The sequence below is a fragment of the Cotesia typhae genome, unplaced genomic scaffold (genome assembly GCF_013202065.1).
Source record: "Cotesia typhae breed Kobodo isofemale line unplaced genomic scaffold, CoteBio_Ctyphae scaffold_13, whole genome shotgun sequence".
NCBI classification, from domain to species: domain Eukaryota; kingdom Metazoa; phylum Arthropoda; class Insecta; order Hymenoptera; family Braconidae; genus Cotesia; species Cotesia typhae.
Window position 1 is genome coordinate 2398334 of NW_027423774.1, and position 106463 is coordinate 2504796.

At 30.9% G+C, this 106463-nt stretch overlaps 3 protein-coding genes and 1 long non-coding RNA gene across 9 annotated transcripts; 3 read left to right on the forward strand and 1 right to left on the reverse strand.

Annotated features, from left to right (window-relative positions):
- The first annotated feature begins 3011 nt into the window (after positions 1-3011).
- On the forward strand, positions 3012-3746 carry LOC141535266 (uncharacterized). The gene is made up of 3 exons (XM_074255124.1): positions 3012-3045; positions 3252-3476; positions 3539-3746. The coding sequence occupies exons 1-3, from the start codon at positions 3012-3014 to the stop codon at positions 3676-3678; spliced, it is 399 nt and encodes a 132-aa protein (XP_074111225.1). The 3' UTR covers positions 3679-3746.
- Positions 3747-3896: 150 nt separating this feature from the next.
- On the reverse strand, positions 3897-8515 carry LOC141535058 (protein disulfide-isomerase-like). 2 transcript variants are annotated; one of them, XM_074254828.1, is made up of 4 exons: positions 7080-8515; positions 5360-6435; positions 4707-4835; positions 3897-4625 (listed from the first exon to the last, which is right to left on the reverse strand). In XM_074254828.1, exons 1-4 carry the CDS (start codon positions 7222-7224, stop codon positions 4482-4484), a joined length of 1494 nt encoding a protein of 497 aa, XP_074110929.1. In that variant the 5' UTR covers positions 7225-8515; the 3' UTR covers positions 3897-4481. The 2 variants fall into 2 exon arrangements, with proteins under 2 accessions (XP_074110929.1, XP_074110930.1); XM_074254829.1 differs by having other exon boundaries at positions 6743-7222.
- Positions 8516-8706: 191 nt separating this feature from the next.
- Positions 8707-25462, forward strand: LOC141535060 (uncharacterized). Of its 3 annotated transcripts, none has more exons than XR_012480539.1 (4): positions 8707-11691; positions 12938-13625; positions 13684-16812; positions 25448-25462. It is a non-coding gene; the product is annotated as an uncharacterized LOC141535060 (long non-coding RNA). The 3 variants fall into 3 exon arrangements; XR_012480541.1 differs by lacking the exon at positions 25448-25462 and having other exon boundaries at positions 9637-11691; positions 12938-13292; positions 13373-13625; positions 13684-14753; XR_012480540.1 differs by lacking the exons at positions 8707-11691; positions 25448-25462 and adding an exon at positions 11698-12312 and having other exon boundaries at positions 13684-14753.
- A 4158-nt stretch (positions 25463-29620) lies between these two features.
- On the forward strand, positions 29621-70922 carry LOC141535057 (protein apterous-like). Of its 3 annotated transcripts, XM_074254826.1 has the most exons (7): positions 29621-31608; positions 31700-33344; positions 45949-46255; positions 46572-47001; positions 60909-61465; positions 65645-65859; positions 69957-70922. In XM_074254826.1, the coding sequence occupies exons 2-7, from the start codon at positions 33297-33299 to the stop codon at positions 70167-70169; spliced, it is 1770 nt and encodes a 589-aa protein (XP_074110927.1). In that variant the 5' UTR covers positions 29621-31608; positions 31700-33296; the 3' UTR covers positions 70170-70922. The 3 variants fall into 3 exon arrangements, with proteins under 3 accessions (XP_074110927.1, XP_074110926.1, XP_074110928.1); XM_074254825.1 differs by having other exon boundaries at positions 29621-33344; XM_074254827.1 differs by having other exon boundaries at positions 29624-33344; positions 45952-46255; positions 69957-70921.
- The last annotated feature ends 35541 nt before the right edge of the window (positions 70923-106463 follow it).

The window sequence follows — 106463 nt, forward strand, 5'->3', positions numbered from 1 at the left end:
TATATGCCATCAACTCTTTTCTTATTATTATTATTATTATTATTATTATTATTATTATTATTATTATTATTATTATTATTATTCATTTTTTTATTTTAATAATAATATTTCGATAGTAATCATTACCTTCCTCAATAATAACTACTACAATTGAAATGAAAAATTTTACGACACTTTATTCTTTTAAAGTTTTCTTTAAAGCGAGTTAGATTATTATTTTTTCATTTATTCCTTTATTAGTTTATTGCTTATGATTTATGATTTTTTCGACAAACGCGTTCTAAACTTTTATTGACATTGCGTAATGTTTTTTTTTTTTTATTAATATTGTAGTCAGTAGTAAGGAGAAAAATATAAAATGTAAATCTGTAAAAGTTGTAAAAATGTTTATTTTTTTCAATTCAAGTTTACTGCAAATGCTATTTTAATATCTAATGAAGTTTATATGAATTTTATTGTCGGAATAGTTTAACGTATTTATAGAAAGAGAAAAAAAGATAAATTATGTTGACATTGAAAAAAGAGAAGTGTTTTAACAGGAAGACATGTTCCAATAAAAATATCATAGTCGGAAAAACTATATAAAAATTAATAAATGATAGATTGGTCAAAATTGTGGAAAAAATTTGCTATCGAGCTCAGTACTCGTTATTGATTTTTAGTTTAATCAACGAATTAATCAGTTATTGTTTCATAATAAATTTTAAGTGGTATAAAAATTTATGAAAAAATTATTTGTCGTAATTTTCTTATTTTTATCCATAAAAAAAATTTTTTTAGACATAAAAAAATATTCTAACATCATTTTATCACTGAAAATAAATTCAACTACTCGTGGCAGTATTAATTTATGGATTTTATTCTTTATTTGATTTAATAGTAGCATATAGATACTTAAATTATGAACAGAAAACCGATTTACCCCAGATAGTTTAATTTCCCGTTTGAATTTTGACAATAGCTTGTAATTGAATAATTAATCGGGAACTTACATTACGATTTTCTACGAGTTAAGCATATTATTTGAAAAACGGTCGACTAGTAAAGATAAGCTGATGATTTAGAGATGCTCATAGATAGAATAAAAACATGGAAATCCCTTTATACAACCAAACATATATAGAGATATATGAAACGTGTCGGTGCTGAGAATAAAATCCAACAACACAACCAGAGGATTGTTATCTATCTATCTACCCATAGATAACTTAACTAGTAAGAGCACTGAATAAACCATAAAGCATAGAGCGTAGAACTTAGAGTACCATACCATGTATATAGGAGCATAGGTAAAAATGCCACGCGACCACGTAGAAAGCGGATAAAGACCTGTCGACCCAAAAGAGCCCATAGTTCGCACTATAACCAGATGTCCGGAAGATAACCTCCACGACAACTTGAATTATTCTCGTCTGTTCAACCTGACTAAAAACTCTTTGGGAATAACAGAGATAACTTTTAATAGCTTTATTAACTGTGGGAAACGACCACTAAATGTCCGTATGAATTTCGGCTTTTATAAATTATATAGACGCATTTTTAATATATTCCACGAATTGTTCGCCATTATACGTTAAATTAAATTCATTCATAAAAGTTATATTGTTTGCATATAAATTAAAAACCATTCCCTAATTCTAGAGCTCAAAACTGACATTAACTATTTTCATTTTTTTTTTGTTTGAAGACCATTCTTGGTCTTTATATAGAGGCGCCATCTTCTGGCGTCATCTTATCAGCAGACATGATCTGCAATGTCACCTTAGATTTGACGTTTTATGTCATGCTTCAAGGAGATCTTTTCAAGCTACCAAATCAAGACGATAAAGTTCTTCAATATTATTTTCTTGATTTGAGTTAATTTTTTTTTTTTTTATACTGTACAACTATTAAACGAATCTAACCATGAAAAAAAGAGTTTATCATCATATTACTCTACGTATGATGGGGGGTCGACTCAGCATACACAAAAGTGTAAGGGTGTAGAAAATTTGATGAAAGATGATGAAATTGATGATTGAATGAACGCAATGGCCCGTCGATTAATCGATACGACACACCCTATGCAACCACGGCTCCGACTCTGCATCAGAGACTGATCTAGATAAGGCCAGATCGATTTTATCAGTTTCGCACGTAATTACGCGTGTTGGGACACAAAGACCCGTATTGCGGGTTGATTTAAGTGTCTTTATAAGATACAGCATGCCCCTGTAAACATTTACACTCTTTTCAATCTATAGAAGCCAATATTTCTACTTCTTTTTCAATAATTTATAAAGAATAAATCATTTATTATTTCGATTTGAAGTACAAAAAATTTGGGAAATAAATTGATGTAATATACTTTTTTGTACATTTATTTTATCTGCATTGAGAACCGTGGGACATAGTCTAACAAAAAAGTTCAAGGGCTATTGTTAAAACTCAAGGGCCTGTTGAGGGCCCTTGAGAGTGCGTAGTTGCACATTTTAAGTTTGTATACTTCAAGGTATCAATAAGTCGATGTTTATTAAACATATTTGTTTTATAATAAATTTAATACTATGAAAATAGTATGAATATTTTTTTAAAGAATTTTCAAGCGTTTGCTAGAGTTTTTTTATGAGAAATTAAAATTTATCAAAAATTTTACTATTGACCTTTAGTCATACGCACTTAAAATTCTGACATCATTACTCGTGTTGTGAAGAATTATCGCAATATTTTATAGTTTGATAGTATTTTACTGCCAAGCACATTTTAAGCTCGAATAATTTTTGAGTTCCATCAAAATTTTCATTAACCCCTGACTTATGAAATATTTATGAAAAAAATACGCTCTAGCGGGAAAAAATTGTAATTTCTTGAGACAGAGTCACTTTAAATCAATTAAAAATAAATTTAATGTAAGATAAATTGAAAGTTCAGGTCTGAGAATATTTTTAAATTACTTCTAAATCAAATTGAATTTTTATTATTAATATTTAATAATAAGAAGTTAAAATTTCATCTAAATAATAAAATAAACAATGACTCAGCCTCATGGAAAAATTTTAAAGCTGAGTATGATAAACATATTCAATGTCTCGCACGTTATCGTGACAAATTTTAATTTTCTTTTGACTAATCCCAAGCGTACACGGTTGGAAAAATTTCCATCACCTTCTACTTGGAGCACCTAGATCTCATATCTATAAAAACCGCTCACGGTTTTTGATATATAAGCAACCGTGCTCTAGAATGTTTACAAAAAAAAAAATACTGACAAGTAACTGTTAATATTTATCCACTATTATTTCGACTAAAGATGAAATTCTTTGCCGTGGTTTTAATTATTATCCTTGTGTGCTTCATACATGCAAGTAAACTTAACAAGGCGTGCGGTAGCCATAAAGAATGCGGACAAAGAAACTTAGGGTGTTTTGAAGGTAGCTGCCGATGGGTCGAGAATTACCTTCTCGATAAAAAAAACCGCGATACGTACTTCGCCGAAAATAAGTTTAATTCAATATTATTATAACATTCAAAACACTTCCGATAATAATCATATTTTTACGTTTATCAGAATTGGGTGATCCCTGCGTTTTGTATAAACAGTGTAGCCGTATACCTAAACCCGATGCTGACCGTAAAATAATCTGCTACGAAACGGCATACTTTTCACGAAAGAAAATAAGAGGCAATTTGTTAATTTAAAATGGAACTGTATTAAATAAATATTCAATAAATTACAGATAAGTATCTCACCAACTTTTTACAAAGAGTTCAAAGAATATTTTTTTTTTTTAGTTTTGTTAAAAATTTTATTTTAACTTGATTTTATCATCGTAATTTTTTAATAATATAAGGGTTTATTTTTTTGTCATCATAAGAATAAGTACATGAATTATTAATTTTCATAAAAAGACCTAAAATACAATAAATATTCAAGTTTAAAATGAAATAAAAGGATAAATATGTTAAGTAATCGTTATCAACAGCTGTATCATCTAATAAAACACGTTTTGCTTACATAAAATAAATTCGACTGCGGATCCGGATTGCGTAATTATATTATTATCACTCTCAATAATTGGTTACACAATTCACAACCCATAACTTCTCTTCATTCATTATTACATGCTACTTATTTTGATAATCTTGCGCTTAAATTATTACATATTATGTTATACATATCTAGAATCGTAACAATCACTATTCATACGTCATTCCCGGCGTTGTAGAACAAATATATATTTATAACTTTAATTTTTTTAAATTAAGAATAGAAATTTTTGTTTCTTTTTACTAAACTTGAGCGCTTTTATAAATACAAACAAAACTTTTCATAAAAATGCTCTTTTATCAAACCTTAATTTACCTCTGAAACAAAAAAAACACAAATTCTTATCAATTATCGACTCGTTACTCAGAATACAACAGTAAAATTATTCTCTAAAAACTTTTTGTAACACGGGCTCAAATACGCCGTTATTTCTATCAGAAAACATCGGATAAATTTAAAGTTCGTCCTTACTGAGGCCCTCTTCTCCTTCTTTTTCTTCTACTTTTTTATCTTCTTCTTCACTCGCGCCTTCTGTGCCATCTGAATCGATGAATTTGGACATGCCCTCAACTGTTCGGTTGCCTTCGAAACGTATTGCCTGCAACGAATTTATTCAAATTTATAATAAAAGTTTATTATATTTTAACAGTATTGACACTATTTCCAAATTTGAACTTACTTCATTGGTTCCCTTCTTGAACAAAATAATAGTCGGGTAACCCTTGATGTCAATGTCTTCGAGTTCATTGGCCGTTGCGTCTAACTTTGCGATGACAACCTTCTTGTTGTTCTCGTATTTCTCTCCAAGCTGAGAAATTGATAAAAATTTTGATAAAAAGAGTTCTTTAACTTTTTTGGCAAATATATCTGACTCATTTCAAAATGTTGCTCAAGTTAAATTTTTTGGATTTCAAAAAATGATATCAAATTTTTTATCAAAGCTTATCTGTAATCTGAACGGGCTTGAAAAAGTTGAAAAAACTTATTCTTTAATTTTAAAGGAATTATTAACTTGATCAAATTTTTAAATTAGTGTAAATATAAAATTTTCAAGAAAGTGTATTATTTTTTTTTTAACTGAACTTCTAAATTTCTTATAAAGTCATTTTTTAAGTAATGTTATCTCTACATTCTTCAAAACTCGCATTTAACACTGCAAGCTATTTTAAAATTGTTTGATGAGTTAAGAAATTTTCAAAAAAGGGCTCTACTAATGTAACTACCAGATTTTTGAGGATGAAAAGTTCAAAAATATCTAAAAGTTTTATTTGTAAACACTAAGAGCTCCAAACTTCGTAATAGACAAATTTTCAAGTTGAAAATGAAAATTACCTCATCATAAATAGGAGCAAGTTGTTTGCAATGTCCGCACCAGGGTGCGTAAAATCCAACCAAAACATGCTTGGACTTGTCCATGGCAATTTTTTCAAAGTTCTTGCCAGTGAGTACTTTGACAGGCTTAGCATCCCAGTCTTCAGGAACATCTTCAGCGGACAAGTATCTCTTTAATTCACCCTTCAAGTACTTGCTGGCAAAGTCATAGATGTTTTTGTCCTTCAGTTCCGGGTTTTCCGGCTTGAATTTGTGGAATCCACTGTCGACCATGTTGATGATTCTCATGGCCGGTACGTCCTTCTTCTTGAGTCCAAAGTATTCTAGCATCTGGGATTGCTGTGGGTCATCGACATTGAAGGTAACTACCATCATTTTTTCGTGGTATTTTTTGGCAGTTTTCGTAAACTCTTCTGCGTAATTATCGTAGTCACCGTCGTCTTCACTGAGGAACGCAACAAGGAAATCTTTATTGTTGCCCCCGAAAACTTTTTCACTAATTTTTTCATCGTAATCGATGACAAGAGGAATTGAGTTGGCTTCAATGAATTTCTCCAATTTTTTAGCGTCCATTTGCTTATTGTAGACATTTTGGCGTTCGTCGAAATTCTTAAAGAGGAAAACTTGCCCGTCTTCAGCCTTGAACTCCTTGAATACACTTTCGGTGTTGGTGAAACCGAACCCATAGTCGCCGTTAGCATTTGCAACGTGCCAGAAAGTTTCAGCTTCTTTGGTATCGAAGTCTTTGAAGAATCCTATGATGGCTATGTCATGCTTTTTGATGAATTTTTTGGCTCCTCTTATGGACTTTATTTCTTCCACTGGGGAAGTCGCTTTCTTTGTCAACCAATCTAATACGGCGCTGACTTCTAGGTCGCCCTGGTACTTGATGGGAACGCCGTCGCGGAAGAGCTTCACGGTAGGGTAACTTCGAATCTCTTGCATCTGAGCAAGCTCGGGTTCTTCGGTTGTGTCAACTTTTCCTAATTTTACCTCGAGCTCTGTCTCTAAAAGTGCTTTTGCGAGTTCGACGTATTTTGGAGCGAATTTCGTGCAAGATCCACACCAGGGTGCATCTGAAATTAAGTTTTGATATTAAATTTTCATGCAATCGAGATTATTGTATTAATAATTTTTTTTTCTTTTATTATTAAATGTAAAGATTTTAATTAAGAATACTGATAAAAATTTTAAACCAAAAAAAATTTAGTGGTTCAAAAATAATTATTCAATTTAAGATTTATTCTGTGAATTATTAATTTTTTTTATCAGGGTATAATTTTTCATCAATTTTTTTTCCTATCATTAATTTTTTAATTTAACAAAAAGTCTTCGTTATAATTAAACGCTTAATAATTTTATCACAAGGCAATTAAAACTTACCTTGAATTTTCCAACATTTTATATTATTTTTTTATCGATGTTTTTAATTACTTCTTTGTTACTAATTATTATTGATAACAGTAATTAAAATAGTTAATCCAACCCGAATTTTTTGACAATTTCCAACGTGGAATAAACAAAAAAAATTATTATTATTATTTGTATTTCTATTTATAAATATAAAAATTTGTATTTTTATTTAAGCTATCCAAATAATATTTATTCGGACGACTGCTATCTACAAATGTCAAAAAATCACCTATAAAAATTTAAACTCAGAAAATTTACTGATTAAAACACCGATATGAATATAATTAAATAAATAAATAATACTCACAAAATTCAATGAGTACATACGTGTCTTCGAGAACTTCTTCAAAGTTATCTTTAGTAACTATCAAAATTCCATCTTCTTCCTCGATTTTTGCGATCGATCCGGCGACACATAACGCCGTAACAAACAATATTTTAAGTAGTTCCATTCTTAAAGACTAAAGAAAAATAAAACTTAAATTATAAAACAAAAAAAAAAAAGGAATTTTGACCGGCAAAAAACGTTTAAAAACAATTAAAATTAACCAGATGCTCTCTGAATTCAATTTAGTATTTAAATCAATCCGTAATTCATGATGATCGAACTTATATTATACTCATACACTTGGACAAATACCGAGCCAGGGAATGAAGTAACAAGACAACGAAGAAATCAATATATATCCAATGCACTTGTTGGAATACGTACACGGGATAAGATCACTAATGCGTGGCAAGTTATATGCTTATCGTGGTAACTTCCAATTGGCTCGCTACTACAGCTACGAAGACACTTAAAAACAATAGCGATTATGATAATAATAATTATACACAACTATTGATAAACGCCAAACTAGACTACAAATTAATAACATTTATGTAATATTGTTTGTTTAAATTATAAGGCGAACTATTTATTGGCGATATTTTTTATTGTTCAATTTAAGCAAAGAACAAAATTCGTTTAGTAAATGAAACATTAGTTATGTAAAAAACATTTATTAATATATAAACGCATACTTATATTTTTAGATTCAATGTCAGATTATAATTATTAAATCGAGTTTTCCGATAATTAAATGTGAGTTTGCAGATGGAATTTACATACATGCTCTATCTGTGTGATAAACGACAATTAGTTGAGAGAAAAGAGGATAGGGTTTCTCTAAAGGTCACTGTCATAAGTTATATGTTATGTTAATTATAATAATAATGAACTCCTAATCTGGTATAATTGGTATGTTATTAACTTCTAATTATTTAGAGCGATTTTATTTAATAAACTCTGACCTGGCGTCAGGCCTCAGATATTACTGATGTAGTATGATCGCGCACTTGTTTCAATGTATACATATAATATATAGATACAAAACAAGTTAAGAAGCAGTTACTTTAACTAGCTGGGACTTGGTGGGGAGAATTGAGTGTGTCACTATGTTTTAGTTAATTTTATCGAGCTCTAGATCTTCACATTTTTTTTTAAACAGTTATCAAGGATATTTTTTATTTTGACAACTCTACCTTAGTGTCTTAATCAAAATCATCGGAACAGTGAAGAGATGATTCATTTTACAGATTAAATGCAAACAGTTTATAAAACGACCACAAATATTAATTTTTTTGCTTTAACTTGTTAAAATAAAATAGAATGATTTCCAAAAAGTTTAAAATTATATATGAGTGATTAACTACTGATTAACTCAATAGAGTGATCAACAAAAAAATTCATTTTGTTGTAAAAAAAATCGTACAGTGCTTTTTGAGACATTTTTGTAATTAATTTAATTTTACAAATATTTAACAGTAAAAAATTTATAATAATACACAGAAAAAAAAATTTATTTGAATCAAGTAAATAATTTTGAAGAATTTAATCTTCTTGATTTGAGTAAAAAAAATTCTTAAACTTGTAATATTGGAAAAAATGAACCACAGTAGAAAAAGTTTATACTACATTAGTGACGGTACTTGTGTCTGTTAAAAAAGTTCAAATTTTGGTGATATTTGAAGAACACTAGTTAATATTATATGGCAAAAGAGATGTCGAGATACACAATACAGACGGTGTAACGCAAAAGTAAAGGAAGAGAGACTATTTAGTAGTGTAAAGGAAAAGAGACCACTCGTTTTCATCTGTTAATCCAAGAATTTGTAAGCCGTGAAATGTGTCCTCTTAAATATCATTATCCACTAGACTAGAGAGTGTTGGCGGGCGCTTGAAGGTTTTTAGCTCAAGAGTAGCCACACAGCGACAACTCGTGCTAAGTTTTTGTCAACCCCGGAATCATGAAAAAGATATAAGCTGTGCTAGGATCTGAGTGTAGGGACCGCGGCAAGATAATCGCTTCTTCAAAATGGGAAACACGCGCTGGCTATTTGCCAAAGCCGGGTATTTTATTATCCGTATAGAATGGCCAAAAGCGATTATAGAATGCGAGAGGCGCCAGGTGCGACGTTTACTCCAATATTCAAACCAATATCTTCTAAAATATTTTTCTGAGCTGGAGAGCTAATGCCGTGTAGTTATTTCCTGACGACAAGATTAGTCTGTTCTGGCACTAGCGCTAGCACCCTCTCGCTTTATTCTTTGTTGTGAAAAGCCATCGACATATTTTTGTTATGCTTAACATTAGCAGCCCTTTTTTTGGTCTTTAGCGCTTAGACTTGTACTTCCGATTCTTTCATCACATTCTTAAACTTTTTAAGGATTTCCGCGCAAACGCTTTTAAATATTTACTCTCTCCAGTTTTTAATTTTTCTTCAACTCATAACAAAATTTATAGTCATATTTTTAGAATAATATTCTTAATATATTTTTTCGATGTCTATATGTGCATTTAAAAAAATTTTTAAACTGTAAAAAGTTAAATTAACACAAAAAAGTGTTAAATATTTTACAAAAAATTTTTTGACGTATTGACGCAAATTTTTTTATTGTGTACGTAGTTTAAAAGAAAAATTCTTGAACAGCCAAAACACAGGTGGCCGAAACCGGTACTTTCACCCTAATTCTTCCTCGTTATAAATAAAAAATCTGACATCTCAACAACCAAATAATTCACAAGAATAAGATAAGTTCACTATTTATAATATCCACATCTGCACCTTCCTAGTTTTTAAGGAAATTAATCTATTTTTATCTTCAAGATCTCCGAACATCCGGCTAGATCAAACAGGTTGTATGACCGAATTAAAATCTTATATTTAACAGTCTATTATTAAATGATAATTTCATAATTACATCAACAGGATTATTCAGCAAGTATAATTATGTCACCATCTAGTTTAATCTTAAAATTTTTCCCCGCAATCGTCCTTAAATAACTCTTTAGCATAATTTTAGATTTAACATATTCAACTATTTTAACTCACGAACGCCGAATTTTTTTCAAGTCGAGTTTCTGCTATGTAATCACTAAAAATATAAATAAAAAAAATAGCAGATAGCAAAAGGGTGACGTAAACTTCTCTATTAATTTTCAACGGTCGTATATTTCATACATTATATTACATATATATAAATGTATATGTTGTAATTTACAACTTATAAATATAAATAAGAAAATAATTAGCATCGCACATTATTATCGACTGCTCTCGTAAATGTGCGATAATAAAGAAAATAAATAACAATAACGATAATAATGATAATGATAATGATAATAACCCAACCATATATTCATATCCATACATAATAAAATACATGATCTTGTTTTGCTGAAAGGAATACGTGTAAAGATTGCGTGCCCCGTGAACATTTAGCATTAATTGCGTATCGGTTTTGGCAGGTGGTCGCCTCTCTACCATATCTGATTAACATTTTCACTCGGTGACTCTGCCCTGTATCATCACTAGCGCTAAGGATGAATAATGATTAACTCCAACTTAGTATGCCTGTATTTAATACTCCGCCGTGTCTTCTATCTTCGTCACATCGACCCAAAGAATATAAATATAAATATAAATACATATTTAAGACACTATTTTATTCTGGGAATAAGAGCAATCACAAGTCGTACGTACGAAAATAAATGTTAGTTAAAGTCACTTGTTGCGACTTTTTTTTTTTTATTTTTTTAAGAGCTAATAAAATCAATCGACTGACGATATGTGAATAATTTATGGATATTTATTTAGATTTATTTACTTAAAGAGTAGGTAATGAATGTATGTGCAAAAAAATGAGTAATGAAAAATTAAGAAAGTCTGAGAGTTAATTTTTTTTTTTTACTTTTATAAAAACATTAATAAAAGAAAAAGCTGTCTCAATTTTCAGTATATCAACAATTTATCAAATTTATCAGTTAAAAATACTTTCAGTGAATGGATGAAAACCATTCATACTGTACTTACTATTCCGTAAAACTACTGTCTACTTGTTAAAGCAATATCTTAATTTAATCATTAGCATAGACCGTTAAACTACTCGGGAAAATTTATTAATGAAAAGTTTTATTGTTTAAATTATTCTTGCAGTTTAATTTTTCGTAAATCAGTAAAATATGATTGTCATGATTCATTGGCTGGGTTGCAACAAAGACACCTTGAAATAATTAATTAAATCAATTTAGATTATAATATTTTTTCTAAATATAATTTATTTCATAAAATATTTTCAACTATAAAATTTTTTTTTTTCAATAATTTTACTGTTATTGATTGATAATAAAATAGAAACTCATTTTCTAGGATCTTAAATGAAATAGCAGGTACATTCACAGCAGGTGTTGATACCGTTGCACTCTTTTGACATCAGGAGCACTCGAATAAGTACCTGCAAGTAAAACCAAGTTATGATTTCAAACCTGTCGACACTTGAGTTCAGATGTCTGCTGTCTTTATAGAACCATATTACTTTAACGGAGCAATTTGTTCAGAAATGAGCACTGTTCTTCTTTTCTTCCGTTATATTAGTGGTAATTCATAATCCATAAAAAATTAACTTCCGCAGTACATTTGTATCTAAAAATCACCGGAAAAAAATAAAAAATATCGTACAAATTTAATTAGAAGAAAAAAAGAAATATTTAAAAAATTTTATTAAGCATTAAACTTACGAGCGTTTTAATTATTGATGCGCGTATTGTTATTTTTATTTCCGACTATCCGGTTGGATAATTGAAAGCTTCCGGCGAGAAAAAGTGGTCGAGTTAGTGGCTTATAAATGCCGTGGAGTAAAAAATTAATTTGAAGAAAAAAATAAATAGCAGAACAGAAAATGCAAGAGAGAGAAAAAGGAGGAGATAAATGTATAAATATAAATAATAAATAAATAAATAATAGATGAATAAGAAAAATTTAGATAAAAAGAATAAACGGAGGAGAGGAAAACGCATAGCTATTTCCGCGTGTTACTTTTCATGGAACTACGACGACCTGGCATATCTATGCAGGTATATCTTGATGGATCTTGCATAGATCTCACGCCCGTGACCTCTGTAAACGTCGGGTGGATAGGACTCGAGAGCGTAAGTCTCTCGCGGTTTCACGCGACGTGGGGAAAGTAATAATCACCGCCACGAGCTTTACCATATTGTGTACGTGGCTCCTATATATAGATATAGATATATCTGAATGTGTGACTTCTATTCTTATATCTATCCACAATCTTGATTCTACTTTTATATTTATATTTATTTTTTGCTCTTAAGAGTTATGTTTATTTTTATTGTAATCGTCGGGGTAAAACCTCTTACATATTTCATCACTGTATAACGGCTCTTTTCATTTTTTATTTACACTTCTGTTGACAAAGTTATTGATACTTACACTCAAATTTTATACAAAGTATTAATTTTTTTTTTTTAATGAATTTATTATCGCCTGTGATATACTCCATTTAAAATCAATGAATTTATGGTGAACTTTATAAAATCAACAGAAAAATTTTTAGTAGATTTAATACTTTTTTTTTTTTAAGTAACGAATTAAAAAAAATGTTAATAATATATTTCGCAAAAAAAAAAATTATTTTATCCAAGAAAAATATTCTTTTACAAATTTGACTCTTCATTTAAGATCTTTAGTTTAGCTTGCGCATTTTAAAAGACAATAATTGCAAAATTTTTTATTATTTTAATATAAATAGAAGTAACATTTTTTTTCTTGAAAATTTTTTGAGTTTAAATAACATTTTTTATCAATTTCTTGCTTTAATTTCAGGTAACTTTTGAGTTGAATATTCATAAATCATATTAAAGTAAAATATCACTTGATATATACATAAAAAGACCATTAATAATTTCATAATTTAATTTTTAAAACTATAACACGTTACTTCCGCTAAAAAAAAAAAAAAAGAAAATAAAGAACACGAAGATTGTGTCTACGTCCTCTTGGAAAGATTTATACATAAAGTTCATATAATCCACACTCGAGAGTATAAAACTTCTGAAGGAAGTGATAAGGCAGAATAATTAACGTGCCAATTTATCATGATAGCAAGCATCATTTTTTCTTAGTCTCAAGCCCTTTTGGAGGCTAAATAAATATATAAAATCTAATATAGAAACACAAAGTTTGTTGAAATCTCACGCACAAATCAAGGTTAGTCACGGTGCGATGAAAATCAATACAATGAAATGTATTATTTTGCAGAAAAACATTTTTTTACGATCGTACAGATGTTTATAAAAACATGCATAACCAAAGAGAGTCTTTAGCATCAAAAGAATATAACGAAATGAAATAAAATAAATAAATAAGTAAGTAAGCGGTTAAATACCTCGTTTATAAATAAGTTGTGAAGAGTTAAATTGCGCTGCACAGTACAGTGAAATGAAGACTGGACAGGAGTTGTTGTTATTTGGTACTGGTTGCATGCATGCTACGATATGCAACACCCGAGCTCGTAAGCTTACATATTTATAACTCCATGCTGCTTATAAAACAGTTACCTTATGTTTCAGGGTATCAAAACAACAAAGTGTCCCATGGTGTTAAAGAGTTTCAGTGAGAACTCGATTTTACCCTTCTTGCGACATACTCTATGGTAAAAAATAAAAAATTTTCAAGTAATCAGAAGGCCTGGTGAAAAAGAAGCATACAAAATTTTTTTGTTACTTCAATACAGTGCTTAAAAAAATTTCGTAAATTTTTTGGAGACTATTAAGTAATTTTACCGAAGCAATCAATAAAAATGCCTGTGAAAAAAATTTTATTAAATCCTCGACAGAGTTTTTAATTAAAAAATATTATTATTCGTTGATTAATTTATATATTGGAAAAAGGTTAAATTAAAGTGGATAGAAAAAAAAAATTTTTTTTTTTTTAGTTAATTGAACTCAAAAAAAAATTATCAAAGTAATTTCGGCTCAATAGAGGGCTATCAGGCTTTTCCCTTGCTCTAAAAAAAAAGAAACGACCAACAAGTTTGTTTGCCCGTGTAACGGTAAGGAGACAAGCCTAGTGATTTAATTACACGCTACTTTACTCGGTACTCAGTGACTCCATGGTTTCTAACTCTTGGCTTGTCTCTCGACACACTCGAAATATCTCTAATTGTACGGTGATCCCTCAGCGGCTTTAATGTGCGCAATATAAATGCAGAAGAAGAAGTAGGAGGCAAAAAGAAAAAAAAATAAGCGGAAAATTGAACAGAGGGGCGGCGAGGGGCACCAAGTTCAAAGGCAAAGGGCTTCTCGTTGGAGGCCCTCTCGTGGACGGGACAGAAAAAGGATGCGACGGCGTCGGTTGAGCAACGTTAAGCCTACATTAATGCCGTGCGTGCCCTGCGGCAATTCACGGGGACTATTCACTCGAGATGTGCGATTTGCTGGGAGCTGGGACTTAATGTGCAAGGAAACGGGCATAGTTGTTTCATCGCGCAACACTGACTCACGTATGGCGCATCGTCAAGGCTTACCAAGTTGAAAAATTAGACGGTAATGGGAGAGTTTAATTGTTGTAAGAGTTCTTATTTGAATTTCCCGCGGATGTTCGCGCGGAAAGCCGCTCCGGAACTAAATGGAGGAGAACATAGCCTTTGAAGTTACCGGATTTATAAGAGTATTTTATTTTTTTCTAATTATTTTTTAAATTACAAAAAGTTTATTAATTAAGATGTTTGACATTTTATTTTTCTGTCCATGTAAAATTACTTATTTTAAATCATCTTGAAGGATTTTATCTCTTAAATTTTTGTGAAAATAGTATAATTGAAACAAGTCTATTTTTCGATTAAAAAATAATTTTTATTAAACATAAAAAATCTACATTTTGATTTTTTTTAAATAGATGTTTAGAATAAAATTATTCTTTTTGTTGTTGACAAAAAAAAATTACAGCTAGATTTACTGTGAAAATATTTGTATCAATAAAATAATCAGAAGTCCAATTTTTCACGATTGTTATCATAAAAATTTATTATTTCCTTATCTTAAGTGTAAATTCATGCACCAATTTTTCAGAAGTAACACTTCTAAATAATTCTATTTACCATAAATGCATCCAAGAGTCAAAGAAAAGAATAACGAAATGATATTGTTAGGGATGTATTAACCGTGAACGCCTAAAAAGGAATGAATGAAATGAAATAACTTAAAATAGTTGACGAAGTGTTACGATAAAAATGCAAATGAAGCAAAAATAAAAGAATAAAACGCCGGAAAAGCGTGCAAGTTTCCTGTGATCGAAAAGAATCAGGAGATCTGCTATCAAAGATGATTATGCGCATCGTTTCGCGTGCAGCTCTTACATATAAGAGTATAATAAAGCATGCGAGTCGGCACACTATGAACACAAGTAATATATATAAGACAGTGCTTTAACTTAAGAAGGAAGACTCGTAGGAAGTTTCCGGTAGTTCCCTCTTATATCTGCTCTTACTCCTTTTAATCGTGAACAAGACGCGGATATATTTATGAGTAACGTTGTGAAAAAGATGTAAAGACGGGAAGACCGAGAATCGAGCTAGCGCTTCTGATTGGTAATTAAACGCATGACAGCAACACACCCTTTACCTGCTGCAGTGGCTCGAGCCATCATCATCATCTCTATTTTAATGACTCGTTAACATTTAATTGCTAACTATCAATGGGTTATTATTCACAGACTTGTCGTTTAAGTTTCTCCTTTAATTATCTTGTTCTAAACTGATATCATTATCCTATCTTGTAGTAAAAAAAAATTCAAAATATATTTTTTTTATTTTTTCAAAATTTTTTTTAATTTAAAAAAATTTTTTAAAAGCTATATTATTGTTAGAAATTTTAAGAAATGAAACTTTTCAAAATACGTATGTAAAATTGGCATCGTTTCTTTTTGAGAAAAAAAATTTTTATCTCTCCAAAAAAAACATTAAGTATCATTTTTATAGAAAAAATTATTTCAATAAATTATTTTCGACAACTATTAAAAAAATAAAAAAAATATTTTATTCTTAAAAAATTCCACACTTGTTTGTTTTTAACACTAATATATTAATTCGATAATTATACTTACGTTGAACCAAAAAAAAAATGATGAATAAGTGAAGCGTAGAAGGTAGAAGAGAGTAAAAATGATTTTTTATCACAATAAAATGCATGACGATCTTAAATAAATAAAGTGAGAAAAAAAGGAACATGCCCTGTTATTATCGTCGGCATCATCAGTTTGACACGCCCCACTTGATTCTATTATATTTTGCGGGTACTAAATACTGCCCAAAACGTTTTATTCTTTAATAAGTATTGAGGCCATGTAAATATTTTCTTAGGCACATTTCGAGAGCCTTTTGAGAAAGTTGAGAGGCTGAGGGCCAGAGGCAACAGTAATGCCCATTTTATTTATTTCTCATTCTTTTATTTCTTCTCCTTTTCACAGTCACAGTACTCGAGAAATGTTTATTAAAAATCCATAAGAAGTAATCGAGATCGAGACAATGACGATGTAAATACTTACACTCGGGTTATATATCGGTTTACCTGATGTCTAGCCCGACACCTTGGGGGCGAAATTTCAATCATACTCAACTCAACTGCTTGTAATGAAAGCATCACGCCTTCACCTTTTACCTCGTCAAATTTTAAATCAGTGATGGGTGCTGCTACAGACAGGTATTTACACCTGTCGTTATGTCTACTCAATTTTATATCAAAAAATCTTGAGAAGATTTAATGCTAAAAAATACTGCAATTATATTTTTTTAAAGTATATACTTATAAATTATAAAAGCTATTTTCTATATAATTAATAAAATAAGGAAAATTATGTCTCAATCAAATGACAGAACTCGTGAAAAATTTTTCTAATTGGTCTGATGTGAAAAATTTTTTTAGAAAAATTCCATCATACTATCCCGTCAAATAAAAAAGTCCTTTACTTGGAAGCAAACAATAAACTTCCCTATAAAAAATCCTTCCAGAATCAGCAATACCGTAGCAACATCCAGCGTAAAAGTTACATGTCAACGGTTTTGTCAGTCCGCGATTAAAAAAGCTAAAAATAAATGAAAAGCGATCCAAGATTCTCGTCCTGTGTCAGTATAATCTCGAGTAAAGGTTTCTGACGCCAAGCAGCCCCGCAGGGGGTCCAGTTCTGCCTGGCATGTTTATCACACTCGTTTTCTCACACACTCTTATCCGGTCTTACCTTCTACCTCAGAGCTATACCTTTCTATACACTATTTGCGGCTTATATTATAGTAGTTGGGCGCCAGTACAAACAGCCGATACTAAAAAAAAAAAAAATAAACGAATCCTTTTTCATTTATTTATCTCGTCCTTCCATTTATTGTCTATTTTTCAGTTTTTTTATGGACCCGGTGACAATTTCACCTGACCCATCAACAGGGTACTGCACTTGTCAGGACTTTTTATTTTTTTTTTTTTATTCTTAAATTATGCAACAGCCTTATATTACAGAGTTTATGATAAGGCCAAATGGAATTAGCGCTTTTCGTGGTGTACATAAATTCATAGATTTAACGTTGAAATACATATAGTCATATAAATTTTTTAAATTGACGCTGATTACGTGAAAATTTATGTTTCTGATTATTTAATTTATTTAAAAAATTTTTTTTGATAAAAAACGCAAAAAAAAAAAAATAAAATTCAATTATAAATTATTTAATCTGATTTTTTTAATTCTTATCATTAAAATAAAATTAATATATGTCTGGTCATAAATCACTTAAATTTTACTTATGTCATCGATATAAATTTACAAAAATAAATATAATAGAAAAAAACAGATTTTTAATTAATAAATTTACAAAACGATGTGGCCATAAATATCAAAATTAATCTGCGAACAAAGCTGTATTATAAATTATATATTGTCCATATATATATATATATATATATATATATATATATATATATATATATATATATATATATATATATATATATATATATATATATAAATATATAAAAAAAAGTATGGAAATGTGCTATTTCCATAATAATAAAAATAATAAATAAAATTATTTATTGAACAAGATAATTAATGAATTAAAAGGAATAGTAATATTAAATATGAAATAAAATAAAAGTATGATATCAAAAAATTAAAGAGATAAAAAATCTAAGAAAGAAAGAATGAGTTAAATTACAGCTAGATCTCTAGGAGGTAAAATAACTATCTGTCCGAGTCCCAAGTCGTCGGATACAAGTGACTGGAATATACTCGGGATTTTATTTCATCCTCCGTCATAAACGGTCCTACTATATACGATATATTCAGCGTTAATATAGCCGAAGAATTTTTTTTATTATTTTAGATTTTTTCGTCTTTCTCATTCTCATTACCAAGGTCTTTAAGAGACCGAGTCAAGGTTATATTAGTCCAGTCAATTGTATCTCCGTTTGCACTTCATTTATTATTTAAATTAAACTATCCGAATTAAACGTATAAATTTATACCGCCTGGTTTTTTATCATATATTAGCCTCGAATTATGAGTATAAATGGGAATGGGAATTTATAATTTCTTTTTTAAATTTCGACTTTCGACTGTAAAATAATATATAAATTTGCCGGTTTGATAGTGTAGTATATAGTAAGGCGGGAAGTGATTATAAAAATTCGGTGTATTTTAATTTTTTTATAAGAATAGTTTCTGAAATTTTAACAGGAAAAAATAAGAAAAGGGTTGGCTGAATTTATTCATATTTCAGCAATATTTTAAATAAAAGTTTTTGACATTATTTTAGTAAAAATTTTAATAAAACCATTTTAATAAGACCTAGGTAAGGGATATTTATGATAAAATAGAAAATAACTAATTTAACTAAAAATTTTTCACATTAATCATTATTCACGTACATTTTATTTGGAATATTTACATTCAACAGAAAATTTAAATACCAAAACCCAACACATAATACGTCAGAAAAACGCTCGGATTAAATGAGACTTTAGCCAAATTGAGTTGTTTTCTCAGCACATGTACTTATATTATGCAGGTGTGATTAAAATCCTAATGGTCCTTTAAGTAAGTAACTTACGACCAAGTAAAGTAGAACTACCTTACCCCTGCTTATATAAAATTGGGTGATTTTCCCCAGAAAAGTTGAAGTCTAAGTTTGCTTAGCCGAAGTAATTTTTGTTTGACTTCAATTTTTTCGTCGGCAAGTGTCAGTTTTATCCGAAACAAAAATCAAAAACCTGTTATAATTTAATCTGTTGCTTGTTTAATATTTAGCTCCACCCCGAAGGACCTAGAAATAATGCAGGTAGGTCCTTAATGCAAGAAAGTAGACAATAAATGGTGGCAAGTAATTTTGCAAGTCAACTTGAAAAACTTTAAGGGAACAGGTGGCTAATAGGGGAGATAATTTTTTGGGTATTTTTTGACGCTCGTTAAAAATGAGGTTACTGGTGGTAGATGGTGATAGGATAGTGATGATGCTAAATTGACAGAAAGTCATGAAAAAGCATGATGATTAACGTTTGACGGAGAAATGAAAACTTTTTAAAAAACATTTTAATAAGTTGATCGAATATTTTGATTACTTTTAGATTATTTTTTTTATTTGTCAAAACTTTTTTGCAGGTATGAAAATTTTTTACGTATAAAAAGATAAAAAAAAAAATTCGTAAAATTTGACTCAACATTCTTGCCAAATTTATTTTAAAATGATATTTCTTTCAAAATTTTAAATTAATCAAAAATTTTTTTGAAACATAAATTGAAAAGTACAATAGTGTTTTAGAAGTCAAGGGTTAATTTTAATTGTTTCAATTTATGAATGAAATACGTTTAAACAAGATATGTATAATATAAGAAAGATAATTTGATATATCAGCGGATCGGTTGTTACGTAAGTGAATTTATGTAACAACGCAACATAATAATAGAAGGAGAAAAATAACCGAATAACGGTTTAGTTGTAACTAAAATAAAAAAAATGGTTTGTCAGTAGAAGAAGTGTATGTTCTATGCTTGTGATAAAATAAAATATAATATAGAGGAATTGGTATGTAATGTGCGCGGGCGTCCTAGCGAGTGGGCAATTAATTTCAGCTAGATCTGCAATCTAGATCTCAGCTTGGAGTTGGACAAGTAACCGCTAGTTGCAACGGCCTTTATTATTATGCCGTTGTTCGGCATTCAAGCGATGCTCATGCTGCTTCAAGCTCAACTTAAACACACTATACTTCCTGTCTTCTCCAATTTCACTACTTTTTATTTTTATTTTTGACTGAATTATTGTTTAAAAACCTCCTTTTTTCATTTTATTTATTACTTATTATTATTATCATCATTTTTATATTTATACTTATACTTGATATTAGAAGCCCACGTGTCTATGTTGTGGGTAAGTGTGCAGAATTATGGAGATCCGGTGAATAATATTTTATAGTGGTTTATGCCGTTGTATTGTGATAAAATGAAAGAAATTTTGACGGATGTTGTTTATTATTGATGCTGTCGCAATTACTATAAAAAAAAAATTTTAAAAGATTTCCAAAAATTCTTGGACAAACCATTTCAGGTTGTTGTAGATAATTTTTTGAAGTTTTGGAAACCACCCTTAAATTTTTTTATTAATAAGACAATTAGTTGCTGCGATATTAATATTCAGACACCTTCTTACGCAGCGTTTGAAAAATTTTTTTAAACAAATAAAAAGTAGCTCTTATTAATTATAATTAATAAATAACTAAACTCAATTTAACATCTTTAAGCAAAGCTAAGTGTTAAAAAAAATACATATTGGAATTAACTTCATATCGACTGTTAAAAGTATCGGAAGTTTCATACTGACTTTTGACTGTTTAAAAATTTATAATTCATAAACATATATTATATTTGAATTTTTTATCGCTTCTACTATCAAAGTCTTCGTCAATCATCTTTATTTTGCTTGTATTTATACATACCTATGCCAAATATTTATTCTAAAAATACATGTATGCATACAGTATACAAATATAATATACAATACTTGAATAGAGTAAATAATATAAAATAAAATACAACAGAGAAAAAAAGCAAAAGTAAAAATTGGACATGAATCTCGCCAGGAGAGTTCGCACCAAGCACCGATGATAATGGTGCGTTTCGACAGATTGGATGAGCTATCCCGTGGGTTGAGACTCAGCAGGACGTAATGTGTCTTAAAGAATTGCCAGATATTATACACGTATACAAATACTTGGCGATATATAGACGCCGGGCTCTCCAAGTCTTGCTCACTTCTGTTCTCCACTCTCTTCTATTACAGATATTATATATTATATACACTAACTGTTATACGCTAAATCTTTTTGGCGAGTTGAGGTCGTAGCCCGACCTGGCGTCTGATTGATATACGGACTGTTAAGTGCTTGCAATACCGACATTTATATCTACCTCTAATACTCACGGCTATAAATAAACGACCACTTCGACGTCCAATGAATGCTCCAACACACTTCAGAAGGTCATATATGTATAATATGTAACATATATATGTGTAATGAAAAGACCGAACCACTGAACACTGGATCTGGTGTGTACAATATTACTTTATGGTACTACAAGTTGTTAAGCAAGAGGCACGAGGCAACAGGCCTCTGAAACATTGTCCAGAACGTTTAATTCAAAACTGAGGATTTTATTTATAGTCGTTATTTGTTATTATCAAGTCGATGTACTTCTGACAGCTGTTATCGATTGATAAATGCACTCGAGGGCTGTTTCATTCACTGGTGAGAGAAAGTGTGCCAACATTTATGATTACTATTTATTATTTATTATCATTATTCAAGATTGGCCATTTTAAACAATTATTATTGTTAGTAATAATTGAAATTTTTTTAATACATTGTTGACTTAAAATCATTAATAATAATTTTAATTTATGATTATAATTTATTGTTATTAATTATTTTGGAGAAAAGAAGTAGTAAATATTATTCTAATAAAATGAATACTTAAAAGGACAAAAAAATGATTTTTTGTATAAATAAATTAATTAAATACAAATTATTTATTTAATCATTTTTAAATATTCTTTAAAAAATTTTTTTTAAAACAAAGATCATTTCCCGAAGCCGCGGTAAATTTTCCACGCCTCCAGATAAAAATCTTTAAAAAACTAGTTCCAGTAGCCGATTTTTCGGTAAATTCTCTTGGGACTAACATCAAATCAAATAACAAGTATTATAATTCTCTATCAAACACAAAAGATCAGAATAAAATTCTGAAAGTCCCGTTTAATGCGACTACACCCAAAATAATAGAATTAAAAAAATCTAAACCTGTCATAACTGTCATAAAGTCAGTATAATTTAACCGATGTATCAATCCGTGTTCATTCACAACTCAGAAGCTCATTCTAATTCTCGTCATAAATATAAATAAGGATAAATATTTCTTGTATCTTTTCTCCGATCGATTCTTCCCTGTTCCCTCTCGGGTGGTAACAACCGATACCTTCAAACAAGTAACAGCTTAAACTCAACGAAATTCTTTATTAAAACTCTAAAATGTTAAAGAATACTTTATCTCTGGTCCGAAATACCGGTGCTGTTAATGTTAGTCCTACCCGCAGCTCGCGTCGAGGCTAATAATGACATTTAACTTTCCCTGATGCGAAACTGATGATGACTCTACTACACACCGAAATACGAATAAGAATGAGAATACGAAAGAAAGTCTGAATCCTATCCATCGTCGATGTTATCTGAGCGAGCATCTCTCGGTAAAGGACATGGACCAAGACTTTTAATCTTGATCTTATATTTTTTTTACGACCAGTCATTATCTTCTCAAGGATCTGCTGGTACATTTTTTCCAACCGGAAACTGTCCTTACCGTCCGAAAACATAATTATTTAAAACATAAATTTAAGGCAACGTGTCGGTGACCGCACTGCCATCGCCATCGGCGCTGATTTTTTATTTTCTTCTCATATCGTAATTTTTTTTTTTTTTTTTTTTTCTTCATTGTCGGTCATCCAGCAACCACGGATTTAATAACACAACACGAATTTATACAGAGTCATTAAACCGTGAGTCGATTTCATTGTGCATTGATCAACTACCATGAGCGTCAGCATGAGTGATCATGATCACATATGAGCCCTTGCACGTGTCGCACCCTCCATAAAAAACATCTCGGACTACGAAAAAACGTCATTACACTTATCAAGCCGTCTCATCGGGCTCACTTTTAGTTTTATTACCAACAATCCGACCCTGCAACTCCGAAATTATACTAATTGTTAATAATTAGACGTCTCACTAAAAAAATTGCTATACTTTGGTAATTTATTGGTCTTAAGTACTAGTAATTTGCCTAAAGAGCGAGTACTTAGATTTTAAGTACCACCTGGAATGCAGGTGGCTAGTCCGAGTTCTGAAGGATCCTCCGAAAAAATTAAACTGCTCTGCTAAAGCTGGGCTGCTTATTTTTTAATTGACTCACTGCTAATTATAAATAAGGTTATTATTTTAAGTGATTTTTTAGGCAACTTTGTTACTAAATTAATTTTTTATTTAAGGGTAATAATTCACAATTATTGAAAACGATGCTTATAATTCTTGCAAGTAAAATTTTTATTAATGCAAGAAAATTTCCTTCGCTAAAAAAAATTTATTCAGCCCAAGATAATTCCTTATAAATATTTTTTTCAAGTTATAAACAATTTTTTTTTTCTACTCTAGGATATATTTTTCCTAATGCACATAAATTTTCTGATTTAAAATTTCATAAAAGTGTAAAAAATATAAAACTATTTTTGCCCAAACCAAAAATAAATTAATTAACAATCAACAAAAATAAATTTTAAATGGATAGTTTAATTTCAGGAGGAAGTAGGAGGGTTTTTAGGCAGAGGGTAGACAGTTTCGACATATAACATATGCCATATAGCATATAACGAGAGCGTGTATCTTCATAACGTGTCGCGTGTACGCATGGGTTAACTCCCCAACGTAAAAAATCTCAAGTTAATTTGACATTTTATCAATCACGACTTGGGTTCGCCGGGGGCGTTGGATGTCTCTGGGATCTGTACCCATACACATATAGACACAGATATGACAGAGTAACTCGCGTGATGAATGAACCCCGTGGCACGCCGTAATGTGACACGCGTATCTAGAATGTTGCGGCTAAAAGGGGACTTATTATCTCGTACTCATTGTTTATTACTTTTTTATGGAGATTAAACGCCAGAAAATTGCCCCAAACCGAATAACAACCGGGCTGATATCAATTTATGGCCATTCGATACATTTTTATTCTCTAATAATAAGCATTCTCTTCCGTTATTGTTCATTTTTTTGGGCACAAATAACATTTCGTTTTTTATCTTTCCCACAGAAGTTAAATGGATCGCTTTATCGGGTCCCGGGTCTAGTCTAGTCTAGTCTAGTCTAGTCTTTTTAATGTAGAATGCACCCGTTTAATGTCGAAGTAAACGATATGCCTGTGCTATGAATAAGCCGTCAAAGAGATATCGCGTTATCGACGAGTGAGACTAATCGACAGATATTTGAAATAGTTTCATTTCTAGCCCACCGCGCTCGATGGGAATTTCTCTCGGGAAATTTTCTGGTAGTGTTAACTTAGTATTTGGTATTTAGAGTTTGCTGCTCGTTATCTAAATGTCTAAGCGACAATTAGTCAGGGTTTAACTATCAAAATGTATGTGTGGCAAACGTATTACTTTTTATTATATATGTATCTCGTAAGTAAAGGTAGAGGTAAAGACCCCCCAGCTAGTGAAGAAATCAGTACATTTCAGTAATTTCTCCTCGTATCATTTTCAAGTCATTTTTTGATATTTGTTAATGCTGTGTCATTAATCACAATCAGATGCCCTTCGAAAAAATTTTTGATATAAGACTGTCTTATTTTTATTATTTTTTTTTACAAAGACTGTTATCTAATTACGTCGTTCGTAGAAATAGTAATGATAAGATTTATTTTTATTATTGGTGATATTTGTAAGAGTGAATTGTTAGATTTTAAAATGAAAAGTATTTAGAAATTTTGTGATATTTACGTCGATTTAAAAAAATATTTATTTGTGATAATTAAAAAAAAATTATAATTTAAAAATCTAGAAAATATGGTTTAATAGTAAATTAAACCAAAAAACAGAACATAATTTTAAATTATTTTTGATTAGTTTGAAATAATAATGATTTAGATTTAAGAAAAAATTTTTAAACTGAGAAACAGAATTTTTCAAAATAATTTTCTTGGCTCAAGATTTTTTTTTATTTAATCAATTTATATTTCTTTTAGTGTAAAGAAAAAAGGATAAAGAGTATGATTTAACTTTGGAATATAATTTTTGAAGCACAACTAATGGCAAAAAGTCTGTTCTCAAGTTACGGGTTGGAATTAAAGGGCCATTAGAGAGTCGCACCCTCATTTTATTCTCGACTATCATCAGCATGCCGGGGATTATGTGAACTCGAGAAAGTACAGCAGGAACAATATAATAAGAAAGAAGGAAAAAGAGAGCAGGAAGGACAACAACACAGCGACTTACACAGGACTTACACAGTTAGGCACCTGAGTCCTATCGAAACGCGCAACAGCCCCCGAGCGACTTTGAGCGACGGCACGGACGGATATCCTCTTACAGACACGTGCGAGCCACGTGCCCACATATCCACGCCGCTACTACACACGTCCAGATACTCTCGTTCTCTCTTCTCCCGGCAAAGTACCAAGTCAGGGCCCCTGCGATCACATGAATCTCGAGCAATACGAGCACGTCTCTTTAGATCCTATAAGACTATTAATTACACTAAAATAACCGAACTGTTCAATTATACCGGTTAGTGGACTTGGTAATCCGCAGCCAAATTTCTCTACTAAATCATTTTTACTCCACTGGCTTGGATGAGCAGAACAATTATTTTTTATTTTATTAGTTATGAATTGAAACTGAATAAGGCAGCTGTTTTCAAAAGCCTTCTTTTTATTTATGAGATATAATAAACAAAAATACTTCTATTAACCAATTTATACGTTTAATTATATTAATACTGTGATATTTATTTACCAGTCTGCGTCTCATATATTAATATTAGTTCTAGTCTTATTCATCCATAATTGCGAATCAACTTTTTAATGCATCCGGTCTTGTTCCATTAGCAACACACTTATGGGTTTTTTCTCTAATTACCCTGATATACGCCTTCGATAAGTACATTATCATATTTTTATATATTAATTTATACATAATATATATTTATTACGTATTAAAAATATATTAAGAAAATTAAATAGAAATATGAGGCTTGAGAAGTTGGTGGGGAAAATAACCTTTTATAGTGGTTGCATTTCATCGAGTTAATTAAGCAATTATTACTTTATGCATTTGCAAACTCTGCAGTTAATGACTGTCTTAATAAATTATTTTCATAATTTTACATTGTTTAAAAATTTAATAAATTTAATTTTTAAAAAATTGTGTTGACATTTTGAACGGTAACAAAAAATAATTATAGGAGGAAAAAAAAATTTTTTAAGACTAATTATTAATGAGTAGTAAAAGATCACTAACTTTCAAGTAAAAAGTTAAAAGAATGTCGATTTTTTAGAATAAAAATGTATTAATTTGTAAATTTGAATTTTTATTCTATATTTTTTATATTTTGTCAATCCTTAATAGTCAAAAATATTCTTCAAGCTTACACATATATGCATTTAAAATTTAACATTCAATATTTTTCGATACTTGCAAAGGAATTTGAAGATTGAACTTCACGGTGAATTTAAAAACTAACGAACCATGATTTTTTTATAATTTATTCCATAGGAGTATATATTATCTAAAATTCTACTAGACAGCATATGACTTTAGTAACACAAACACATGAATTTGACAGTTCTATTACATATGTCAATCTTACTGCAGACATCATCCATCTTGAGACTTCTAACTTGTCGACATACCACCCTTGACCTGGTCCTCATACTCTTCACTTACACTCTCTTTCTAATTTTACTTCAATAACCATCCATTCACTTTTAAGTTTTTCAGTCCTGTAAAAAAAAATCATGAACCTCGACTCAATTTTTTTTTTTTTTTTTTTTTTTTTTTTAAGTAAAACATCGTGAGAAAACTAAAAAAATTTTTTGATTAATTTTCAATAAAATAATATTTTTTCCAAAATATAAACTCATGAATCAAATTAATTTTTTTAAATTAAATAAAGTATATTCGTTTATAGTTCAAAAAATTAATTCCGTCTCAAAAATAACGGCCTCTTGACTCCGTCCCCTAAATTTCATCAAAAGTGATTTTTTGATCTCTTCATAGTTTGATACCATGCTTCTAAACTAACTGAGCAACATATACGTGATAATGAATGAAATCAGCTGATTATCAAGATAAATATTTGAAAACGCGTCGATCAGAATTGGCCTAATCTCGCTCATTAGTGAGCTGAAGGCATGAGACATAAATAGAATAACCTAAAATTTAGCAGTCACAGTTGGCGTATAAATTGAAGTTTGTTGTTGAATTACAACTAAATCCTAATTCTTCAACATTGGACACTGGCTATTTCTATTAATAATAATAATAATTATTATTATTATCCAGAAAGGCTCGAGGCCGTTAGAAGTTGAAAGTGTGAACCTTAGGATCTTTCGGATCAGGATCAGAATGACCAGAGTCCAGTAGTTAATGTTCATATGGGGACAATTGACACATAAATATAACTACATATATACAAACTAGTGCATTTGAGAGCCCGCGGTGTAATAGTGCTCGTTTATATTTTTTCACTCAAATCCACAATTCTCAACAATGGGAAACATATTTCAGTAAGCAAGAATGACAAGGCGGTGACCAATGTCCAATGGCAATTGTAATATAGTTGTCGGACGCGTGTAACCGGTACGCCTTTTGTGTACTCGCCTTTTTATTTTCAATGAACATACATATACACACTATACACATGGTTTGAGAGAAAGATATATAAGAACATTCAATATAATAACAATAACTTTGGACGTTGTACATAATGTCTGCAGGGGAGGAGCGTTTGGTACCGCAGCATTTTTGCTGGCATAATGTGCTTAAGAAAAAAAAAAGAATATTTACGGGAGCCCTTGTCATTTTATAAGATAAATTTGAAACTACTTTTTCTTCTTTCGGGTTTTCTTCACTCTATACTAATATACTGTTTTATCTTTTCCGGCGGGTATGTTTCTCGGTTCAGATTACATCAATGAGTGGCTTAAATGATTATTTAATCTGGTATAAAGGATACATTCATTTACATTATACAAGAAATTTATTAATAGTAGTATATTTTAGATTTTTATAAATTTGAATATTTATTTTAGGCTCTTTTTAATTTAAATTCATTGTAAATTATTTTCTGCTCCAAAGAAGGAAAATTAAAAAAAAAGGTAAATGTATATACAGACACAAATGCTACTGTGAAAAAAAATTAGTGTGATTTTGCGTTGTCAAGACATTAATTTACACGTAAATAAAATGTATTTATTTAATAAATACAAGACAGATGTAATAACTATTTTTTGCAATGTTTAAATCATTCACTGAGAAAAAAATTTATAATTTTTTTAAAATTGTGACAAGAAATTAAATTGCTGAAAAAATTAAAATTTTTTTGAAAATTGTTATTTCCGAAACTTTTTTTCAAGAATAAAGTTACCACGAGAAAAACTTTAATTTTTTACTATTTTTTTTTTAAATAAATTTCTTTTCTCAGTGTACTTTTTTATGATTTTTAACATTGTCATCAACCTTTATACTTAATAATATTTATGATTGCAATATTTAAGTCTCCGTACACCTGTACCTATAAGACAATAAAAAACCTATCAAACATATAACTTCTATCGTCACAAGTTGTTTTTGTTAAACCAAATGCGTCAATACTTTAATAACTTACTCGATAAATCGTAAATGTGTAGCAGCCCGCGGGGTTTCTTTTTTGATAATTTTTTTATAAAACAATTTATTTAACGCGATACGTAATTTGAACATGTATGACGTATGTATTACCTTATCACTACAAATTAAATTGAAAACAAACATCAATTTTAAATTTAAGTGTTTTTTTATATTTTATATAATTTTAGTCTTTAATTTTTTTTTTCGACCGATAGATCTTTTTATAGGTTGAGGAGTTTTGTTGATAAATAAAATTTACAATTTTTTATTGTCCCTGAAAAAAAAAATTGATTCATTTAAAAGAATATTCTTGATAAATTTAATTTGATTGAAGAATTTTTCGCTTTGATTCAAAACGATGAAAGTCTTTAAAATGATTTTCTTGACTAAAAAATTTTTTATTTTAAATCAAGTGAATTTTTTTTCTATTAGAAATTTTAACTTTTTTTTTTTTATGAAATTTTTAACATTCCAAATAGAAAAATTACACTTTTAACGATCAAAAAGCAATGTATTTATATAAAAGAATCATATTTGGACTTAACAAACATCATTTTTATCAATTACACCTCACAAATTCCTTCCCATGAATCTATTCTCGTCTAATACAATAATTCACCGACAATAACTATTTGTACTTAGCAGATTAGAGTGTACTAATAGCCGTGAAAGCATAAAAATTTAAATGCCACGCACAGGATAAAGACATCATCGGTTAGCATAATACCAACTATGTAGCAGAGTAACATTTCGGAAGCCGTAAAAATCTGTTTCTTTCACTATTACACATTCCGAGTTCTCTTTTATATTCTTACATTACATTAGTAAAGACCCATATACTCTATACAGAGATACATCTCTATACACCTCAAAGTAGGCTTCAAGTTCAGAGTCTCTGAAAAATCATGGGGGGTTCTCACCAGGCGGGACCGTGTTTTCCCTGCAGGGCGTCCAGGTTCATTGTCCTGGTCCTACTTGTTTAGTATTATTCACGCATATCACCTCGACAACATTCTCCTTTCAATCTTCCTTCCGTTTTGCATCCCGCGGATTAACGATTTTCTTATATTCATCGGAAATCTCAAAATTTACTATTCAAAAATTCTCATCAAAAATGTACTTTCAAAAATTCTCTTGATTTAAGAGAAGACATTCTTGAACTGTGAAAATTTTCTTGATTTAAGTAAATTTGACATGATTTAAAGATTTTTCGATTCAAGACTTTCTTTCTGTGTATATAAACTTTTAGGTTAAAGTTATTTGTCGATATAATTTAACGATTATGAAAAAATTTTCTTAAAATTGCGATTTAAGACCGGGTACACCAGATATATTTTAATAAACTTCACCTGAAAATGCAGAACTGTGTACACCATCGATGCTGATGTTTGATTATTCCTCTATTGAGTTGCGCGCTGGTCTTCGAATGAATAATCCGATTACCGGTTCTTTGTCTCTGCGAGCCGATCGTATACATGTGTATTTACAGGTTCCGTTGGTATAATACTTATAAAACTTTTTTTAACTTTATTTTATTTCTTTTTAACTGATGATACTTTTTTATTTTATTTCGGGTCCACCCTGATTCAGTATCCTCAACGATCGGCTTCTTGTCTCTTCAACGGTTTCCCTCTTTACCTTAGAACCGGTTTTTAAGGCATATACACGAATATACGAATATACGAATGGTCCTCTGCATCAGTGTCTGTATCTGGTGTTCCTTTTTGTCTGTGGATAATATAACTTTTCGGTGTGAGCTGTGTGATCTGCCAAGAACCAAAGAGCTAAGAGCTGAGAACTGCCTCTCAGATGCTTATAATGCTGATGCCGATGCTGGTGAAAATACAACCGACGTCGATCGTGTCGTCTTTCGATTAAACTCTCCTTACAAACATGACAGACTTACGATCCTCCCGATACATTGCTCACAAAAACCGTTCAAGTAGTGCCCATTTTTATTTTACAGGTTGCTGGTTGGTGTTGGCCCAGCTGACGAGGAAGTACTCAACAATTATTGTTTCCCATCGAGGCGAGTACAACTGCTTAAAGTTGATGGAAAGTTTATAAAAAGCCATCGGTTGCAAGTAAAGCGAGGCTTTCGAACTGCTGGTAAAAAAAGCTAAAACTGAACCGCGATCGCAGAAAGCGTGGCCGGATATATGTAATTGCTCCACTTCGCTAATTTCAATCAACACAATATTGAGATTATTTGCCTTGGGTTGAATTGAGTATTGCTTTATTCAACTACTCGAGGGTTAATTGAGAAAAAAGAATTTGTTCTCGTTTTTAAATAATTTTGGTTCTCTTCAAAATTTTCAAGAAATTCTTTTTTTTGGAATCAATAACTAACCATCTAAATTTTTCTGGCTCTCAAAAAATAAAGACTGTTTAAATTTCCACATTAATCTTGGCAAGAAAATTTTTTAAAGACTAAAATACTTAAAACTCGCAATCACGTCCATCAGCAAAAGGTGATTCAAAAGGCGTAGGCTTAAAACATGTATCTAATATGCTTATGGTAAATTATGACAAAATATCGTGCCGTAAAAACCGATTTGCTTAAAGCAATTGAGAAAATCAGAGAAATAATAATAAACCTATGTTCTAAGTATCTCATCTCGGACGTCCTCCAGTGTCTACATCGGATTCTCACGCCTACTCCGAGCAGTTTGTCTCACGGCCAGAAACAACGGGGTACAAATAAAAATAGCAGATAAAAAAGCCAGAGCAATAAAGTTAAAAAGATAAAATAAAAACGAAGTACACATCCATACATATAACACATCACACAAGAAACGGCGATACTCCTTAAAGAAAGGTGGGCTGAGGTTTTCGGCAGAATATAATAAGAACGCCTGATGTGTAACTCGTCCACACAGCAGGTTTTGCCGGGATCCCGCCTACAGACCAAATCAGACATTTCAACTCCTCACTCTACTCAACAAAACTCAGCTCTCACCGATTCACCCCAACAAAAGAGTGTGAGTGTCAAAGAAGTAGACCAGTCTTGTTTACGTCGGACAGTGGACTGTTCAGTCAGAGGTGTCTCTTGATTGCGAGCCACATCGAGTTCAGGACGTACCACACTTCCTGGGATCAGCGAAAACTTGGAATAAGTGTCTTTCCACTGTCTGGAAGCATCAAATAGCGCAGTGGGCGGAACCAAAGACATTGTGGAGGGGGAATGGACGGAGCGATCAGAAAACACGCCCCCTTTCTACCGCGCTGATGATTTTAGGCGATTTGCCGGCAGAGGGAGCTTGTGTTGCGTTGTACGATTATAGTTAAAGGCTTCCCTCACTCCACTTAGCAGCCTGAGCGGCGCAACAACGCAGTGTTCTGCTGCTGCGCTTCTGCTCAGCACTTTCTTAATAAAATCTCATCCCCCTGAAACGTGTTGTCGTGTGTGTACCGCGGACCGTGTGTCATTGTCCATGTGTCACTCTGTGTGTGTGTATTTTATTTAGTATGTGTATTAGTATTATCTTTAATATATATATTTTTTAACTGTATCATATCGTATAATATATATTTATCGGCTAGAAGTTGGAGCACATGCGCTATCAGCAGACGCACTTATCACAATACTCTTCAGTCACTCCAGCTAAAAAATTTGGGTCTACTCCTTGTTGAGGTCAAATTTTTCATTCAAAATTGATGACCTTCATTTGATATTTTGGAGTCTTTAATTTAATATGAGATTTTATGCTGGGCCAAAAAATTAGCGGATGATAAGTTTAATGGCAAATTTAAGTGATAGCGCGGTATTTTTGAGGGCCGGACCAGTGTTGCTATAATCGTAGTCCTCCATGGTTCCTCTTATCAAGTGCCGTCCGACGGATTGACAAACCAAGTGCTCGTGATTAAGTTATACTCTGTGATAAGTTACCGAGGATTGATATTTGGTGATAATTAGAACACTGATTGGTTGTTTATGACGAGACTGGAACGCGATTTATTGACTGGGCGGCCGATGTACGGAAGTTCGTGTGAGTGCGTTAGTGATTTTATTGGCGTTGTTAGTACCAAAAGTATTGATATTATTATTTTTGTCGTGAGTGTGGATGCGATCGAGGACAGAAGCCGGGTGGAAATCTTTCGGAGCTTTCGGCTTAATCACCACCGGCGATAATACGATTCTCAGGAACACCTGATTCTTCGACGTACACCCTCTGCGGGAATTACCCCGCGACAGCAGCCACCCTGATGGGAGTGTATGAGGAGCGCGCCCCTCCTACCACCGGCATGCACTGGGTATGTATATTTCTTTTGTTTATATTTTTTAAATTTATTTTGGTGGGCGCCATAATTTTTTTTTTCTTTAATTAATGTCTTTACTTTGAAAATTCCGTGAGAGTTGGAGTAAAAAATCTTTAAAATGTGAATTCACAATTTTTGATAAAATTGCAATTAAATAAATATCTCTAAATATTCTTATTTTTAATTTTATTTCTAATTCTGCAACGTTTTAAATTAAACACAAAGCTTTTTTAAGATCTAGAGAACCTGATTTAAATATAATTTTATTATTTCCTGGGATCTGAACGAGTTAAAAATGACTTTTTGATGAAATTTAAGTTGCAAAAAATTTTTGTATGAAGAACTCTGCATTACAATTCTAAAAAAATAATCAGAGTACAAAATAGGTGTGATAACACCTGTACATAGAATTAGTTCAAAATAAATCTTTGATTCAAATTATTTAGGATTACTAACATATCAGCAGTGAGCAAATAAGGTATATCCGAAGCCATTAAGATCATAATAATTGTTATAATCAGGTAAAAAAAATCAAGAAAAAATCACTAATTTTTTATTATTTCAGAAAAATATACATTTTTGCAATTTAGGTTTTCATTGAAATAATTAAAATTAGAATTTTGGAAGATTTTAGTTGGATTGTTAAAATGCTTAATTATAAAATTAAAAGGCAAAATTCTAATTACAATTTTTCATGAAACAATTTAGAAAATTGGGATTTTTTTCAGGGCAACTCTAATAAAAATAAATAAATTAGAAAATAGGAATTTTGCAAAATTAAAAAATTTCTATCCGTATTTATAATAGTATTTTTGATTTTCCGTGTCAATGAAACACCCCTAAATAAACAAACTATTCCAAGTACGTAAGTTATTTAATTATTTTTACAAAATTCCGCAAATGAGGCGAAGAAAATTCAAAACATTTTCATTTAACTAGTGCAGCGGAGAATTCTGTGAAACTTGGTGACTTATCCGACCAGATTTAGTATATGGCGATTGATAAATGACGTGAGAAAATGCTTTAATGACTTTTTTGCAACTATAACGGTTATGTATAGGTTATTTTAGCAGTCGGTATGTCTACGCCTGACGTATTTATGGGAAATAGACATCACGTTGCTATTGCTAACACGATATTACATGATACGCGATTAAATTGTGCAATTATTCGGGAAAGTAAGATATCCATGCTCACAATAATAAAATATATATTTGAGCATCGCTCATCTTGATTTATGCTTGGGATTTGTTAATTCGACTTTTTTGTCAATTTAATACTCTTAATTTACATATGTGAGTCTTAGTATTGATACACATATGTATACATACTCACATGTAGTTGATAAAATATTTCCAACGGTAGCGTTGACAGTGCACGAAAATAATTATGTTGGTCAAACCGGTTCCGTATGTTTGGGTGCAGTAAAAATGAGATTTGATTCGCGGCCGAGAATTTTTAAAATTTTACTCGGCTGACATCGAAGCAGACATTGAGTTTCTGCCTCGTGTTTTATATAAATTAAACTTCAAATGTATCAGCGTCATCGAGCCAACAGCCAACATAACAGTCGAGCCAAGATATTTACAGATGACCGGACACTTTGCAAAGTATAAAATATAAAACATAAAGGCCGAAAAGTTATTGATTTTTACTCTGGAAAAAACCTGTTCTAGCTCTGTTGATGCGCTTCGCGGATTATATTTGCATTTTGCCGTCGTCAGACCAATAATTATAAATTTTCTTTAGAAAGTAGAGTCCTCTGTATCTTTACCTACATATATGTATATACTTATTGTCTTCATCGACAGTTCTTTTGTTGGAACTATCAATTTTCTACTGCGCTTGTCCACTTTATCGTGTGATCTTCCATTATACATACAAGCAGAGTATCCATTCGTAGCGAGGGTTTTTCTAGAGTTAAGGAACCGAAGAGCACCCTCCGATCCTTTGTGACGATAAAAAAAGCCCAGTTGACAAAACTGTCCTTGCTCTTATTTCAGTCAGCTGGAGCCGCTTTTTTGGACAAATGCTTCGTAGATTAGATTCTTAAATAGATTAATTAAGAGTTTTTTGTGTATACGAAGGAAATTACTTCTATCTGAGTAGACATAAATTTTAAGTTTTTGTTTTTTTTTTAATGTTTAGATCTTCGATTATTAAAGTTTATAATTTTTTAAATTTTGAAAAATGTTTTGGGGAGAAAGTAATGCACATATGTTCAATTTATGTTTTGGTGTAATTTATTTCATGTATGACAAGTAAAATGGTCATTTTATAGGAATAAAAATTTTTGTTTATGGATATTTGTCATGACTTATTTTGAAGGAAAAAAATTATTGGAATTAATAAAAATTAGACCAATTTAAATATTTAATTTTTTTTCTTGATAAAAATAATCAAAATTGTGTTTTGAAAAAAATTTTTTGTTTTTTATTTTCCTTAAATTTGGATCAATTTATAAATTCAAAATAATTTTTAACGACGATTTAGTGTCTGGACATATAAAACACTTCAATTGCAACAAATCATGATGATATTTACATGAAAAATTCAAACGAATTATACCGCAGATAAAAAAAGTACATTTTCTTAATTTATTGATAATAATTATCATCCGACAATTTAACAAAACAAAGACAGTGTTGACGCACCTGGCTGAAAGTAAAATGTTCAACCTGCTACAGTAACCCTTATGGGAAGTTAATTCTGTAATAAAGATCGAAAAAAATGAATAAATCAAATAAATGGATTAAGATCATGCCCATAAAGTATAAAGTAGTCTTATACATACAGATGTACACTTATATAAACATACACGTATTTTCGAACATGCTTTTTAACACGAAGGTGTGAATTACATAAGCAGCAGACAAGTTACCTCAGGAATTCCTTCAGTCATCACTGCAATGTCCAAAGAGCGTTAATAACCGTTTAATGATTACTATTATAGTTATAATTGTATAATAAATACATTGAAAAAATGTATTACGAATTACAAATGCATATAAAACAATCCACATTATTATATTCAGTAATTAATATTGCAACCTTAAAACATAAAACATCAAGATCAGAAAAAGAGCGAGAGAGAGTGCAGATGTGAGTGCGTATTTCAGTGCATGAGTAATGTGTTAAATGCACATTAAAACCTGCTCGAATAAAATAAAACTCGATTGTATTATATTGTACATGTTTAAAGTTCATTTGCATTACCAGCGACAATCGTATATACTTTTATATGTAGGGACTATGGGAATCTCTTGTTGTCGTTCAATTGCCCCTGCACTTATATGCACTTATGAGCTTGGACTACGATTTGTTTTATCTCGATTCCAGTTTTAGTGGGGCAAGGGGTACAAGACAGTTAACATATCTAGATACGGTTACAAAGTTAAATAGCCCTCATTGGATTGATAATTCATCATTGATGTACTATCACTGTCATTATCTTTGTTATGCAGTTGTTTTGATTTCATTAGAAATAAGATATCATGTAATCTATATTATTTTTATAATAAAATTTGGTATCGTTGGAAAAGTCTTGACTTAGAGTTGAGCCTTTTCAAGGTTTTTTATCATTCGCACCAATAGTCAATTTATAATGATAAATATTTAGGCTTGTTTCGAAAATACTTTAGATACATAATTAAGAAATGACCTTGTATCTTATGAACTATTGACATTTTTAAAGATATAAGCTCATCATATATAATATATATTAGGGTGGGTCAAAAAAATCGAATAATTTATTTTTGATTTTATACTCTGAAAAATAGGTTCGTAGACACCTAAAAAGAATTCTCTCCAAGTATAAGCTCTTAATTATAACGGGAAGGTCCTCCGCTTTGCGGGTTTCTATTTTTTTCGAATAATCAGATAAAAAAATTTATATCTCGCTTCCAACTGCTTGGAAAAATATTCCGTGGCATAGATTTTGTGAGAAATTGAATGCTTTACAAAAAAGGTCTCTTATGACTTTTTCAAAAACTCAACCGATTAAAAGATATTCATAGTTGAAGTTTGGCTATTTTAAGGAAAATATTCGTTTTTATTATGAATTTTATAAGTCGATGAAAAAAATTATTTCGGATTGCGGAACTCATGATTTTGTAGGAAATTTACTGCTCTACAAAAATGGTCTCTTATGATTTTTGATTAAGTGAAGCCGTTACGAGATATTCATCGTCAAACATTAACGAATATCAATATTTCCAGTTTTTGATCAATAATTCGATAAATTTTAATTTAAACTATGAGTTTCAGGAAAATTTACATAAATTTGAGTTTCGATCGATAAAGAAATGTTATAATAAGTTAGATAAAGAATTATTGGAATTATCATTGATTTTCCTTGGAGAAATGCCTCAAGAAAAGATTTCTTTCAAACGTCCTGGTGCTGTTCATCATGCTAGATGGATGGCTAAGGCCATTTATAGTTTGAAAATGTATCTATTCAGAGATGAATTCAAACTCTCTCAGAAAGAATTGCATGGTCTTCGTCATTTCTGTATTTTTATAGTCACATTGTATTTAAAAGCTTGGTTTTCATCAACTTCTGCAACAACTGCTGCTTATCATGACTTGCAGTTTATGAAAAATTTATTGGAGTACAAACATATCAATCCTTTGATTTCTTCAGCTACGTGTGAAAAAATGATTTCGCACTTATGGTATTTGAGCGATGAACTTGCCATTTTATCACTGTTTGACGATGGCGTTCCATTAGAAGTAAAAAAAGTATTGTTGAAGCTGTTAATACTCGTGAAGGTACAGATTCTAAAGCTAAAAGATTTGTAATTGCTAAAAAGATTTGAATTCATTGGCGCAGAGAACTCTGAGTGACTTTGTGTCTAAAAAGTCATTAAATCTTTTCAAAATCTTCGATCTACCGTATGACTTTCTTGATGTCGATGTTGAATTATGGCCTACTAATGAGAGTTATCTCGAAAATAAAGAATACTTTCAACAACTAAAAGTTGTCAATGATTCAGCAGAGCGAGCTGTTGCATTAGTTAGTGAATATAATCAATGCTTGACAAAAATGAAGAACAATTCCAGTACTTATTGCAAGTTGTCAAAGAACATCAAAAACATTCCCAAATTGTAATAAAAGAAATTATTTATAGTAATAGCGTACTGTTATGTTAAAAATATAGACAATTATATTGCAATTGATAATTCAATAAAAAATTTATCTATAAAAAAGTTAAATACTGGTTGTTTCTCACTTGATTCAATACTTTTCATATTAAATTTGACAAAGAAATATGTCATTCACTTCAAATTAAACTAATCATTGGCTATATGTCGAAAAAAATGATCTAATTTCTTGTTTTAATGCAATCAAACAAGCTCAAGACTGAAAACAATATTAAAAAAATTGTTTATAACATTTCTTTATCGATCGAAACTCAAATTTATGTAAATTTTCCTGAAACTCATAGTTTAAATTAAAATTTATCGAATTATTGATCAAAAACTGGAAATATTGATATTCGTTAATGTTTGACGATGAATATCTCGTAACGGCTTCACTTAATCAAAAAATCATAAGAGACCATTTTTGTAGAGCAGTAAATTTCCTACAAAATCATGAGTTCCGCAATCCGAAATAATTTTTTTTCATCGACTTATAAAATTCATAATAAAAACGAATATTTTCCTTAAAATAGCCAAACTTCAACTATGAATATCTTTTAATCGGTTGAGTTTTTGAAAAAGTCATAAGAGACCTTTTTTGTAAAGCATTCAATTTCTCACAAAATCTATGCCACGGAATATTTTTCCAAGCAGTTGGAAGCGAGATATAAATTTTTTTATCTGATTATTCGAAAAAAATAGAAACCCGCAAAGCGGAGGACCTTCCCGTTATAATTAAGAGCTTATACTTGGAGAGAATTCTTTTTAGGTGTCTACGAACCTATTTTTCAGAGTATAAAATCAAAAATAAATTATTCGATTTTTTTGACCCACCCTAATATATATGTATATATGAAAAATATATAAAAAGGCATGTGGGTACTCAAATGAAAACTTTTGATGAGTGTAACAACGGAATGAGCTTATATCTTCAAAAACGTCAATAGTTAAAAATGTACAGTGGAATTTAAAAAAATTTATTTTGTTTCTATCGATTAATATTTAACATATATAATGACATTGAACAAAATAGATAATGAAAAAAAAAATTTGTTATCTAATTAGAAATTCTAATCTGTTTATACACAGTAAAAAATTTTTTTGCCAGGAAAAAAAGTCTAAGAATTAATTTGATTGAATTGAATCCTTTTTCGAGGATATTAAAAACATCCGATAAAAATTTTTAAGTTCTAATTTTACTTATAAATTCTACTGCGTAGTTGAAGTTTATAACCAACATTATCAACAAATTTAAAATAATTGTTCTATTAACGCTTACTCAAGCAGAACTATTCGTGCAAAAGCTTAAAGCTATTAAAAGCATTAAAAGTGAATAAAACAAAAAATAAAACGATATAAAATTTTCAAGAAATTAATCGAAGTCATAAAATTCCAATAAAGTTCTGTCCATTTTCAGAAAGATTAGATATCACTATTTTATATTTTAATTGCCTAAATACAGTTCTGACGCACAGGTAATCACTCGCACACGCACCAAATTGCTACCCGCGATATCTTACCGATATTGTACACGAGTTTTTTCAACTTATCAAGACTACTAGTGATAAGAATGTATTTATAAACATAAAAATTCGAAATATTGTTTGTTTTCCGAAATCATATTACATATTGTATTATTAATCTACGATAAAGAAAAAACTAAAATATAGCTTGAAATTTTTATTATTATTCAAATTATAATTTAAATAATTTCGCTGGCACAATTACTTAAAGTAAAAATTTTTTTCTGAGCTAAATCTCTTGATTTTTTTTTTTTAAATATGAATCTCTTAATTTTTTTTTTTAATATATTATTAACAATCTAAATTAATATAAATACGTAGAATTTTTCGCACCATAAATTTTCTTGATCTATCAAATTTGAATAATAACATGGAAGCAAACAAAGTGTATGCCTGAAATCAATAAATAATTACATAATTGGTATAGTTTATTGCTGATGACCACCGCGAAGCAACCCTCGTGCTGGAAAGGTGTGTGAAGGTATTATTTAGCCTTAATAATTTCCAGATGCGCAGAGCGTTACATCCTGCATTCATCCTCATACTCTCACTTGTGCACATCAGACATACATTTACGCTCTTTAATAAGGTCTTGCACATCTTAATAAATCATTTATGCTGTCACTTTTTAGCTGCAATTCAACGCTTGTATGTTTAGTGTCCTTTATTTTATTTTATTATTTTTTTTTTAATGGTAAAACAAAAAAATACAGTAGGCTATTATTGAATATTGATTAAATTGATCGATCTCTAGTATTTATTATATATAAAGACATAATATCTATTGGATTTGACATATAAGAACCGCATAAGTGATCTAAGGGCGACTTACCCTCTCTGACTTCCTGGGCAACGGCCTGTAAAGGCGTTACCCGGCAATAATTATTCCCATGCTACAAAGCGTAACCGTAGATCCGTTCATTGTGAAACCACTCTTGTGATATATGTGTATATAAATGCACATATGTATTTGGAAATAAGTAGATTTATTTATATTTATATTTGTCCTTACTTATGTTCGATAGAGTTCGGTTGTACGGGAGACCAATCGTCTGAAAAATTTTAGAGTTATATATTGTGTTTCATAGTATCAAATAATGTTTGGTCTTGATTTTCCTTGTTGAGATTTTGGAGCAGAATTTTTTTTTTTTTAAATTACTAGATTTTTTCCTTAAATTTTATAGCTAATTAGTAATAAAAATTTAGATAACCATTTTCTTAAAACTTCGTAAAATTTGTTTCGGTTGCATAAAAAATTTGGAATTTTCTTGAAAAATATTCATGGAGTAAAAAATGAGAAAAAAATTCCAAATTATTTTATATTATATTTTTCAATGTACAAAAAATGTAAATAATTTTAGAAAGTAATGTTTTATTATTATTATTACTTAATAGCTTAAAGTATTAATTTTGGTATGATCTTTGTACTTAAATCTTCAACACTATGTACACAATTCGCCAGTTTCAAGTAAAAAATTTTTTAAAACAATACAAAAAATAATTTCTTCATCATCATACTTCTCACAATCTAAAAAATTTTCCCACATTTTCTCAAGGAGCATGATACTACAAAAAATACTTTATTACCTCAAATCGACAATTTGTTCCCACATAAAAATTCTTCTTTCTCTGAAAAACTTGGACCTTAATACTCTTCAATAAAACAAATATAAAATATTCTAAACTTCCAATAAAAGTTCCCTTCAAAAATTTACATTATCAATAAAAAAAAATTATTAAGAATATCAAAAAAATTTTATTGCAAACGTAAAAATCTTGTTTGACCTTTAATTTTCTTCTTCATATATTTAAAGTTTCTCCTTTGAACTTTTCCGATTAGCGACTAATTGAATGAAAGCACTTATAATCAGTTTCCAAATATCACCGACCTGACAAACAAATAAATAAATAAACCAATATACAAATGAATAATTAATAACTGAGTAATCCGTATGTAATATAATCGAATTCGGCGTCTATCAGTCTGTCGATTGTTATTTGTAAACACAGTATCTTTCTATCTCTATCCCTCTCATATGATGACTGTTAAAACTCCAAACATGCATATAAAATAATATATACCATAAAGCGGCGATTATTTAATAGTATCGTAGTCATGCCGCGATAAGCCAATCTCTACTGTAAGGTCTTTTTATGTTTGTTTAATTATTAAAATTCATATTTTATTATTATTTCTCTTTCTCTTCTGTTAATCTTTACCCATTGGCGTCTGTCTCCTCAACTTAACTCGTTTGACTCGGTAACTTAACTTCTCCGTTCACGGCATGTCTGGCGACGATAGTGACGTGCTCCCAGCGCGTCGAGACTCATAATTTATTGGCACACAACACACAAACGAGACAACGACAACGTGATGTCTGATTCTCCTTGTTCGCAGTACAGTGGTACATTAGAGAGGAGTCAACTTGTCTTCTTGTGTTAATATATGTTATATGCGTTTGTCATAATTCTGATAATAAATTTTATTTATTATTATTTTTATTATTTTCAATATTAAAACTTTCTCAATCCTTTAATTCAACGGTTTTTTTTTTCAATTAAAAATGTCTAAAATTCACTTAGGATTAAAACTTTTAAAAGTAAAGCTTTTAACTTTTTTTTAAATCTTGAGTTGAAGGAAAACTGTGAACTTGAGTTTGTTGATTGTCATTGAGAAATCCTGAAGAAGCTTAATTAAATTAATCTAATTTACAAATTGCTATTTTTGTTGTTATGATTTCTGTTTACATTATTTCTATATTTTTTTTATATTTATTAATTTTATTAAATTTTATCACTTGAATTTTTATGTAATGCTGCGATTTGGCTGGTGCCTTGGCATTTAAATCAAATAAATAAATCGTAGCACCTGAAATGTAATCGTATAGATTAATAAATCATTGCGATCTGACTTCTGGTTTAGTCCGATCGCAATGATTTATTTAATTCTCGTAATACTTATCAGTCAATTTGCATTATAACATTCATTGTTACTTTAACATTTTTTTTTGTTTAAAGTTCATTTATTTCAACAACTTCTATCAATAAAATAAACTGTAAGGAAAAAAATTTTATTAAAAAAAAAAAAACCCAATTTTTAATTTAACAAAATTACCAAAATGAAAAAAAAAATTGTTGCTAAAACATTTTGATTAAATCTTTCAATAAATTTAATGTTAAATTAAAGGATTGAGAAGGCCTAAATAAAATAATAATAATATTTATTATTATTATTATGATTACGATTTTTTTTATTTGGGTGCGATGTCGCAGTAAAAACTAAAAGACTAAATTGTAAGCGGATATGACGGATAACCCCGTGCACCCTCTATCATTGTATTACTGAACACTGTAATATTTTTATCATTATCATTAACATTCCAGTAGTCAAAACTCACAACTTTTTAATTTATGATTTACGACCTTTGATCGATTAAATTCCGACAAAATTTCCATGCCACAGTTTTGACTTTAAATTGTTAAAATAAGATAACTTTTTTGATGAATATAATGATTCAGACTAAGTTCATAAATTCACGAAGTTTATAAAAAACTTCAAACCGCCTACACGAAAAACTATCACCAGTTTATATTATCTAGTCGCAGGTCTAAAAATAAACACGAAACACAACGGGGTCAGTAGATATCTTCGAGTTATGACTATACTCGAGACGAAAAGTAAACCTTCATTTAAACCTCGGATACACGGTGTTTAAAGATGCTCATCATTCAAGACTCAGAGATGGTCCTTCGTAATAAATATTAAGAAAATTAACGGATTTTTCAGTTAGAAATCTTCTGAAGTATTTAAAAAAATTTAATTCTCATATTTTCTTGACTTGAAGGAAATAAAAAAAAAAAATTAAAAATTTCCACGGAGACTTAATGTCTCGAATGAAAAACGGAAGTCCATTTGACGACATACTGCGGACCTCCCTTTGGAGGCTCTCGTTCTTCATGTCCTCGAGTGACATTTCGAACGGCATTCTTGGCTCTCCGCGGTAGGTTCCGCGTCTCTATACGCAACTTCTTGTTATTTATCTCACGTTTGTGAAAAATTAAAAAAGGCCCGAGAGAGTCCGTCTCATTCCCACCCCCCGGGAGTTCGCCACCTTCCCCTCTCTCTTCGCCCCTTTTCGCGGTTACGTGTTAAGGTTTTGTTTGGTTCTGGTCGTTTTGTCTGGTGAAAGTTTACGACGCACTCTGCTCTCTGCTCTCACAAACTTGCAGCAATATCTAAAAAAACCCGGGTATTTTATTCGTATGAGAACATATAATAGATATAAGGCAATGCTGTCTCTTGGCGTAATAGTAAGAGCTAAGAGTGTGCCTTAAACGTCACTTAGAAACGATACGCACTTGCTCCTAAGTTGACGCATTTTCAAGGACTCGAACAAATTTTGTCTTTTTTGTTTGAAGTAAAGAAAGAAAATTAACCGTCAAAAATAGAGCTGTCATCACCAATATGGATGGTTGTGTTTACTAAACGCCATCTACCGGCGAAGTTTCGACTTATTCCTGATAATTTGTTCTTGGTTCGATAATTTATTACACCGAACCAAAAATTAACAAATTTAGAATCAAAACTCCTGCGCAGGAGAAATTCTTTAAAAAACCGGTTTTTTTAAAAATAATTTTCTCGGCTCAAGATTGCTTTTCTAGTAATTTAAAACCCAAAGAAGATGACAAAGAATACATAGACAGAGCAAAAGAAGAAGAGGAGGATGCAGCGTGCTCTCTGATAGCGAATCAAAAGGTAGCACTTGCTGAAAACTGTTTATGATGACACAGAGCGGCCATAATCTGCGTTGTTGAGAGCTGCAAACGTGTCGCTCGCGGCTTGAAACCGCAGTAAATACCGGTATCTGCTGTCGTAAAGTACGGCATTGGTTTTCTACTCAACACATATAGATAGAGGCCTGGATCCACACCAGCAGCAGCAGCAGCAGCAGCAGCAGCAGCAGCAGCAGCAACAGGAACAGGAGTAGCAGTAGCAGTAGCTGGAGAATAAGAGGCGATGAGAGCTGCAATGCACTAGCTGAGAAAGAGCTTTCGTACATTATATTACATACAAGTGCCTCAGTACATAACAAGGAAGTAGCCAGCTTTGTCGACCGGAGACTCTTGCGAATGGGAGTGAGAGAGACTCAAGACAATAATTTATGTCGCGGTGCACCACTGCAACCGAGGAAAGAGAAATAATGTTCAAGAGCGAGAGAGAAAACCGCTGACAGTTGAAACACGGCGGTGTCTGTGTCTCTCCTCGGATTGGCCGGTTCCAGAGGCGCCTTATAGGGTGACCGCGCATGCGCTGAGATCTGCGACATCCATCAGCGTCTACTGGAGTGCCGCTGTCACACGGCGTAACCCGCCGTCACTTGTATTGGCCTCGCCTCGGAATTCTCAATTCTCCCTCTTTCTGTTTTCTTCCTCGATCAAGACTGTCTTTGTTGTCTTTGTTTTTTTGCCACTCTTCAGATACTTTGTGTTTCGTTCTTAATTCTTATTCGTCTTGCTCGCGATTTTCGTCTCATTCTTCTTCTTCAGCTTCCTGTCCTCCTCGCTGACTTGCTTTATTGTCCTTTATCCCCGTTCGGTTCTCCGTTGGACCCTTATGTTACTTCGGACAATTGTATTGGGCTTAAGTACTTACACTTAACCCCGCTTTTTTTTCAGAAGATTGTACTTGAAAAAAAAATTTAGCCATAGACTGCTTAAGAAACGAATTCAAATTAAGAAAAAATATAAAAATAATGAACTTGATTATTAAAGAATTAATAAAAATATCCATATCAAGAAAAATATTCTGTAAAATTCCTTCATTCTAAACCTATCGTTCCCTTAATTTTGAAGATTCAAAATCCGTTGACACTGACAAAGTAAAATGATTGAGTTAAATGCAGTTAATGATAAAACGTGTTGATTTGTTTCAGCAGCCGCCAAACTCGCAGGAGCGAGGCAGCGGCTTGGCTTTGGGCTGTCAAGGTGGGCTGGGAGGGAGCGCAGGGGGGCCTGGAGCGATGGATCAGGCGCGGGATCTCAGCCCGTGCCTCCCCGCGTCGATGGGTGATGCCGCAAGACCCACCACTTTACCGTGCAGCCCCCCTGCGGCTCATCATCATCACGTATCGTCCCATCGAACACAGCTTCATCAGACTACTCACTGTGGCTCTAATAACAACAACTGCTACGACGGAACGACCACCCCTTATGAGTCCAGAGATTACGGATCTCCTGGAGGTGAGTCTTCCTTATCTTTACAGTATCTTAATCACAACCATATAATTATTGTTTTCATCAAACCAACTCACTGCTTACATTGTTTCTGATGATTATATTTATCTACACCAAAAGAATTTTTTTTAATTACCGTAATTATGGGACGTTCCGCTACATCTGATCTAATTACAATATTTAAATAATTATTCACAAATACAGTATAAAAAAATACTATTAATTTTTTCTCATAAATTTAACAGTAAATTTTAAAGAAAATTTCCTGCCGTGGATAAATTATTACATAACTCATTCCCTCTTAAATTTATTTTCAATACAGGTGGAACCGAGTTCAGGAATTCGAGTTTCGAGCATTCCAATGACCTGAACCATCAATCCTTGAACACGCAGCAGCATAACCACAACCACCACCATCACCATCATCACGAGAACCAGCATCACCATAATCATCAGTCCCAGGTGCACCAGCACCAGCAACTCACCGAGTCCCAATCAACCGGCTCGGATGATCTCCACACGATACCCAAGCTGGAACCTCCACCAACACCACCCACCCACCTGGAGGATGTCTCGGGGGTCGTTTGTGCTGGCTGTGGCCTCAGAATATCTGACAGGTTCTATCTCCAGGCCGTGGAGAGGCGATGGCACGCTGCCTGTCTCCAATGTTCTCACTGCCGGCAAGGTCTCGATGGTGAAGTCACCTGCTTTAGTCGGGATGGGAACATTTATTGCAAAAAGGACTACTACAAGTAAGTTCACTTTATTTTTGGTTTTCTACATTGTTTTTTTTTTTTTTTTTAAATAATGAATTTAAAAAAAAAATCAATAATTTTCCGATGAAAAAATTTAATTCCGATTCAATAAACAATTACCACGCACTGAAAGAATTTAGGCTCCATAACCTGTTGAATAACGATTGATTATAAATCATAACTCACTTATGATTTGTATTGTTATTTTTGACCACCAATAATCTAAATACATAATGCAACAAATTACATAGAAATGTGTACCAACAGACTGACTGACTACCAAATAAAAGTCACAGTAATAACATCCTTGAAGCTGTTAAGTAACCAGTACAGGATGATTATTTGGAATTTGTCGTGTATGGAAGAGCGATTTAGCATCTGAGCGTGACCAAAGTGTGGTGTCCTCGTGAATCACGAAAGCGAGACAGACACGATAGCCATGGCAGCCAATGCTGCATGAAGGCATGAAGAAAGAAGCTAGAAAGAGAGTCAAGGAAACTCGAAACGACCTTCTTGAGGAATACCGAGTTATAATAAAAGTAGAAATAGGTGCAGCACAATATCCTCATCCAGCTGAGGTCTCGATAATTCAATCAGAAAGTTTATATTATGTGGACTTGGAGCAATGCGGAAAATGGAAGATAGGATCCGTAATACATGGATCATGGATCTTGGCTCTGTAAAGTTAAGTTAACTTACTGGGAGAAAGAGAGGGATAAAAAAAGTTCTTAAGTATCATTCGTCCGTGATGAAATGTAGATCGGCTGCGATTTACTTATCGAGAATCGACGCTTCGCCGGAGGTAAATGGCCGAGTCGTGACCATTAGTCCGTGGACTCTGGGCCTTATACGCTGATGGGCATATATGCACTTACTTATACTTATACTATAACTTAAACACACTTACATTCTCTTTACTTGCAAGAAAGACCCTATTATTTTCTCTCTCTCTCTCTCTCTCTCTCTTTCCCTGTTGATGCTTTCGTGTGTTTATGTTTTTGAACTGCACTCCGTGTGCGGTACAAGCGAGAGGAGCTCCCCCCCCCCCTTTGTCATAGACTTTATTCTTTGAAAAAAAAAAAAAAGATTTGATAAGAGTTTTTCTGGAGAACAAGTGCACACGAACTTCCAATTCCAAATGAAATGAAAGTGCTGTACGGTTATTTTAGATCAATAGCTTATACTACTAGTCCAGTGTTCAGCTAAGTTGCTTTGAAGTGAATAATGGAGAACCGAGTCAAATCCGTTTCTCGAAAATGAGATCAACTGAAAAGATTAGTCTCTTCTCTTTCTTTTTTGTTTCTACTTTTTTGTGGCATTAGCTACACTTTTAGGTTTAATAGTTTACTATTCAAGTTTTTAACCTGCAAAGTTGTTTCTTTTTTTAATCTCAACACTGATCGCGAGTCCCTGTGCCTTATCTGTTTATTTGCAAATCCACGTGTCATTTCTCGTAACATGGATTATACTTACCGCTTCAGTCTGACATAAATGTCAAACAAATTTCGGTAGGCCGGTTATCGTTCTCGAGGATCTTCAAGCTTTTTTGGAGCCATTGTTTGCTGCAGGGTGACAATTACGGAGAATTTCTGAAAGACGGTGGTTCTTAAGAATGAAAGAATTTTACAGTTTTTTTGATAAAAAAAAAAAAAAAATAGGTAGTTGATTATGTACTGCATAATTTTAACGATTTATTGTTAAGATCGGTAGTTGAAATATGTGAAAAATTTTGTCAATGAGTGTCCAAAATTTTGGTGTGTTACTGATGTAATATTTTACTATAATATACGATATTTAAAATATTTGGATTTTTTTGGGAAAGTATTTTCGTTGGTGATGAATTCGAAAGCATTGTTTTTCTAAAAATATATTAAGAATCAAATCGTCAAAAGAGATAAACATTCAAAAAATTTAATCCCAAAAAAATTCGCCAAAAATATCATGAATCTTAAAAACTAAAAAAATAAAATGAAATGTCATTAAAACATATGTGAAATCTCGAGAATGCCGATATGATGCCGGCGAGCTAAAATTACATTAGTGTATCGTATAGTGTATACAGCATATAGATTGAAAGACTAGATAAGAAGCCGGTCTTAGTCTTAATAATGAAGACACCACCAGACGGAGAAATGATAATTGGCGGCGAACGAAAGAGAAAGGAACACACAATATCATCCATAATAATAATAACAACATAAAAATAGTAAGATAGAATATTAATATATACAATATAACACTCAAGAAATAAGACAAACTGTAACCGATACGATTATTCAATAGATAGCGACGGTGATACCCCTCATCGCTGCATCGCGTTTTGTCCAGGCTAGTGCGCACGCGCCAATAAATTGCGCAATAGATCTGCGTACCGCCTATACTAGCCGCGAGTTTCGCCCATTCTACTAATTCTAACTAGACGGATAGGAAGAAAACGGCTTGACAGTCTTTACTGATGTCAGAGCGCATTACAGATAAAAGTAGCAATCTTGCTGGCTGTCATTAATATCTCCGCTCAATCTTGTCTATATTTACTGTCTAACATACGAGCAAAATTCGTATCAGCATATTCATCTCCTGATCGTGATGAGTTGCGCTCTTTTGGACGAGTAACAGAAATACCTCGTTATCTTTAGTCCTTGCATGTGAGATCTCAAAAAAAAAAAAAAAAAAAAATTACTTTTGAATGGGGATGTGCAGTTTCGCCAGAGCAGGGCTGTTATTAGAAGACACTCAAGGCATTACATCGCGTGATGAGGACACAATGTCCCTTTATGCTTGTCCTCATATAAACTCTCGCCAAACAAAGGAAATTACTTTGTTTTAATTTCGCATATGTTTTTATCTGCATTCTACACTCTTGTAAATACATACACACATATGTAATAATATTTTACCGAGAAATCGGTTCATCTTGGTCTTGATGGGCTTTGTACGATACTTAGGGATGTCTTATTTATTTTTGAATGCCAATGCGAACTATTTTACTGCTGATGCACTTGAATGATATGACGACTCCCAGTAGATTAAAATTAGTTTAATGCGAGTGCCTGTATACAATGCAGGAAAAATATCCAGTGCATCGTCATTCATTGCGTGATGTTAGAGACTGCCCGGGTGGTTTTGCTGTAAAAATTGCTTGCGCGTAAAGAGATTGCTGTTCTGTATTTATTATATAGAGACTTTAACTGAACTAAAAGTTAAGAGAACTGTACAGAGTACAGTGTATGACTTCCTGGATTATTTCAACTGTCTTTATACCCACCGTAATAAGGAGAACTGACTGCAGTGCACTGAGAAACAATAAAACTACCAGACCGATGATGAAATTAGATTATTATCAGGTTTGATAAGGAACTCGGAGTCAAAAGCTGTCAAATTTTATGTACCAGTAAACGGTACATTTAATTTAGTGCTGAAAGTTAATTGTCGTTTTGATGATTTATAAGTTTCTAAAGAAATTGAATTAATGATCTTGAGGAGAGAAGGGGTTGGTAATCTATTGCAATGCACTATGAATTGCACAATGAATTATTGGACATGCTCAATTCAGGAAGTAGGGATTGGTTTTACAGTTTTATGTATGGGCTTGTATTGTCGTTTTTTATGGGGATTTTAGCTTAGAAACTGCTTCATTTTCTAGCTCCGTAAACCGGTTTACCAATTGATAGCAATGTTTTATGAAATTATAACATGTCGTAAATTTTCTATGAAAAATATTATTATTGTGTATGAACTGTATAGTATATTATTTATAAATTATGGGTAGAAAAGTTTGACCGAGAAATGTCACTTATAGAAAATGTATTACGATTAGTAATGGGATATGTGTTGTGAGAAACTAACGAGGTATGTGAAGCTTTTTTTAGGTTGAAATTTGGAAAATTATTTATTTCTTTAATAGTGAATTCATTTTTTCTTTTTGATTTATAATGGAAAACTTTGATAATTTTTGCAATAAAATGGAAAAAATTGACATCTCTCTTATTTGGTGTCATTTCTAATAAATTTTTAAAAGTTTTTACTTAAATTTAAATCAATTAAACAAAAAAATAGAAATAATTTTATAAAAATAAAATTTACAAGCGTCAATTTTTTTACTTTTTTATCATTCGATCAAAAAAAAATTTTTTATTGAAAAATTGACATTAAAAAAAATTTTTTTTTTTTCAATTATTTTATTTTTATAAACTTTAGAGAAAAAAATTGTGATTAAAAAGCAAATTTAAATACAATTTTTTTGAATAAAAAATTATGAACGTAAATTTTATTTAATTACAAAAGATTTTTTGTTTCTTCATAATTTTTTTCATAACAACAAAAAATTATTATGTCAAAAGTGAGTTTCTTAAAATTTCATAATTTTACTACGTAAGACCTTATGCACTGTCTTTAGTCAACAAAGTGATTTAACAATTTTTCACTGTAATTATTAGGCATTAAAATGTGATCTAATAAAAAATTTATTTCAATAGTCCAAATAAAAAAAAAAAAAAAAAATGAAATTGTAAACAAGCTGTATGATTACTAGGCACGAGCTTGAACCTAATGAAATTTAAAATGATACTAAATAAATCATTGTTAATTTTATTATCCTGATAGCGATATAACGTTGAGCTAACACAATGTTATAGTTACTCGTTTGTCAAGACAAAGCAAGACATTAAATTGTTTCCTCTTGATAAATTGGTAGTAACTCTTAAAAGTCCTCGTAATCGTCAGTGCATAATAAATTAATTAGAGAATGGGAAGTAGAGTAGTGTATACATATGTATCCAGGTACCTACATACATATAGAGTATAGAGCGGATTTTTATGGGAGGTCTATGTCCACATGTATTACGGGTAGTAATGGTAGCTGGTGACTGCTGTTCATGGTATAACTTTAATACTTGTCGCTTATATTTTATTTACCTTTTAAATTAAATAAAATACATCACGTCCTTATATTTACTCTCTTTCCACGTAATGTATTCTGTTATACATAAATTTATTTTATGTATCACAAGGTATTTAAATTTCAATCTATTTCATTTTTATTGTATTAAGTAATCGCCCGCTCGATTTAATTTATTCTAAGGATATTTTATTGCTCATTTGAATAATAAATTGCAAAAGTTAAATGTAGTTACAACTGTGCATTTATGTTTAGTATAAAAAAAATTGATTTGATTATAAATGCAGTGGGAAAATTTTTTTTTTTGGATACTAAGAGATATTACGGTTTATTTTTTTTTCATAAAGTTAAAATTTTGTTTTCCTAAATTATAAATCTTAACAAGTTAAATTATTTTCATTGCAATCAAAAATAATTTCCAGACAAACAAATAATCATTAATTCCGAATTTTTTCCTCCAAAAGCGATGATAAATGATAGTGTATCATCCAAGAGCTTGAAATATCAAAGTAGGCTTAACGGGTTCGGTTTTGTCCTAAGGGCTTACGGCTCAATTACCACTTGCTGTTCCCTTAGCAGTTGATTTAAGGTCGGTTTCCTGTTGCTACAAACTGCCTTCACTTCTGATTAACCGAATGGAGATTTATCGTCACAAAACACACACCTTTTAGTATATACTGTATACTCTTTTATATTTATATACTTACGAGACTAAAAAATTCTCAGATGTCTATTTTAAGCGCATCTGCCATTTGCCATATTATGAATCTCTATACATATACATTTGTGTCTATATGTGTATATGTGTAATATGAACAAAACGAGTATAACTCGTACGGGACAGAATTCAACTTCCACCGCGAAAACTCGAAACGTCTTCATCAAGATGGGCTCGAATCCGTTGATGATAGATAGACCGTGCAAGTCGAGTTCAGTCATCGTAGAGGAACACGCGATGCGTTCTTATCCATAGAACTTCTTCTTGGGAGGGACGGAAACCAGTTGTTTAGTTCATATGTATGTATATATATGAATAGACTTAATAAAAAATTGCAAAGATGTGCCTTTTTGTAAAAGTGTGTGTCAGATACGCCAGCACGCCATCTTTCTGATGCGTGGCATCGACACTCTGACACTTCAGGAAGACGTTAAAAATTGTCAAGACGTTAAAAGTCTCAACTGTAGTTAAAGTATCCCCCAGAAAACAATAAATGTTTAGAAAAAATATTTATATTGACAGTATTTAAAAATTTATTAAAAATAGATTTTTAATTACTAACTGTTGACCGTTTTTTAATTAAATTAAAATTTATTAAAATTCTTACAATTCATAAAAAAAAAATGTTTAATTACATTTAAAATATATACTAAAAGAAGGCTAAAAAAATTGAGCTATTAAAAAAATATTTTTTTTTATATTTTAACACGCATTTTTTTCTTGAGGGATGGATGACTCAAGACTTTTAACTTTTATCGGATTTTTATGTTTATACATAGATGGAAATAAATAAAATAAGTGGGGAATTATTATTAATAATAAAACGTAAATATTAACGGCATGTCGTTAATGTGACAGTTTGAATTGTCCAGTGACTGGTGGCTGCTGTCGGGTGTCATGGGCCAGCGTTGATGGTATTAATTTACCGCGTATACAATGTTACGATCCTTGAATCGTAAAAGCCGCGGCTTAATTTATGCCTCCAGCGAATATTGAGGTAAAATGTACAAGGTAGCTGAAAGCACGTCGCTATGAGTTTAGTGGGAAATCATTTATCCGAACAGACGCTGTATTTAATATAAATTATAGTTAATGGATTCATGCTTTTTAATTTGAGTTTGGATTTCTAGATGCAAATTTTTTTTTTTTTTGGGTTAATGCCTTCTAAAGTTTAACTTAAGTTTCTTGGCCACGTTGATGGATATGGATAGAGATTAAATTGTTGGTGCAAAAAATTTTCTTAGTTATCGTCATCAAGGAGCAAGGCTTTCACTTTCTTTCTGGTTATCATTTTAATCGGTTTTATGTTTTCTTTTGCTATCGTGAGATCAAAGAAGTATATGTTATCCAGAGATTGATTGAAGGAATAATTAAAATATTTATTTTAAAAACAATGGAGAGCTGAAAAATAAAATAATCGATTTTCGATTTAAAGTTTAGCCTTAAATTGTTTTTAAAAATGTAAAATGTTTATCGAAATTATTAATCGATGGATTAATTGTTGAAAAATATCGTTAAAAAAATTGTGTAAAAATAAAATTAAATCAAATGAACTTTTTAAAAATTCTAAATGCGTATGAATGATATAGGTGAGATTTTTCAGAGTTAAAGCATAAATATATACGACAAACGACAAAGTCACGAACCTGGAGGGACATAACGTGGAAGAGCCAGAAGGGTTTGTAACATAATACCAGCGGCGCCATGACAACTTGACACTTGGGACATGTATCATCAGTAGCTGCTAGCTGGCTTCTTGGTGTCGTAGAGCTGGACATATTTCATCGCAGGTTTTCTTTTCGCGATACGCCAGTCTTGCGCCTAGCGAATTCAGTTACTACCTGACGTTTAATTATTTAAAACATCTTGTCGCAAATATTCTTACACATGCATTATATGAACGAACCTCGGGTTGGGTAAAATGTTAAATAAGAGTCGCAAGTATAAACAATATTTGTCACTGAAGACAACATGTGGAGAACGGTGTAATAATTAATATTAACTTTAGATATACATCCGGTAATTGCTGCAAGGGATGGATTCCCTCTACTTTTACTCTGCTCGCGATATCTCCCAGGGAATCTTTTGAGATAGCTGGTCAACGCATTTGTACCGCGACACCTGCAGGGCCAACCGCCCGATATATCATCAACTGGTCGAGTCTTGATACGAGGTCATTGCGATCTGCAAGAGACTTTAATATTGCCAAAAAATACAGACTTGTGCCTGTTTGTGAAATATACATTGAAATTCTTATGAAAAATTCACGTGAACACTGCAACTGATATGTAAATATAGCTTGATACAATTTTTTAATTAAAATTAGTTTCGAAGATTTCCAATAGGTGGCGCATGGTCTCTAAATCTTTTCTTTACCAGAGAATTGAATTTTGAATTATAAATTTATAAAATACAATTTTTTTTTCTCTTCTACGAAGCTTATCTGACATTTTTTATGAGTTTGTTTAATGACTAAATCAATTTTTCTTTAATAAAACATGTTAAGTCATAAAGACATTTCTAAAAAAAAATATATAAGCCAAATTTTTATAATTTTTTTTATATCAAATATGAATTTTAGATTATAAAAATTTTTTTTTTTACTTTTATATTTTTATAAGAAAATTTTGATGATTTTTTCCAAAATTTATAATCAAAATATTTTTTTCAAATTTAAAATTCACATTGGGTCAAAATTTTTTTTTTTTGTATGGACTGATATCAATAAAAATAAAAAGTTTTCTGTTTTTTATCACCGTAATTCCTGATAAAAATGTCGGCTGATATGAAGAACATAAAGATGAAGAAAAAGTAGAAAAAGAAGCTTAAAATTAATTTAAAAAAAAAAAGGACGTGACCGGTTCAATAACACGTGACATATTTCAGCTGATATTGAGCCGAAGTAAATAAAAGAGCCGGGATAAAATAGTACACACACATGTACTAAGTAACGGCATGAATTTATAACTGAGAAATATGAACATCTTTTTGAAAGTAACTCCACCCCGTGTAACCAGATACTTTTGCCGGGATATGCTTTATGTGGTGACACTCGCAATTCGTGTAGACACACGACTTGAACATGACCTTGCCGCGGTTATACGAGGAGAGGATGCCCCCCGTGGTGCTACGACGAATCCCAAGGAACATCAGCGATATGAGTCCACTGTATTCTACATATAATCATAACTATAAGTGTATACATAACACCATCCAACAGGACAACAGAACACAAGAAACCATCCCAGAAACTACTACTGTTATTTTCCTGACAGTGACACCGACAAAATATGTAAGATTGTTTTATTTATCAGGAAACCTCCGCGGCCAAAGGAATGCGTTTATATACAGTGTAATATATGATGTTTCTAAGCAACCCTGCGCTGAAGAAGTAACTCGGATTCTGATCTAAGCAATTAATTATTCACTAACACTACTTTTAATTGTAAGTTTGATGGTGGTAAAGCTGCTGGAATTCAAATTTGTCGTTTAAAAATCAAAGATGCAACACAAGCAAGTTGTGTTTCTTTTATGACCACTTCAATTAATGACTCAATCTTTTGGAACAGCCTACTCTTTATGGAGGCCTCGAGGATCTAAATCGCAAATTATTACCGCTTCCCAGATAATTCTTCGAATAAGTGCGTTGTTATTTTTAAATGTCTGATTTATACTAATTCCGGGTTTATGTTTCATGATAAAATGTTTTATTGAAGAGCTAGTGAATGTAACAGTCAAAATTTGGGCTACTTTTTGACAAGAAATGGTTACTTTTATCATAAATAAAAATAAAATTACTCTTTAAATAAGCTTATTTTACTACAGTCGGATAATTTCGGCTTACTTTAAAATAATTAAATAATTTTCCCTCTAATTTAAACATCTTTTAGTATTATTTTGAAATTTATATGATTATTGGTCTTGAATGTCAACATATATTAATTTTAGTATGCTAAATAAATATTACCCTCATTCTTTTATTTTTTAAATATTTTTTATTCATAGTAAAAATAATTTTCTTTCATTTAAAAAATTCAATAGAACAAAAATAAGGAAAAAAATTGGTTTAATATTTTATGACTCCAAAATTAATCCATATTTCATTCCTTAAAATTGAAACAGTGAGTTTAAGAAAAATGATGAAACATAAATGAATAAACAAATAAACAAATAAATGAAAAATGATCCATAAGTATGAGATAAGTCAGCGATATTTGATGTAACGTCCAGCTGCCTTGGATTCAGCGCGTGAGAGATATATAACGATACTTAAGGATTAAAATCTTTACTTAGCATTTGCAGAGTAAGAGTGAGAGTAAGAGTAAGAGTAAGAGGAATAATCAAAGAAAAAATCCTTATGATATCGTGTACGTGATACAGATCCCAAACGCACTTTACGATGTCGTGTTCCCGTCGCATTAGTCAGCCGACGATGTCCGGCCCAAGACACCTAACCGGCGGGTGTTGCTGACTGCAGTTGCTTCTGTTGCTACTTTAATATTTACCATCCACATCTAACAGCAACAGCACACAAGCTGAACTGAGATCGTGGGTCGTGGATCGTGGCATGGTCATACCCAGTAAAAGTATAAGTATGAGAATACATAACAGGGGACCTGGACTTTTGTTGCTCCTGTTGGTTCAGTGGCCAGTGGCCAGTGGCTCGGCTCGGAGTTTTCTCGACTCGGTCCTACTTAAATGACGCATTTATGCTCGCTCTTATCCCGTGTATGTTTTTATTAAGTATTCCAGGTTGTAAATTATTATGTATTTCTTACTCACGGTTAGCCATGGTTTCAGAGTTCAGACGTGAGGTAGGAAAGCTAAATCTCAAAGCAATAAAGTATCTGGTGAATGTTTCGTAATTAAAACTGACACAGACGGCCAAACTTTTTATCTAGATGAAAGATGCTATTTTAAATTGTCTTGTGTGATTAATTATTTGTCGAAAGGGTTATGGAGATTTTAGCTTAACTTAATTCAGTGGCGACGTATCGAAATTTCTCACGATAAGATTTGGAAAAATTATTTTAATCATAAATGTTTTTTTTTTTTTTTTTAATATTGCAAAATTTTAAAATTTGTTTGTGGAAATTTTAAATTTAAGTACTGAGTAAAATATTGAATTTAATTTTCTAAAAAAATTATAAAAAATTTTTTTCTCACGTTCTTTTATAAAAATTTAACTATTTAAATCCAAAGTTTGAATATTGCATCATTAAATTTGATCAAAAAATATTAAAAAATAAAATCACGAAATTCACAATGAACTGTATTTGCAAATATGGCATTAAAAATTAAATTGATGCATGAATCTCCATTTAAATAAAATATAAACATAAATAATCTCGTCGCATGCAGCAAAACTAAGATTGTAGTATGCCAATAAAAAGATATATCAGAGTAGAGGTAATATAATGCCATGATCCAGATTAATGCAAGAAGCCAGGGAGTAGTCACGTAGTGCGTCCCACGCGCAGCGGTGTCCACCGTTCATCGGTGACAGCACACCACACTGTGTCATTCATAAAATAAAACGTTACATGGGCACAGGCATTTGTATACGCAAACAATAAGACTAAAATAACTTTTATCGCCTTGCATATTTATAAATTCCAACAAAATAATACAACAAAGTTTAATCGTAATGAAGAAATCAGATACACGTTAGTGTCTCAACCCAAGTATCTCTATAACTCACCATCTTCCAACGGCCCAATCATCATTTCATTTAATTGAGCAATTATTCGATCTAGAAACCTTTCAGCGTCTGCAAAGCTAAATAATTCAATACACAATGAAACTTTTATTTGTAAATTATGAACAACAATTTTGGATCTTACACTCCAGTGAGATAACACATTTTATTTTATTTATATGGTTTACATGTTAATCAATTTAATTAAGAAAGTAACCTATTAAGGACTGTATTAACGTATAATTTGCAATTGATTTATTATTAAGATTTTTTTTTTCAATTTATTCTTGAGTTATTTTATTAACAATTTGTAATTCTCGGCAGTCATGTAGAAATTACAGGTTATTAGTTTGCATCAATGTAAAATGTCACAATAATTTTCAAAAATCCTTCCATATAAAAAATAAACTGCTGAAAATAAACCACGTGCTAAAAATGTCCACGTGAGAGCAAATTTGTATGTATTTCAAAGTGTGTGCGAACGCACGGTAAGAGGTCGCATCAGCGACCACGATTTACTTCCTTAAATAAAATATTAAGTATAAAAGATTTCCGACTCTTTGTCAAGATCTGTGTTAACAGTGTTCTGTTTCGGATTCACTACTGTAGTTATATTATAAACTTACATTGAGACAAAATATAATCACTTGGATTGGTATTGGGACTCGGATGGGGCGCGAACCCGGTCCCTGCCGGAGTTGTATAATAATGTAACGCATATGGCGATACTTGTAAGACTCAGCGGGAATTCTCCGCGGGGCGACCGCATAAACGTGTATACAGTACATAATACAGTAGTGAGAAATATATTTGAATCGCCGAATACAAACTCTACGATGTATGTGAATATTGTTGTGTTCTTATTCTGGGCCTCATTCACCGGTTTGCGGGCTGCTACTGTGTAAAACATGGTACAAAAGAGAAAAGAGACTAGACCCGATTGCGATGTTCGACAAAAGACACAACAGGTACGGAAAATTTGTTTTGTGGTTTGGGCAAACTGAATTTTTGAATAAATGAGAATTCAACTGGACTAAGCGATTATGCAATCCTCGTAATATGTCGAATCTAATTAGACCCAATCCGGCCCCCTGGAGCTAGCTGAAGCTGAGGGTGAATCACTTATTCGCTGGCAAACATTGGTGATGACAATGTGCTCTCAATTTGGAGTCAAGACCCTCAGGCAGACAACTACTTAGACGCTAAACTGCGCAAATCAACGGAAGCTTTTCATAGGTTCGTGAATAACGGGTCTAAATTTGAGGTTTTAATGTGAAGGTTTAAATATGAAGAGAGAAGAATTAATGTAAGTGGTGATGAGGTGAAAAGTGAAAATATACTTTAAATGTAAAACAAAAAAAAATAACTGAGAAGCTTTGAAATGTATATAATATAACAAAATAAGGACGGCTGCGTAGGCGAAAAACGATAAAAGGATAAAACGGATAAAACAGAAGTGCATTTGCCAGCACATTGAGAACAGTGACTGTCGACCATCCCGAGTTTTAAAAATAAAAGGAATCGATATACATTTGATATCGCAAAACTTGTATAATATGTATACCAATGGGTAAAAAATCGTGTAGGAAAAAGAGCAAGAGGGTAAGTATCCAGATACATGGAGACTGCTCAACATCGCTACTGCATTAGCGGCACTACTGTCTCCATTACCGGGCCGCGGATACGCTGGAGCTTATATCTCTAAAGATATCGTTCTCTGGCTACCTACCTCTTGCCTATCTCTGTCACCAAATATATTGCTGACTAACAGCCTACTTGGTTCTGCTTATTCCCTTCCCGTGTTAAATGTAAAAGTAGTTCCCGACTTCTGGCACCCAGTACCACGACATTTCATGAAACTAGATAGAGATGTTCCCGACTCGAGTTTCGAGCCCAACCTGCTATAAATTATTTTTTAAATTTTGTTATTTTTTTTTCGATTATGAAATTGAACTCTCCATAAATAATCATGATGATAAAAAAAAATTGATAAGTACCTTTTAAAAAATGTTATAAAAAATCAATTTTTATCTTAATTTATTTTTTAATCTCATTTATTAATGAAATGAAAATTTCAGCTTTAATATTATTTAGTTTAATTGTAATTAATTTTTTTTTTTGACTAGCAGTTGGAGAAATTTTCTGTCCTTTGAGCAGCCATGCATAAAAATTTATTTCTAAATATAGTTTGAATAAGATAACTAGATAGCTGATACTATAATGTTTCGCTGACTGACTGCCGTTAATACAATCTTCAATTGATTATTTTTTATGATTCACGCATCGGAACAGAAGAGAGCATTCATACGAAAAAAATTCTATCCGCGGAAAAATTTACACAAGATTTAAAATTGCAAATAAAATAAATTTCTTGTAGTTTATTTGTTATTTAATTTGTAATTAAAATTTTTTTTTTGTAGATTTACAAAAGATAATTATTTATTTTCTACCGATGTTTGATATAAAATTATCAAATGATTGAAAATAGTATTAAGGTTACTTGAAGCCTTCACATTTGGATCTACCAAACTTTTTCATGAATAAAAATAATAAAAATGATGACTAAAATATTATTTAAAATTTTGTTTCAGAATGTTCGGCAGCCTGAAACGTTGCGCGCGATGTCAAGCAGCAATCCTGTCATCAGAGCTGGTGATGCGAGCCCGGGAGCTGGTGTTCCACGTCCGATGTTTCTCCTGCGCAATATGTGCCGTCCCGCTGACGAAAGGGGACACATTTGGCATGAGAAACGGCGTGGTTCTGTGCCGTTCTGACTACGAAATGGGTGCGGAAATGCATCCCTCCCAGAGTCCCCCAGTACCCGTTTACCCTCCGGGACCTCATTATCCCGGGCAGTCGTTTCCGTCCCCAGAATTTCTGCACCATCAGCCGCACCATCACGGCGTCCCGAGCCATCCTCACCATACCATGCATCCTCAGCATCCTCATCAATTAACCCACGCCAGTCCAGTACCACTTCAGCCGTCGACGCCCTCAGGTCCTGAAGTAGGCTCCCCGCCGAAAGTCCCTTACTTCAACGGGACTGCTCAGGCTGTCGGTGGAGCTGCTGGAGTACCTCCACCCAGACAAAAAGGTCGTCCGAGGAAAAGGAAGCCCAAGGATTTAGAAGCTATGACTGCTAGTCTCGGTGAGTAATCAAAAATTTTTCACTTTTTTTTTGTTTTCAAAATTTTAATGTTTCTAAAAAATTTTTTAACTTATTAAAGAAAATTTTAGGTCTTAAATTATCAAGAGAAATTTTCTTTTCTAATAAATTGCTCATAAATATTTAAAATTTCAAAATTTTTTGAAACGATATTTTTTCTGACATTAAAAAAAATTTTGATGTCTGCTTTTTGCATTTAATTGTTCATAAATGTCTGAAAATTTTAAATTACATTTTTTTTTAATATAGAAAAAAAATATATCCACTTTTTTCAATAAATTGTTCATGATTGGTTAAAATTTCAAAATTTTGTAGCGATCTTCTTTTTGAAATTTTCTAAAATAATTTATTATCTCATTTTTTTACACATTCTTTAAATTTAATTGCTTTTAAATTTTCAAATTAATTCCTCTTTTTCTTAAAAAAATTACAAATTGCAACTTTTTCTCAATTAAAAATAAAACTACTCAATCATTATTACCAGGACCATGAAAAAACTACCTAAAAATCTTCCCGTTTTTTCCCTTAAATGTGTGATTGCAAACAACCTCAAGCCAAAAAATCACACTTATATCTTCTATTATTCTCAAACAAAAATAAAAAATATAATTTCCTCTTCAAACTTGGACAAATTGAATCTAATCATAACCTTTATCCTGTCTCGATTGGAATAACCAGATGGAATCAATCCAGGTGACTCTGCGTCTTATGTCTTCCGTCTTAGGTCTATCTATATTATTCCCGATTAGGCAGCGAACATACAATATATCCATTCGCACGTGTTCTCAATGAATGAGAATAAGGAGTAAATAGTTGTAAAAAAACGTATACATTACATGCGTCATTACCATGCGCCAGACATACATGCGCGGCTGGTGCTCTAAGACAAAGCAGTTGTGACTGAGCAAGTTGTGTTACTTTGAAAAAGAGCTACAAAAAATGAACAAGTAGGTGTCTTGAGTCTTGAGTTAATACAACTACTGCTTCGCGGTATTATATAGGTTCGGCAAACTCACCAGCCAGCCTCTCCATGGGTCGAAGATGCTTTTAGATGAATCATTTCTCAGTTCGTGGTACTTGTCTTTTTTTATCGGCACAGACTAGACCCGTTTCCTAAACTTAAAATTTTCTCAAACTTACAAGCTTCCAATGTCTTGTACCATAAAATAATAAAATATATTATAAGAAACGCTGGTACACAAATTTTTTGCTCGCTTTTTCGGTGCTCTGATTTAGTGGTACTTTTTTAACTAGGCTGGGTTGAGGGTTCCTCTTGGGTGATTGCGGTCGCGTGGCACTAAAAAAACTACACCGATTCGGCGCGAGCAATAACCGAAACGAGTAGACATCGTACCGACATCAACCTTTTTTTAGGGTATCGGTTATGCTGGATCTATAAATAAACTCTGGTGGGATTCGAGTACACTCGGAAACTTGGTTTGTTGATTGCAATCGGGATTTTGTTTAGTGTTCTTAGTATTTTGCACGCCTCATAACGCTCAGCGTTTGAAGTTGTGCTTAGTTTCGCAAGGTCAAACAATACTCACAACTTTAATATAAAAGTTACAGAAGCAATCGCTTTGGACGACTCAAAATATGTAATTTTTTACAAACCATGAGAAAATTGTGGTTATAAATATCGTATATATAATTTTTCTTTCTTTTTTTGTCGAACATAGGTTCAAAAATTTCGTTTAAGTATAAAAATAAATTTTTTTAATCAATTGAACTCTTCAAAAGTTAATCAAAGTCCAACTTATACAAAATACTGAATTTTTTTTTTAACTTTTTACATTTTCGAAATATGAATTTAAAATTTCAATTTTTTTTTTAATATCTAAAAGGATTTCCTTCCTTAATATTTTACTCAGTCGAAGTTGATAATCTTACGTGAGTCCGATTTGTAGCGATTTTATTGTATGCATCCACTTAACTGTACATATAACTCTTATTTTTTGTGTCTGTTTTGTCATCTTAAGGTTTTCTTCTCATGAAAAGCAGCACAAGACTCGGCTGCTGCGGATCGGTGCGATTGCTATCGAGTTCTCGTGGTACAAGGCAAAACAACCCGTCGAGAAACACAAACGTTTTACACAACATGAGGTTAAAACGTACGTACCAACAGAGAAAAGAGTCCTCGTAGTTTTTAAAGTCGAGTTTTTCAAGGTCGAACTGCTCTTAATTCAACATTAACTATCTGTCTTTTTTATAATTTATTTTTATTCTTATTCTTTCCCCAGCAAACACTCTACTCGGTATTTTGTATTTCTGTGTACGTCCTTTATTTTTTTTTTTTTCGCTTCTTATAATTTAGTTCCTCAACGAAACAGAGAGATGGTGCCTCGAGCAATGGTGATTTACGGTTAGCGTAGGCGTCCAGCGTTTGCCACCGAACCCTGATAAAATTTGTCCGCTCGACATAAATTCACGAGTACGAGCATCTCCAAGCTGCATTATATTGGTTGTTATTTTTTCATTTTCGTTTATTTCTTATTCATACTCGCGCGTTAACTTATCATTATCATTATCACACAAAGTTGCTTGTGTACGTTCACCAGTGAGATCATGCATGCACACTCAACTCAAAAAGTTAAATCTCAAAACCAGTTCTCAAGTGCAGAATTGCTCACCGTGGGAAACAATAGCTTTTCTAAATTCATTTTCTCACACCAGCAGATCGAGCTGTTACGTGTTGATCCATCATCGATCGCCAACTGGCTCTAGTCCTTATTTTGGATCGGAACATTTCGTTATCTTGATAGTGTAAATTGCAAGTTACTCTGTACAGTCTATGGAGTACATGTCCAATCTCAATCGTTACCCAATTTGGTAATAAAACCGCGAGAAATTTTTTCTTTTTATTGCCAAACACTCGAGAATTTATACTTTGAGGAGCATTTTAATCTTAGACACTTTTGTAATTTTAACTAATCAGTTGACGAGTTTTAATTTTTTATTCTGCACTTTTAATTGAAGTATCTTTTTTTTGATAAGTGTAGATAATTTTTTCTGATGTCGTTTTTTAAAGCATGATTGTAAATGGTTATTTTTTTGTGTATCGAAAATTTGTCAGAGATTTGTAGTTAAAAAAAAATTAATTTGATTTAGATAAAAAAAATCTTGAACTTAAAAATTTTTTTGTCTTTAATCGAGAAGGAAAATTTTTCAAAAAAACTAGAAAAAATTTTGACAAATTGATTATTAGCTCAATGTTTAATAACCTTATTTTTTTTTATACTTGTAATTATTTATAAAAAATATTTATTATTTAAACATTTTTAAAGAAGATCATAATACTTTTTCTTATAAAAATTTCATCAATATTGTAGCCTTGAATAATTTTGTAATTTTATTTTATTGCATCAATATAAATTTTTAATTTAATTCCCGACATAACTTTGGGATAACACAAAACTTAGTAATTTATTTTACTTGAAATTTTATTTAATTTGTTAATTGGAATATCGTAAAAAATTATGAAACAAAAAATACACTCTACAAAATTTTATAAAAAATTGAAACCTAATTTTTTAAAGTAAATTAAAAGTAATTAAATTAAAAATTTCAAATTTTAGATCTTATACACTTACTTTTATTTTATAAAATTTATTTGAGTAAAAATGAAAAATTACAATTAAATGTACTAGCCAATAATGTTGTAGTTTATGGATTAACTGATTAGATTCACGGATTAAGTTATCTTGTCTAATGTCTGAATAAAACGAGTCAAGCATGAAAAAATGAAAAAACAAATTAATAAAAGTTAGCGATTAAGAAAGAGAGGAGATTGCTCGATCTAACAAGTATACATTGAACCATACCATGACTATCTCTGTATATACATATGTATATATTCCTATACAAGACTACTCTCTAGTAGCGCTGTTTGATGCGTATCACGGCTCATTAGCTCTCAAGTGCAAACCTAAGAAAAGTGATAGCACACACTGCATCCATACGTTCATACATTTATACTCATACTCATTAACAGAATGCAAGTACACAACCAATTACAACTCTATGTTGTATTGTGGTGATTTACTATCATGGAAGACACATGCAAGATTGCTCATGCGGTTAAACATTACCAATTATGGATTATTAATTGTCAATTAAACAATGAAATAATAACAATCGTTTTGTTTGTTTATTTGACTACAGATTTGAATTCAGAGTACATTGATATGCCGTTTGGACGCGGCCCAGGTACGCCGGGCATGCCGGGCTCAAACAGCCGGACCAAGCGGATGAGAACAAGCTTCAAACATCATCAGCTAAGAACGATGAAGAGTTATTTTTCCATCAATCACAATCCAGACGCAAAAGATCTTAAGCAACTTTCGCAGAAGACCGGATTGCCAAAGAGGGTACTCCAGGTGAGTTTTACTCTGTTTCAACTTTTAGATAACTGCTGCTGTTGCTATTGCTGTACAACTGTACATTTAAGCCGTATATTTATATATAGTAGTATAATTGGCTTGCTGCCAATCAAATTAGAATTCAACAAGTCCTAAATCAGTCTTTACTTCACCAACAGTCTCACCAATTATTCTATAAAAGTTACAGTCCTGTTTATAAATCGCAATACCACGCTCAAAATCATTAGATTAGAAAAATTTAACCTTAAATTAAGGACATGAGAAATTTGCTGACTGATTTTAAGGTTGATTTTAATTTTTTGTGCTCTTATTGTGTGATTATTGCTCGGGAAAAAAAAAAAAAAAAAATTAAATAAAGAAGAAAATTTTTTGATAAAAAAATTTCAAACTTGAATGCAATATAATATTATTAAAAAAAATGTAAAAATAAATAATTTAAAGTTTATAAATAGCAATGCGAAAATATCTTTAAAATCTATTTTAAAAACTTCAGTTATTTTATGAAAAAGAAAGACAATAACCTTGCAATTTATTTACACGAATAAACGTTCAAAACGAATCGAAAAAAAAATTTTTATCCATAACTATAAATACCCATAAGTATTCATACGACATATAAATTCCGGAACCTATGAATTCAAGACGGGTTAGAAGAAAAATGTGGTAACAGTTACAGAAATGAGTGGGTCGTTTTAACGAGGACTAAAGAGGGTAGACGACGATTTGCGTTCAGCTATTGCCGGTCCAGGTTGAAGCTCAACTCTGCTCAAAGATGAACAAAAACAAGAATAAAAAAAATAAGAACAAGAATAAGGAGAGGAAGAACACGGATAACGAAGAAAAGCAACAGCGTCGACGGAAATATCACGAAAGCACAGCCGTTCACGTGGACCGGGACGCACTAATTGGGAGACCAGCGTACATACTTGCAAGCACCGTCTACTCAAGTCCCGTGAATATTTTTATAGGGCGTCGTACATAACTCAAACAAGTCCAACAAAATATGAAACTAACTATGTACTTCACCCGAAAAAAATCTAAAACTCTTCTCTAAAATATCCGTGATAAAATACGGACGATTAATCTTCCGCAACACATCTACTGTTTTCTTCATTGACATCCGCTAAATCACCCACTTTTTTTTCTTTTTTTTTTGGACCACCTTAAGCTAAGGGTAATTTTTTCTAAAATTTTTCGTAAGTCAGATAAAGAGATAAAAAAATAAATTGATTTTTTCACAAGTTATCATGATTAAAAAATTCTCAACAGAAGCCATTGAAGTCATTTTTAATTTTTTTTTCAAAATAATAATCGATTAAAAAAAAATTTGATAAGTTGAGCGTTCAATTTTCTAGCAGATTATTTTTTTAGATTGAAAATGAAGATTTTAATTTTTTTTTTTATTTTTAATAAAAATTTAAAATTGTTATTCAGTCTTAAATTGTCTCAGGCTTTTATTATTGATAATATAGAAAATAAAAGAGATTAATTTTTAGAATTAATTCAAGCTGAATATTTCAAAGTAAGTTCAAAATTTTAAAAAGAATTTTTTTTTTTTTTGATTAAGTTTTTTTCAGTGCACACCAAATAAAGAAAATTGACTTGATTAACAAGGAAAAATCTTGAACCAAGAAAATAAAATGATTTTGAAGAATTCAATTATTTCGAACGAAGCAAAAAAGTTCTGAAGCCAAGAAAAGTTTTCTCATTTTGTCGAAAGCACCTCGATGACATCCGTAGACGCTGAAAAAAGTGGAGTTGAGTAGCGATGGAAAGACACATCCTCACCGCCATGCTGGAATAAAGCGAAAGAGGTCTCCTTTCGAGGACAGAGAATAATAACGGGGAGGCAGGGGGAGGGCTATTGTATTTGGCGCAGAACGACGACGACGACGACTACGAATACAATTCTAAGGGGTCTTGTTTGAAAGTGTGCGCCATCTTGGTTGATATTGATCGCAAGACGCGCGAATACTCGCTCTCAGCTCGCCTCCTCTCTTCACCGCCTATAATGTACTATATACTGTGTATTATCCACATATATACATCTATAGCAGCGGTATATATCTAGCAGTGTGCTCAGTTTAGTTCAGGTTTCCTTCCCTTGTTGGCTCGTCCTTTCGTTCGTACACTTCTAATATTATAGGATTCTCTTGGGTATCCACGAGGGTGGAGACTCACCAAAATGGCGGATTTATTCCATCTCTGTCCAGAAAGATATTTTGTTAGTTTTTATTGTCGCTATAAGGGTAGTTTGACTCTGCGAAGATAATTGATATGTTTATTGCTTATTTATAAGCTCGGAAGCTTACGAGGGGTGAAGAATAGTCAGAGGCATTTTTAAAAAAATCAGTTAACTTTTAAGTTGTGAATCTTAATCTTTCATTAAATAATTATTAATTTTATTCACTAAATTTTGAAACATTTCGACAATAAAAAATCATACTAAAGTATCGGATAGTAAGACTTAGTGAAGAGATTTTTATTATGTAGTATGAAATGCGTCTAAGCAACCCTGCGTGGAAGGAATAACTCGGATTTTGATCTAAGCAATTAATTATTCACTAAAATTACTTTTAATTGTAACTTTGGTGGTGAAAAAGTTGCTGGAATTCGAATTTGTCGTTTAAAAATCAAAGATTTAACACAAGTAAGTTTGTGTTTCTTTTATGACCCACTCTTCAATTAATGACTCAATCTTATGAAACAACCTACTCTTTATGGAGGCCTCGAGGATCTAAATCGCAAAATATTACCGCTTCTCAGATAATTCTTCGAATAAGTACGCTGTAACTTTTAAATGTCTGATTTATACTAATTCCGGATTTATGTTCCATGATAAAATTTTTTATTGGAGAGCTATTGAACGTAACAGTTTAAATTTGGGCTTAAATATATTTTTTAGTAATTTAAAATAAGGAATAGACAGTTAATAATTTTATATTGAATATTTAACACTTTTTTGTGTTAATTAAAGACAATAAGTGTTAAATATTTTACACAAAAATTTTTAATACAAAATTTGTTGACGCAAAATTTTTTACTATGTAGAATAGATTCGGTTTACATTACAACAATTATAAATAACCCAACAAAACAAAACTGCGGTCTATTTCGATACTCAATGAGATCACATGCCGGATGTCTGATAGTATTTATCGCCATTTATGGTGTATATATGTCCCTGCGTGGTGACGCCGCGTAATCAGTCTATGTTTTGCTACGAAGGTCAGATCTCGTGTCTTGTGCCTTGTGTTATGTCTCTTTATCTATATCGTGCCGTACTTATACTAAAGTCTGTATTTATATGTATACATACATAAAGAAGGTGTTTACTGTTTGCAGAACGGTAGTCAATCTTAGAGCAATTGCAAGACTTGAATTAATTGGATCAGGTGGCTTTCAGCGGATAAAGAACGAGTGAAAATCAACGCGACTTAAAAGTCTATAAAATGCCGCTGCGATACTTATAACCTCTTCTTCTATAACTCATTTCAATTTGTATTTAATCACACCTTGTGTATTCCTTTTTTATTGACAAATCGGTTCTATTAATTCAATTACTATTTGCTAATGCTATTACCGACGGGGTTTGTTCTTTTATTCTCATCCTATCGATTATTTTAACATTCATTTTTTATTTAGTTAAAATCATTTCCCTTCCCCTTCCCCTTGAATATAATGTCTACAATTTTTTAAAAACAGATCCCAAATTTTCATCAAAAATTAATTTTTTTAATTGATTAAAAAATAATTTTATTGCTGTAAAACGGTTTCAAATTTTAATAATTAAAATATCCGTGAAAAAATGAAAATTAATTTTTTTTACAACAATTAAAAATGTTCTGAAGGGTTAAAAATTTTTCTTTACTTGAAAAATCGTCAGAAAAATTTGTTAGTCTTATATTGAAAATTATAAGGTGAAATTAAAAAAAAAAAACCTTCCAATTATTTAAAAAAAAATTTTTTTATCAATTTTCAGTGTTGGTATATTTTTTTTAAATTTTTTGTAATTTTTTTGGAATTTTTTGTAATTAAAAATAGAATACTTGAACAAATAATTTAATAAATAATTTTTTTTTGTATCATTCCAGGTATGGTTCCAGAACGCACGAGCAAAATGGCGACGCATGGTCCTAAAACAAGAAGGAAAATCCGACAAATGTGGAAGCGTAGACGGAAACTCATTAAACGAGCTAGAGCTGTATGGCAATAGCGCCGGAAGTGGAGGACCTCCTATGAGTCCTCCTTTTATGCTCGGAGGGCCTCATAGCCCTGCTTCACTTGGTTCGCTCGATTGCGCGTGATTTTAAAATCATACATCACACACGTGACTAAAAAAAATTAATTAAAATTAATAAAATAAAAACGGTATGGATATCGTTGACTCACTGGAACAATTGTAAAAATAATAATAATTAATAATTAAAATGAACAAATTTTAAAATCGCATTAACTTACTCAGAATAATTAATGCACTGTAGTTATACATTGTTTATATATATATGAAAAAAATGATATTAATAATATAAAAGCGACCTAGGCTCTTATTTGTATTATAGTTAGCGAAAAAAAAATGAAAAATGATAAAAAGAAGGTAATTGTTAAGTGAATAAAATTAAAGTAATTATAGATGTATTTATTGTAGACAAAAATAGAAAAAAAAATTTGTCGCTAATTAAAAAAAAAAAATAATAATAATTGAAACAATATCCCGGATGATATTGAAGTCATAGACTTTGAAAGTAAATTCACTTAGGATTAAATTATACGCAATTTATTATTGCGATAAAATTTTAATTCGAGTGTACGGATGATTTATTTTTAAGAAAAAAAATAATTATTGAAAGAAATTGTACAAGACATGAGTTAAATATTTATTATTTGTAAGATTTACCGAGTCAGTGAAATTAATTTTAATAATTAATCTATCAATGGTATTTCTTTGTAAATAAAATTAAATTTAAATATTTTAAATGTTATTCATTAAGGCAAATGTGTCTTATTTAATAAGTTACACTTACATTTTACACTTTTTTTTTTTGGTCCAAAAAAATCAATTGGTTCAAAATTTTTTCAAAAATCTTGAGAAGATTAAAAAAAAAAAGATTGAAAGTCTTCTTTATTTTAGTACAAATTATTTATTTTAAAAATATTAAATTTTAGATTTCCAAAATCTTGTTTTGATTTTGTCAAAATTTTCAAATTCAATTTTAAAAATAAAAATTGTAAATTTGATTAAACAAAATGTTTTAATTTTCAAAATTTGACTAAAAATTTTTTTAAACCAAAAGTTTGAAAATTGAAAATTTTTAATAAAAAAAATGTCTAAAATTTTGAATTTAAAAAAATTTGATTCGGTAAAAAATGTTATAAAAATAAAATTTGTTTAATATTTTTGGAAAAAAATATATCTTTAATTTATGAAAATTTTTTAAATATTTAAAATAAAAAACATGCTTGATAATTTGGGCCAAGATCAGAATTACACAATACAAAAAACTACCAATACAATAACAACATTGAGCTATAGTATAGTAGGAATGTATTGCATCAGGTTGCGGTCGTTAGCTAAATGTAATAATTATCTTTAGTTATTACTATTGGCTCCTATAATTATTATAGCGTTATTTAATAAATTCGACAGAAAATTGCATTATTATTTTACAAGATGATGAATTTTTTCATTGAATATATTTTGACAATACTCATGAATAAAATTGTTATTATTTATCCTGAACTATCCACATTCTCTTTGCCTTCTTTTTACAATAATTAAGTAGAGTCTCTTTGAATTGATAAATAATTTATCCAGCTCTATTTCTGGTGTTTTACGGTGTGCAGCAAAAATGGGTTAGAAAAAGCAAGATACATCAAATCAGCGCTTAGATTTCTTCTCAAAAAATAATAATAAATCTGGTGGTTTTAGTTGTGAGAAGAAAATTACCTACATGACTTAACGATAAAAAAATAAAGTAAGGAGACTGATGGCAAGTCTCTGTAGAATTAAGCGCCGATGGTAGTTTATAGTTAATAGCTAAAGGGACGCGCCATGGAAAACAAGAAGAGGAGAAACTTAGCTTATACAGACCAAGTATGGTTGATATCTTGACGAGAAGTAGAAAGTCACTGGATATATATATACATTTTTCTTTGGGTACTTTACCATGCTGCTTGGATATGTTATATTTCTTAGTGGACTTATATGTGTCCAGGAACGTGAGGTTCGCACTCATTGCTGTTATATGAACGATATATACCTTCATGCCGGATTACAGTAGAAATCTAAAAAATTTAAGCTTTTCCTAATTTTTTAATCATTTTTAAAAGGTCTAATTGAACTTTTAAAAAAATTGCGGTGATTTTTGGATGATTTTTAATTAATTTAATCCCTTTGAAGCGAAATTTCCTCCGAGAATGATTATATTTATATTATAATTGATAAAAAAAAAAAAAAAAAAAAAAAAAAAATGAAAAAATGAAGTTAATATCTAAAAACTTAAACTTGAGATAAAATTTTTAGTAATTTAGAATCTAAAACTTGTTTTAGCTGACAGAAAATTTCAGCTTAAGATAAACTCCAAATTTATTCCATACGCGGAGGGTTTTATTTTTCCAGTTCGTTACTCCGAGAAATATCAGTGAAAATTAACTCCTGTATTTTACAGTGCAACTGGAAGCAATTTTAAACCAACCTCGATCTTAATCCCTAAACTTAAACTCGACAGTAAACTCCAGCAGGAATAAATAAACCCCGACACTAACTGAACAAATTTATTACCAGAATCGCACATAAATATTATTAATACCATTATACATTAAAAAAGAGTGTTTTCCAAAGATATGAAGTATAATAAAATTTATACAACTCAGAGATGGAAGAACATGATGGGGCATGACAGTAGCAACGATCTTAAGTGAGATAGTATACCAGAAGAGCATATACGTGCATTCTCTATGCATACACATAAATATAAGCACATATATGTCTTAGGTACTATACGGTAGCGAAGAATACGACAAGACGACATGGAATCGCGGTGGTTAAAGAGAGCCCAGAGCAAGAATGAGTGTATTACATGTATAAATAAATAACCAAAGTAAATGCATTAAGCATTGAGCATTAACTAAAGCAAGCCAGAAGGAGAGTAGCTTTATGGGAGATAAAGAATAAGAAAAACGGGTGATTGTATAAGCGTTAGAATGGTTTACCGGGACCGGGATTCTCGAGTAATGTTGCTTGCTGGTGCTCTAAAGACGCATATCTCTATGCAATGTGCAATGACTGTACGGTAGGATTATTTCCACTTATGTTAGGTTAGTACATATAGGTGCTTTGCTCTGCAGTACATACTCTACTGTATACGCATCGTAAAGGTACGTACGATATTTATGTTGGACAATTTGCTTCGCGGGTCTCTACTCTCTACACTCTCCGCTCTGCTCTGTGTGTACTGTCAGCAATCGAATAGCTTACATACGTTTGGTACGTACCTATCCACATAAATGTGTTCCCACCTACCATCGCGGTACCTTGTTCAATTTCAGCGATCTTAATTAGCCGCGAGGGAAAATCTACTCCATGAATGGCCCGAGGATCCGGAGGCTAAGCTCTGCTTAACTCCCGGTTTTTATTAATTAAACTTTGCTTTATTTTGTGTCATTATGTTCGTGCCGCTTTATATTAAGTTTGTCTTTATGTTATATTACTGTCGGGTGCTTGTTTTCTTTTAGTTTGTCGGTTATGTCAGCTATTGAAGTGTGATTAGTGCTTGTTATTGAGGGAAACTTGTACCAACTGGATAGGAGTAACATTCTTGTCATATTTATAGATTTATGGGTGATATATAAACGCCTGGAATTTTATTTTTATACTTGGAAGAGTGTTTTGGTTTTAAGAATTGAGTTCCTTTTTTATTGATTCATTTGATTCAATTTTAAGATTAAAAAATCAACATTAGGCCACATAGTATACAAAAAGACATTTATAGTACAAATTTTTTAATTTTTTAAATGTAAACGTCAATTAATTTGTCTTAATAAATAAAAATTAGTATGAGAGTTAATTAAACTATAAACTAACGTGTCAGATGAGCACCTTAAGAAAATAAAAAAAAATTATATTTATTTCAAAACTTAACTCTCCTGTAGTGACACAATTTGTCGACAATGCGCCATCTGTCGGAAATTTTTATCACTAACTTTGATTGTTTAGTTATATATGAAACGGGAAATATATGATCACCTCAGGATATGTATGTATACTTTAAGCCATATTACGCTAAATGTAGCTTATAAAATTCAACAATATCCAAAATAATATTTTTTTAGTAGTTTGAAAATTCAAACTTTCAACTTTGATTTTTTTTCTAAATAAAAAAAAAAGGAAACACCTTGCCAATGAAAGAATCCAGCCCCAACATATTTCCGCATCGTCATTGAGCGGCCATTTGTTATACCGATTGTTATATCGTGAGTGAGGACACAAAAAGTAGTATCCTGATCGATATATCCCTGGAGTCATCTTTGGCCAGAAAAATGAATAATATAAATATAATAATAATAATAAATAAGCAACGAAGAGAAAAACAGGTCGGAGGATGTCGAAAGGAGCGTGAAATGTCCCCACGATATAATATAAGATCGTTCTGTTCGCATAGAGAGACCACTTATTCTCAGGATCAATGAGCCGTGCATGGACCAGATACCAGATACAGAGGAAGAGAATGAAGAAAGAAGAAGAAGAAGAAGAGATCGTTCTCAATGATGTCTCAGCCCGTCGTCGCCCACCAGTTCTTTTGGATCGCTGGCCCTGATAACGAACGATGATCGATGTCTCTGGATCGGTGACAACGGAACACAAGTGATGACAAGTCCCTCACGCTCACTGACCGATAAAACCCTCTGCGCCACCATTATTATACACATATACAATATTTAAAAAGATACTGTGGTTTAGCTTGGCTGTGTATGTAGGGCTGCTCACCAATCGAATATCCGACGCAGCGTGAGATCGCTATAACCTGTCGACGCTCTACGCTCGTGTTATATTATAGATCCCCGGTATCGCTGCCCAATACTGATTATTCATGTCATTCATAATTTTTAGATAGTTCTTTTTTTTAATTTTTTTCCATTGACTACATCACACGACAACAGATCGATTTCAGAAGAACAATCCGAGCTCAGACCTCAGACATTTAATATGAATACAAATTAGGGTTAATTTTTAGGATTAAGGACTGAGTTTTGTTGTTTTTAGTTTTGAGATTTATTGATTGTGAATGGAAATATTTTTATAAGCGTACACTGAACAAAAAATTTCTTCTAAAAAAAAAAAAAAAGAGCAATTATGTAATAAGAAATTAATTCGTTGAAAATGTTAGACAGATTTTTTTCTTAGCTGAAGAAATAAAAATTTTTCTCACAGTAACTTTTATGAAAAAAAATTTTCTAAATTTGAGGAAGAACGATTTTGTATGAAAATTTGCAACATTGTACATCCAAAGTTATTTTTTTCCAAATTAAAAATTTTTTAAGAAATAACATTGATGAAAATTTAAAAAAAAAATTAATTTCTTATTACAACATTGCTCATTTTTTTCCAAAAAAATTTTTTCTCTCAATGTAAAAAATAATTAAAAAAAAAAATAATATTATTTATTAATTAATAAGTCAGTTGTTTATACGTCAATTTAAAGAGAAAATTGATTGCGCCAAAACTATATTAATTACAATAATATTTTTGACCTACAATATCTCACTAAATTTTCCTACTCCAGAACAAAAAAAAAAATGACTTTTTCTCCATGTCCAACTAAACAACCGTCGTTTCGAAAGTAAATATAACGAGAACCTTTTCCCATGTTTTAATTCAAACAAAAATGTTGAACATACTCTTCACGTAGAATCTACAAGCGTATGATTAAACCTTGTCACATTTGTTGTCACAAAAAATAAAGCATCCCTCAAAAAGTAAATAAATTAAAACAGTAATTTCAGTAGTAGCTCGGACGAACTGTGACATCTTTCAGCTATTACGCTGACTCAGGATAGCAGGTGCAACATCGCTCACTGTCCTCACACATAGTTGTATATATTTATCCATCCATGTGTGGATTCTCCATTTTTTGCCTCTGTTGGTTCTTCCTTCTCTCGACTCTCCACTCTCTAACTTTTACTCTCCCTGGTCGTTTTCTACCCCTTCGGAACTTTACTACAACTGAAAGTCTCTGTGCTTCTGTTTCGTCCCGTGAAACAGCTAATTAGCCCAGTAGACTTTGTGTGCCTTTACGGATCCGTGGAATCTAAGGTTGTTTGTCACCCACGAGACCTAAAGGAGGATGTTGATGCATTTTTAAACAATTTATTCCTCCACTGGCTGCATTTCGTTGAATCTACTCAGCTCAAAGACGTAACCGTGCACTTTGAGCTCTTTGATTGCCAAAATTACCACCGGATTATTACCCAAGGACAAAGAGTCCAAGTACAAGGGTATTTGAGCATAGTGTTGGTGTTATGAGACTTCCTGTCGTCGCTTTTGCTTACTTTTAAACAAGGGTTCAGAGTCTTGTAAGAACTTGTAAGAAAAGATTTATTCAGTTAAAATTATCATTTTCGTTTTTAATTAAAAATTTCTATTGATAGTTTTTTATATTGATAAAAAGTACGGACTTTTTATCATTTATGAAGAAAAATTAAATGCTAATAAAATTATATATGACTAAAATATTATGGTTAGGATATTTTTGGTGTTCATGCACAGAAAAAATAAATAACTTAGTTTAAAGTAAATATTTTTCTTCATAATTTGTCTTGTTTAAATTTATCTTTTAATTAAAAAAAAATTATAACTCTTGGATGAGGATCAAAAAATTTCCATTCAGGAAAATGTAATAAAATAAATTTCATTTATTTAAGCGTAACGTTTTTTTTTTATTAAAAGGTGTAAATATTTTGAGTCAAGGTTGAAATTCTGAAAAAAAAAATAGATTAACTTCAAATTATTTTTTATTCTGTCGAGGGCTCGTTAATTTAATACTCTCGCTAATAACTGTATTAATATTTTTTCACCGTTTTCGGTAATGAAATATTTTTTTTAATTGGTAACGTGATGTTTAATACCATCCACACCGCAAAGTTTCACCAAACCAATATGTTATTAAATCGAACTGGTCCAATTAGCGAGTGGCCATTAAAATTTATTGAAAATTCGGTAGAATTTTTATCAAAAAAAAAATAAATAAATAAAAAATAAATTCAAATATCAATAGTGTAAATCCATCGCTACTGAGAAAATTTGTCTCCATCCGATCATTAAAAAACTGAAAGAGAAATAAATATCTCAATTCGAAAATAGAAAACTTTCACTGCTCGGTACCCAACTTGAATAATTACAATAATTAGTGGAAGATAAATACATACAACAGTGTAAAGAAGATGCGTGTCTTACACAGAAAAGTCGCGAGCGTACCCGCCTACCAAATTTGCCCCGCAGTGCGTGCGGTCACGTATCGTTTGCAGATACCACACGAGAGTACATCAACCGACTAAAATTTTGGCTCTCTATTTTCTTTCTCGCTTCACCACAAAGTCGAAACAAAAAATACCCATCCACACACACGCACATTTAAACAGCCATGTATGTGTTTAGTGTTTAGTGTACCACCCTCTTGCGCACGAGAACACAGCTCCCGGCTTTCAATCGTCCGCTAATTACTTACGAGTTAAGATAATGTCCGTAGCTCCATGCGATTTATTGTCCAACGCCGCTGGAATCTTGAACATAACATTCATTTACTTCTTTCGTTAGACAAAAACATCAAAAAATGCACCTGCTTTCTGCTTATTTCCTCCCATTATTGTTATGCATACTTTTAGTTTTATTTTGCATTTATATAAATTTAAACTAACAACCTTTTCACCCCGACATTCGAATTTGTACATGAATCCTGGAAAAAAATTTATTTATTATAGTACTGTAGAGTTGTAAAAATAGACTGTAACTTATTTTTTTAGTTTTATGATCACTGTAGAGATTTCACTTTTGTAAGTGAAACTTTTTTAAGTTTATTCTTCAATTTTGATAAAATAAATTTTATTCAGATCGGAAAAATTTTCGATTTGTTTTAAATTTCACATTAAATTTTAATTTGTAAACAATTATGACCTTATATTGAATTTAGCATAAAACTATTTCAATTTTCTTGTAAAAATGTAAAAAAAAAAATTACGTGCAGAATTTTAATAAAGTTTTTTTTTTAACTTCAAAAATAAATTACTGATTATTTGAAAATTTTATGCTTATAAAATTAATTAAGCGAAACATTTAATAAACTTTCTTGGTAAAAATAGGAAATTTTGAATTTACACCTGAGATATTAATATAGATGTAAAATTTGGGATGGACGGAGAAAAATGTTATTGGTCGATCCAGTTTAACTATTCAAAGATCAAAAGTAACTAAATAAAATCATTTTTCAAATTGAAATTTTTTTTTTTTTTTTAATCTAAAAAAAGCCATATTTTGAGTTTCTCCAAAATCTATCATAAAATTATAATTCTTTGAAAATCTGAATTTATAATAAATCGAAAATTTTTATTGCGAAATTTTAAAGCGGCTAAAATCTAAATTTAAACAAAAATTTCTAACAGTACAATTTTTATTTCTTATCTTAAAAAAAATCCCTGACAATATCAACATCTCAATAATTAAGAAAAAATAGATATTTTTCTTTATATTTAAACAATCGTCTGTATGAACAATAATAATTGTTGTTGTATATCGTAATAAATATTTCTTATTTCTTAATTAAAAAGATAAAATATAATATGGCGCCATTGTCTTACATAACAATCGTTAAATGCCCACCAACGTGGTATTTCAATAACGATCTTCCTTTGAAACGGATCGCTTAATTAGTCCCGATCAATTAAAATAAAAATAAAAATAAAACTGAAGAAAAGAAAAAAAAATAAAATAAATAACTGACATTTTTATCAACTCATTTGCCGCTATATGCGTGAACCTTATCACTAAAATTTATTATATTGATTGTATTTACATAATTGATCGTTATTATTATCAATGTTATCTTTTATCAGTAATATACTTATATTTTATGGTTTAGGATTTATCATTTAATTAATAATCAAAGCGAATAAAGATTTAGATATTCATCATTATCAGTAATGATGATAGTGGTTTATTTATACAAGTTCAAAGCAACTATTGGGGTGATGGAAATGTAGAGGTAAATCTCCGTGCTCACGTTGATCCCTATGAACTAAAATATTATACCCTAGCCACCTGCATAGTTACAAAAGCCGATGCCGACGACAGGAATATCAGACGAATTTAAACTGATTGATAACTAAAATGCGCGATTTATCACTCGTTAATTGGGAGATTTAGGTGAGCAGTGCTCGTTAGTTAAAGCTTGATTTTTTTTTTTTTTTTTTTTTTTTTTTTTTTTTCCATTTATTCGACACACATGCATCAAATAGTATTATGAAATACTTTATTCAAATAGTATTTAATGCTGTACTAAAAACCATACTGATTGTAGCTTTTGAGTCAGCAGCATGAATTTTCAACGATAGAAAATAATAAATAGTATAGTTATTAATTCCATTAGAGTACAGCACAATTACTCAATTTTTTGGGAGAGTGTACAAATGATAATAAAAAATGTTTGATTTTTTGTAAATAATTTTCAATATTTCTTTTGTAATAATTAATCTAAAATAAGTAATAATAAATTATAGATCTAAAATAATTAATACGAAATCGACAACAGTTTATTTACTCGATCTAACACTCTGCAAATGAAAAAATTTAATTACCATGCACCACCTACCGGATGTTGCGCGGAACTAATAATTTTCTGTGATTAACAGATTGAAAAAAATTTTGTCATAGAGATTTTGTTTTTATTTATTTAAATTTGTATGATAAAAAAATAATAAACTGCAACTGATAAAAAATTCAAATAATCATTAATTTATTTTTCATTTTTGCGTAGACTTTATTTTCGCCAGCAAATCTGTATCAAATAAAAGACGACAGTAAAATACTCCTAGCATTCACACTAAAGGCGTGCAATCGTTAAGCCCAATAGCTGAAAAAAGCATCCCACTTTTAAAGTAATTTATAGCGATAATTAAAAAAAAAAAAAAAAAATTAAACACTGAAAATGGTAACTGGGTGGTCTATGACAGTCGTTACATGTGTCCTAGTTAAAGACAAACTGTTAGAGCATCAAAAAAAGTTAAAAATGATCGAAAGAAAGGCCATGAAATTTCGGAAGTGGGCGCGACTGGTTGCGGGTTAAAGGTGTAACCTAAAGTCTAACCATGTGGTCGCCAGCTTCTGAACCTTTGGGCATACCCAGCTTAATAAAATGAATGTAAATCTTCTGCATTATTAATGATCGGCCCTCCAAAAAATCCATTAATTAGACAAAAGTCTCCTAAATTAACACACATTTATATCACTATATGTTAAAGAAAAAAAATATGATATACTATATTTGTTCTTATGAAATCTCAATCAGTTGAAAAACACACAACCAAAAACAGTAAACAAAAACCAACCGACATGTAATAAATTCAAATGTTATAAGTTATAATTTATTATGTAAAGCCAGTTCAAATAATTTTTAAATTTATTTCTGTTTGAAAAACCATCCAGTCAGAGATTTAACGTTGTGGTTGAGTGGAGTGTATCGAGTAGAGACCCGAAACCCTAAATCACGTTTGGTTCTCGCTATATGTTCTCAATATATAGTATATATGTACAGACTTTATTTTTTCTACTGGCATTCACTATATATATCAGTGTGGTGCCTCGCGGTCTCCTCCAGCTCCTATTATATCCAGTGTCTAGATAAATAAACAAATACGGATTACTTTACTCTAGGGAACAGGTACGGTGCTGCGGACAGAAGATGAGAGTAGAGGAACGTAAATCATCTCAGAAATCGTTACTACCTGTGTATGTATGGTTATATAGGGGCCTATTAATATAACAATATGGATCTGCTAGACTACTCTGAACATAAACATGCATTCGAAAGAGGAACTCGGAGTCTGTAGACCGTTATGTTGCCTGTTTGTCTTTTAATATTTGCTGATACCCAATTTCAAACCTTTGTTTTTATTTGTTAAAAATAAAAACAAAATATATTTTAATAGTAGAAAATTAAAAATGATTAAATTATTGTTCTGGCATTAAGCTTAAGTCATTTATTCATAGACAGTCTTAATATTAAAATGAGACATATATTTTTTATTATAATTAATCACGAAAAAATTTTATAATTATTAATTTAAGCAAAAAATGTTAAGAATTAAGAAATGACATTTTATCTTGTGAAATATTGACATTTTTAAAGATATAAGTTCATCCCGACGTTACACTCATTTGAGTACCCACATCAATTTTTCATATATTTATATATATTATATATATGTATATATGAAAAATATATCTAAATGCATGTAGGTACTCAAATAAAAGCTCTTTATAATTTCTAAAGTTCAATCATTTATTATATACTTTTGAACCAAGCATTAACAAAGCTGGAATCAAAAATCCGTAATATTAAAACATTTATTTGAATTGAAGATTAATTAAAAATTTCCAATCGAGTGATCAAGACGATACAAAACCACGAAATAGATAAAAAATAGTACAAAACAGGGGCACCAGACCTTAGAGTGAGTTATAAATGATTATTCGTGTTATCTGATGTCAATCTGGTTTCTCAGATCGTCTGGAAAACTGTGTCTTGGGACCGAGTGCTCCCTGTTTCCAACTCCCACGTCCACGTAAAAAAGAGCGTGGGCACCCAATACAACTTAACGTTCAATGTTAGTTCGAGTATAATATACATAAGACAATCGCTTGCCACCTACTCCTTCATTCACAAACCAGCCCGCAACATTCAACCCAGAGCACAATGCCGATGCGATGCCCACCGAAGATTTACGATTTTTTTAAATTGTGTCCAGCCAATTAATAAATCTCCCAAAATGGTTACTAATCATTTTTTATCCCGGATAATAAGTTTGTGTTCAATAAATTTGTCGATCGTTTATCCCGATAAATTATTTTTTTTTCTAATTATTAGACGATGTACTTACTCATAGCCAATTAAGTAATGATGAAAATGAAAGTTTCCTTTTGTTTTATAATTTTTTTGGATTTATTGAGAAAAATTAATGTGACCCATAAAATTATGTCACAAAATAACAATTAACAGACTGAATAAATAAACGATAAATTAATTGATTCGTTAAAAAAGAGTACACCTGGTTTAGGTTGTTGAAATTAGTCTGACTGGGAGTATCAAGCTCAAAGGCAGAAGCGTTTCTATCTGACCTTGAGAACAATCGAAATTAGCATAAGATACGGAAGTGTACGGTATTATATATTCTTATCTCAATAGGAAGTTTATAAAAAGTACCGTAATAGAATTTATTTACTTGTCTGCTCTACGATATACGATATACTTACCAGATACTCTGCTTCGCCGTCCACTTTACTCAAGCATTTTGTTGACATATTGATATATATCTTCACCTAAATTAATTATTAATTCTTCTAGAATTTTTATAGCATGTGATCTTTTTTTCCAACTTTTGTAGGCAAAAAAGGTATCGAAATCTTTATTTTTTTTTTTTTTCACAAAATTTTTTATCATAAAGGCGCCGTAAAAATATGCAGAATAAAAAAAAATTTGAAAATATTAATTTTTCTTCTAGTTATGGCCCAAAATGGGATTGACCCCACTTGTAAATTATTATAAGTGGGGTCACTTGAAATTTCCTAAAGTTTTTTATTTAAAAAAAAATATTTTCTTTTTTTTATTGCACATTAATTTCACGACAAAAAATTATCACTTAAAATATCGGTTCAAATTATTATTTATTATAAAAAAATTTTTGTAAATTATTTTTAACCAAAAATACTGTCGATTTTTTTCAATAATTTTTATGATATACTAACAAATTGAAGGATTACTCAAATCGCAAATAATTTATTGAATATTTATATTATATAAATAATAAAATAATATATAAGTAGATAGTTACATGGTAAAGCGCGAGATCTCCCCCGGAGGTCTATTCTGTTGGGTGTTCGCCGCAGGGCGCTTGTTTATACCCACCAACTTACAAACCTCTTTACAGATCGTTACTCCTCCCTGTCGAGACACACATAAATCGGTAACTTGTATTATATAGTAGACGAACGAGCTGCAGACTGAGAGAAGAGAGTACGATACAATACAATACAATGTACAATATGAATGCAGCGTAGAGTATTATATCGCGAGCATAACACGGGCGTCATCATCTGTCCGTCCGACCTACAATGAAGAAAAAAGTCATCTTGCGGTTCGCGGTGTTGCTGAAAGGTCACGGGTCATCGTAAATATGATTACTGTTTTCTCCGACTGAGCACCTGCTGAGAAGCTTAAATCGAATCCATAGCCCATACCCCATCGATGAATTTCTTCGCGATTGCCGTATAGTGCCCTATAGCGAATAAATATTCCGCTGTTTAACCGGGCCTCAACCTCGGGACCTCTGTGATCAATAAATAAATTATCGGTTTAATTTATTTAATGAAAATATTGGAGTTAATGTGAGAAATGCACTGTTTATATTCTTTATTTTATACCAAAAAATATATCTGTCGTGTTTTATGATTATTAGGGTTCTTCTAGCTCTTCAAAATCATGAGTCATAATTCATAATATATATACACTCCTGATCAAAAAGTATGTAATAAAATGACGCTATAGAAAATTGAGAATTGAAAATTTCTATTGAATATTTTTTAATTTTTTTAAAGAAATTTCACATTTTAATATTGTTTATTACAAAAAAAAATCCTGTGGATTTAAGGAATTATTTTAAATGTAAATTTAGTGTTAGAAATCTCTGATAGTGGGCGCTTAGCCGATAAATCGTCTATTTATAAGTCGAAAAGAACTGGAGTATGACTAAGTATTAGAATAAATCAATAAATAATCACTATTGAGCTTTCTTATAAAAATAAAACTTTATTTTTCCTAATGATTAAGCGTATACTGAACCCAATTAAATCAATCTCGAATCCCAACATTTATCGATTAATTCAGTAAATCACTGTTTCACTTAATTAAGACTACAAGGAGCTTATTCATTCGAAACATTAAAACACTAAATGTAAATCACGATGACTAATAAAAATTTATTTCTCAATTTGTTTAATACTTATACATTTATCCTTCTACACCATAAATAAATAAAATCACTGCACAGTAAACTCTTCAATAAGTTACTTAAAAAAAAAAACCCTTCAATTTTCTTTTTCTATTATTTCTTTCATTATATATTAAATTTTTTTGGTGTATTTTATAGTAAACTTTAAAAAAAATTTTTTTCTATGCAAAAAGCCAGTAAACATTGCAGCTTCCAACGCCACCATTGAACAAGCGTCTAAACCTCAGCAATTATCAAAAACACCCAACACTTTGTTGTTGTTCCGAGGATTCATCAATCACGACTCGCTTGCTCAAAAAATTCAAGCGCAACAACATAGCAAACCTTGGAGTTTAAAACTCGATTGCGACCACACGCAATAACACTCAGTATCAAATGCTTTAAGTTGGTTGTTCTGCGTCCATTAGTCGACACAACCACGCGTGCCCCCTACACAGTAACAGTAACCTCTAAAAAACGATAGACATAACTATAAACACCCACAAGTCCTTAAAGTGAGAATTAATCACTCACATTTAAATGCGATATGCACTCTATTAATTTTTATATTAAGACATAATATAGTGAGCATATAAATTATTGATATGTTATGCTACAAATATAATCTCAAAATTACAGTTTAATTCTTATCTTTCGGATTTATGGCCAGCAACTATAAACCATATCATGAGCTTGCATTTTAGGGCTTGTCTCTTCTCGTCTTATGTCTAGATTCTGCGCATACATACACGGTTAAATTTTGAACTTGAGCTTTTTTTGTATGTTATGTGTCTTAGAGGACACATGATTGTATTTTGGCGCTAAAGATTCACTATACTAATATACATTTATCCAGAGAGAGAAAGAAAAAAATTGTGATGAATAGTGAGGGGTATAAGTAAGAGGGAGTAACATAACATTATTCACTCCAGTGTCTCAGCTCGCATGTGGGAATACATCTTACATATGCATATATATAAATATATGGACGTAAGAGCTTGAAATATGGACGTTGCATGTTACTTGTCATACGGATGAGCTCAAGGAAAATTGCCGAGACGTAGAAATTCACATCCACATCCACATCCACATCACCGAGAACAACAATGATAATCACGGCTTATTTATTTATTTAAATAATTGTTTTATTTTGTTTGGAGTCCGGCTGATAAACGTGATTTTTAGATCCGGTCTGTAATTGGCTGTTTACGGAAATATAAATCTTTGAACTGTTCAATTGGTTCATTTGAATAATCATTTACTCAAAATTTTTATGATTTATTTTTCTAGTTATATAGTTGCATGTTTTTCATTTTTATTGAAGCTTTTGAAGGATTTTTTATGGAAATTTGGGACTACTGTCAGGTTTATTTTTTCACTTTTGCTTCAAAATATTCAGTTAAAATTAATAAAAAAAATTCAATTGCAAATAAAAAAAAAAAAAAAACAAATTCAAAGATGAAAAGAAAAATGACATTTCTTGATCTTGAAGTAGCAAAGGGATAGTAATTTTACAGAAGAAGCCCAAAAAAAGGGAATAGAAATAGAGACTAGAGACTGACACATGGAAACAGTTTTGCGTTACCCAACACATTACTCGTCATTGCGGCATTGGGCTCCTGTGTCAAAAGAATGGAATTAAACGCCGAAGAAATGAGTGTAGTCTCTACTCTAAATACACATAACACAACACGATACAGTGGCGCCGGGCTGTTACGCAGTCTGACACGCGATACGTCTATGGGGGTGTCACCGACCAAAGAGGCTTGCCGCTAACCGGCTGTATTTTCTCCTAATTCTTGGTTTGTTTTTTTTTTTTTTTTTTTAATTTCTAGTTTTGTTCGTGACTGTATTATTTATTATAAAAATTTCAATTCTATAAAAAATATTCCATGAACCTAATTTTTAATTTTTTTGTAGGACGAAATTATTCTCTGAAATAAGAGATTGCCAATTTGAATTTGAGTTTGAGCTTAAAATTCAAAAGAAGAAATGGATGGAAAATGAAAAATGAAAAATTTGAAAGTGTAGGAATAAATTCTTAACACTGTTCTATGTTATTGCTAATGATGCGTAGAAGAAGGGAAGATTATAGGCGTGCCGAGGCATCCGAGTTATTTAAGAGTGACTTCGCGCGACCAAGACATTCATCAAACATGTCGGAAACAGAAACGACGACACTTTGGTACTCGAGTGGAAAAGTCAAAGACTTTCGGAGAATAAGTTACTTGAAGTTATTAATATATTTAGAATACAGAATATATTTTTAATGATTATTTCTACAAGTTTGAAATAAAATGACTTTTTTCTATTTTCAATGATTAACATTTACAGAAAAAGTGATTTTTTTTTTTTTTATTTATCAATAAAAGAAAAGTTTCGGTACAAAAATCAATAGCATTTTTTTACCAAATTAAATAGATCTGTGTAAAAAAAAATGTTTATTTTAGCAGAAGCTACAAATGCATGGATAAATGTGGTGAAGCTGTGTGTGTGTGTGTCTGTACATTTCTCTTATTCTCTGATCCTGGTGGCGGAGCCACGTTTTGCGGATAACGAAGGTAATTTTATTCTTCATCCTGTAGACCGAAGGGAGCTGGGATTTCACATGCCGCAAAGGGTGAAAATAGAAACAAAAAATGTATATCAAGAGAACGGGTAGCAGTATAGTATGGTTACAGCGGGTACTGTGAAACGCTGAAACGAGCTTGAGCGGAAAGGGCGGAAACTGCGTTGATGAAGAGAATGAAAGCTATTCTAACTGCCGCTTCGCCTCGGGTTTCACCATTTTAAACAATCATAAAACCAACAAAACTTGCTATTTCATACCCAAAAAATATAACTTGTAACTTATTTTAGAATATCCATGGTCAATGTTGTACATTGGCCCGAAAAAAAAAAGTGAAAAAATTTTATTTTATGGCCAAGCTAATTTTTATATCTGACCGCATCAAGCCAAATATGAGAGAAAGAAATTTTTATTTTCTCTACTTATATATAAATTTGTTTTGATTATACCTCTATGTTTATCTGTTTAGGAGTTAAGAACTTTGAAAGTTCAAAAAAAAAAATTTTCTCATGTTAATCAAATGTAAAAAGCCATTTTTACAAAATTTTTTTGACATTTTAATTTTCTGGACTTAATTAAAATAATTTAAATAAAAATTACACTCATTTTTTGGAAATCTCAAAGAATATTTATAAGTTATTTTTAAAAAATTTCAATTTTTTAAATAAATTTTCAACAAAAAAAATAACCAACGGGCTTAAAATTGATATTGTATTTATTAGAGTAAAATAAAATAATATGATAGTGAAAAAACGATGATGAAATAAAATTCAAATGAGTGAATAAAAGAATGCGGAATAACAGTTTGAATTTATTTAGCTTTTTACAATCGATGGTGGAAGTAATCGCATCGGGTCACGCAATAGTTGCCACAAAATCGTTTAGGACCCCTTAAATAATTTCATTCTCTACTCGACTACTTTGTATTTGTATTTATAGTTAAGTTGTATTTGTATATTTACGTGAATGATGATGTTACCTATTCAAAACACGACACACTGGGTGGATAATAATAATAAACGATGAGCGGGCTTTGCTATGCATCACACAACAAAAGCTTCACCACTTATATTTAAATGTGTTATGTGTTGTGTGTTATGTCGTGTTTAGTTATATTATACATGTGCGTTACGTAATTCAAACCGACGTCTGTTTATATAAACATAAGGATATTTTGCTTTTTACGATTTTATTGTTATACTCGTTATTCCGTTTACATACACTGGTAATTACACTATATCTTCATAAGCTACATATATGTAAATAAATATATAATAGTAGAGAGCTTTTTAAACGTTTGTTTTCCACATTTGAAGTATATAAAATTTTTATACTTAAGAATTTTTAATTACAGCAGTAAAAAAATTTAATAATAATTATTATTTTCTACAAACAGATTTTTGCAAGTAATTTTAAACCATTTCATACTCGAATAATATATAATCATATCACGGATAATTCAATTGTGAGCCATTAGACATCCTCTAGCTACGGTTCGTCCTTCACTGTATAAAACTAGCATTTAAGAGACTAACAGGATAATAAAGCCATTGAATTTCATCGAGACGATGAAGATTATCAGCCCCACCGGTTATAGATCCTGCGACCCTCGGTATCTTCGCATGGCGTACTAAATCTGCAATAGTAGTTTTGACAAGGTCCCCCAAAAAGACAATTGTTATTGAGCCCCTGGTTCCTGCTACAATATACAGGCATGTTAACATCTATATCAGCACACATTGCTCCAAGAACAGTATTTTCTACCGTCTAAATTATACATTGTACATTGTACATAGAGTCTTCCATTTATCTATCGCAAAGCAAGATACTTGACGACTGCTCGCTGCTCATTCATCATTACTGCTCTTTGCTCTCTATTCTACTGCTTAATAATCACCGAGTTTTTTTTTTTTTTTTTTTTTTTTTTTTTTTTTTACTTCAAAGTCATCCACTCTATTGACACTGTATTGACACTTCAGAGATATAGTATGATATAAAACATAATGATCCAAAATCAAATGATTATAATTGACAGGAGGTGAAATATGAAATAAGGGTAGATATAAAGTTTAGATACGTCTACCTGTTTTCTATTGTAGATTAAATTTTTTTCTTTATTTTTATTTTTTGAAAAAAAAATATACATTGAAGAAAATTCTCTCAAAAATTTAAATTGCTTTAAATATTATTATAATTAATTAATATAATACTGTCTCAAATTAAAAAAAATTGAATTAGGAGATAAAATAAAAATAAAGAGATGAAAAACATTTACCACCTGATTTCCGGTGTCTGTAGTCGCTTGTACATAGAACATATGTATATAATAGTATGTAACTAATTTTAAATGTATTTGCACTCGGTTGGATACACGAACAGGCATGTGCTTGGTTGACCAACCGGGGGTGGCTAACGAGCGTGACAAACAAATGCGCATCAGTGGTGCGACCGATGACAATCGATAATTGATTGATTAGTGATGTTGTTACGCTACAACAAATTCAATTATTGCTATCAAATAATTAAGTCATTAATTAATTTAAGTAACCAACAAAAGCAATACATTTTCTTCGTGAATCGTCATTCAATGAACTTGTTAAGGCTTTCCAGCTAATTTTATCTCCCAACAAAAATTATTAAATTACAAATATATATAAAAACATTTTTATTAAAAAAATAAAAATACGCTGACGTACGTCTCTATTAATTGGAACGTTATATTCTTATTTTTATTTGTTATTGTTATTGTTATGCTATTGCATACTTACCCTCATACTCAGTACATAATAAGCGGTGATATTCTCTACACGATTGTACCCGGCAAAGCCGACACTAACGAGCGCTCGGAAGTCACATGGAAGACGACGAATACTGTCGACTTATGGAAGTATATTTAAGTCACATGAAAGTGACATTTTGTCGATAAATTTCATTTTAACTATTTTTATTATTTTTGTTTTACCTTGAATTTTTTTTTAATCACTTCTAACCAATCTTGGCTTTGAAATATTACTATTCAAGTTTTCTTTCAATTAATGATTATCAAAAATAAATTTGAAACAAAAAAATTTTTAAAATGTCAATTTTTTAATTTAATCAAAATTTTTTTAAAATAATAAATTAAGAAAAATTTTTTAATTATAAATATTTTTATTTTTGATAGAGTTAAAAAACATTTAATTGTTTACAAATAGAATTTTTTTATACTATTACTCTCTTAAAAAAAAAAAAATAAATAAATAAAAAAAAAAACATGAGGTCTACAAACAGTAAAAAAAAATTATTTATGACATTAGCGATTAAAATTCAAAATCTTCTTGATTACCCTTTCATGAAAATTTTTTCTTCTTTATATTTATATTAATTCACACTAGTAATTACCCTTTAAAAACAAACTTCCCAGCCATCTATCACCTCCACAAAAAAAAAATCGTATTCAATGATTTGATTCATGAAACCATTAAAAAAATTTATCACCTTAATTAAAACTCGCCTCTCTTCTCAATTTATAACTCAATTACACCCATTGTTTGACTTAAACACCGTCATCAATATTCAAGATTTATCACCACCTGAAAAAACTCAGTGACAATATTCGACATTGGTCGTTACCATGTGGTCTAGGGTGCGTTAAAATTTCACCGCTTCTCGGTGTATAGTACCTTCTAAAAAAAAAAAAAAAAAATAATAAAATAAATAAAAACAGAGTCTAAATATTAATAAAAAAAAAAAAAAAAAAAAGCCAAATCTCTTGCTGTAAAAACGATCATTAAATTTTGTTTGATAAAAATCATCCCTTAGAACTCACAAAGGTTGAGGATTTGTGGGGAGAGGATTTTGTTCTTGAGGCTTATATATTCATCAATTGTCAAGAAACACGAGTTTTATTTATCTATTACACGTCAGGGCGATCAAATCGCTCGGGATTATGCGTAGCATATGCCTGGAATATACACACACAAATATACTCTACCTCGGAATAATTCCCATTGGGGGTTGCGGGAACCGAGTGGGCAACCCCCCAATTAGGAGCACCCCTTGCTGGTTCGTACTCGGCTCTCTTGGCCTCTCGAAACTACTTCATTACGCAGACAGCCGTGTTGACTTGTATTGTACCAGTTACATGGAGTTGACTACCCTCTCTAGAGCATATACATATAGTCTAGTATAGAGTGGTTACGCTCGTCCCTTAGAGCTCCTATATCTACGGTACAGATATATGCTATTGAACATAGAACCTAGCATAGAACCTAGATATAGAATATAGCCCTTGGTTACCACCCGTCCCAAATAATATCTGTGACGAATCGCTTGCTCCCTTTTTGCCGGTGCTATTCACTTGAGCTCTTGAACACATCCAACTCCGCATTGTACGATGTACGTTTACGTGCGATCTTCCCCATAGGGATTATTTCGCTACTGCAAAACTCTTCTTTTAGTTATATCGTATCGTATCATATCATATATTGTATACTTTACTACATTATATGATATCATCCACGTGTTTATTGGAACACCTGCGTTATGGATTTATCTGGTTGATTATTTTTGTTTAGACTGGTATTAGCTTAAATCTTAGTCGTTGTTTTTATTATTTGAATTTATTCTGCTTTGATTTTCAGAGGCTAAAGATGGATGAGGATTAAATTTTTAGTCTTTGGTTTTAATGTTGTTATTCCGAAACGTCTAGTGCTTTGCTCTTGAAATAATACTTTGTATTATTGAGTATACTGAAAAAAAAAATGTATAAATTTTCTTGGTTCAAGAAAATATTAAGGAAAGTTAAAAATTTCTTGAATGAAGTCAAAGTTTCTTGAGCTAAGAAAATTTTTTCTTGCTCCAAAATAATTTTCGTTTTTCTTAAAATTTTCTTGGCGCAAAAAATTTTTATTTAAAAAATAATGCTACAAATTTTGGTATTAGAAAATTTATTTTTGATAGCCTTTAATAAAATATGACTACAAATTTTTTTTTTAAAAGATTTTAATGAAAAATTAAAAATCTTTGACTATCTAGACGAATACGATAAAATTATTGAAATACAATCTAGGTAACAAGTGGATTTGAATTTCTAAAAATAGAACAAACGTTATACTCAACTAGAACTAAAATTACGAAAGATGATTTAATTGAAACGTAAATATGAATCCAACTGTTGAACGAATGAATTGTTGTCGCTGGTACTTGGGACTGTTAGACTGATTTATAGTAAGACGATGATTAGGCGTTATTATTACTTGATACAAATCCCGAGGCATCTTATTATCATGTTGGTGAGTCGAGCCGGGGAATAAGAGAAAACTCAATACCTCCAACAATGATAACTGAAGGAATTGCCATTAATCAGAGCCTTCTTTAAGCTTCTTTTCACGCTACCTTACGCATTCTACCGTAAGTCTTTACGAGAATCGGGCTCTTTGTTGTCACAACACAGACTTTCGTTTCGTATATGCTGTAACACCACACTCTAATAGAGTAAAGTTGTAGAATAGCCCATCAGTTAAATGTCCCATCATTCCGTTGTATTGATGCAATGAGTTTCTTTCGTTCAATGTATATTTTTTTTATTTTATTTATTAACGGTGAACGGTGAGTTTAATAAAAAATTTTACTTATATTATATTCCTGTTATGATTTAAGTGTCTATGGTAGCAGGTTTTTGTGAATGTGTTTATTGTTTGGATTGGTGCTTCAATTGGTTGATCTTCTGTGTACTGAAAAGATTCGAGTGTTTGTTGTAATGCTTACGAGGAGGTATAATATTGGATTACACGAGTTAAACATTTATCGGGTTGCTTTTAAAGCGGGGCAAACCCCAAATGTTTGCTGTTCTGCTTACGCCGAGCCTACAAGATTATCTATCAGAAGTCAGCTATGATTTAAATCGCTCGTGCATACAAATATGCTCATATTTACTGCAGTTTTTTCTCAATCTTGAGATGGAAAAATTTTTTTCGATCAAGTTTTAATATTATTTTTGGTACAAAAATTTTTTAGTAGATTCTATTTGAATTTAATTATTGGATTTTTCTTCATGAATTGTTTTAAAAAATTATGCTATTTTTCGAAACACTATTTTCAAAATTAATTTATTAAAATCGTCAAAAATTGAATTTTCATTTTTAAGAAGGGTTTTTAAAAATTTTAAGGCTCATGTAAATTAATTAAAAACATCTCTTATAAATTTTCAAATTTTTTCAAAGTCTTTTTTTTTTCATGTCCAAAAATGTAAGAAAAAAAAGTGATAGTAATTTTTTTATTAGAAAAATTAAAATAAATATTACAGAACGACTTTGAATAGTTCTTAGAATTTAAAAACAAATAAAATATAAAAAAATTAATTTGATGAATTTTTCACCAAAATGTAGACTTTTAAAAATATTTCGCAACATGTATTAAATTGCGCTAGACACTTATTTGGTTCGAAAATGTAATCACAATCATAATCATCGAGAATTGAATGACAAACGTGAGTCAGAGTCAACAAGAGACCTAACGAACGCTTATTTAGTTGGTGATGACTACTGAAAGACTGAATTTTTTAGATATAAAATAACTTTATCCATTGAATTGAGATGTTTTGAATTCTTTACATCAGATTAATACCCACGGCAAACGGCAACATTAATCATAATGATAATAATGGTGGATTGTTGCGTGCAAAATTGAATAATATAAATTTGAATGGTATGTTTTTAAATGTAATTTGATGTGTATTTTTTGGCAGATTAAATTATGTGAATGATTTTTTTTGTGTATTCGTCTGAAGTCTGAATTTATAAATGGTGCGAGAGACGGAAGACTATTAAGATCAGTAAATCTTTTCTCAAGATTACTATACATCGTTGATGGAGTCGCACAGGACAGTAAAAGCTGACATCATTGCGAGCTTGATAGATAGATAAGATTATACATATACACACCACTTGGTTGTTGCTGGATTATTCCTATACACTGGCCAATCTGTTATCAATTCACAACAATCTCAAATGTAGAAAGTTCTGTTGTATATATTTATATATATATTTTTATTTGTTCAGATTATATATAAAATATACATATATACTTTTCGGTGTATTTTGAAATTACTTTTTTAGATATATGACCACCATTCCACTTTGTATATAAGTATGAATGTATAGACGGATATTTTTTAATTGCGAAATCAACAACCTGATCTTCGGGCTGATAACACACGTCTTCATTATCTCGCGGTTGTTAAAAAGATGATTTTGTCCGTTTATATATCTGAATTGTGTTTCTGTTTTTTTTTTTTTTTTTTTTTAAATTTAATCTGCGGTTTTAATTGTTAATTGCTTTTGTGGGCAACAGTCTTGTGCTTATGAAATATTGTTAATAATGCTCACTACTTTATGTAATTACTTTGTTTTCATAAACTTAATTAAGCTTTAGAATACTCTCCTAAGCTTTAATTGTGTCTTGTCGCTAATTTCAACTGGCAAAATAATTATCAAGAGACTTTGAGATAATATTGTTCGTCATTTTGTTGTGGAAATAGTCGTAAGACAAAATAAAAAATAATTAATTTGTTTTTATATAATTGCTGAGAAATATTTTCTGGTTAATTTTAATTAATTGTGAAACAAAGGATTAAACTTTTGGTTTAAATTAAAAATTTCGACTTTATAGAATGTATTAATGAATAAATGTTAAAAATTTTGCTTGTAAAAATAAAGAAAAATATAAAAATTCATCTTTTATATCAAAACAACAAAAAAGATTAAATTAATTTTTAAAATCTCTGATACGTATTTCGTAATTTTTAAACGAACAATTTTTTTCTTATTTTTTTAATTAATCTTAAAATTTTTTTTTTTACCTCAAAAATGTAAATTCTCTCTATAGAATTTAAAAACTTATTTTTTCTTTTAAATATTATTTATCTCTAATGGTTTTAAATTTTTTCTGAATAATATTACACATTATTCATGACTTATCAGCAGAAAACATAAACTTGAATCATCAAATAACAAAACTAAAAAAAAAAATAAACTTTTAACTCTTACAATGCGCAATAATACAGTGACGCGCGCTGTGACGGTACAATATCATATCTTTACCACTGCAGCATTAAAAGCATCCCGGGGTGAGTTCTTGGCCTTTCAGTCAAACTCAGATAAAGATATCTAGTCGGCGCTCTTTGAATCCTGCATTAAACTGATGATCTAATATTAAAATTTCAATTTAAAATTTAAACTTGAAAATTTTTGTTCTCCTATTGCATCAATTAAAGCCATATTACCTTCGTAATATTTATTCAGAGTATTCGAAGGCGTCTCAAAATAGTGACTTGCGGATAGTGATTCGGATGTCAACCGACTCATCTTGTGACTATTTTACTCAAGTATTCTCTTCTATCTATAACTTTGATTTGTCAGTCGCCGGTTGTAGGCTGCAAGTGTAAAGTATTAAAGCATTAAGAAAAAATAAATAAATAAAGTTAATGAAGAAAAATGATTAAATAAATGTTGAGAGTCACCATTCATCTTGAAACAGCTTTTTAATATTCTATCCCGTGAATTACGAATGAGTGAAGAAGGTGACATAGGTAGAGGAGCAGGATTCAGGGTGAAAGAGCAGATTACTGCTCACTACCTGCTTCTGCTTTGGTCTTCAGTGATGATGATGATGATGATGATGATGATGATGATGATGATGGTTCACAAGTTACAACGGAAGAGTATTTAATAGCAGTGTGACTATTACTCGGCGAATTCTTTTTCTCGGCCCTCTTGAGAAAATTTAAACCAGTTGTTTTTTTAATAATTTATATTCTCACGATTTTTTCATCTCTGACAATTCAAGGATTCATTTTCTTCGTAAATTTTTCAAAAATATATCTAAACATTTGGAGTTTAAATTTTTATTTTGGGGTGAAAAAAATTTGTAGCGACCATTAGTCAACAGTCGATTTGTAGCTTCCGGTTGGAATTTTTTTGAGGATTTGGATTAGTGACACAAGTTACACGCAACTTACCGCGTTTCTCAATAGAGTAAAAGGCTTGGTCTTGTACCTTGCTGAGAAGCCTTTACCTGCTGGGTAATCATTATTATCAGCGTTGCTGTTTCTCCGATGGTTGTTATTATATTGGTTTGTATTTGCAGATGTTCCTGGAAATTTATTTGGGAGGGCCACTGTTTCATATATATTTTTTCGACGGAAACTCTTTGAACACGCAACGACAATTTCATTTCAAATCTCACTGATTATGATTGCCGATCGGTTGGACATACAAAGTGTATATATATTTATGTATGAGTATGAGATATGTACATGTTCAATGGTGATAATGGGTAATTTTGCAGGATTCTTAACTTTACTTTGTATGAAACAGAGACGTTTATGCAAATTGACGCTACTTTGTATTCAAAGCAAGTTGTTCGTGTTGTTTAAGCTTGGGAAGAAGTTAGATGCATGTCAATCTAAGCATGGTTGACAGAAGTTGACGGGTAACGGGTAAATTTTGGCAATTTGGACACATTAGGAAGTTAAGAATAAGAAATAGGTTTGAAATACTTTGCTGACATTTTAAATTGGACAAATTTGAGGTAATTTGAAGTTGAAGTTGTCGGTGTTTAGTTCTTCAATTTTTTTTTTTTTAAATATAATTAAAAAAATTAATTTTTTTCCACAATGATCAATCTCTTTTTAAAATATCAATAAAAATTAATCACATAACATGTAAATAATCAATGATCACTAACCGAAGTTTATAAATAAAACTACATATTTTTCCTGATGTTCTACAAATTAATTTTAATGAGAATATTCTCATAAATAGATACAAACTTTAAATTAACTCAATTGTAAACCGTATAAATAACAACCCAACAACTGAATATTTCAATAATTTACAGCTGAGGCCGATGATAAATGTAACAAAACTACTAAATAATAATTCCGAGCGTTGAATTATCGCCGGGATTTATTAAACGTATGTATATTTTGAATCAATTGTCCGTTATCCCATTTCCTCGGCAATATTTGATTTCTCATTAAGAGTTCGAGTAATGTGATGGTAAAGTGCCTGAAGATAATATATGTGGTACATACATATATATATACAAATATACATATACGAGGCAGTCAACTGGTACATCCTGCCATCAATATTGCCGTTGACAACTCGACTACACAGTGGAGTATGAAGAACGAAGGAGACCCACAACCTCAACCCTGTCAGCAGCTTCAACAGCAAGAATATTTAGTGATACTCGCATCGCCCGGAGCGTCTATACCATCTTCAGCATCGGTCCATGAATAAACACACTTGTATACATTATATATATTTATATACAGGCCCAAGGATGAATCGCGGATGAGGATGTGCAGAAAGGTAAGAGCTTAGATGCAGAAAGCTAACCAGAACCATTGGCATAGTGACGTATGGGCTTCGGTAAATAAACTATTAATATTATGGTAACGTCATGCATTCCTATCCATATTGGCTCTTTCCGTGCACCTTTACCTCTAAGCTCTTACCCTTTTACCTCCCGTCTCTTTTTTCTTTTAATATTCTTTAATATTTTTCTTCTCATTCTTTTGCTGATGCTTATGCTTGTGCTCCCCGTCCTTTTCTTCCTTCTCCTCATCATCTCATTCTATATCTACTTTACTTGTGCTTATTTTTCTTGCCCTCAAGAGATTTACAAGCTGTAGAACAAATACGTAAATTACGCTCGCGAACTAATGGACCTTAGATACTGACACGCCTCCTCAAAATGCCATTCATAAGCACGTCTATTTTTAAATTAGTGCTGTTTTGCATCATTTTTTTTTCTTAATAAAAAAAAATCTTAACGCATTTTTGGCAAAAATTCATACCTAGCCATATATATGGCTTGATCTGATCAAATATAAGAAAATAAAAAAAATTTTATTGCAATTTTTCAAATCGTAATTTTTTTTTGTTTTATTATTTAATTCCTCAAATTTAAGTCTTTTGTAGCGAGACGATTCAGTGACCATGCGCCACCTGTCGGAGATTTTCAACACTAATTTTTGTTCAACACATTAAATATAGGCATATATAACTATATAAGGGCTAATATACAAAAGAATATGCACGAAAAATTACGAAAAAAAAAATTACATGAATTATCAACAAAATTTTCAATTATTAAAAATCTACTCGTTTGTTTACCGCTTAGTTATTTGTTAAAACAACTCAATAATTAAAATTTTACGTGATAAAAAAAACCAAAACCACCTTTCATCATTTTCATTTTCCTTCATTAATTTTAATTACACTTCAATATTTCCATAAATCAATTTCCAGCTGTTAAATTTATTCCGCAAATAATTAAAAATCCTATTCAATCTCTACTAAGCGGCAAAATCACTATTAAATCGAAAAGGCTGCTATAAAATTTAAAGCCTCTTTTCGATTATCAATAAATAACAAAACACTAAAGTTTACGTAAAATAAGTGAATCCCAAGATTACCAATAACATGTATCTGATATAAATATATTCATGTAATATAAACATAATATTATCGCTAGTTGGCTAGAAATGATGCGAGAGGCAATCAATGCGCCATCAAGTTGCCTCAATTTACGACTGCGTCGTCACTGCTTCTATTCGTCTACATACACGCAACACATAATAATATAAAAAATATACATTGGAGATTCTACTTTCTTCCCGACTATTCAATCTCTCATTATTATTTTTTTCATCCTATGTATACAGACAAATCTTTTATTTTTTTCCATTTGTGGCCGTTCATCTTCATCTAATCCTTGTTGAACTCCTTGGCTGTGAGCCCGAGGGGATTCTCAAAAAAGAATTATTTCAATTTAGCATCTACCTCTATATGTACCATATATGTACATTATACCGTCGCGATAAAATTTTACCTGAAGTGATTTATGCATGATTTATCAATTAACATATCACATGTGATCACACATATGTCAGTTTATTTTATTACCATCAACCATTACTATTATATTATGTGTATTAAAAAATAATTTTTTTTTCACACTCTCGTAAAATTTGTACCGCAAGGACAAGATATAAGACACAAGACAACGAGTCGAATAAGATTATTGATACTTCATGAATCAACTTCCTGTCGCTACAGGACGTCTAAGCTTTTATATTTATATTGTATGCTCGTAAATTTTATTTTATACACATAGTAACTTATAGAATTACAATTTGCATTATTCATAAGCTCATATTCAAAACGCTATTAATTTTAAATTATCTTTCGTTGAGAAAGTTTTGAGGGATTTATATTTATATTAGATTTCTGGCGAACTGTACGTAGACGGGCTGTAAAAATTTAAGAAATAATACAAAATAAAATTAAATACAAAGAGAGTTTGTCGCAGTATGATATATATATATATATATATATATATATATATATATATATATATATATATATATATATATATATATATATATATATATATAATACAAGTGTCTGGTAGAAATACCACGTGGCGTCTCCACGCATGAATAAGTAACCTCTGCCCTGTGAATCAGGCTTCGAGTAGAAGGTGCAAATTTTTTGCATCGCTAATCGCCGGTAGGCTCACTGAGACCCCTTAGAAGTTCCTAATTGGTCCCTGATAGATTTCTTGGGCTTGGGAAAACATTTTTTTTTTTTTTTTTTGGCTCTAATCACAGAAAATTTTTTCTTTTAACAAATTAGGAAAGTCAATATTGAAGAACTGTCAGCTCTAACGAAGATTAAAAATTTGGTATTCTAGTCTAGAGGCATTAATTTAAGACATTCTTGAAAGGTCAATCAAAGTAAGCAACAAAAATTTTTGCTGTGTTCAAAAATGGGTGAGATAATTTATTTTTTTATAATCAGATTTACGATCTTTGTAATTCAACATTTGGATCACAAATTTTTCTGTACATAAAAAAAAAAGTAACTTGATTCGAGAGAAAAATTATTGAGCCAAGACAATCATTTTGTAGAGCTTCATTGTCTTGATTTAAATAGCAAAACTCATGAAAATCATTCTTCTGGTTTGAGAATTTTTGCATCGAATCAAATTTTTTTTTTCTCAGTGATCTGCGCTATTTTTGTACATTAATCTGTAAATATTATTTTCTAGGCAAGGATGTACTGTTTATTATGATACACGTCAACCTCATTTAATAAAAAATTGTGATCTTGAAGTAGTGAAGATTTTTCAAAAAAATTAATTTTTTCCAAGTTACCAATCATCCGCTTGTAAATAAAATTTTAATGAATATTTACTCAAATATTAATAAATATTATTAAACGTAAATCTTATTTCATATTAAATTACACATCATTTAGGAAATAAACAACGAATAAATAATTGCTTTTATTTTTATTTCAAGTGAATGACAATCGAAAAAAATCGAGTTGTGCTAAACCTTCAACAAATTCATCAACAATGAAATTTTCACATGATTTTGAGCTCTTTGAATTTTTAATTATTTCAAAAAAATTGAAAAACATTTTTTTTCCCTGAAATATTTCTACTATGATCAAAGATCACTTTTAACGTCACTGTACATCATTACGAATAAATAAAATACTTTTTCGAGGAGTGTATTCAAGAAAAGAAACGTCTTTTTTTATTTTACTGTAAATGAAATTTAATAACTTTTGATACGCAGTGAAATAAAGGGCATAATGGGTAATAAAAGCATCAAAAAGCGGGGAGGTCTGTACGAAAATGAAACTCATGCAGAGGAGGATGGGCAGTGAATGAATGAACGGATAAAAAAAAGTTAAAAATGCATTCGACTAAAAATAACTGGAAAGCTTTGAATTTTAGTGAGAATAACAAATTTACTCTTTGAGTTGAGTTGAGTAACTGGTTCAGCACCGGCTAGACAGGAAGAATGTGACCTCTGGGGTAAATTCCCGTGGCAAAGTCGGGACCTTTGATCACGCTCGTCGGCGATTCGCGACGCGGAGATTTTATTCGCTCGGTCGGACGTTAATGCAAGACTGCTTCCTTTCTCTGTCTTTCACACGTTCCTATACAGAGGAAATAATGTGTACACACGTACACGCATCGGTACGTATGCACGGCTCCCTGTATGCTGCTATTATACGGTGTGGTCGGAATAGTTCTGTCGGTTTAGTTGTTCTCCCGTATAGTACGTGTACTTGGTGCCGTGCTGTTCAGGTTCCGTTCGGAGAATGTAAGACTACAAGCCCAATACAAGTACCGGCTCGACGCGTGTCACCTAAAGTTACGCCGACTCCCGTTGTCGAAGGGTGCAACCTTCCCTTTCATTTTCACGCCCTCGTTAAAAAAAATAATTATTTACTCTCTCTTTAACGCATTTTCTCTTCAGTCTTCATTTTTTATTCTTTTTCTTCGGCTCTAACAATAGCAACTAATTAATTTATTTTTTTTTTCTTATTTTATTGTTGAAAAAAATATTTACTGCAGATTAAAAATTATTACATTATTAAATTAAATTATTTACCACAAATAAATATCCTTGATACATATTTGAATGATAAAAAATAATGGTTGAACGGCTAATAAATTACCTGAATCGTTAACAATATAAATGTCTGATATTTCCGGTAGAACACATGAGGACCTAGACATTTGAGCGCTAGACTCAATCCTACTACAAGAAGAATATTATGATTGATAAATAAAACGTTGGGTCTTCCGGGCGCAAGAAAAAACCGCTAGCGCCACACTCTTGTTTCCATTCATGCCCATCGGGAGCATGTGTGATGGCTGATGGCATGCCACCTCGCGTTAAAAGCCCACCGCAATAAGGGCGGAGAAGGGCATAGCTTATACACACATATTCATATTCATATTCATATTCATATTCATATATTCATATGCATGATACATATTTCTTTTGCGTGAGGAACAGAACCGAGGCGCCATATATCCTGAAATCTAATACGTATCGTTAAAAAAAGCAAGTCGTGCGACTTGGTTTCATTTCGGCGTTATTTATGTTTTGACACGGCGCCTTCTTCTTCTGGTCCTTTTTAAATTATACGTATACATATACATATATATTACTCATGACATATATATTACGAGCCGCCGAAATCCTCCCTCATAATGATTTCATTTTTAAATAATATAAATATGCATTAAATGCATAATTACCTTTTAAGATTTTTATTATTTTCATTTTTGGTACAATTAATTTTTTATAAAAATATAAAGGGAAGAAAATTTTTGTTGTTTTAGTTTAATAATAAACAAGGTTTGGAAAATTAATCTTAAAAAATTATTTTGATAGTTTTTAAAATTTCTAAAGACAGAATATTTTGTAACAAAATTTTCTGGCTATAATTTATTTGTTAAAAATTATTAAATGTCTCTTAAATTCAGTATTATTTCAAAATTCATTTCTGTGTTTTAATATGACGCTAATTTTCTATTAATCTTATTGCAGATTTGAGTTTACTGTCACTTTATAGACATCAGTATTGTTTTATGACAAAAAAAAAAAAAATTTAAGTAATTAAAAAAAAAAAAAAAAAAGAGTAAAATAAAATGAAATGAATGAATTGTTATAGATGTCGAGGGAAAATGATGGTAGAGCACTATACAGAAGAGGCGCCATCAAGTTTAATGTCTCGAGGTCGTCAAGACTGATAATTAAAATGCATTCAACCGAGTTATAAACTTTTAACAGTTTTTATTTTTTTTTGTCTTTCTTATTTTTTATTATACATTATATATTTTTTTTCTCGGCAATTTTATGTGTACGAGTACAACCCTTTTTTTGTGACGTCCCAAGCTTTACGATTAAATTTACTGCTCGTTTTATTCCATCTACCATTGATTTATTCACAAATACTTAAAATTTCAAGAAATTATCGTCTGGACGTTTAAGAGTCATTATTGTTGTTATTTAATTAATTTTATTACATCAAGTCACGAGCTATTTTAAACCATTAGAAGTATTGGAAACAAAAACACTTATAATAAAAAAAAAAAAAAAAAATGAAATAAACAAATTAGTTGTGGTAGAAAAAGATAGAGGTATTATTATTATGCATAAAAAATTCATAAAGGTCATATCAAAGAAATTGAGTACAAGCAAACAAACGACTTGGAATGGTCCTTGTCGAGGTCACATTTGCGATGATATAACGATAAAACTAACAGATACTGCTCTCAACTCTTTCGCTTCCTACTCTTATGTCTGGAAATATGAATATATATTTATGTATATATACACATTCGGCCTGATGATGACCATATACACATTTCACCTCTCACGTATGTGTTGGAGATTAATATCAGTGACACAGAGTTATGAATTGAGTGCCATTGTATGTGCAAAGTGTTTAGGGGCAAAACTTGTTTGCTTTATTTTTCAGCTCTGACTTTTTTAGCACATATGTGTACTACGTCGACCTATTTTTCACGTAAATAAAAATATAAATTCTTGTGATCGATTGAAAAATTTTACATGATTATTAACACGTTCTTATTACACTGAGAGGAAACATATTTTTCTGAAGGAAATTTTCTTGATAATTATTGGCAATAAAATACATTTTATTGTCTAAAGAATTGGTCACATTTACTTAAGTAATCTATATAAATAAATGTGATTTTTACTTGTATACAACCTTAGTGTGTTTTTACAAGGAGAGGGTGGGGATTATTTTTACTTCCACTTTTGTCTCTCATCTATTCTTACTATGTTTTTATACATTAGTAACTACCACATTTATTTCCTTCTTTTCCCTCACCCTCTCGGTGAGGTAGATTTCTACCCCACCTTAATGCGTTCGAGGTAGCGGGTGTGGCCGACTTACAGGTACTGTACGCATTTGCCTGTGCCTGCCCATTTAAGCTTTAGCACAGTGACCAAGGAAAACCACAGAAAACCTGATCAGTACAGTTCGGCTACTAGAGCGACCCTCAGCGGTTGTTATTGAAATCAATTTTCTAACAACCGCTGGGGCTCGAACCCGCGCCTATCGGCACGATATCCGTACAGACTAACGCATTAGTCCGCACGGCTATCGCGGCCGACAAGTAATCTATATAATAATTTTAATTAATAATTGAAAATGTTTACAATAATTTCATCAAGCACCCCCACGCTTTCCTTACAAAAAAATAAATTAAATTATTAAACACTCTATTGATATTTTAAACTTATTAAAAGTTATTTTAAAATTCTTTAGTCCAATTTGATAATATATATTTTTTTTTATTATTTCAAACTATAATTTATTTAAGAAAAAATCAAATATAAACTGCAACTCGAGTTTTTCAACATTGAAACCCATCAAGTATCGTCTTTCTGGCTCGTTCGATAAGTTGTTTATGTTTATACCATGATTGTCAAAAGAAATTCACGTATAATATATATAATTTATATAAAAGTATATAGTATAGCATACAGTATATAACAAGCGTGTCTTGTCTGAGGATTTTTATTTGATTATTTTATTTATTAATGTATTATATTGTATTTGATACCGGACAGTAATGGGACGCGTGCGCGAGTGAGAAGATTGTAATTTCTAGTTTGGAGGTTCGGCAGTGTCTGACGCGTTCCATAACGTCGACATGCCCAAAACATTATCGTAAACTCAACGTCTTTATGAGTAGAACCGAGTTGTTGGTTATGAGACAAATCTTACTAAAAAATTTAGCTAGTTCTCACAATATATGTACTGAATAATATATATTTTATTTTATTGTACATGTTTGTTTCTGTACTGTAATATGTAATATTTTTTTTGAGTAAAATCAACTAATTTTTGCATCATCGAAAATAAGTCTTAAATCATTTTCAGAGAAAGTTAAAAAAAATTTTTTTTTTAATGATTTTTTATTAAAATATTTGTTCTTAAATTAAAAATAAAAATTTTGCAAATAAAAAAGAAGTAATTGTGAGATTTTGATCATTTTTTTGAAGAAAAATTTAATTTTGTGATCAATTTAAAAATTATTCAAAAGAAAAAAAATTTTGAATCTAGACAAAATAATTTTCTTGGATTAAAATTGTTTCTCTTTAAAAAATTAATTAAGACAACTAATGTCCAAACTGATAGAGCCATCGTAGACTTTAATTGACTTATTAATTCTCTAAATTAAAAATTATTTATTCTTTAATCAATAGCAACTATAAAAATAAAAAATCAATTAACAAAATTAAAAAATTTGTTTATCTTACACATTAACTACTTTTAAAATTTGATTGCTTGAGCATACATCAAATACTTACTCTAAAAACTTAAGTATTGATCAGATACATAATTGAAAGCTCAACAAATAGAAGTTATTCTCAGTTGGGAAACGATATTGGTTACTCCTGAAAACTGAAGCGAAACCGCGGCAGACGTCAGCTAAGTAAATATTTAACCAACTTTTTTAAACTTTGTGAAATGAATACTACGCGTCGTAGATGAAATAAGTTGTAAGAGGTATCGTAACAAGTTAAACACTTAAAGTTGCGTACCGGTAGTTATATTACGTCGCTCAGGAAGTAGTAGTGATGTGCGTCAACTAAACGTGAAATGAGGAGAAACGAAACTCTAGAGTTTATAACTGAGGGAAAAAAAGAGAAAGAAGACCCTTGTGTGTTTGATGTTAATGTCGGCATCCTCAGATCTCCTACCCCGCAATAACTCGCGCGTTTCACATTTTACACCTTGGTAAACAAAAAATTTATTTCCGGATCGGAATTATCGTAACTATCATCAAGAGTATGCTCATCCTAAACGAGAATCGGATGTTCATTTTTACAGTTTGAAAATTTTTCGATTCGTTTTGGTACAAATTAAATGTTACAAATTTTTTTTTGTATTTCAGACATTCGAAGAAACTTTAAATAATTTTGATAAAAAATTATTCAATATCAAATTTCAACACATCAAAATTATATTAAAATTTCTGGATATTTTAAGAGAAATAACCTTTATAATAAAAATAAAATTTTAAACTAATTGCAAGTACAATAAAATAATTAATTAATTCTAATTCGGTAATAATACCGCGCTAATTATCCGACGTGTTTTTTATTTCCAAATTAATTGATTAATTAATTGTTTTATTAGCGGTGATTTATTTTATTGGATAATTGGACTGAATAGGAATAGGAGGTGATTTATAAGAAGGAGGCGAGCAGTGATTTTTTGTTTATTTGCTAATTAATAATTGATTAGAGCATTTAATTATGAATGTGGGCTGAGGCAAGAGTTTAATCATTTGGCGAGTAAATGTGCTAATGTGTGTACAGTGTAATATTGTAATAGTAGTAACGGTGGCATTGAATTGGTGAGGTAAGTAGACAGTGTAAACTGGTTATGGTCTATACCCTCTTTCATAGCGATCCTGGTTGCGATAGAGACGGAAGCTCAAATAAATCGCTCCGCCGCCGGATGCTCACCACGATGCTAACCTGCAAGAATAATGAGGATTTCATTCCACGAGTTACACGCTCAAGAGACATTCGGTATCATAAATATTATAAGACTAAAGAAAGACTTTTCAAATATTTGCTGCCGTTTTTTTTGACAATGAGTTAAGGAAGTTTGTCCAATTTTAACCTGCCGTTACGGATATTTACGCCCTACAAATTGGACATATTTATTTCAATTATTTACACTCATTTCTTTCCCTCTTAATTCAAGAAATTACTCACCTTAGATCGATAAAATTAAAACTTGTGAATGAACAAGCAAAAAGTCTTCATTCTAGAATGACATTTTCAAATAAAATAAACTCAAACTCTGATGTATTTTTGCTATTTTCTGGAGACTAGATAATAAAATTATTTTTGTACGTAAAG

Bases quoted from the DNA above. Each gene is read 5' to 3' on its own strand.
- LOC141535266 (XM_074255124.1), top strand. From the start codon at position 3,012: ATGACTCAGCCTCATGGAAAAATTTTAAAGCTGA. The intron at 3,046-3,251 runs GTATGATAAACA...AATACTGACAAG, and splicing joins TGGAAAAATTTTAAAGCTGA to TAACTGTTAATATTTATCCA. The intron at 3,477-3,538 runs ATAAGTTTAATT...TCATATTTTTAC, and splicing joins CGATACGTACTTCGCCGAAA to GTTTATCAGAATTGGGTGAT.
- LOC141535058 (XM_074254828.1), bottom strand. From the start codon at position 7,224: ATGGAACTACTTAAAATATTGTTTGTTACGGCGTTATGTGTCGCCGGA. The intron at 6,436-7,079 runs GTGAGTATTATT...ACTTAATTTCAG, and splicing joins GTATGTACTCATTGAATTTT to ATGCACCCTGGTGTGGATCT. The intron at 4,836-5,359 runs GTAATTTTCATT...TCAATTTCTCAG, and splicing joins TTGCTCCTATTTATGATGAG to CTTGGAGAGAAATACGAGAA.
- LOC141535057 (XM_074254825.1), top strand. From the start codon at position 33,297: ATGGGAGTGTATGAGGAGCGCGCCCCTCCTACCACCGGCATGCACTGG. The intron at 33,345-45,948 runs GTATGTATATTT...GATTTGTTTCAG, and splicing joins CTACCACCGGCATGCACTGG to CAGCCGCCAAACTCGCAGGA. The intron at 46,256-46,571 runs GTGAGTCTTCCT...TTTTCAATACAG, and splicing joins AGATTACGGATCTCCTGGAG to GTGGAACCGAGTTCAGGAAT.